We start from the raw sequence: 144179 nt of genomic DNA, 5'->3' as shown, positions 1-144179 counted from the left end.
TATAAATTAGATAAAAACTTTTGTCTGTCTGCAAAGCAATCGCATCAATGCAATATATTAGGAATATCAACTTTATAGCATTAAACATGTACTTCATAATCTTATTATTGTGAAAAGACTTGCGAGAAAATTTAACTATATGGTATAGTTTTCTTTTTAATAATACCTACTTGAAAGTTGTAATTACATGCAGTGGCGTCTTGACGACTTTCTAGATGGTGGAGTTTAGCCATTAATTATTAAATATATATATTATCTACCTACTTTCTCATAATATAAATGGAATTCTACTATTTGCGATTATTCATCGAAATATTTTAAAATACATTAGTTCATTGTATTAAAAAACTTATTTTCCAGTCATAGCACTAATGCAATATGTCTTAAACATCAGAACACTAAAGTGTGATAATTTGCACAAATAATGGATATGCAATGGAAAATAACTTACAGAACATCTAAAACCTTTATGAAGCCTCATTTTCATTTATTTAAGCTCCGTTTGACGGGATTTTTCAACGCATTTGGATGCACTTACTAGATTGAAAATAATGAATAACCATATTTTATTTAGACAAGAGTATAATTCTAAATTCAGAACGAATTAAATTAATTTTCTGATTCAATTTCGAATGTCAGTTTTTTTTCTCACTGTCCGTTTCATGTAAATGTGAGCATTTTTATGACGTTTTTCTAAGCTCGTATTCTTGTTTGTCCGGTGGTTGTTTATCCAGTACAAATCTTGCAATCGATTTTTAACAAACTTTCCGACTAACTAGACATTTGAAACTTTTAGAATATATCAGAACACGATGCCAATGCATTCTTTTAATACTTTTAGCCATATTTAAATAGAATTGAATTCATTTTTAGTTAATTCTGTTTTGTATGAAAAGTTATTTCGGAAGAAATCCGTAATCCAATCCACTAATATTGGTTGCTAAGGGGGTGGTCCTAGCAACTAAATTATTATTATATACGTGCGTTACTATGAAAATCAAAATGACATTTCAGTATTCTATATTGTTTTGTTTGTTTGTTGCAAAATAGCAAAAAAAAAAAAAAATGATTTGTTGACAATTGCCTTATTTGTCCTAAATTATTTATACATAGAATTGTTCAGTTTATATGATTCAACAGAGAATTTAAAAACGTGGTATAGAAATAGTTATTTTTATCTTGTAATTATTATTATTTTATAAAATGCATACGTACCTCGAGTACTCGTAGTTTGACAGAAAACTACTATAATATGTACATGCTATATGTATACGTTTTACGTACATAAATGTAATGTATCTTTTTTGACATAAGAGTTAACGGAGAGTGACGTCTTAGCGCGAGGTTTACGTGATCTATCAGACATGGTCATCTTTTACAGGACTAATGGAACGTAACGCAACGCATCACTGGATTGACAGCGTCACTCTAATATTACGTAGGTACACTTTTCCATTTTCTTTGCGTCAATCTCGCGTCAATTTAACCGTGGAGAGTTTTGAAGATCATTGTCCTCATCTATTTAAGCCAGTAGTGTAACCAACACACATACTCGGTACAAATATTGACGAGAATTTACTGAATATAAAATTAGTATATTTTTTTAATTCAATATACACCCATATTAAAAAAATGTTTGATTTATATTGTTGAAAACACATCATTTTGTAAAACTTCGGAATTCGAAACAATTTTCTAGCAAAACTTAATCAACTTGAACCATAAACATAATATAGCGATAGCCACATATGTGAATTCAAATCCTGCTTGGTCCCAGCTATTATTCTAGGATTATTATTTAATATATAATAATATAATTCAACAACAGACATTCAGACAAGTGTCTATAGATGGGTGTATATTTGATGAAATTTTTCGCAGAGTAAAGCTAAGTTGGAGTGCTTTTGGCCGCCTGAATAATGTCTTCAAAGGTGACCTTCCACTGTGCCTAAAGCGCAAAGTGTTCAATCAGTGTGTGCTTCCAGTGATCACATATGCGATTTCATAAGTACGTCAATTTTAAAGCTTACTGTTATGATTAATCTAATTCTATTTCGACCACTGCAAATTTTATGGTACCATCTTTGGAAAGTCGACGTTCTATATCTGATCAATATTTTCTTTTTAAAATTATCAAAGGTTTTGTTGACTCGCCAAACCTAATCGAAAGGGTGGGTTTCCATTGTCCATCAAGATTTACGCGAAACGAAACTTTGTACCATATCAGTCGTAGCGGTTCTAATTATGCACAAAACTCTTTTATTCGGCGCTCTTGTTTAAATTATAATATGTATTTTTCCACCGTTAATCCTTTTAATAATTCAGGGGGACATGCTCGTCGAAGGTCAAAATTGAGTTTTTATTGTATTTTCAAACCATGATCCTGGACACTCCTTAAACGTTGTAGATAATCTATTTATATAATTTTAAAGCCTTATTATCCTTTATATTTATTTTAAACATTTGATGACTGCATGAAGTATTTTTGTTACATAAAATAGTATTCTTTTAAACCTCTCGCTCTAATGTTTTAGAATATAGTCATATTTCGGTACAGAAATGTGCAGTGGTGTTAAAATTTTTTACATTTATTAATTTTTAAACGCATTTATAAAACCATTAGCATAATTTATTACGAGATAATTTTTGTAAAATATTCACGATAAAAAAATATGTTGATAATCTCTGTGATCCCAAATTTGACAAGAATTAGGCATTTTATTATTCAAAAAATCGGCAAGATTAACACATTTGAAGATAATTCTAAAGATATTTATTATAAGCTATGTCTTTGACCATTCAAGTGTGATAAAAATCTTATGAATAATGATTGCTTTATAAGAATTATTGACCTAAGAATAAGATAGTGTTTTTTTGAAAAACGCCATTTCTTTTGTCATTCCCTAGTAGTTAAGCTACAACATACGGCCGTAGCCATAAAATGACAAACTATTATTATAGTAGGGAGTAAAATTATGTTAACGTGCGTGTTTGAACATGTACCTAACTAATTTTTTTTTATTTTTTTTTAAACGGTACATGTTCAAACACGCGCGTCTATATAATTTTACTTCCTACTTCAATTATAGTTTGTCAATTTATGGCCACGGCCGTATGTTGTAGCTTAACTACTAGGGAATGACAAAAGAAATGGCGTATTTCAAAAAAACACTACCTTATTCTTAAGTCAATAAATCTTATAAAGCAATCATTACTCATAAAATGTTTATCACACTTGAATGGTCAAAGACATAGCTTATAATAAATATCTTTAGAATCATCTTCAAATGTGTTAATCTTGCCGATTTTTTGAATAATAAAATGCCTAATTCTTGTCAAATTTGGGATCACAGAGATTATCAATATAATTTTTTATCGTGAATATTTTACAAAAATTATCTCGCAATAAATTATGCTAATGGTTTTATAAATGCGTTTAAAAATTAATAAATGTAAAAAATCTTAACACCACTGCACAGTTATGTACCGAAATATGACTATATTCTAAAACATTAGAGCGAGAGGTTTAAAAGAATACTATTTTATGTAACAAAAATACTTTATGCAGTCATCAAATGTTTAAAATAACTATAAAAGATAATAAGGCTTCAAAATTATATAAATAGATCATCTACAACGTTTAAGGAATGTCCAGGATCATGGTTTGAATATACAATAAAAACTCAATTTCGACCTTCGACGAGCATGTCCCCCCTTAAACGCGCTATTTTTGCGCTAAATTTTGTATAAATAGATATATATATATATATATATTATGTTACTTTTTTGTATATAGTTTAATTATTTCCTTTATTTATTATTATTATTAATTCCTTATTCTTCCTCATTTTTCTCATGTAATTTTCTTATGTAATTTTTTTATATTTATGTTATTCTTAATCTCTATCTTGTTAGGCTTAACTATATTATAATGTATATATGGAAACTTTGCTGGTTGCAATAACTTTTCATTATTATATTTTAAATTTTTGTAATCAATATGTAACTGTTTGTTTGCTAAATAAAAAAAATGCTATATAGAGAGTGAGTATTTTTTGTATAGTTAGGATTACTTATATAACTTTTATTAAAGTCTACGAACTACTCTTGCATATTAATTATGTAGACATTGGCTATAATACTAGAAAAATAAAGATGTCAGATTACTTGCTTTGACATATTGTGGGGATCGAAGTACATGCAGAGCACTTAAGCAAAGATAAAATAACCTATATTGATAAAATCAATTAATTATTATTCTTCCAATGTGCAGACCTACCATCTGTGATGCCAATTGGAAAGGAAACAACGCCATTCAATAATAAAAGAATTATAATAAAATTAAAAATAAACATGGACCCTAAGTAAAAGAGAGATCCAGAAACTTAGAGTAGCACAACGTGGTATGGAGAGGTGCACGCTGGGCATAACGCGAAAGGACAAAAAGAAGAATAAGTGGATAAGGAAACAGACAAGGGTTTGCGATGTAATGGAGTTTATTAAAAGCCTTAAATGGAGATAGGCTGGACACATAGCTCGAAGAAGAGACAATCGTTGGACAAATCTAGTCATCCAGTGGTATCCAAGAAGTACAAAACGTCCGCAAGGTAGACCTAGAGGCCGCTGGATCTATGAAATGATAAAGTTCTGCGGAAGTACGTGGCAACGCTATGCATAGGGCCAAGAGGAGTGGAAGCAGCTTAAAGAGGCCTTCATCCAGCAGTGGATAAATTCAGGCTGATGATGATGAATATAATTCAAAAGTTTTCTAAAATGATATATATATCGGCTAATAGGTCTGCTAATAAAGTTGTGGGTCCGAATTTCAGGTTGGCAAATTCACACGTTGTAGCGGCGTGATTTCGAAAAAAGACCCATATGTGGCGCTGCCCATTGACTGGACGCCGCAAGCTACTAAACTCTATGTTAACTCCGTAATTTTTATCTCTCACAGTCTTGCAGCCAGTCAGCTTAGTCTGATTAGCTCTGACCCTTTTGATCATAAAGGTCCTCTATTTTGAAATTAAGTACCTTACACTATCGAGATTAGTTTCTAGTGATTAGTGTGGTTTCTAGTTGTCAAACGTGATACCTACCTGAACTGAACTAATTCATCTAAAACATCTGGTTATTTGGTCGAGCGAGTCATCTTATCTTGTTAATCTATTTTGTGTACCGTTTGAAGTATTCTCTATTATTGTTGGTTACATCTGTGAACTCTGAATAAATACTAAACCGGAAGTGTTTCTATGTTTTTAAATAAAAAAAACATAATATAACGTTAGTTAAGAAAATAGCAATTGTCAAAAATGCTAAAAGTGTGTAATATGTGTGTATATAAATATAGGGTTATCTATCTTGTAGTATTAGTTTCACAGTCCTGTCATTTTGTTACCTGTTGTATAAAGTTCAAATATTTTTTAGGTTACTTTGTTAGTGGTTAAGTGAATTAATGCATTGCAGATCCAGTATACCTAGTACCATATATGTATACCTAATGGATCCATTATATTTTTTACTTACTTGTTGTTTATTAATTTATACGCGCATTTTTTTATATGCATCGTCAGTATAGGATTTTCTGAGAATATTTTAAAATGAAGCCGTTCATAGTATGTAATTAATTTTTATGTTATGATTTTGATGTTAAATTGACTATTACTTATTAATGGGAAAATATTATTATATATATATACAATTTTTCGCTTAATGGATCGGGTGTACAATATAATCGACTGAAAAAATGTAAACTGTGGCAACACTTTTCTCATCACTCAGGTTAGAAAAACAGGGCGCCAAAGTTTTGCTAACGGCTTTGTTTTCCCGCCGCGGGAAAGTCGTTATTTTAAAAAATGGCGTCGCAAGTTTTTTGAATGTGTGTTTTTCGCGGGAACTTTTCTCGCACAATATTAAGCCCGTGGCTTGAACTATCAACGTTTTATGTGTACACAACACGCCAAGTCAAATATTATCATATATATATCAATATAGCTTTAGTATTCCTGCTGTTAAATAAAATAAAATACGAGAAATACATCATTCAAAATGTTTGGCGGAGAAATGTTAAAGCTATACGCTGTGTGAAAATTTGTAATATTTCCAGAGAATCTAATTGCAATGCGCTAATGCACGATCACTGTGATTGATTCCATTATTAGACCAGTTTGTGTTCTTTCACAATATTAAAAAAATATTTTTGAACAGTGTCAACTTTGGTTGGTAGGTACTACGTTTGAACGCGCTGTATTTATTCATTTACAAATGTTTGAAGGAATGCGTTGATATAAATACGGCAGTAACAATAAACAATACATCAGTGAAACGGCAAATAATTTTCAACTATAGGTGCGACGAAATTTTGGACTCGCTGGCATTCTGAGAGCGAACAGCGCCTAGAATAAGGTTTCAAAAATATATTCAAGAATCAAATATAAAGCAGTTCACTTGAATTCAAGATTTGAGAGAAATGAGGGTAATCGTAGTGACGTCCAGTATGAAGTGGGATTCTACCTGCTGGTTTAGGGTGATCGTAATACCTTTACACGAGGATTTTATTAATATATTATGTTGTGGAAAAATGTCGTTTAAAATATTTAATAATCAAACATTAAAAAGGTTTTTTTTTTTTTTTAATTTAAAAATATTTTTTTAAGAAAACTGTTTTTTTTATTAGTACTTACCTACATCGAATATTATAAATATATTAGTCATTAAAATTGAATTCGATAAGTTGAAAAAAAATGAATTTTAACGTGTCTTGTTTCTAATTAAATAAACAACGCTTTTTATAAAAAACTATAAATTATTGTCGTTCAAGCTTGTGTGTTCTGACCGCACCAAACTTTGATTTGATATAAAAAAAAACGTGTAGGTAAGTAGGTACATATTTTTTTTTCTTTTATTTTGTTAACTGTCAATTCATGGTGGAACTGCATTGTATTGCTGTTTTAATTTAATAAAACGCAATTTTTTTGTAGTACTTATTCCATTTTTAATCAATAAATTAGGACCGGTTACGTCTGTCTCAGTTGAAAATGTCCCTCTATAACAATGCGATATTTTTATATTCAATTATATAACACCGCTGAATATAAAACGCCAATGATTATAAGACGCACCATGAATTCAAAGATACCTATGTACGAAAAAACAATAGTCTTATAATCGATGGAATATCTCCAATTATTTTCTAATCGATATTTGAGTACCACTGCGTTGTGCGGAGCTCTTTGTTTTGATGTTACGTGAAAGCTTTATTCAAACCCATATACAGAGCTTTCGCAGCTTTAAGCTTTTGTATTATCTACTACTTGACAAGAATTGGTTCCATCATTGTCGAACCAAAGATATTATGATAATTTTTTTAAAACAAAGTGTTATGAATAACAATTGCCATTAAAACCTTATAATTAAATACCTAATTTAATTTAAGCTACAATATAAAAGTACGTCTGAGAGAAGCGCCATTGCAGAATTTTTATGAACAAAGGTATTTATTAATAAAATAAATAAATGAACGTAAGCTATCTTAAACTTAGATTGTGACGTTAGTAGTCTAAGAAAGTCTATTGCAATACATACCTACTGGTCAAGTAAACTGAGGTCGATATAATAATACTCAAGTAGCGGTCACGGTCCATAGGTAAATGGGGTTCCCCGCTCGGTCCTGAAACTTTACCTTTGTAGGTAATTAAATGTGGCACATCGCTACAATGCAATTACGTGATCCGGTGCCATTATTTGAAATCCACTTAGCGCATACTAGGCAAAACCTTCTAGTCGTTAGTTACTTAGCCAGCCTTATAGTCTGGTTTATGAACAATACGTTCTCTGAAAATTCGTCAGCTGCGTTTATTAGTACCTTTTAAAGATACTTGTTAAAAACTGTTGTATTAAACGAAAAATCATGGACAGTTTCATATTTAACGGTCCACATGCTCAGCGTATATCAAAATGGAGCTTTTATTGTATTTTCAGAGCATAACCCTGGACATTCCTTAAACGTTGTAGATAATCTATTTATATAATTTTGAAGCCTTATTATCCTTTATATTTATTTTAAACATTTGATGACTGCATAAAGTATTTTTATTACATAAAATAGTATTCTTTTAAACCTCTCGCTCTAATGTTTTAGAATATAATCATATGATAGTACATCCATGTATAATTATGTTCATTAAGATTTTTTTGATTAATTAATTTTTAAACGCATTTAAAAAAACCATTAGTAAAATTAATGTTAACATTATATAGTGACATATTAACGATACAAAATTATATTTTATAATCTTTGTGATCCCAAATTTGACAAGAATAAGGCATTTTATTATTAAAAAAATGGGCAAGATTAACATATTTGAAGATATTTCTAAAGAAACTGATTATAAACAAAGTCTATGACCATTCAAATGTGATAAGCATCCTACGAATAATGTGTGCTTTATAATAATTATTGGCCTAAGAATAAGGTAGTATTTTTTTGAAATACGCCATTTTTATTGGCATTTCCCAGTGGCTAAGCTACAACATACGGCCGTAGCCATAAACGATAAGTGAAGTAGGGAGTAAGATTATGCGCGCGTGTTTGAATGACCAGGGTTATGCTCTGAAAATACAATAAAAGCTCCATTTGAACTACGCTGAGCATGTGGGTCCTTAAGGAGGTTGAAGTAAATAACGTAAATATAAAACTATTTTTAAATGTACACTTTACAATAAAATAAATAATCAGCCAAATGTTCAAACCTGGACTCACACTATGTCTCTTATGACGACATTTTTTACCACTAAGCTTCAAAAGCCTTACAAAAGGGTGGAAAAGAAACATGTATTATATAATATAAACTACACAAAACCAGACATAAAGCTTTTCTGCGAATGCTTCCATCTCGTACATACAATTGTAATATTAATTATAACTTTTAGCGTAGTTGTTTTAGACACAGAACATTGATTGTGTTTCCTGTTGAATTAGTGGAAAGGCTGCCATAATCGATAGTTCACTACCTAATTTCTTCTACCACTCAGTAAATTGCACTTAGTGGTTAGTGGATTCTTACAGTTTAAACCAGGGGGGGCAAACTTTTTGGATGGAGGGCCAAATTCAAGAATTCAAAATGAGTGGCGGGCCGCAAGTAAAATACCATTTTTAGATATACACTATTTATTATCACGAAAAATAAACATTACAAAAAAATTAATTAGAAGAACGAAACTGTTTTTTTTAACATTTTTTAAATTCAGGTGTTAATTTTGTAGTTGATATTCTCAAAACTGCTTGTAAATGGGCATCGGAGATATTTGATCGTAAAGAATTTTTATTGAGGTTCATGATCGAAAATGTTTGTTCACATATATAGGTTGATCCAAAAATAACGAACATTTTTCTTGCATAATCTTTAAGTTGGTCGAATTTGTCTGAATTAAGGGCTTTGTAAAATTTGGAGATTTCTTCACGACGATGCAATTCTCTTAAATCAGTGTCGCACTGCAGATCAATAATCTTAAGTTGTAGCTCTGTCGGTACACCATGCCCCCCACATCTTGACGCGGGCCCCGAAGCCAGGGTCTTGGGCGGGCCCCCTACCTATCGCTATGGTTAAAGGCAGTCTGATGCTCTCCAGTATTGTTTTTCAAATGGTGTTCGAGGTCAAATAAAATTCAGTGTAATTTAGCGATTTTTTAACACAGTATTTCTCAACACGTCCCAACAACTATATGTTTTAAAATGGTAATAAGTTAGAAGTAAGCTAGCGCCGCAGGCGACTTTTTTTTGCTATTAGAGCAAAATTAAGATGTGTGTTTATCTCATTTATCTGGTCGACCCGTCACGCTGGCCCCCCCCTGAGCCCGGGCCCCTAGGCTAGAGCCCTGTCAGCTCCCCCCTTGTGGGGGCCATGCGGTACACTATCAATATCTATTGAAAATGGATTGCGTACTATTGCTAAACTTGTCTCAATTTTTTGGAAGTCACCAAATCTTTGTGAAAAATCGTCATTCAGAGCTTTAATAATGTTACCATATTATTCAAATTTATATTCTGGTATATTCAGCAACTTCAATGTTGGAAAGTGGTCCACGTTGTTATTCGATATTTGTCGAAGGATTAACTTGAGTTTAAATTGAAATCCAATCAAACTTTTTACCATATCATGGGCATATATTTTTTTTCCTTGCAACGCGGAGTTAAAAGTATTTAAATATGTCACGATGTTCAACGTCGAAAATATTGGTTACATAGTGTGAGACGAGACGCAAGGAAGACGTACCTACTGATATAACACATTTACGAAACAACAAATTCTTCAAATTTTAATCTATTGTCAATATTTCTTAAAAAATTATAAAAAAGTTATTCGTAATCAGAAGTACAATTAATGATGGCGGGCCGCAAAAAAATACCCGGCGGGCCACATGCGGCCCGCGGGCCGCAGTTTGCCCCCCCCCCCTGGTTTAAACGATTTCTTTAAAAGTTACGGTAAATAATAAAGGTTAGATAAGCGTCTACAGTCGAGTTTTAGCATTAAACGATAATAATTAAGATTATTCTATTAATATATTTTTATTAAGGTATACTGCAAATAATCATCTAGAATGGAGTCTTTGCCAATAATTCTTGATTGGTGGAGCACATGTATCTGCAACCATGGATACGGGTCACAATGGTTTAACTGCTGCTTTTCAATAATATTCTCTGGGGGTGTTTACATACGTTGCTTGGAAGAAAAGAACTACACAAGTCTGTGAAACCTCCAATCGTGCTTTAATTATGCATGTTCGATAGAACAATGTTACATTATTAAATGTTGTGAATTATTGGTTTAAAAAAAATATTTATTAAATTATTAGGAAGTGCAAGTACGTTATAATTTTTTTTTGGAGTGATCCTGATACCAGTTTGTAATTAATCCTTTCTATGCCGCAATTAGTTAATTGATAGTAATTAACGTAAGAATCGGTGTAATTAAGGCGTGCAAAGACGCTCTGGGCACTTAAACGGTTAAGATAATTCAATAATTTGATTTAAAATACGAAAGCCGATAAGCAACGCAATTCAGAAAGCGCTTTAGAGAGTATTGTAGAAACAGTAGTTAGCTTTGTTGCAATTCGATAGTATACGTATACTCGTGACATAGTAGTCAGTGCACATGGGTGAAAATCCCGAAAAGCGCAGGTTCGAACCTGCTGAATGTCGTATTTTTGTAAAATCATTTATAGTGATTATATTATATTTCCCAGAACTATTCTAAATCACATTTGAAATATTTTGAAGGAGAGTTTTTTGAAACAGTCTACATACTTCAGTTGTTTATTATTTATATATACAAGTGTATACCATTTTATTCATTAATAATTCTACTAAAATTTGATGCATCCATTTATCCATAAAAATAATAAATAATTTCAGTAAGTTGTTTCAAAGAACTCTCTCCTAAAAAAATAAGTTAGAATAGTTTGGCATTTATTACGAATATCGTCTTATAATATTTCCTTGTAAGTATAATGCGTTAAGACCGTTAACATGGATTCCCGAATTTCACCCGTATTGCCCTGGCTGTAAAATTAAATTTGCGTTCTTGAAATAGTAACCCTAAGGGTGCCTGCAACCCAAAGCTTGCTAGCTACCAAAAATTCATGTCTGAGCGGACAGAGCAAGTCGTCATGCGCTGACTATTAGTTAGAGTAAGATGCAAGCTAGATCGGGCTTACTCATAATTATTACCAGGTCGTTTTCGAGACAAATATTGAGTGAGCTTATATCGAGTTAAGTCCGCTGATATTAAAACAGTAAGTTTTAACAATCGGGCGTCATTTTAAAACGCATATGATTCATCCAGTAGTATATCAATGCATTCAACTGACGAAATAATTAATGTTTACTTGGACGAATATTTTGGATTTGATTTTCTTTCCCATACCTATATAGTCCTAAGTAAGTAACGATTGGATTGAACGGCGTTTGGTACTTTGTAAACTCTTAAGATGATAGGTATATCTACGCAAAAGGACCTGCCCGATACAATTACAATTGATGAGACGTAACTATCTTTGTATTAATGGCTTTTGAACTATAATTTCGAAGGTGATAGAACGGAATGTTTATTAATGATTGGGATGGAGAATTAATAACAATCTCATTAGAGGCTGTCTGCGTAATACGGCCATTAAGGAGAGTGTTGAGGTTCTTCTCTTATTTAGTTGATGTCCGGTTCTGAAGTTTTATCTAATTCTGCCGCGAGTTTTATCCGCGATAAATAAGTAGAGTGCGAGATCATATATATTGAGATGCAGGTCGCGTACTGTCACGTTGACACGGCGACAAATTAAATCTATAGTTTTGTCATTTTGCAGAATATTTTTAACGATCACCACATCGGTAGATTCAATGGTGGAGAGTGCCAACTCTAATGTATTAGTATTTTTGAATAATTATTCATTATTCATGCCAATTTCAATTAATTATTTTAACAGTTTTTACGCGTGTGTACGTTAAAATTACTTGCAATATTATATCCATAGATAATATTTTGAACAGAACCCTACCTGCAGACCATTGATAATATACAACATTCTTATTGAAAATACAAAGTGCCAACCGTTAAAAACAAAAAACACGCGATTTTGACATGATTCTAAAATGTGTAGGCATGTATAAAACGTTTATTGAGTCATGCAGGTGTCGATACAGTGCGGTACAATGTGAGGTGACCTCATTGTTGTTCTGGTGATTTCGGCAGATTTCGTTAACTGACAGTGTTCGTTTAAAGGTTCAAAATGTGCTACGGGATGGGAGCATCAGTCTGATAACATTTATAGCACCAATAAAACAACATTACACATTTTTTTTACCATAACGACAGCTTACTGTGACGTCACGTGATAGTACGCGACGTGCATCGCAATATAATCACAAATTTACCGTCAAATAGTATTAGGTATAATATATAATTCGTATTAATTACACTGTGAATAATTTTACGATTCCATACAATTAGTTTCATAAAGGTTTCGTTTAGAACTGCGGAGTTTATTTAATTTGTTCGTTTCATATTGAATGCAACAAGATCTTTGATTTTTGTACAATTACAGTAAGTATCATTTTCATCGTGCAAATATTCCTTCCGGCTGACATCCTAGGGTGAAAAATGTATGTAGATAGTATTATCATAGTTATAAATCATCCAGCGTCTGCAAATGTATTGTCATTTTATAATTTGAAGCAAATAGTTAGGTACATATTTCCAATACATACTGCAATTACACAATGACAGCTCGCATTCTCTAGTGCGCATGCGCATTCCAACAACCCTAAATAGTTTGTTATATATACGCACGCCCAAAGTAAGTTGCGCAACTATTTTTTCCTGTTGCGCGAACGATGCGATAGATTACCGCACCACAGATTCAAGTTGCGTTGAGTAATCAATGTGATAACTACTCGTTAATCCTAGTGCGTCGAGTACCAACACTGAATAGAGCTGCTGTAGTATCACGTTGACGTATATGAATGTTACGTAACACCTACAAAAATTCTTGTCTCTTATCAATCTTCCAATATCTTCATAGTAATATTTCCCATAGTTTTGTTGGGTCACTAGTGTGGTGTCGATGTGTAGGTAGAGAATGATGATAATGAAGTCTACGATGTAACAGGGTGAGATTTATTAGCAGCGTATCGGTACAATAGTATATTATACAATGATAGTTACGAGCTAGGTACTTCGATTCGAGTGACATCTAGATAAATTATTCTTCGTTATTTATACAATAAAAAGTAACACATTAACATAAAATTCTGGTACATAATCATATAAGACTAATTATAGAATCAGCGTTTTAAACTGAGTAGCGAAATGAAATATTATTTGTTATTACAGTTGTAAGAAAATATGATACTACGAAAAATGATTATTCGGCTAATACACCGTAATGGTATAATGTGCTGTGATATGATGTAATAATACACCGTCTCTAATTTCGCCAACCGACTTGCTGATCTAGCTCAGTTGTTTACTGGAAATGGATTCGCTGAGAATATATTACAGCAGAGTAATTTAATATCTTAAACAATAGATATTTGATCGCTATTATTCTGCAGCTACAGTTCTACTCTACTAACCCTGTGGTTGGTATTCAGGATGTCAAATTCCGATAAGCTTAAAGAAAATGCAAGATAAGTTGAGGTCTTTTTGAGGCATCTGCAGTACGTGGCCGAGCCTGGTACAACGTAGCTTCTTCAAATTTACCTTCATATTCCGCTCTCTTATCTCCTTGTTAGGTTAGGTTAAGTTCAACCGCAATCATTGACTTGTGTGTTCCTAATTTTTATTTTAGAAATAGGTAGCATCCGTTGTCTGTTCTCTCAAGGTGCAGAACTAACCTGTCAATTGGAAGGGAAATAACTGTGTTCAATAAAAGTACTTCAGATATAAGTCGACGTTTTACAATAGGGTCTACTTAGTTCCCCCTGTGGTCATGTCGTGAACGCTTTGAATTTATAATTTACTATTTTATTTATTTATATCAGATCCTCAGTTAGAGTATAATATGGACATCATAGAGCGCCTCCGAGAATCCTTGTCGCCAGTCTTATTGTAATATCCCAGGTCATGAGAGCATTCTGTAGCTCCACCGTATACACGCATCCAGTCAAGCAGAAGAACAGACAATCCAGGTTGAAATTCTCTTGAGACATTCGCAGCACGTGGCCAAGCCAGGTTCGATGTTGCCTCTTCATTCTCAGCATCTCCTCGTTACTCATACATTTATACTACAACACACTCAGTAGTGTCAGTCAGTAGGATCTTACAAGCTTAAAATCAAGTATTTAGGTTGGTATTAATATATATATATATATATATTTTAATCAGACTCAAAACAGGAAATACTATTTTAAATTTAATTGTTTCTTGCTCTTTACTAATTTTGTTATACATATCTAAGCCTCTTTACTCAATTGTAACTTGAGAAATTTATCAGTTATAATTTTCTTTACACTTAATAATTATCTTTCTACCACCCCAATTCATACATATTGTACATATCAAAACAATTATAATTAAATCAAAGGTAATATATTGGTAAGGACTTATGATCGACAAAGCTTACCTTTACTTTTGTATATTGTGTTGAATACCAAGTAATAAATAGATATTACAAAATTACCATGAATTTTATTATCACAAAGTAATTGTTAAATCTATTGAAACATCAGAATTTACAGTTAAAACATAACTTAAGTCATAATAACAGATTTATAAACACTTTGCCACATCTACGAAATATACCTACATAATGAAATTTGGTACAGGAGTAGAACCAAATATGTTGAAGTAAGTAAAATCAATCCTAAGTCGACTATTTATAGGCCTCTACAGAATGGAGGTTGTAGGTGTGCACTGGGTCAAATACACATTGAAAAAACAAAAATTTTTTTTTTAATCTGAGATCTGCTTCGTATTTATACAAATATGATAAAGCCTCTCTATACAATATATGACGTGTATTAGTGTTACAAATCTATATATTTTATACAATGTACAGTTATCATTTAAATTAATACTTGCATACAAATTAAATTAATATATGTAGGCACCTGCACAGCTAAACTACTAAAGCGAGACTTCATTACCGGGTCGCCATTTTCTGGATAAAAACTGTCTCGGGATTGTGTCACTTACAATGCTGCTTACAATGTGTGAGAAAAAAAAGAAAACTTTTATATAGTATTATATGCGCCTGTATAAGTGCATGGATTTGCTTGCAGCAATAGTGTGTATTTTAAACTATCGCGATAATAAGATTACGAGATAACGAGATTTAAAAAAAAAATATGGGATTGGGTCAAAACCTATACTCTTGATTCACTACACCAGCGAAGGGTGGAGGTAGGCTGTTAAGATTCGACATAAATAGTACCCACTAAACTTTATGAGTAAAACGCGTTTGTTTTCATTGAACAAAGACTATTATGTATAGTGTTTGTAAGTTCTTAAAATCCAATTAAGCCTTGCCTAATCCAAGCCATAGTAGATAATAAACAAAAAATATTCGTTTATCTATAAAATATCTAAAATTATGCCATTAAACCATATTTATTTTTAGATATTTTGTACATAGGATAATATTTTTTATCGAATATTGTTAGGTTAGGCAGGGCTAAATGAATTAAAAAAAACTATCCAATACCATATAATATGTAATATTATGTACCTATTCTTAATTCAACGAAAACAAATAAGTTTGACTGTTGCTGCCTTATTTATGATTGCCCATAGTATACCTAAGCTATTTTGGTTTGGTTTAGCAGGGTTTAATTGAATTTAAAAAACTAACTAACACCAGCTGTAAATTGTATTATTAGTTCAACTTAAAACAAATAAGAATGACTGACAAAGTTTAGTGTGCACTATTTATGTCGAATCTTAACAGCCTAACTCCACCCCTCGCCACTGTACTATACTACAGTTACTGGCCCTATTGTAGTGCTAAGAAGAATGCAAATGTAATACATTTTACTAAAAAACAAGCTTATTTAATGTAACTATAATATAATGTGCTCGAAATTAAATTTAATCACGCAGTCTGAAACATTTACGTATAGTGCGATACATTTGAAAGCCACTGCGGTAGTCTAATTAACATGTGCCGAATTCAAAGGCATCACACAACGGGACGTGGCGTAATGCAGAGTTGAATTAACACCTCGCACTGGAGTAATATTGTGTTTTAGCTGACTGCAATGAGCGTGTTTGAATTTGAATTTAGATCTGATGGAGCTATAAATAACTCCATATTATGCATGCTAGTAATGAAATTTAGCTGTTTTCTTTATCAGCAACTGTTGTAACTGATTCATAGAGAATACGTAGGATAGTCACACACCTTTGCTATGTAATGGTGACAATACCTTCCGAAGCTTTTTTCATAGTAATAAACAATGTTTTCATTTACGCATTTTTTTTGCCTAAAAACATAGGTAATATCTCTTAATAAACTAACAATTTCTTTCTTCGGAGGGTTTTGCAAAGTGATGAAAACTCCATATCGTTTTGCGCCTGTCTATCTCTTTTAGTTTTCCTTCTCTGATCCACAAGGTTCAATGTTGCCTTCGAAAGCTTGATAGGAGCTTTAAGAGCTTTTTGCGCCTGTTTTTTCTAACGTCCGCAAGGTAGACCCAAAGGTCGCTGGATTGATGAAATGATAAAGTTCTGCGGAAGTACGTGATAATGCGAGTTTACAGGACCGAGAGAAGTGGAAGCAGCTTGAAGAGTCCTTCATCCAGCAGTGGATAGATTCAGGCTGATGATGATGAAACTAACAATTATGAGTGTTAAACATTCTTACATCTTGTGAATTATTCGTTCAGTAAAAAAATAGTTTAATAAACTATTGGCAAGTGCAAGTACGTTATAACAAAAAATGGAGAAATCCGTATGTCTAAAAATTGTAATGTTTGCGCCACTACCTACTACACTCATTGTTGTCATATAAGCACTTTAATAAATCAATGAATGACTGTTAAACCATGTTTACAAAACGTTAGTTACCTATTATAGACCAGTAGCGAAGAGTGCAGGTAGGTTGTTTTTATTTAACAAAGCCTACAATTTACTGATGGTATTGGTTAGTTTTTAAAAATCAATTAAACCCTGCATAAACCAAACCATAATAATTTTTGGTATATTTTGGGCGATAGGACCAAATTATGCGTACTTTTTTATTCATGCTAATTTGTTTTCGTTGGATTAATAATACATATTATACATATTGTTGGCTTATTTTTTTAATTTTCATTAAGCTCAGCCTAAGCCAAACTATAATAGAAAAAATATTAATCTATCTATAAAATATTTATAGTTATGTATGATTTAATTGCATAATATTAGATATTTTATAGATAGACGGGTATTTTTGACTATTATGGCTTGATTTCGCAGGGTTTAAATGAATTTTAAAAACTAACCCACCATCTGTAAAATGTAGTCTTATATGCCAATGAAAACAAATACGTGTGACTGATAAAGTTTAGTATGCACTATTTATGGCGGATCTTAATAGCCTACCTCCACCCTTTGCCACTGCAGACTGCTATAGACCATGAAAGCGTCAAGACTTCTACTAGTTTGACCGCCATAGCGTCATCAAAGCAGTAATTCAATTACAAGTTACGGTTCGACTAACACCGCGTCAATCACCGTAATTCATAAACAATTATAAACTCATTACCCACACATCCACCTCAAGTACAGTATAACCGTGAGAGTGATTGTACTAGTTGTGTGAGTGCGTGAACAGGGAACCAGCTCCAGCCATCTCAACATCAAGGGTTAGTGCTTGGACTGAATATCTGTGTAATTCTATAATCATCACCAGGTAATTTAATAGTTGATTTTGATTGAAAATACAAAAACCGATTGCCAATTAGTCACGCAATTTAAAAAAAACGCTTTAGAGAGTATTGTAAAAAACATTAGTTAAATTTGTTGGAATTAGCTGATTAGATACTTATAGCACAGTGATTCAAAATTCAAATTCAAATTTCTTTATTATACATATAATGAACATAATAAATTATAAGTTCAAAGCGTTCACGACATGATATAAAACAAGTGTTAACATTTTTTTAAAACAAAAACACAGAGAAATGTAAGTTAATAATACAATAAGTAATAAAATAAGAAATAAAATAAAATAACAAAAATAAAAGTAAACGTAAAAGTCAAAGTAGATGGAAGAACAAAGAGTGAACTATTGATAGACTCTATCTTGGAAACTTATATAACAACGTCCACCTAAATTCACCCTCACGTAAGTGGAATATATCAATATTCGAAGCGATTTTATTAAATATGGTTATTGTTCTCCCAATTGGCATCACTAATGGCAGGTTAGTTCTGCACCTTGAGAGAACAAACAACGGATGCCCTCGATTCCTAAGATAATTATCAGAGACACAGAGGCCAACACCACCGAGAATGGTCGAGTTCACATTTACGCCGCGTTTAAGTCGGAAAAAAATATGTAGCTAAATAAAAATCCTTTCTAAATTTTAAGCTACAGTATTTATTTATTTATTTATTTAGGAATACAAAACATTGTGGACATAACAAATCTAAATTCAAGACGTACACAACATGAGATTTACATTATAAGTCAAACATTACCCTCACAAGAGAGAAGAGAATATAGAAACAGAAATATATATATAATAACAATAATAATAACAAAAAAAAAAATAATCAAAACATACTTAAGTATAATTTAATACAGAAAAATATAATTTTTGAGAACGGAAAATATACAATTTTATACAGAAAAATACAGTTTCAAAAATAAAATGCAAAGTACATCATTGAAAATGTCTATGTCTTTAGAGAGCGCATTTACTAGTCTTGCACCCCTCGCTAATGGTGCCTGATAGGCTTGACACGAGGAAACGGTTCCAATCCAGAATAAATCATGACTGCGACCACGTAGGTAATTGACAGGCGCATGGAAATTCAAATTCATTAGGACACCAGGATTGGAAACCATCCCTCGCGATAACAGGCAAAAGTGTTTCAACAGCAGAAGAGACCGACGAGATTCAAGAGAGTGAAAAGTAAGCATGCCTTGTAGAAAGGCAGTCGGAAAATAATCGTCTGACGAATTATCGAAAGGAAAATAGTTAAATGTTTTAAAATAAAGACATCGAAGAAATTTCTTCTGGACGCGTTCTAAAATAAGCTTATAGGAAACCTCATAAGGACACCAGATAATTGACCCATATTCAAGAATGCTACGCACTAATGAGACGTAGAGTGTACGTAATACATTAGGATTCTTGAATGGTTTGGATTGTCGCATGATGAATCCTAGAAGCTTACCTAAGAGAAAGTCAGTCGGATAGACGATAGAGCCACGTATAATATCCATACAGCCGAAAGTAAAGGAGTCTCAAAAATTTCTTTTGGACTCTCCACCATAAGGCCGTACTTCAACTGATGCGGGGCCCAAACGATAGACCCACTCTCAAGTCTGATTCTAATTAATCAGTGCACATGGGCGTGATTCCCGAGGGACGCAGGTCCAAATCCTGCTGGGTGTCGTATTTTTTACATAAAGATATTTTCTAGTGGTAATACATTTCAAATCATGTATGAAAAACATAAAATTATGAATTTGGCACATTCGTATGAATGATGCTGAAGTTTCTGAAATATTTAAGGATAATATAGTATATGTTTTGAGTGCGAGAGAGAAGACTCCGATGTGTCGGTTACGATATTACGTGCGATATATCTAAAGCTCTCCATAAAGTTTATGAAGAAACCCCTGAGTCGTTCCAGGAAGAGATGGACGGATATCGTCAAGAGGGACGCAGAGAGGCTAAGTGTGACCGACTGGAAAGAGAGCTCGGGATAGAGATTCTTGGAAGATAATAGTTGTTATGTTCAAAATGAACATAACTAACATTCATACCTCTGGCAACCCCGACGATGATCTATGGTAACGCCGATGGAGCAACGCGATTATTAACAGATGTCGCTGTTGGAATTTCCGGCCGCAAAGGAGGTCGCAAGGTGCGAACGCAGCAACAGGGCTTTTTTGATTCTGTCTGTCATCCAGTAAAGTCGTGCTCCGCTTTAGTTTTACCCAACATTTATAATGGACGTCACTTAAAGGAGCACGATTGCGGTCGCAGTGCTGGAGGCCTCTTGTCGTTCCATTTTGGTATTTTAAAACTATTCTTATTTGTTTCACTTCTCTTTCAATGTTTCTTTTCTAACTTAGCTGCTCGTATTTCTTTTAGTAATTCCAAATTTCAATATCGAACCGCTTAATAACCTTTTAATGTAATTCTTATTTCTTGCTTTGACGATAATATAGTTTCTGTCAAGTATATAAATTGATCTTTTATTTATTGTTCCCACTTTATTCCACACTGTTATAAAATTATTATCTTTCACGGTTTCAAGATCGTGTGGCGCCCAGGACTTTATTATGTACATCTTTAACCGTATATTGCACGTGCCTTCAGCCGTGTAATTCCTTCTTGTTTTCTAAATTAATTTTACAGTTGTCAGTTGCGAGGTTACGGAAGTAATTATTGTTCAACTTGAAAGGGATGCAGGTAATCCATGGCCTTTGCTTATGTCTCATGCTCTCTTTTTAACTTTACACTTTACTCTAATTTCTAAATCCTGCTTAGAAACATCTCTTTTATTTTGTAGTTGTGACGATAATGATCACAACTACAAAATATTAATATATCATAGTGTAGTCGGCTATTATTTTATTTCTAAGATTTCTTTTAATGTCTTTAGATACATATGGATTAATTAAAAATGTCAATTATCAGTAAATTGGATGAAAATGGATCTGATGGATCCTGTCACTGGCAATCGTGTTGCTAGAAATGGGTAATCTAAGAGGCCAAGTGCTAAATACTTTTTAAAAATTTTCTGTAAAACAATAGCCATATAAAAATAATTAAATAGAAAACAAATTGTATTATCTTTATCTAAAACCGATAAGGGAATAATTACATCCAAAATTTTATGAAATATACATTTTAGGAAAAATCTTTTGATACATTGTTAATCTATACCCCTTTTTAATCTAATTTAATAATCATTGAATACAGTCAAGGTCAACCAAGCAGTTTTTTTTTTATCAGACTGGGAGTGAAGATGCGACGTTAGACTTGGCTCGGATTTCAGCATCCTGGAAGGGCGCTAAATACTATCTAGGTATATTGTGTATACGGTGAAGCTATAGAATACTGCCATGATCCGGAATCACGCAAGAAGACTGGCGGATGACAAAGATTCTTGGAGGCGCCTTGGTGTCCATATAGTTCAGCTAAGGGGCGGACATGGTTAAGGAAGAAGATTGTGATTATTGCCATCTTTTAACGGATTTAATAACATCCTCAGATATCATAGGCATTAGAAAATCACCGCAAGTATGATACGTGCGTCGATGTTGAGGATGCTGGGGTCTTTTCCTCGCAAACGATTGATAATATATGTTTAAATACTAGTTTTGTATATTAAAAAACTATATTAAATTCACGCACGTGTAGAAAAATTCTAAATGACTTACTTAGTTCTATTTATAATTTAACTATTTATAATGGAACTCATTAAAATGTTTCCTTTTCAAATCACATGCTCTGCCTGGCTTTGGAACGACTTGTCTGTGATAGGTTAAAAATCAGTCATTCTCAATCGATGTCGTTACACACTGGTGTGCCGACGGCAGTTGATAGGTGTGTCGTAATTATTCTGTCCGTTATTTTCTGTATTGCATGTTTTCTTTGATTATAATAATATTTTCGTTTGCTATACGTCAACATTATCAGAGAATTCACACGTCTACGCACTATTTCCTGCATAAATTTCAAATACAGACGCGCATACAAGCGGGGGTGGGTAAGAGTCTTCAGGGCTTGACCACTCTCCCAGGAATGAAAAATAAAATACAAAATATTTAGGTGAAAACAATATGACTAATTCTTTTGCATTGTCGGGATATCATAACCGAGGATCGTGACCCGGATAATTTGACCGTCGAGAAATCTAAGTAGCATACTTCCCCAGAATTTATTGACCTGTGCTTTTTACCTATTTTTTTTACATTAGAATATTTTATCTTATTTCTTTTCGTAATCTAGCTGAGCCGTATGTCCATTAGTTTCTCTCATAAAGTTAATGTTTAAATTGTCGCCTGTGGCGCAATGTTGTTTGATATTAATTAATTTAGAATAATATAATAAATAACAATACTAATACAAAGATTCAACTTTATTATTATATAATTACTATTTTAAATGCGTTGTTTATCACTAGACTCAAAGTTCGGAGTCTCTAGATGTAGAGAATATACCAAAAAGTTTAGATTTTGTTAACTCTCTCTATCTAATAATAAAATATAATATAGAGTAAGTATATATATTTTATAGAAATGGACTTCATCATACCATTTTGTTTATTTCGGAAATTTTGTATTGCGCAACATTGCGATATCTTAAATAATTTTGAAATTATCAGCGTTTTAAATTATTTTAATACCAATTTCATGATGCTCACCGGCCATGGAATCTCACACGTACTGCAGAGAGAGATGTAGTTTTATGTTAATGAATAATTAAGTTGATAATTATGCAGTTGTGTTGCGATTAGAAATAGATTGAGAGCCTCTGGGTGAAATAGTTTGAAGCGAACTAGATTGGGCATGCGATGAATGCAAGAGAGTGCGCGAGAGTCGTATGCAGATTGGTGCAGGTGGGATAGTCTCTTTTAGAAGCGCATCTCTGTTTATGTACATGACATTTCAATTATCGTCCAAACAAACTGTTGCCGTTTACCCCGTGTGTCAAATTCACACTGCAAATGGGGGATACGATGTTCTACGAACGGATAGTGATTTATTATCCGTATAAAGTTTATATGCATTCTATCGTTCGTAGAGAAATTGCTTTACTTGTACTTTACTTAATTGTCCAATAACCATAGCAGTAATTCGATATAACCTTGATATAGTTTTGTACACTTGGTCAATAATTGAACTGAAGAAGCTAGGATAGTAAATAATTACATAAACATCATTAAACGTGTCTTTAAATCTCGGTTATTACAGATAATTTGTAGTCCCTAGCGTTTCCCTGAAAAGTGTCAAGTATAAAATCACCAAACTTTTATAAAACAAAAATTTACCAGAAATCGCTTAAACGATTGGACCCAATTTGGCACCACTGTTACAGGATGCAGAACATGGTGAAAATCAAACAATTTTTATAATATTTTCATTTTTTAAAAAGTTGAAATTACTTAATAATAATATATATAACTATCATTTCGTGATGTTAGTTATATACAGTTCAATATATTCTCTCATTCACTGCTGACTAGATAATGATTTTTTAATTACCACCTCTAAAATCCACGTTAATTACATCGATCGGCCGCCTGGTCATTACTCGCCGGGTGCGTCTTCAGCATTCAAAGTATTAAGAATTATTTGATTAATAAATTATATATTTTTATTTAAATTTGTCAAAATATTGATCAGTTTGGTAGGTATGAGGTGTTTGAGACAGTAAAATACATATAATGGCCCATCTTCTAAATATCTTGAAGAGTATTATATTTAGATTCAGTTAAGTATATTATTTTTTTTTTATAATTTACTTCTATCATGGACTTTTTTTTTTGATTGTCATTTTGTATGAAAAAGGCTATAACCCAAAAAAAATTGATTCCGCTGATACAAAAAGTTAACTTAAAATATAATTAAAATAATAATAATAAAATATATATATAAATAAATTTTAGAGGAATTCAATTTTTTTTGAATAATAAATGAGTTATATCAAGTTAAGTAATCAGTGAGGTTTTATAAGTGAACCTGAAAAATTCACTGTCTCCAAAGCAAACACACATTTTCAAGATTGAATACTTCAAATAAAAATGACGCTGTTAGTAAATAATATTAAAACTGTAATAATGTAAAGAAGATAACAGCAAATAGATTGGTGTCATACAGACAAATAGGACTGGTCAGTTAGTCTTATTTTGCAATGTCTAATTACTATAACCTGTAGGTATAAGTGTTTCATAAAAAATAAGGATTTCAAATTATACACATTTATATTTTTATAAAAAATCGATGTTTTTTAAAATAAAAAATATTAAAACTATAAATTATTCAAAAATCTCTTAAATAAAACATAGAAAACTTAATAAACTAAACATAAATAATAATTATTACCATAAAATTTTATGTAATATTAAGATGGGATCCTTTAAAAAAATTATGTTGGATAACATTTTTTTAGAATTGAAAGATTATCTTTGACTTCTTTCTTTTTAATGTTTTCATATACATATTTATTAATTAATACAGTTTAAATTGTCAATTTTCAAAAAAAAAAAATGTCTCAAACTGCAAGCTTCTTCCCCCCCCCCCCCGCTAGGTGCCTTTGGTAGGTATTGCCTTAAGAATTAATATATCGTTGGTAGCTGTTACTGAAGGCTTTGAATATCGCAACGATGTTTTTGAGTTGAATTGATAACAATAATATTATAATGTAATATATGCACAAAGACTATGCCAGCAGCTTCATCTGAAATAGGTACCATCGTGGCTTAATCAGATTAACTGTCAGTGAATTTATCTCGAATAATCCCCCTCCCCTGCCCGCCCCGCCGAGCCCCGATTGTATTATATTATTATTATCTATCCGCTAATAGAATGTGAAATTACCCCGTGGAAGCGAGCAGTCACAAAAGTTGATAAAATCTGAAGCGGGATTATCCGGTGGCAAACAATATAATCTGGAGGAACAGTGTCACAAAACAAATAATAACGTGGAAAAGGCGAGCGGAGGGGGCACTGCCGGGAAAGTAGGGTCTCGTCGATTCAGCGCGGTGGACAATTTCAGCTCCGCAACGATTTGGTTTAAGAGCGGACAGAGTACTACTAACAGAAGGAACCGTAGACGTAATTTCTGATATATCATTTAAAATTATTTAGCAAACACATAAAGCAGGGTTAAATTGGTAAACTTCATAAATATTTAAATTGCTCAGTTACCAATACGATTTTATCACAGTGGCCACGATTTTAAAATGGGTTTACACAAATTTTAAATGAAATTTCAATGATATATTATAATACCCAAGTGTAGAATTATTTTCTGCTTGTCTACTTATCGTGCTGAACTGTCTTTTTATACGCCCTACAAATTGTCAAATAAATATCATGTGTGAACTTATCTGCAAATGAATTTCTAATGCAATGTCAATTTAATCAATACATGTTTAAAAAAGAAGATTTTTTCAAGTTATTTGGAACTAAAAAAAACCTATAACAGAAATTTATCACCAAGGGACACAAAATTAAGGGAAGTGGGCTACATTATATGCATGGTTGCAAGAAGTTACACTTCTCCAGTGTGGAAAAATATAGAATAGACTTAAACCCGTGTTTTCAATAGTGACGTCTGTATTATAACATGGATTAAATTTTGTCACGTAAAAAAGGTGCGTTCAATATTGGCAATATTAATTAATGGCATTCAGCAGACTTAGTATTTCTTGAATTTATCTGACCGTCATTGAGTCATAAACCAACATTATCTTTAAAGTCTAGGCAGGTTAATCTTATATTCATCATCGTCATCGTTATCGTAACGTGATGTTTCAAATTTTGTTCATTTAACTTTACATACATTTTGTGAATGTCTTCTATGATGGTTGTTGGACATGGTATATAACATCGGCAGTGATGCCCCACGGGTGTTGGCAGATCATGCGTAAGGGCGACAAATGAAGAAAATATTACAAATATTACAACTATTGAGTCCAATAGTGGTTTTCTATGAAGCAGATGATGCGGTTGCTTCATTAGAAAGTATCGACATCTTAGTAAATAAAAAATATCGAATCATAAAATATCATAACTAGGCATTGTTATATTGTAATACCTATTGCAATACATATCGTAATGGTAGTGTATCGCACAAGCAAAACTTTCACAAGAGTACCTCCAGATATTTAGCGCAACAGACCTCCACGTACTCAAAACCACCACAGTTTGAGAGAAGGTTCCATGGAAATGCTCTAATTCTGAGAAGATGGTGTGTACATCAATTTTCGTCAAAGATTTTTGGTGTATTGTTTGTTTAAGATAGCGGAAAATAAATAATGAAATATTTAAGTAGGTACCTAACGAATTAGCAGGCAATTTGTAACTAAATATTAAAGAAGACGGCGTTCTAAGTCTGTTTAAAGGCAACACTTAGCCTGTCGTCACTGTTAGCGGACCGCATTCAAAACTTTAGAAACATTAAATAAAACAACATACTTTTATAATTCGTTTGTTAAAAACTTAAAAATTGAAAAATATCGATTATATTAAAGACTTGTTTGGATTATACTTTGATGTCACTCTTTTTTAAATGTAATTTATAAAAATAAATAAAATTGATGTAATTAGATGTCATGCTACAATATTTTATTATTAGTAAGGATAAGATTAATCAAGTTATCTAGCGCTGAAACCGCGTTTCGCTGTAACGCCAACGCTGAACAGTGGCCAATCCCTGTTAGTTGGGCAGATTTCCAAGACGAGGCTGATTTCGTGCACCCCCCCTATTTCTCTGTGAGCCTGATGACAAAGGATTTTTCGCTTTCAAAAAGAAGGAAGGAAAAATGATTTCCTGAAAACTGTCACCTGCTCTTTGTTATTCAATTATCAGGAAATTCCGTTTCAGTTTGAGACGCTTTGAGGACGATTCATTTCGCAATCTCAAATGTCTTTTCCTTTTTATTATATTTAAACTTCAACTGGGTACTGAAGGGAGTATCAAACTGCATGGAAGTCAAACAATGTTTATTAAGTTCGAAACACATTATGAACATCGCGTGTCTACTTCTGTCTTTGATTTGGTCACCTTATTATGAAAAAAATATACTAAACCGTGTATTCAAATAAATTATATCAACAATAATAATTTCTAAATCTAGCTGAAAGAATTCTCTAAAAAAAATGATTTGATAACAATAAAAAAATATATCAAACTGTTGATCATTTATTCATTCGACCAGTTATGTTAGGTCGTTAATTCAATCAACAACTGCTCCAAACTTGTGAGTATGGTTCAGTTTCCTGTGCCTTTTCGACATACAGATTAATGTGACTTCTTTCAAATCGATTTTAAAAAATGAATTAATATTTATGTGTATTATTTATGAGAGTATACGAGTAAAATACAAAAAAAATCAACTAGTTCATTCGCACACGTCAACTCTCCACCAGAGTCTACCTATGTCCACCACACAAGTAGTGGTCAGAAAATTATTAATAGGTAAGTATAATATAGAACGTAATACTGACAAGGTATTTTTCCTAACGGCTTGACAACTCAAGGGCAGACGTACTAAAAATAATATAATATCCTAAGTATTATATAGACCACAGACAACATTCCCAGAAATGATATTAGTTAAGTAATAAATTTATTTAAAAAACCGAAAAAGTTATGACCCGTTCCCCTTAATCACCATGAATTATTTAAGAAATAACTCTAAGAAGTTGTGAAGGCTTTTTACTATGTATGTGTCAACTACATTAATATTATTTTATCATTATATTTGATGGAATTTTACAAAGTGATATAATATTTTAAAAATAATATTATTTTATAACCATAACACCCACGGTGGCCACGCGTCTTAAGCGTTGAACTATCACGCCGTGGGTCTCAGGTTCGAATCCTGGGTCTAGCAAGTACACATATTGTTTTTCAATTTGTGTGTGAGTCAGGTTATGGACCTAATAGCAAGTGGCTGACATCCATTTCTCGTAAAAAAACAAAAAATCTGTTAATACAAACCTCTACTCTGTGGAGGCCCATATGATCATATTAGGATCGGATATGGTCGAAAAAATATTATGTTTGACGTTTATAACAAAGTGTATTGTTATAAATTGTGTTTTTTTTATTCAATACTGTACTGTAATATACATAAGGTTAAATAATGTTAAATTCTTTATTATACAAAAATAGGATTTTGAATAACCTCAGGAACAAAAATATTAGAAAAAAATGTACAAAAAAAAGTTAGACTGATTGCGACTCGAATTCACGTCTTCCACTTTTCGGATGAGTGCTTTCGCCTCTAAACTATCGATCCATCTATAATTCATGCGAATTATTTCTTATGCTTACGTATAACCTGAGGTATTTAAAATTACACATATCGAGGCAATCTGTTTTATGATTAATTAAGATAAATAACATTTCTAACTTAATCGTAATAGACGCCATTTTTTTATAATAATATGACGTGCTTTTTTGTGAAGGTTTTTTCAAATTTTATTTTATCATTTTTATAAGTTATTACCTATTAAGAAACAAATTACATCTTTAGATTAAGTTAATTTAAAATAAGAATGCTATAGAATTCGTCAAATTATGCTTTTCACAAGATACTACTTACCAAAACGATAGTAGATAGTGACTTCATCACTTAATATGACATTATAAATAATAATGAGATTACGCCAAAACATCCCTTGCATTGGTTTAGTAGCCTCAGTTTATTTTCAAACTGATCTTAATTCCTTTATTTTAATAACTTTGAGCTATTATTAGAACCACCCTTGCAATGAGGAAATAAACATGAATATTTAAATTAAATCTAAAAAATAAAACGGAGTCATTTAAATGGTTTATGTCGAGGTTTCAGACGTATTAACTTGATGTTCCAATGCAAGAGCTTGGTGAGAAAATTGTTTTGAAATAAGCAACAAATGAAAATCAATTTCTTATAAAGCTACAATTATTTTAGTAGTGCAATGCGGGAGAAATATTCTTTGTTCAGAGATTGTGAATCATTTTATATCTAAGAAAACATATTTAAGTAAGTACCTACTTGAATTGTTTATTGTCTCTTGGGTAGTGCATTTAGAAAAATTGCGGTATCATACAATTATTGATTTTAGATGTATCATTAGTTCTGCAAATGCAGAAAGAGAGGTTTCTACAATGAATCATTGAGTCATTCGTCGGAAAAAGAACGTAATCTCAATTACTCCATTTTTCGGTAAATTTGAAAAAAGTATGCACCATACACTTATCTACGTAGCATTTAAAATACATTTTTTATATTATAATAGTATGTAGACAACCGATTAGTCACTAATCGAGTAATAAGCATTGCACGGGTTGCAAGAACACTGTTAAGATTAATTAAAAATATATAAAAATAATGAATGTAAAAGTTCTTATTGTTATGTAAAATAACCGTTTTGAATGCATGACATAATTCTCTTCTTCTTTGTTAGTACCTCACAGCTGAGGATCGTGACAGAGATGATTTGGCCGTCCCACAACTCTTTCGTTACCTATTTCCTTCGTCAATATGTAACCTATGGTACTCTTGATTTGGTGTGCCCTTCTTCAGGCAGCCCTTTCTTTCCCTCTCCGAACTTAGAGCTAGTCCAATATCACGAGTTTTTCCAGGTAAAGGTCATAAAGTAAATATTTATGTAATGCGGTCCTTAAATAGTCGACCCTTATTGTCCAGTGCATAGAGCACTGGTTTTTCATCCGGAGGCTCCGGCTAGTAAGTACCTACTTGAATTGTTTATTGTCTCTTGGGTAGTGCATTTAGAAAAATTGCGGTATCATACAATTAACGTTAAGATCTTTTTATCCAAATTGTTCGGCAGTTTTGCAATAACTTTTGTTATTTACTATAATTTTTAATTTTGCTTTTATATGCCTCTACCATGGGCACTCTTAACATAAAATCATTTAAATTCAGTTAAAACATATTTAAGTGCATGGCGACTTTAGTCTTAAGTAACTGCTCCTGAAACATTCTCAGGCAATAATACAAAACTACTGATGTTTCACATCCAAATGTAGTGTTCTTTGATCGCCCGATTAAGATCGAGTGTAATTTGGAGTGGCTAATAATTCAAGATACCACGTCACGGCGTCTCCAAGAATCCCAGTCGTTCGCCACTCCAGGTCATAGCATTATCACATGGCTCTACCATATACGCTTTGTAGATAATATTTAGCAGCATGGCCCACACACCTTGAAGCTTGTCCTCGTGCCAGGATCTTTTGTGGGCTCTTTTAGCTACCGCCTAGGTCAGTGGTCGGCAAACTCATTAGTCAACAGAGCCAAATATGAGTAGTACAACGATTAAGATTTCTTTTGAGAGCCAAATTTCTTAAACTTAAATTATAATATTATGTAGGTACACTGTTTATTAACTTAATAAACTTTGATTAAAGTTTTAAGTCTTAATTAAACTATAGGTACAATGAATAAAACTTGATATCATATGTAATAATGATCTTATTTATTGATAAATTTAAATTGTAAGTCTGGTATCCATAAAATTTAATCATGACAATCACTGACAAATACTCAATGTGAATAATGGCCTTTCATCTCCTTGGAAAGTTTGGGTAAGTCAGGTTTATATGTTGTTGTTTTTAATTTTTAGCACGATTCCAGGTTCTCATCAATAAGATGACTTCTCAATTTATTCTTGATATCTTCTCTTAGAAATCTCTTTACTAACCACAAAACTTGCAATATTAACTTTATTGTTATTATTGTTAATGTTATAAAAACTATAAAACACTTTAGTTACAAAGTATTTTAGTTAATTTTGTTGGTATAATATATGTATTGCACGGGTGGGGTGGTAAATGCCATTGGCTGGAATCCCTAGCTCGAGGGTTCATGTCATGCTCCTTACTGTTCAAAATGGTATGTCTCTGAGGTGTGTAATTATGTATGTGTTATTAACCTTTTAACTGAACACAGTCTATGTATATGTAATATCCATTCATTTAAACGGTTTACAGTACGTAAGTATGCGTCTAGTCAGCAAAAATGCTCCAAACTCACATGTATAAAGATAGCCTCCAGCGTGTCAGCAATTATGATGCATGTTCCATTGAAAAGTGTCCAAAAGTACCAAAGTGCTAGGCGTTATCTCTGTTTTCCGGCTCACTTGAACCTGCCTAGGGAGTTATTTCACATCGGGGGTGGCAAACAGAGACATCTAGGGGTGAGTTGAGAGGCTTTCGCCCCCATCCAGGATGGTGGGTCGAACCCTATCCTAAAGCATCAACCCCTTTATTCTTAGTCTATAAGACGCGTTCCTCATCTTGTCCACTTATTCTTCCGTCAGATAATCAATTGAGTTATTTTGGGGGCATTGTATTGCAACATAGACAATGGAAGGTGAGGAAATTTCAAGAAGAACAAATAATTTTTATAATTTGTATTTGAAAGTACATTGTAATACATCATGTACTTAATTATGTGTGTTCAATGTTTACCCATTTTAAGAAATAAATTATTATTATTGAAGATGAAATAAAATAATATGCCAAAACAGTGACCTTAACTTTCCATTTACGATGCTAATAAATTCCGTCCGTTCCGGTGATGTCACCATAAGTTACCGTACGAGATTGACAATATTCCATTAGGTGAAGGAAAAGTGCACATTTTGGCAATATAAATAAATCTAATACGGTTTCATCATCATTATCGGCTATTTATTTTGTTTTATCTATAAAATGATCAAAAATGCATCTAAACTTAATTATAATCATACCAGTATTCCTATACATAATACTAGCTTAATCTAACGCCTCATTTTCATATTTCTTTTTTATAATTGAGTATGTATCTCTTTGTCGCACATACATTTAGATCTATCTTTTTTGTTCGTAAAGGAATGCGACGGTATGCAATGTGTATTTATAATAATTTATGACAGGTAAATAAAGTCTGACGGATATATTTCAATTGTATGTATTGTCTGGATAATGATATCGATTTTTAAAATAATAACATTTTAATTAGATGTAATATCGATTGTAGGAATAGCCAAAATAGGATGATGACGACGTGTATATTAACTGAAATATTTGCAGTTTAATGGGCTGAGTAACCTAAGGTGACATCACAGTAACGGGAGTGTTAAGTAATGATGTTTGTCAAATGTAAATCAAGATCTATTTTTATACATAAAAGTGAAGCTGTAATACAGTGATACTCGTACCTACTATTGAATTTGGTGTGAGAAATATTTGGAATATTTTTTCTGATTTATTATTAAGTTTTTACAAAATACTTTATTTTTGTTAATTCTACTACACAAGTCAGTATTGCTCATTTGGAACGGACAATTTACTAAACTACTAACCATGTTTAGGTAAGATGCAGTAATCGGAAAACAATATTGTGTAAAAAACATTTCAATGTTTATTACTTACTGTACCTAGCAAAACACATTCAAAAGTATGAAAGTGCGGGCTTTCGGTTGCCATTATCTGACTGTAACAGAAAAATTACTTCAGATGTGTCATTAGTTCTGCAAATGCAGAAAGCGAGGTTTCTACAATTAATCATTGAGAAATTCGTCGGAAAAAGAATGTAATCTCAATTACTCCATTTTTCGGTAAATTTTTAAAAAGTACGCACCATGTCTTATCTTCATAGCATGTAAAGTATATTTTTTTATATTATAATAGTATGTAGACAACCGATTAGTCACTAATCGAGTAATACGCATTGCACGGCTTGCAAGAACAATCATCATCATCAGGGGCGCGACAACTCGGTGTGGGTCCTGGCCTCCTCCAACAGCTCCCTCCACCTGTCCCTATCCAGTGTGGCCGCTTTCCAATTTGGTACCCCCAGAATACGGTAGTCACCGGCAGCTCCATCTAACCATCGAATCTTTGGCCTCCCTCTTCTTCTACGTCCTATTGGATTGCTGGACATCACTCTCTTTGCCGGTTCATTGTCATTCATACGGTGCACATGACCTAGCCATCGCAGTCTCCCAATCTTATTTGATTGAACTGCGCTGCAATCTTCGTACAGCCCGTAGAGCTCAGCATTATATCTTCTTCTCCAATTGGTGCCATCCATGATCGGTTCATATATACGGCGGAGAATTTTTCTTTCAAAGATGTTCAGGGCTCGTTCATTTTGCAGAGTTAATGTCCAGGTTTCCGATGCGTAGGTGAGCACTGGCTTTACAAGTGTCTTGTAAAGAGAGCTTTAAGTTCGGCGAGATAGTAAGCGGGAATTAAAATGTCTTAACAGACCAAAGTAGCATTTATTCGCAGACATGATTCTCTTGTTGATTTCTTCTGTAATATCATTATGTCAAGTTACAAGAGATCCAAGGTATATGAAACTGTCGACCGTATCAAACTTGTATGCACCAATATCTTACTTTGGTGCGACTTCTAGTGGTGTGACATAGACAGGCATGTATTTAGTTGTTGCCTCGTTTATTTGTAAACCCATTCTTTTGGCAGAGTTAATGTCCAAGTTTCCGATGCGTAGGTGAGCATTGGCTTTACAAGTGTCTTGTAAAGAGTGCTTTTAGTTCGGCGAAATAGTAAGCGGGACTTAAAATGCATTGCAAGAACAATGTTAAGATTAATTAAAAATATATTAGAATTATGAATGTAAAAGTTCTTATTGTTTTGTAAAATAACCGTTTTGAATGCATGAAATACTTTCTTCTTTGTCCGTACCTCACAACTGAGGATCGTGAACCAGATGATTTGGCCGTCCCACAGCTCTTTCGGTACCTATTTCCTTTGACAAAGTGAAACCTGTGGTACTCTTATTGACAAAGTGAAAACTGTGGTACTGTTGATTTGGTGTGCTCTTCTGCATAGAGTCCTTACTAACTCTCTCCAACCTTTCATCCGATCCAATATCACAAGTTTTTCCACGTAAAGGTCATAAAGTAAATATTTATGTAAATGCGGTCCCTAAATAGTCGACCCTCGTTGTCCAGTACATAGGGCACTGGTCTTTCATCCGGAGGATCCGGCTTCGATTACCGGTTAGGTCAAAATATATTTACGTGATTTTCTCATAACCTGGGTGTTTGTTTCACTTATAATATTACTACCTATACTACTGTTTCACTGCACTTCTGTCATTGGGCTCCATGGCCTGTAATAGTGCTAAAAAGAATATATAAATAAATAAATAAATAAATAAATTATAAATAATATAAAAAGAACATAGATGTTGTTATAACAATGGTGTGGCTATTAGATTGGTGACGCCTAGAATTCCACTTGGTTCTTGATTAAGACCATCATGTTTAGACAGAAATTATTATAATTACTATTAAAACAGAGATATAAGGACTACGCTACTATTCCAGAAAAAGGCTCAATTACATATATTTACTTAAACGAAGTCGATTTACTGTTGATATAATGAATGTTGAAACATATTAAAGGATCATTAAATGATGAAGAAGAATGAAGTTGGAATTCATAAGAACCCTGAAAATATTAATAAGGATGATAGGATACGGTTAAAAACGTCATGGCTTCCGGCACTGTCAGTGAAATCCAATATTTGATCCAGTAACTCACGTCGTCACAACTGTTTACTCTCAAAAAAGCAACGTTTACTCTCAGATAAACGGATTCCTTTTGAGATTCTTAGAGCGGCATTCGCATTCATAAACTGATACTACACTTCATCATAACATATCTCTTCAGAACGGCCTACGAGTGAGGCCAAAATGTCGAGGAAAGAAGGAAGAAGTACACGCGGTGAAAACCCAAAAATCTATAAATACGATGACAAACAAATAGATGGAGAAGATATGGCACAGAAAAAGTACGTAGTATTGGATATAGAGACTAGCCGGAGACCAGCTAAAAATAAAAGAAAAAAATAGGTGTCTGCACTTATGTACGCGCGTTAGAAGTTATACTTTTTTGGCGTAACAAATCAAAACGTGTGATAACCTAGATTCTTCGACTAGCTCTTAATTATCTTGTTAAATTACACACTCAAGAAAAAGGACCGCTTATTGGAACGCCGTTGGTTTATTTCTATACACTTTAACATATATTACTAAATTATATAATGACTTATCGTTGTTTTTATTTTTAAAGTAACAACTGCCACTATGACGTTTAATAGCTTGTTTACGTAAGGAACTTTACCGAAAATAATAAATTCGCTGCCTTGGCAACGGAAGAATTCTAAATTATAAGATTATACTGTATAATATATTTGCTTCCTAGGCAACGGAACAATTCTAAGTTATAATATTATACTGTATAATCGTCACGATTGGAGTAACATACCGTGGCGTAATGGTAGTGCGTTCGGCTGATAACTGAACAATCGGTGGTTCGAATCCCATCGAGTGCGTTTATTTTTTTATGAAAAAATAAATTATGTGTTACATGTCACACGCCAAAAATACACTCTGATCTGATTTTCTAAATGCACCTAAGGAAGTATAACTTCAAAAACTGTGAAAGTATCATACATTATAATATTATTATAGACGTAGGAGATATGGCACAGAAAAGGTACGTATTATTGGAAATAGAGCCTAGCCGGAGACCAGCTAAAAATAAAAGCAAAATAAGCAGACAATGTAAAACACAACACGGTGTTTTATTGTTCATTTAAAGAGTCTTTATGAAGTTACTGGTTCCAGCTGGTTTCAGACTGAAGTGTGTACGTATGTAGGTACAAGAATCATATAATTCCCATACGTGTTTGTCTTTATGCTTGTTTCGTGCCAAATGCTTTATACGAGGACGTGATTTTGGCGTACATAGTTCAGGGCAGACATTAGCTTTACTTTCTGAGAGTACTCATGAATAGTTGTTACTTTGGCCGAATTGTATGTCAGACTATTAGGTAAAGAATTTTTATTATCGTGCTGTTTGCTGCTCGCTGTAAAGACATTGTTAACGTCTTTGTGGATAAGATGTAACTACACAGTGTAATTAGTGTTGAATTAATTGTCACCTACGACGGTGATGCATTAACTAAATGTATAAAATTAGTTAAGTATTAACCAAGTGACGGATTTAGAAACGTGGAGTTCTGAAGAATAAACTGTTTTAAGGCCCCAACGATAAAAAATAAAATATAAATCATAAATTCCGTACATACTTACATATCTAGTAAAAATATCAATTTATGTTTTTACTAGAATCATACCCTATAACTCAGATTAATAAAAAACCTCTTGAAGACGACAATGAAGATACATAATAATATTAATGTGTTATTTTTAGAATATATAACTACCTACATGTATCTGTTTGAGTGCCTGTATGTGTAATATCAAAGAAATCTGTATTCTTTGATGTTAGTAGCTGGGATTTAATTATGCTCAATTTGTGAGAGATAAATGCATATTTTAAAGATTTTTGTGCCCCATTTTTAATCGATTGCATCAACTGCGTTAAAAAAATTCAAGCTGTAATGGTGAATGGTGAGTGCTGAGCTTAAGCAACGATATAATTATTATTATTGTTAATACTGTACATCAGTGGCGTGCGGTCCTATGATGCTGAAGGTGCAGAGCACCCCCAGAAATATTAGAAATATTAGAATAGACCATTTTTTATTTATTGTTATATTATATTTATTTAATTAACTTTTACTTTTAATGTTACCTACTATATTATATATAAAAAAGTAACATTTTTTAAAAAATATATGAGTAAGTATATATTATATACCTATCCTAGAAAAAATTACATTTGAAAAAATACGACGTCTGACGGAATTTGAGCCCGTATATCTACTGGTATCGCGCTAATATGCTTTAACTAGGGGGTTCTACATGAAATATTTATCAAATTGAGTTATTATTTATTTACTATCGGTATTAAATCAAAGCATATTAATTGCCTTAATTACTAACCGACGCCCGGGTCTCGCCAAATATTTAGTTATAACATCTACTTCAACTTAGTAACAATTTTTAATAAACTATTTCTGTTAATCATACAGTTGTATATGTTCAATATTATGGAATGTTACATTTTCAAATATTTTGAATTATTCACTGAATAAAAACAATGTTAGCTATGTATTTATTTTTCCTACATTATCCCTATTCCCTACAAATAAAAGTGATCCCAAGCCACTACTGTGTATTTTGGATAAATTCACTACTCGATGAATGTGCCATTCGCATTCTTCATTCCTTCATTCCTCCATTCATTCATTCATTCCTTCATTCCTCCATTCCTTTTGGAAATGTGTAATCTGTTGCTACCCAATTCTACAAAATACTATATTTTTTTGGTTCATCACTGTTTATGACTATTATTTTTTTATTTAAGTATTGTATGACACCATCGTGAGACTAGATTCATCCAGTAATTATCTTTTATTCTAACGATGTCTTTTGTCCAATGGTTTTAATATTAAAGTATAATTTAGAATATATTAATATATATTTTATTGTACATATTATGTAACAGTAAATACATAATTCTATACTGTTTTTATTTATATGTTTTTTTGAATTGTGTAGAAAGGTAGGCAGAATCTCTAAGATTAAACCATCGGAGAGAGTTCATAGCGGACAGAGAGGAGTGCAGAAATTTAGATCACTTAGATTCACATTATATTTTAATGTCAACAAATGATCATCCCAAAGATAGAGATTAATAATCAGTGCGCAATAAATTGAGAAGTGTGTAGCAATATAATTGTTGCATAGGTGTAATAGAAATTAAACGTATATATTAAAATTTTTGACCAAAATTACTCAGCTAATTGTAACAGTGATGCTCCAACTTTAGAATATAGGTCAAGTATAAAGGCATGCCACTTCCCTCGGTGCATGACCACGCCTCATGCCTTCTACTATTTGAGAAATGCATAGTGTAGATAAATTCTAATGAAAAAACTTAAATCGATTAGAATTTAAATTTAAATTCCATCAAGTACCATTGGTCGATAGTATTAATAGTGTAGATAATTTTTAAAACACTGCAAGATGACAATTATTAACGAAAAACCTTTTCAAGCATCGACCGACGTGTAAATATCAATATAGATTATACAGTTTTTTTTTATGTAGGTACTTCTAAAATAAACTGATAAGCATTATTAGTATCAACCATAATACTATGTTTTAATTATTAGAAAATATGCCTTTCGACATGCAATTTTATACGTTGTTATGGATACCATGGAAAACCTTTATTACAAATAATTCCGTCTGATTATTGTGTCATGTGAAGTACACACCCACGGTGGCCGCGCGGCTTAAGCGTTGGACTATCACGCTGTGGGTCCCAGGTTCGAATCCTTGGTCTGGCAAGTACACAAATTGTTTTTAAATTTGTGTGTGAGTCAGGGTATGGACCTAATAGGTTGAGCAAGTGGCTGACATCCATTTCTCGTAAACAAAAAAAAACAAAAATCCGTTAATACAAACCTCTACTCTGTGGAGGCCCATATGATTCAATTAGGATCGGACATGGTCGAAAGAAGAAGTATATAAAAAATAATTACATGATAAAAACTTTTTATATACAACGTTTTTAAATTTTCTGTCTAATCATATAAACTTGACATGACTAGCTTAAATGATCAAAAAAAGTTGTACTTGATAGAAATAATACTGAAATGTCATTTTGACATTCATATTGATTTCCATTGTAACGCACGTATATAATATATACGTGCGTTACTATGGTCCTATGGACTATGGACTTACTATGCTAGGACCCAGACCCCTAGCAACAAATAATAGTGAATTGGATTACGGATTTCTTCCAAAATACCTTTTCATACAAAACAGAATTAACTGAAAATGAATTCAATTCTACTTAAATATGGCTAAAAGTATTAAAAAATGCATTGGCATCGTGTTCTGATATATTATAAACGTTTCAAATGTTTAGCTAGTCAAGAAGTTTGTTAAAAATCGATTGCAAGATTTGTACCGGATAAACAACCACCGGACAAATAAGAATTCGACCTAATAAAATCGTTGTAATATTTTATATGTTCCTAATTAAAATAATGTACCGCGACGTGAAGAAGGTTGAAGAGCACTGTCTTGGATATCACGACCTTATACGAAACAGTTAAACGGAATAAGAGTGAAACAGTGTGTATCAAAGTGATGTAATTTATCAGTGAACCAAACATAGAAAGGTATTTTAACTTTACAGAAAAGTTTTATAGTATAATTACACATGTACCCTATATCCTTTTAGTTGGGCCCATTTTAGGGAAGTAAAGCCCGGCGCCTGCATGATCTGTTGGAAAGTTTCTTCGTAGTTTTTATCGACTTGGTTTTCACGATCGTCCGTTTATGAGCTTTCTACCTACCTCTATAGAAGCGGTCAGCGTTCCAACGGTAATAAGGAACATTCAGTGACTTGCCCAAAGTAGGGTATTTATGAAAATAAATAATAAATAATTTATCAAGACTGACAACATGCTCCCGTTACTGAAATGTCATCTAAGGTTACCCGGCCCATTAAACCTAAAATATTTCAAATTAACTATTTCTTTTATTCAGCGAATAATTTACAAGAAAAACCGATTGCCAATAGTAGCTAGATTTAAAAGAGCGCTGATGAGCAGGTATTAAAAGGCCAATAGTTAAAATTTATCGTAATAAGTATGTCACCTCGTAGCATAGAGGATAATGCGCGGACGGGGGAGTAAACCCAAGAGATGCAGGTTCGATCCTGCCGGGTGGCTGACATTTCTCAAAAAGATTTTTTCTATTGGTTATAATTTTTTCTCAGAAGTGTTTTTCAAAATAATGTATGTTTAAAATATTTCAATTAATATGCACTTCGTTATATTTATATTTTGGCTATTCCTAGAATCATCAATATTACATATAATTAAAATTTTATAATTTTCAAAATCGATAGCAATATCTAGTAAATGCATATAATTGATAAATATCCTTCATATTTCATTTACCTGTCATATAATATACATACAGATTGCGCACAAAGTGTCGCATTCAATTACAAACACAAAAAATAGATCGAAATGTATATGCGACAAAGAGAGACATAATATGTGCAAAAGAGATATGAAAATAATTACAAGATAAAAAGAACTTTTTATGTACAACGTTTTTAAATTTTCTGTTGAAACATATAAACTTGACTTGACTAGCTTAAACGATAAAAAAAATTGTACTTGACATGTCATATTAATTTCCATAGTAACGCACATATATATTAATCATTTAGTTGCTAGGACCCCAGAGCCCAGCAACCAATAATGGTATCGAAACAACTTTTCATACAAAACAGAATTAACTGAAAATGAATTCAATTCTACTTAAAGATTTGGCATTGTGTTCTGATATATTCTAAAAGTTTCAAACGTCTGGCTAGTCGGGAAGTTAGTTAACAATCGATTGCAAGATTTGTACTAGACAAAAAACCACCGGACAAATAAGAATACGAGCTAAGAAAAACGTTGTAATAAGGCATGAGATCAAGATATTATTATGACTGGTTGGTTGTAAGAATGTATAGAAATACTCGTATGATACCTACATGAAACACATAGTAAATAATGATGATGAAACCGTATTAGACTAATTAATGTTGTCAAAATAGGCATTTCCCTTTTAATTAGTATAAAAATATCAAACTTGTATGGTAACCCGAGGTGACATCAGCGGAGTGGACAGAATTTGCGGGACTTTAAAGTACACAAAATTTGCCACTAGGTGGCATTCAAACCACCATTTCGCAAAATTATTGACATACCCTTCACTTAACCAAAATTTTTGTTGGGTTTTCTTTAATTAACTCAATAATTTTATTAATATCAGATTGGGAAAATAAAACACCAAATTACTAATCGTCATGCACTTCAAGTTAATGTAAATTTTATATCTTAATTTTAACCGAAACCATAGCAAAAACTTTTTGTGTCTCCTGTACCATTTGATTTGTATCGTAGTAGATTTTTGGGTTCCCACCGTGTGTCCATCTGTACTCGACGTTTCGGGCTCGTTGCAGAGGCCATTATCAAGAGTTGATATGTTTTATGATGAAAATGTAGTGTAGGTATGTGAATTTACATTCACATACCTGCTCTAAGAATGTCAAAAAGAATCCAATTAGCTAAGAGCAAACGTTACTCAGAGTAATCTGTCAATCGTTACGACCAGGGATACCGGCTCGAATATTGGATTTTCCTGATAGTGCCGGAAGCCATGACATTTTTAACGGTAATCCATCATACCTATTAATATTTTCAGGCTTTCTATGGATTTCAATGGCCTCCTTTACCAATCGTCCGAAATACCCTTTATTCCGACCCAATATCTTGGTTTCAAAGTCAAATTTGTATCCTGTATCCATCGAGTGCTCGGCAGTTGCTGACATCGTGTAATGTTTAAGTCGGTGTGCTCTCTCGTGTTCACTCACACGCTTCTTTACTGTTCTAGAAGTTTGGCCTATATACTTTTTTGGGGATCCGCGATAGCTTAACTGGTATACACTTGCCTGGTATATACCTTGATAATGGCCTCTGCAACGAGCCCGAAACGTCGAGTGAAGAAGGACACACGGTGGAAACCCAAAAATCTATTATGATAAAAATTATAATATAATTTGATTTGTGTTACGTTCTTTTGTCTTTAAAAATAGATAAGTATTTCCACACTTAACACAATATTTCTCCACACCCAAGAGTTAAACCGTTTTTTCTTGGTGAGGCAAACAGTTTCCCATTATTTTTGTCTTATATGAATGTTATTGAAAATTTTGGTACTGACTCATATTCCTTTATTATAACTACCTTAACCCACCACTGTATTGTGAGAAACATTACTGATAATATTGCTAGTATGAAAATCCTGTTTCGATATATTATAATATTATGCAGTATAATAATATTTTTACTCCACCCGTTGGGCATACGAGGCTTCTAATATCTTGACCTGAGACGTAAATATTGGGATACTCGAAAGAATACTTGCTTTTTCAGTCTAGGGAAAAAGACAAATTATGCTATTTAGACTGTTTTTAATCGGACTGTGTATATATGTTGGGTCTCCAGTTATATACAGTTGTTTTACAATCTATGTAATAATTAATATGCTAAAACTGAGATACTTGCAGAATAATTATTTTTACTGTTAATTTAAATTTCAAGTATGTTATTAAATGTAAAACTTTATTATAGTCTTATATTATGTAAAATAAATAAAAACATATTATGTTTTGATAAATATTTAAAAATACACATTCGTCAAAATAAAAAAATATCATTATCGTTATTCAACACACATTTTATTTGTTATTTATAATTCATTGAATACTGAAGTATTTAAAAAAATATTTTTTAGGTAGGTATTGTATTACGTGAAAATTAATATTGTTGTAAGCCGATACGGTTGTTTAGTTTTTATTATTAAAAAATAATATAACGTGTTTGCATTTCCACCCGAAATGGGTTTCTTAAACTATTTCAATCAAGGCCTGAATAAAAATGAACCAATAGTGCAAGGAATAAACATTCGGCACGCTTATATCTCCATACTATGCGTTAGAGGAAGATAGAATTTCTACGGCTGAATAAAATATTTTTTTGGAAACGTCGCCTGTAAGTATGGATTAAACTGACTACAATCATATAAAAACCGCGGGCACGTGTTGCTGAAATTTATTGTTTTTGTGTTAAATATAAAGTTAGTTGTCATTAATTATTTTTAGTTATTTTAATAGAACATTATGGTTAACTATGTATGTTTAAATTTGGTAGCCGTATTGAGAAGCAACACGATGGTATAACGTTTCATAGTTGAGTTGATAATAATAAAATCGAGGTTCTGCTGTGCGTTATACGCAAGAAATACGGCTTCATTTTGGCGAACAACAGCCGCTCTTTATATATCTTACTCTGAGATTTCAATCTTTAACATTAAATTAAATAAAAAAATAATATTGTCTACATATTGAATAAACAATTTTATTAATAATAACAAAGAGGTATAACATATAACTACATACATTTTCCATTGGCTCTTCAATCTGATGTGGATCTTTATCGCCCCACGAAGAGGTTTCGTAAATGGTTTTTTACGAGAAATATGTGTTAGTCACTTGCTCAACTTATTATTATTATTATTATTATGAAGTCCATAATCTGGGTTCAAACATAAAATGTCATTATTTTTGCCACACCTGGGATTTGAAGCTGGGACCCACATAAGGGGACGTGTTATAATAATAAAATAACGACGAAACACTAAAATACTTTTATAAAAAAATCTAAATATTTTAGGTGTTCTTTAGTATGTAAAATATCAAACATACATAATTTTGAAAACACTTCTGAGAAAATATATTATAACGAATAGAATTTTTTTTTTTGAAAAAAGTAGGACACCCCGCAGGAATCGAACCTTCATCTCTCGGGTATCGCGCCTATGCACATATAACCACTATGCTAAAGGAGTCATAATTTAACTGTGACAAATTTTAGCTAATGGCTTTTAATACTCACTGAAGTGCTTTCCAAATTGAGCTACTATTGGCGATCGGCTTTTGTATTTTAAATCAAAGTAGGTATTACTTTAATTACTAACCGACGTCACGGATCATTCCAAGATTTTTTGTTGTAGCTTGATTGAACTTACTAATAATTTTTAATTAACCATTTTTTTATTCAACAAATAGTTCACAACATTTAAGAATGTAACATTCAAATTATTGAACATACATAATTTTGAAAACATTTCTGAGAAAATATATTGTTATAACCAATAGAAAAAATCATTTTGATTTCCTAGGATTACCCAAAATAGTGACTGCACAACTTCTTTGGATCTTTATAGTTTTTTTTCTGTCACGGGTTAGCTGAAGAACGATCTCCACCAACGTCCTCAAAACAATTTTAGCTTAGCGAAAGTATATTGTGTCAATAAAAGAACCAATCAAGAAGTGAGGTGAGCAGGGAAAGGCATTCATCCAACAGTGGAACCAGAGTGTGTAAAATGATGTTATTATGATAAGTGCAAACTGATTTATTTTATTAACTTTATAGTTATAATGGAAAAATATTTTGTGCAGAACAGTTTGAAAAGAATAATATCAATATTATTAATTACAGTTGAACTCGGTTATTACGATCACGGACATTGCGAGATTTCGGATGTTACGAGGAAACATTCGTTGACATTTTAATTTATGATTTTTTCCATACATTTATTCACTTTTATAACGAGTTACTTATCGGGTATACTGAGCTAAAATATCGTCAAAAAATTTCTTAAAACTATTAATGTGTCGATCGTTTAAAAACATTTCGACCCTAAGCAATAAAATCCGACTATTCTAAGATCGGATTACGTTTATGACACTAGTTAAATGTCTAAGTACCTACCTAATTGGTGTTTTCGCCGACAATATTGAAAACGTATCCACGCATATGGTTGAAATTGCATGTAAAAAATCCAAGGTTTGTGAAGTCAGTAGGTACCTACCAGCGTTCATTACAATAAACAACTTCTTTTGTAATTATGAATGCCATGCTTGTTTCGGGGAAAAATTCTAATTATGTATTTTTGTTTGAATTGCGGTTTTTTATTATTACCACGTTTTTCTTAGATCGTATTCTTGTTTGTCAGGTGGTTGTTTATCCAGTACAAATGTTGGAATCAATTTTTAACTAACTTTCCGACTAGCTAGACATTTGAAACTTTTAGAATATATCAGAACACGATGCCAATGCATTCTTTTAATACTTTTAGCCATCTTTAAGCAGAATTGAATTCATTTTTAGTTAATTCTGTTTTGTATGAAAAGCTATTTTGGAAAAAATTCGTAATCCAATCCACTATTATTGGTTGCTAAGAAGGTGGCCCTAGCAACTAAATTATTAATATATACTAGCGTTACCATGGAAATCATAATGACATTTCAGTATTCTATATTTTTTGTTTGTTTGTTTGTTGCAAAATAGCAAAAAAATGATTTGTTGACAACTGCTTTATTTGTCCTAAATTATTAATACAGAAAATTGTCAAGTTTATATGATTCAACAGAAAATTTAAAAACGTGGTATATAAAAAGTTCTTTGTATCTTGTAATTATTGTGTTATGTGACCGCTCATTTAAAAATATCTTTTCTCTGCTATAACGAGTAACGCTTATAACGAGCAAATTCAGTCGGTCACATCTTCCTCGTAATAACCAAGATCGACTGTATTTTTTTTAATTACAATTTTCATACGTGGTCGAAATTGATTAAAAATAAATGTTAAACACAATGGTCGTCTTTTGCGATTGTTTGCGGCTATTTTTGGAAACGCCTGCCAAAATATGAGATAAAATAAATTAAACCGATGACGATTTATTTCGGCTGTGATTAAAAATGCTTTATTATTTGTCAAACAAAACGAGAAAAAAAAACAATAAAAGCGTTGGAGAGAGACAAGGGCGGGTACCTGCTGTAACATTTTTCCATTAATTTATTGATTTGCAGGAAAAACACGTATATCACGTCACCCGGGAAAACCTTGCCTGAATGCTACGAAATGGTTCGGGCATATCAGTATTGCAGAGAACGACAACCATTGTACCTACCAGATTTCTAACTATTGTAGATTAATTTGATAACTACAGTCGAACTTGGTTATTGCGATCATGGAAATAGCGTGATCTCGGATGTAATGAGGAAACATTCGTTGATATTTTATTTTATGATTTTCTCCATACATTCAATTTTATAACGAGATAATTTTCAGGTATACCGAGCAAAACTTTTAATGTGTCGATCGTTTAATAACAACATTTTCGGCCCTAAGCAATAAAATCCGACCGGGCAGTTAACTAGACCGATGCCGCCGGGATCGGATTATGTTTATGACACTGGTTAAGTGTCTAAGTACCTAATTGGTGTTTTCACCGATAACATTGAAAAAGTATCCACACTTATGGTTGAAATTGCATGTAAAAATCCAAGCTTTGTGAAGTCAGTAGGTACCTACCAGCGCCGGCGGCTCAGCACTTCATTGCAATAAACAACTTATTTTATAGTTTATGAATGCCATGCTTGTTTTGGGGATTTTTACGATGGTATTCACATTTTTTTAATGTTCTATGCTTAAATAGAACTGGTGCGAAAAATGTTTTATAACCAGAAAATTCAGTCGGTCCCATTTTCATCGTAATAAGCAAGTTTGATTGTATTTTACATGTTTACCAATTGCAAATACCTACATATACAATATATAAGGTATATAATATTATTATCGACATTTATGGTCATATCGATTGAAAATGGGGTGGTATGTACGACGCAGTAGCAAAGGGAGGTAGGCTGTTAAGATCCGCCATAAATAGTGCACATTAAACTTTGTTAGTCATACGCTTTTGTTTTAATTGGACTAAGGCATAAAGTCCACTAAAGCACGCTTGCGGGGCGCTCGCGCATTTTCTATGTGAATCATCGAAAATACAACGTAATCAAATACGCCAGCGCACACTGGACTTGACGACGCATTGTGCCCGCCTGCCCCATGAGTCATCGTTTTTTGGCTTCTCGGCGATACGAATTAACGAAAATACAACGTAGTCTATTTATTGAACACGGCAAGCAAAATCACGCTCCTCAAAGCGTCGTCGATAAGACGGGCGAGAAGCCATTATTTAAGAACAGTGGACTCTTTGTTTCGTTATTGCGTCTCCGATATTAATTACAAGCCCCGAGAAATTTAATAATATTTTTATTGCTTTGTTATGAGAGACGCTGATAATAATAATTATTTTGTGCTCCTTGAGCCCCTTATTACATAGGTGAAGGGTAATGCGCGGGTGGGAGGGGGCCTACTCAGTAGTGAGCGCACCGAACGCTTTTTTGGTGGGCTTTATGCCTAAGACTACATATTATGGTATTGGTTAGTTTTTAAAAATCAATTAAACCCTGCCTAATCAAAAAAGAATAGTTTAGGTATGCTATATGGACGATACGACAAAATTGTGTATCTAAACTTTTTCATTTATACTCATTTGTTTTCGTTGGATTAAGAACACATAATATTACAAATATTGATGGTTCATTTTTTTTTCAAATTCATTAGCCCTGCCTCAACCAAACTATAATTGATAAATTTTTTATTCTTTGTATGAAATATTTAAAGTGATGTATGATTAACGTGCAAAATTTTAGATATTTTATAGAATATATAATATATTTATAGAATTGAATTTTAAAAACTAACCAACGCCATCTGAAAATTGTAGTCTTATTTCAATATAAATAAATACGTTTAAATGACAAAGTTTTTTTGACCATGTCCGATCCTAATAGGATCATATGGGCCTCCACAGAGTAGAGGTTTGTTTTAACAGATTTTTTTTTTACGAGAAATGGATGTCAGCCACTTGCTCAACATATTAGGTCCATACCCTGACAGACACAAATTGAAAAATAATATGTGTACTTGCCAGACCCAGGATTCGAACCTGGAATCCACGGCGTTATTATAGTCCAACGCTTAAGCCGCGCTGCCACCGTGGGTGTTAAAAGATGTTCCTACATATCAATTTAAGTTCCGTCGTTGGTCATCAATCAGGATGGCGTCGAGTCAATTTTTTAGTTTGTTAACGTCATTTCGTTCGACCAATTTCAATCTTTTTTGGATGAAAACGCCATAATTAACTCAAAAATTAAAAAAAATAACACTTTCTAAAGCACGAGAATCAATTATGTAATCACATGTAAGTCGTAACAAGTTTGACGTGCTGATATGAGTTGTTATCACCTTGGTTACCCGAGGCAACTTGCTAGGCAACCAGTTCACTCGAATAATGATACACGAGTTGAAAAGACCTCATCACCCTTCAATTCTACTTGCAAGTTGATCAACTTTATTGAAATATGATCCCACGCATTAATTGACTTTTAACTGTCATTTTGCAATACAGTTGAAGAACGAAAATTGCCATGTGAAAACGCGGTGTAATTATTAACATAGAATAGATCATAGTGATACGTTTTTTTTTATGATTTTACTGAGGCTTTGACATATATATCATATAGTCTCTTCTCATCTAGAAGAGGATCCGCCGATCAGGCCCTCACTCTAATTCTGTGAAAGAACTTTACAATGTTGTCAAGCTCTTCCGTCTTACCCACCGCCTGGGCACCTTTCATTTCGTCGACATTCTTAAAGATATCCGCAATTTGCAGCTGTACGTACTCTGAGTCGTTCATATTTAAGGCATTGTACTCCTATATATACAATGTCCTCCAAAACATCACATTCATCGCAGAGCTGCAAATCGCTTCTTCCCATGAGGACATCAAATCGCTTACCCATCATGTGTCCTACTCTTAGCTTCAGTATCAGCTAGTGTCATGTTGGAAGGTACTTAAGCTTATACTTCAGCTGAGGCATGGTCTAAAAAGATCGTGACTACGCGACGCGCAGATTGCGCAAAAGACGCGTGCGGAAGAAAACATAATTTGTCATCAAAATTCAACATGCGTCCATTTAATGTTATGTTTATTGTTATATTAGTAATTATAATAATATATTCATTGACATGTTTTCTTTTTCAAGTAAATGGGTAACGTTTTTTAGTCATTTTTACACGATTTAAGAATTAATTTCCCCGTCGCCATCACGTAACAAATTGACGTGTTCACAGCTCGACGTTCGCTCTCCGATTGCCAGCGAGTCCAAAATTTCATCGCACCTATAGTTGAAAACTATTTTCCGTTTAACTGAAGTACCGTCTTAACATCATGTATCGTAATTAGGTCACTATTTACACATACATATTAGTACATGCGTGACGTTTTTTTAGTAATTTTTACACGATTTAAGAATATATTCCTCCGACGCCATCACAAAATAAATTGACGTGCTCACATCTCGACTACCTCTCTCCGATTGGCAACGAGTGCGAAATTTCGTTTCACCTTTTATTGAAAATTATTTGCCGTTTCACTGATGTATGCTCTTAATGTTTTTTGAGATAATATGACATATTTTATTATTAATGATAACGAGGTTACCTTACTTAGTAAATATTTTATATATTTTGTGATATCCTTTCACGTAGACCTAGGATAAAAATAATATTAGGTACTTGTTTGATAAGCCTCCGGTTTAGTTGCAATGGTGTGTGTATATACATTAAACAGTAATAACGCAGAAACCACGCGCCTGCAAGGGCCGGCCGGACATAAAAGTGGGAGTCAGTAAATCTTGGCGACAGGCAGACACGCTTCAAGCCCGCTGCGGCAGCGCTACGCCGTATCTATCCGGTGGGGATACTCTGACAACTGTCTGAAAAGTCACTGAAAAGTAAAGATTTATAATAATAATATTGACAGAATCTCAATGTGAGTATACAGAAACAACTCGCATCGTCTTGAAAATTGATTCCGTGGACATCCTGACCTATTTCACACTGGGAATTATGTTGGTATATGGATACTTAATGGTTCAAGAAATATTTTTTAAATATAGAATTAAAGCAATAAACGTATATATTTCCAATTAACTATTTCTTTTATTCAACGAATAATTCACAAGATTTAAGAATATATCATTCTGATTATTGAATATTATATAATTTAGAAAAACACTTTCTGAGAGAGTATAATATTATAACCAATAGAAAAAAATCTTTTTTGAAAAAAGTAAGCCACCCCGGCCGGGAATCAAACCCTGCATCTCCACGGGTTTACGCCCCATTCCGTCGCATTTAACCAATATGCTACGGCGTGACATACTAATTGCCTAATCATCAGTGCTATTCCTAATCAAGCTACTTTGGCAATAGATTTTTGTTTCTTAAATCAAGTTCAATAAATCAGAATGATATATTCTTAAATCTTGTGAATTATTCGTTGAATAAAAGAAATAGTTAATTATAAATTATTAGCAAGTGCAAGTAGTTACATATAAAAAATATTGGAGAAATTCCACCACATCGGTTAGTAATCGAAGTAATAGTAAATAGTTACCTACTTTTTTCAAAAAAGTTTTTTTCTATTGTTAATAATATACTCTCTCAGAAAGTGTTTGTTGTTGTTATCTTGTTGTTTATCTCTACCATGTTTTTTCTCTAGTTGATTTACCTGTACATTTTATTCTAAATATCATTTTGTGAACGTCTTGAATTAATAATTTGTTATGTGCTCGATGTGTCTTTTTTAAAAAAATTAAATATTTTTTTTTGAGCTAGTATTAACATTATTGCGGCGAAATTTTCATTCATGTTAACATTGTAGTAAAAATGATACATTAATTTTGCAATAAAATATTAATGATTTCAAATATTTTTATATTATTTTAAGTTTGAACCCAGGCGGCAACTTCTACACTAATATTCAACAATTTCTATACTAAGTACATTTTTTATCAATTGGATTTTAGAAGGTAATAAATTAATCACATTAAGTTCAATTCATTTATCTGCGGTAAGAATTAAAACAAATGGTGCACTCAAATAAATAAGTAGTTATTAAAATACTCTTAATAGACTATGAAAGAGCTTTCACGAATGGTAAACAAAAAAGACTTTTCAGACTGATGCCTGAAAATGGAAACTGATTATCAATAGTTCCACAAAGTTGACTTTTCCCGCGCTTTAAAGTTTGAAAAACAATCAACCGCTCAAAGTTTTGCATAAACTTGTTAATTGTTTCGTTCATCAACTGGGGACGCCGACTTTAAGCCTTTAACCACCTTTAATTTGTAGTTTCAGTGACGTTCATGTTGATTTTTTTGTGCATTTTGTAAACCTCGTTGTTTGTAAATATTATTGGAAAATATCAGTGTTTTAATTTAAATTTAATTAATAAAACAAAATACGAATCTTTTGAACAGAAGCTCAATATTTATTTAATTTTTGGTTTTATTATCAAATATTCAAAGGATTTTCTTGAGTAATGTCAAACGAAGTACCAATTGTTTGCATGAAAATATTGTATAAATAAAAATATTAATTGTTTGGGCCAATATTGGCAGCCCTAATCCAATACAAAATTCGGTACTGTTCGGTTATACGGAATACAGCGGACAACGCATTTTGAAAATAGCCGATAAACTGGATTATTTGTTAGTTTGGGTTAGTTTAGGTTAGGTTAGGTTAGGTTTGGTTTGGTTAACCTAACAAATAATCCAGTTTATCGGCTATTTTCAAAATGTGTTTTCCGCTGTATTCCGTTTAACCGAATAGTACCCAAAATTCTTATCTACCTCCTCTATTATGCTTTGTACACCAGGCACACTATTAATGATGGAGTCATTCTTAAACCGTGTTAGCGTAAACACCTGTAACCCGTAGAATATCAAGACGTTATACCTGCGCTGGTTTTAAGTATTAATCGCCGCAACACAAGATGACTCCACAAGAAGTTTTCGTGCGATCTTCGGTACCGCTAACGTCGCATCTATCAAATAATCATAAACTGATATTCATTCCAAGACAAAGTTTACCGCGAGAGCGATAGTACGAGAGTGCGGAAACACGAAGCCAGCCCAGCGCACCCGCTTTATCAACATTATAGGTTAGTGCCCGGAATCACTGTATAATCCTCTCAGCATCCAAATCATCCCCTTCCTACTACAGTCCACTAAAAAGCGCCGCCAAAACTTGTATGTTTTTATTCTCACTTTATTGTAATAAAAACTATTTATATAGATACTTAATTCTTAGGTTTTGGCTAAGTTTTCTTCTTTGAAAAAGTTACGGTATAATTGTGCAGTCAGAAAACGTCTACCGCCAATGTTGCATTCTATCCCTTAAACGCACGATGTTACATTTCGTCATCAAACTATATTATTCATTTTATTTTTTGTGCGAATGAAATTTTAGTTAATATCTAATTTATAGTTCTCTTTTAGTTTTTACTATCAGTAATTTCAGTGCCACCGTTAAGTTATTATAATATTAATTATCGCTATTATAGTCAAATCTTATTGTTGAGGCATGTCACTTACCGAAACGATTTTTCCAATCTTATATAAATGAAAAAAAATACTATAGGTGCTATCAAATAATATATAGTATCCTATTGTTAACGTTCATAATATATGTTATGTAGAATAATCCGTGGAGGGAAAGCGACAATGGTATCCATGTTCGTGAAGTGACATGCTATGTTGTGGGTACTATAAAAACTATTATAACAGATATTATTTTCGTGCAATGTTTTAATAAACATTTCTGTCTTTTAAATCACTTGAAAAAAATATTGATTCAGTCACAATTTATGTATATTCCAAAATACTATATTTAATTAAGCTTACGTTTTCCATATATCGCGATAATCGACAATGTCCTGTAATATTTGTTTTTCGATACGTCATATGGCGGAATTTTATCATTCATATTGGTTTAAAACAAAAAAATAATTACAAGATAAAAAGAACTTTTTATATATACAAGGTTTTTAAATTTTCTGTTGAACCATATAAACTTGACTTGATTAGCTTAAGCGATCAAAAAAATTTGTACTTGACATGTCATATTGATTTCCATAGTATATATTAATCATTTAGTTGCTAGGACCCCGGAGCCCTAGCAACCAATAATGGTATCAAAATAGTTTTTCATACAAAACAGAATTAACTGAAAATGAATTCAATTCTACTTAAAGATGGCTAAAAGTATTAAAAAATGCATTGGCATCGTGTTCTGATATATTCTAAAAGTTTCAAATGTCTAGCTAGTCGGGAAATTAGTTAAAAATCGATTGCAAAATACAAACAACCACCGGACAAATAAGAATACGACCTAAGAAAAACGTTGTAATAAAAACGTTGTAATAAAAACGTTGTAATAATAATAATGCAAAATGTCAGTGAGTCCAAAAGTATAACCCTATATTATCACAGTGAATCGCAATTAGAAAAAACCATAGATGGCATCTAATTAATAAAGTATAAATATTCTATAACGCCTTAGCGTGAAAAATATGTCAAACTGTGGTTAAAACTGTGGTATGTGTATGTTAATATCAAGAAACTTTTTAAAGGGTTAAATAACGCCCAAACCGTAAAGAGATCGGTATGCTAAGTTATGTATGAGTAATGTTGGTAAATGATGCAAAAACTTATTGTACATCATATCATAATATTCTCCCTTTGCGTGCTTAGGCATCGCACTGCACTGTGGGTCTCTATTTCTAACTTATCCTTGTTAAAACTTTCACAAAGCTTGGACTGCGCGGAAAGTTTTTCGGACAGACGTTTCCTGTTACGATTTTGATGGCCGAATCGTTGGCTTAACGTTTTTTGGATTGACGCGCCGTAGATAATAAGCTCATATATTATGTTATTTACATATAAAAGAGGATAGGTAAGGAATTTGAATATATTTTCGGATTAGTTTTTATTATATTAAGTAACGTTAATAGAACTGGTGGTGCTTTTAGCAGTGGACTGTAATTTGAAGGTGATGTTGCATTGGTTGGTGGATTACAAATCTAGTGGGGGGGGGGTTCACATGATGCCAGACACTGACCGTTACGTGCTGGCATGTGCTGGACACTTTTAATGGATGCTATATGATGTCATGTTATTTTATAACATAACACACTAAGCCAAGGAAGTCTTTACGAGGGCAACACTACGCAAAAGTACGACCGGATCACGCCTGCGCACGGGATAGCTTGTACGGAGTTTGTGACACTATTTCCGGCGCTATACGAGATAGCTGGCTTTTTACACAAAGGTGAAGCAGGAGTCGAGCTCTCAGTCTTGATCGTTCGAAGGAAGCAGACGTCTTGGCCAGTTCCGAGCCTCGGACCCTGGGCACAGGGCTTTCGATTTCCTGACGTTTTGGAGACGTGGACGATGGTCATTCGAAGGACGTCCCCCCACGCCAGGAGATCGGAGGAACTCCACGGTCCCCACACGTTTGAAGACGGACCCCTCGATTCCGTCCTGGAAGGAATCGAGGGCAGCGAATAGGCTGGAGAGCCTTTTGTGTAATTGGTATTTATTGTTCTTTTATGTTACGGTCCACCGAAGTAGTCTTTGTTTCGAATTAGCTTTTGGGTTTTTGTTCTAATTTGTTTAAATATTATATCGCATTAGGTGCTCGTGATTCACTTAAGTAATTAAACTTCTTTATACACTGTAGCCCGCAAGTTATCTTATTTATTAATTATACCATTGTTGAAATTTCTCTACTTGCTTTTCATTTAATTTTCCTTATCACTATTGTCTCTATGCATCATCATAGAGTGGCGCTCAAATCCGAGATATTTATATTTATTCCATCTTTAGGTACTTTATTATTATACAGGAACATCCAACGAATGAGTGTAGTAGCCGGACAGGTAACTGAGGTCTTAGAGGTAATTGTCAAACCATCCACGACCCTGCCTCCTATTTCCCCGAGTCTCATGCTTACCCCTATCCCATATCCTATCCATACCTATTCCTTATCCCCATGGCAAAATCATAACATGACAATGAGGTTGATGAATGATGGTGATTAGTTCAGGATGGATGATTTAGACGCGACGTTCACTCAAACCGTAACAGATTTAGTGCAACAAAGGTCGAACAGATACGTTTTGAGTCACTCGGTAGTTAACGACGGCTAAGCTATTAACAAGCTTGCAGCACGTCCGCTATCTGGATATCACTTGAGCTAACTGAATGTAATTCAATCCCGTAATTGGTCGGTCGCCCTAGTCTGGCGATAATAATAAATAAGGATTCGAGGGTAGGTGGGAAGAAAGGATGAGGGCTAAATAATTTGGCCCAACCAATAACTTTTGAGATTGATAGATTTTGTCAGACTGTGTTTATCTTTATTTTTATTATTAGTTTTATTTATATATCAATTTTAATATGTAGGTACTTTATCCAAAAAACTGTAAGGCTTGCTTATTAAATTACGATAAATATAGTTTTTTTTAATAAAGAGTTTAAAAATAAATAATTGGATGTAGTAAACAATGTTTTATTTTAAGGGCCATTTTATACGAGCTCCTAGGTATAACTTAACTGATTACTTGTTACTGACTGCGTCTAACTTTTGCTAACTACGCTGCCAATCCGAGTACAGAACACAAACAATGATACTGATTACGCATAAAAAATAGTTCTGATATAACCAGTTTGGTTGGAAATAGCAAGCTTTTGCCTCCTGAGGTGTTCCGATCACCGCCCACTTTCTTAACGCCTCCTCCCGCCACTAGCAAAACGTTCGTATCGACAAGCTAATTTGAAACCAATTGCTTTATTAATTGATAGCGTAGTCGGTGGCGGATGAACCGCAGTATTTTATCTGCCTATATAGATTGAGCTTTAGTTTATAAATTGAATGGAAAATCTAAATGAACCTAAAAAAATTAACAATTATAATTGTTCATCTGAATTCATGCTAAAATTGATTTATTACGAATATTAATGCATGTTGCGAAAATCTCGAAGAAACGCCTTTTTGTGGCGTTTCTAAGATACGTATTTTCACGTGATATTAGACCAAAATAAAAATAAATAGAGACATGCCTTTAATAATAATTATATTTCTGAAGTTATACTTCTTTCGGGGCATTTGGTAGAGAGTGAAATTGAGAGCTGCGCGCGCACACCGTTACGGAAGTGCGTGACAGTATGAAGTTAGCTGCGAATCAGCCAGCTGTGTACAAACGCAAGTTTGATAGTAGAATTGTTCAATCGCCTAGGCAACAAATTTATTATTGTCGGCCATTTGCAATTACTAAGGTCGGTAAAGAAACGATTAAACGTCAGAGTGACAGTTGTTATTTAAAAAATTAAAACAATGATAAATAATTATGTAATTTAGTAATATAAGTTAAGGTGTATAGAAATATCGGCGCTCCAATAAGCGGCCCTTTTTCTTGACTGTGTAATGTAACAAGATAACTAAGAGCTAATCGAATTTGTTTTTGTTTTATTTCGCCTAAGAAGTATAACCTTTTTTCAGTATTTTTAAGATACCCAACTACAAAAATATGCATTTTTTCTGTTATAATGATTTTATAATACTTGTTAAAATACTTGTTTGTAGCACAATTTTGTAAAATAAAGAATTCAATTATACTAAGTAATTCTAAAAGCTGCGATAAATTTTATACAACCATTTTTATCACGTGATGTAGTTATATAGATTTTTTATGTATATAAAAAACTTAACAGCTGCTAGAAATATTCTCGCACCATTACCCCCCTTGATACGCCATTAAAATCAATCTCACTGCAATAAAACAGCACATAAATAATAAAACCCTTAAAATACATAAGGCAATGTTGGAAGACAAAACCAAAAGCGATCCAAAAAGAGTAGGGGATTTTTCTGAAGAGCTTTTTGGATGGGTGAGGGAGAAATGACCCTTTACCCTTTTTGGAAACTACGAATTTATCTTCAAAAAAAGAAAAAGGTTTCATATAGAGTCAGTGGCATGTCTAAAGGCTTAAATGTGGAGTGACTAAGTGTAAATACATATTTTTATAAAGAATATAGTAAGTGTTTTACAACGCCAACCCTATTCTGGGTTTTCAGTTAACAAATGCGGTCATTATCAGAGGCTGCTCTGATATATTATTCATTTCTGGTCTAAGGAGGCAATGTAATCAGCCATATTTTGCCAAAGCCTGAGATACTAAAGCCTCCGAAGACAGGCTTGATCAGGTTTTTATGAGCATTTCGTTTGCTTAGTCAGAATTCCAGTTTTATAGTCACTGGTTGCTCACTCTTTATTCTCTGCTGTTGGCTACATTTGACGCTGTATTCGGTTAGAATAAAAATATGATGTAATTATAATATATGTAGGTTCTTATTTAATATAAAATGAAATATATTTCTTCTCGGATAATATGAAGATTTTGCTGTGGCCGCATCATAGTTAGGTAAGCCGATTGAATGCCGCATGTCAATTAAATAATACATAGACACATAATATCGATGTGACATTGCTTAATATGGAATTTCGACATTAATATTAATTACACTTGTAGTTATTTGATATCAAAAGGATCGAAAATCATCTTGAGATGACCTTACTTTACTACTCAGACACAGTGATGCCAACCGTACTATAATTATTGTACAATACTATAATTTTAATTCTGCGAAAAATGTAAAATACTATAATTTTACGCCAAATATACCAAAATACTAAAATTTTAAAGAATTCAAAACAAAAAATGTTCTTGTACTATATATTTTTTAGAAATACTATAATTTTTACGCCTTTGTACTATAATCAGCATAGAAAAAGATGGCAACACTGCCCAGACATCATCTCTTATATAGTATTAATGTCATTTAATGTTTGGCACTCGTGTTTGACTCCAACACATTCATAAGAAATGTAGGAGACGACCGGCAAAAGACGCCTGCACGAGGCATATGAGTGAAACAAATACAACGTCTTGTGGTTATGTCGGCGCGCGGCTATAAATTCTCGCGCTATGAACACATGAATTGCCTAGTATCATAACTCACATTTATATTTTTTTTCATTATTTTGTTAAAACAACGCCAAATGATTATACTGCACCCTCGCAACTAAACCGCCACAAGTCCAAATTTACGTGTTTTGAGTTAATTACTACGTTTCATTGTATATCGTTCATAGTATATTATGTACCGAAAATTTCATATCTCTAAGTCATCAAATTCAAGTCAAAACTTCATTCAATATCTAAACATATTTCAAAAACACAGTACAAAAATGCGAAAGGAAAAAACTTCAACGCTGATTTTCTCTGTTTGAGGTTTTTTGAATTTTGGCAGTTGAGTTGCGAGGTGCGATATATGCATCAATATATAAAAAAGAATTTGGATATAAAAATCACTCAAAATTATTTAAATTATGTAAAAACTATTTCCAAAAATCACTCTTGGATAATTTATATGCTGGCCCTAAGGTGACGTCATGATGCGATCCATATTACTTTAAAAAAAATCAATTTGACAATTTGAGTATATTATAACCAATAGAAAAATCTCCCGGGTTTACGCCCCATCCGTCGCATTTAACCAATATGCTACGGCGTGACATACTAATTGCGACAAATTTTAACTATTGGTCAATTTTAATGCCTACTCATCAGCGTTCTTCCAAATCAAGCTACTTTGGCAATCGATTTTTGTTTTTTTAAATTAAAGTAGGTAACTATTGTCGCAATTAGTATGTCACGCTGTAGCATATTGGTTAAATGCGATGGATGGGGCGTAAACCCGGGAGATACGGGGTTCGATTCCCCGTCGTAGTGACTTACTTTTTTTCAAAAAAGATTTTTTCTATTGGTTATAATATACTCTCTCAGAAAGTGTTTTTCAAAATTATATATGTTTTATAATCAGAATGATATATTCTTAAATCTTGCGAATTATTCGTTGAATAAAAGAAATAGTTAATTATATTTCATTACTATTTAATGATAACGAAAAATAGTGCTCTGGTGTTTATTTGTGATTAATTTAAAACTTGATATTTGGAGAACGTGAGTTATGACTCTAGGCGACTCATATGTAAGTGTATACATATTATGTCAAAGTAGTAATACTATTGATAATATTTTGGGAACCACTCTTAGGCAGTTCTGATACTTGAAGGTATAGCTAAATTAATATAGAGTAGAATCATAGGTACGTAAGCGTAAAGTGTTCAACGAATTTGTGCTACCAACGCTCACGGTAGAATGTGAAACACGGACTCTTAATGTACGAGAAATCCAAAAATTAGCAATAACACGACGGGTCATGAAAAAGTGCATGCTGAACATATCGCGTAAAGATCACAAAATACACTAATTTATAAGGAAGCAGACAAGAGTAAGCGATGTGATAGAGGTGGCTTAGCAGGTGTAATGATAATGGACTGGACATGTGGCTCAAAGAGTGGATGTACGTGGTAGCAAAGAACTAGGGTTCAAAATGAGTTGATAGAGCTAGGGAAGGCTTTCATCTAGCAGTGTATCGACTCCGGGTGATGATAATGATGTATATGTGTGTGTGTATACGTGAAAGTTGATAAAACCATATTATTTTAATGTTATTCTGTACTAAGATTTTTATTATTCCTAAACGACATAAAACTGGGTCTTTCTATTTGGTGTGCTACGAAACAAATTCCCTTTCCCTAGTGTGGAATTAAGTGAGAATTTTTGGCAGACACTGATCAATAGTAATAATAGATATGGCTTGGCGCAATCTTTATTAGTCCATTGACAGTTCTTAAATTATTTATAAAATAAGTTTAGTATAATATTTTATGGATTCCATATTGTCTTATAGCTAATATTATTATTTTTTATATTTTCCTACTTTACCTCTTGGGTTCAGGTGTTTTATTTTTACCCCGCCACTGATTTAAACTTTCTCATATTTATACAGTTATAGCACTTGAGTTCTAAAACGAAAAACGAAATGAAGAAAAAAAAACAATCCGACACGTGAAGTAGTGTCACCTTTATTGAGTTGACTCTAATTTTGTAACTCCACATATTGCACGGATTTCTTTTTTCGTGATATTTTTGTAGGCGAAGTAGGCAGAAAAAGCTCTCACGATATTAATAATGTTTCCTATGTAGACTTTATTCACCCACACAAAGCTGGCAATTAATACATTGACCGGGCACAGAATGTCAGGTAAATGACAAAAAAGCCTAGAAAATCCATTCAAAGTAATTAATACTGTTTAGGCCAAGTATACCGCAGTAAAGACAGATAGAAAAATCAGTAGTTATTACGCATACAAACAATATGAAGACACAGCAAATAACGAGAATCTATATAAGTATAGCTACGTTTGTTAGGTAGGGAAGCTTTTTGAGAAGTTTGAAAAAAGTGTTGAGTTTATTAAATTAATTAATAATTTATAAAGTATAACGTAAACTTCTAAATCAGTTGAAACCACACATACTTATATGCATAAAATGGCTACCGGAATGCAGTTATAAAGTCTGTTTCCCCCCACTCATTTCATTTACTTTGAGGGTTCGTCAAATTTAAGCGTGGTATTTTCTGTCAAAAAGCACTTATATTTGATGTAATGAAATAGTGGGCTGAAATGAATTTTTCTTGTTTTTTATTGACACTTATTAATACTAGTGGAAAAATAATTTTTCCTTAATTTTATGTAAGGAGCTAAAAGCAGTACATTGACTATTATTTTTAAACATACATAATTTGACAACACAAAATTCGAATTAATATATAACCACTAGAAAAAATCTTTTTGAAAAAAAATTGACAATCAGCTCGATTTGAATCTGCATCCCTAAAGAATCGCGCCCATGTGCACTGACCACTATGTTATTTATAGGAATCTTATCAAAATGGGACAAATTTAACTAATATTTTTACAAGACTTACAATTACCTTAATTAGTAACTGGTGTATCAATATTTCTATATTTTACACCGTATAGTTGTTATAATGTACTTTCACTTGCTAATAATTTAATAAACTATTACCAATTAAAATACTGAGAAGTATGTATGCAGGTTATATAAAAATAAGCAACAGACTTCAAACTAGAACGCAAGCCGCAAAACTGCGTTTGGGGCTGACAAGAGAAGGAGATAGTGAACTTGTTATCAATATAACTGCATGTTTCATTTGAAATTCGAATTGCCTTAAAAATCCTAATACGGCATGAGTATAAGATTCTTTCTATCTAAAGTCAAAATTCTTTGATCATTATAATATGTTATCTAAAAATAAGCAGATTTGAAGTAAACGTAAAGTTGTGATGGTTGTCTCGGGTGTTAAATATTTTGTAAAGGTCCATAATGAAAACTTTATAGACTTGTCAAAAGTTCAAAATTTATATAATACACAAAAAATAGTTGTCACATTACCTTTAGCGAAATTATCAACTAAATAGTTAAATATTTCATGCGAGTTTATTAAAATTTTAGAATTTACAAAGTTATCGGAGAAAAGAGGCTCTCTTTGAAGAGATTTTTGTAATTTAACAGGAGATACAAGTTTTCCAGTAAAAGTTTTAATGACAAAAAACTTTACGTAACGAAGCGAACGATGAAAAAACAATAATAAATTAATATATGCGTTGTATAAACGACTAAAAAACATAGGCTTCACGCACACTTAGTGATTATTGGGAAAATAATGAAAAGTTATGGGTAGTATGTGACGGTGCTAGTTTGACTTTTTAAATTATATTATAAGCACAGTGTGAGTCAAAGAGAACTGATGATTTTCAGTACCAATTTTTATGGGTAACTATATAAATTAATATTCTTTAACAGTGCCAAAGTGATAATCCAATGTTCCCATAAACCAAACCCGCCCCCTACAATACATGGCCTTTGGGGGGTATAACGAGATACTAAGTTTAGATGCCTAAAAATATCTCAGGAACAGATACGCTGAGATCACCATGCTCTAAAATATGTTTCGACTGTGTTTGTTGACTTTAAAATAAAATGTATAAATAACGAAACGCATTTTTATAATAAAACTGTGAAAAAATATCAGTTAAAAAAACATCTTCATGTTGGGTATCACGTCGAAAAAATTGTTAATGTAACAAAACTGGCCTTTGTGTTGACCAGATCGGACGGACCGATAGATCCAACAACTGATTGAACCAACTTGAGTAATTCTTCTCTTTCCGTACACATTTCAAGATATTCCCTGAGGATATGGTTTGCATTTTATATTTCTTCACCACATTATTAGTTTAAAAGGTATCCAAGTCTCGCCCCGATCGTAACCTACCGAAGGTCTCCACCTTGACAAGAACTACTCGCATACAAAGTCTGGTTGACTCCCCTAGAAGGTAACCAACGTAGCGGCAGTCCAGCAAGCAGCCATTGACGCCAGCAGAAACAAGATGAAGCCCATATCTGCATACTTATCGGTATATATCGCCAGTCCACTCATAGCTACTAAGCCAGCCACCGTACGCCATCACCGTGACGTCCACCGCTGTGACGTTTGCTCACTGTCGCCGCCCTTACCCCCAATCGCCGAGGATTCTTCTTTCTGTTTTATATCAAATCCCCGCTGTAACACACTGCCGACGTCTGACGTCGTAGCCTTATTGCGCAGGCCGTCTCTTATTCTTGGCTGCCTGGGAAGGTTCCCGACGAAGGGCTGCCGAGTACACGGTCGCGCAGTTACGCCACCCGCCTACGACTCTACGCCGCCCGTCTACGCCGCTACGAGGGCTACGCCTCCTCCGCCAACACCGACCGCTTGCCAGGTAGAATCAATGCTTGCCCTTATAACTAAAGTCAGCTACCGCCAATATAACTTCGGTGTCACTGGGAAGTACTCCTGTAGAGTTTGCGCGGCTATATAATATATTATATAGCTATATATTGAGAAAATCACAGAAATATATTGTGACTTTACATGGAATTGAATCTGCAGCCCCTGGATGTGAGGCCAGCACTTTACGTAGGCTTATGTCACTTATTGTCACCTAGTATTTGACTAGGTGACAAGTGAAAGCTTATAGAGTTTGCCAGTGAAACCACCTTGTCCAATCAAAAAGTGACTGTTGAGAGTTTGGAGTAATAGGCTCGTATTTTTTAAAGACGTTGCAGGCTCAGCTGTTAATGTCACATCAGACTTTCTTCTTCTTCTTTCGACCATGTCCGATCCTAATAGGATTTAGTGGAGGTTTGTATTAACAGATTTTGTTTTTACGAGAAATGGATGTCAGCCACTTGCTCAACCTATTAGGTCCATACTCTGACTCACACACAAATTGAAAAACAATATGTGTACTTGCCAGACCCAGGATTTGAACCTGGGACCCACGACGCTATAGTCCGACGCTTAAGCCGCGCGGCCATTGTGGGAGCACCACATGGTAAGTAATTTCTTGGAACCATAGCTACAGCTGAAAATTGACATGGCCATTACGTGCTTCTAATACACTTCTTATATAGTGTGTCAGCGGCTGTTTTGCTTTTATGAGGTGTTTTATTTCATGGTATAGCGATATAACATAACCTGCACGTTCTGGTTATTGCCTATGGACTTATCTTAACAGTAAAGATAGTTTCTGTTACAAGATTGCAAAATATTGACAACCTGAGTAAACATTTATGACACAAAATTGGTGAAATTCTAGACAGTCTGTAATTGAGAATATTTTAAGAATAAATAAAAAAATGTGTTTGCGGAAGAGACGATATTGTTATGTATCCAACGAAGTGATATCATTTTATATAGTTAAAAAAGGTATTCTAAATTTTAAAACATACAAAAAAACTATTAAATATAATTAATTAGGTAATTAAAATCGTCAGGTTTCCCTGGCTCATTCTGTATAAGTGAGAAAAAAGTTTTAGACTTTACCTACAGGAATTCACATGTAAATAACTTATATATTATATCTACATGATTTCCAATTCTCCTTTTCAAATTTTCTTTCTTCTAAAAAATAGTTTATTAAGTTATTAGCAAGTGCAAGTATGTTATAACAAAAATTTAAAAAAAAATCCTAACTCTGATTAGTAGATAAGGTAATTATTAATACTTTAATTTAAAATATAAATAATTACAAGATAAAAAGAACTTTTTATATACATCGTTTTTAAATTTTCTGTTGAATTATTATGCTCAATATGCTCAAACGTGTACTTGATATCGTCTCTGTCCTGGCAGAACACACTAACTGGAGAATACTAGTTTTGAGTAATTTGACTTTGAAGTTGTTAAAATGTTTGAAATGGTCTATCATGTGAGTTTATTAGGTAATCGTAAAATAAAAATGTGTAATGACTTAAAAATAAAGACTGTTTATTTATTAAAAAGGTTTCCAGACGTTAAAGTTTGAAATAAGGAACATTTTAGTATAACTAACTCAAAATGTAATTTTTTTCAAATTAGTCTCTTCTGCCAGAACAGTGACGATATGAAGTAAATAAAAAACAAATATAGAATACTGAAATGTTATTTTGACATTTAATTTTGATTTCCATAGTAACGCACGTATATATCAATAATTTTGTTGCAAAGACCACCGCCTTAGCAACCAATAATAGTCTTTTACTTTTTACGGATTTTTCTGAAATAACTTTCCATACAAAACAGAATTTACTGAAAAAGAATTCAATTCTGCTTAAAGATGGCTAAAAGTATTAAAAGAATGCATTTGCATCGTGTTCTGATATATTCTAAAAGTTTAAAATATCTAGTTAGTCGGGAAGTTAGTTAAAAATCGATTGCAAGATTTGTACTGGATAAACAACCACTACACAAACAAGAATACGAGCTAATAAAAACGTTGTAAAATTTACTGCCAATCAAGAGAGAGAACGTAAAAATACTAGTTAATCTCATCGCAATTATATATTATGGTGGTTAGAGTACATGGGCGTGAATCTCAGTGGTTATAATTATATTTCTCTGAGGTGTTACAAAAATTATGTATGTTCAATAAGTAATATTACATTCTTAAATCTTGTGAATTATTCCTTGTATACAAAAATAGTTTTTTTATATTATGCAGTTACTAAATTTTTCAAGGATATTCTTATTTTCAAAACACAACTTGTTTTATTAGATTATGACGTATTTATTTAAAAAATAATATATAATGTATGTATACGTGAATATATTGGCATCGAATATTTATCATAAATGGCTGTTTATAACAGTAAATAATTCCTTTTATTGTTGTTGTACGCAGTATATGTAATTTATATCTTAGTAAATTTAAAAGACAATAAATAAGTACGTCAATCAATTACATCTTGATAGTATTGTTATAAGCAATGCAGATAGATAATTTATTTATTTTGACGTCGAAGTAAATTATTAAGAGCATACTTCAGTGAAACGGCAAATAATTTTCAACTATAGGTGCGCGGAATTTCGGACTCACTGGCAATCGGAGAGTGAAAGTCGAGCTGTGAACATGTCAATTTGTTTTGTGATGGGGTCGGGTGGTATTAATTCTTAAATCGTGTAAAGATGACTAAAAAAAATTATCCATTTACTTGAAAAAGAATGAATAATATGAATATATTATTATTATTACTAATAGAACAATAAACATAACATTAAATGGACGTATGTTGAATTTTTATGACAAATTATGTTTTGTTCTGCACGCGTCGTTTGCAAAATCCGCGCATCGCCTAGCCACGATCTTTTTAGACCATGCCTCAACTGAGGTATAGCCTTAAAAAATATCAACACAATTATTAGGTAGGTAAGTATGCACATAATTATTATTGTACTTTTCATAATAATTGCGACAATATCTCTTGTAATATGAATAAATAAGAAGGACAACCCATAAACCCTGACTCACTCAACGAGTCCGTCACTCGACGTAGTCAACCGACGTTCCACTCGAATCAATTCTCTCAGTTCATTAACACAATCACTGCGTACCTTTTAATTAAATTTTAATTACCACATTTAAATAACATGCTAATTGTAACTATTGGCCGTTTAACGGGCACACTTCAGTGTAACGGCAAATAATTTTCAACAGTAGGTGAGACGAAATTTCTCACATGTCGCCAATCGGAGACCGACAGTCGAGGTGTCTGCACGTCAGATTTCTTTTGTCATAGCGTCGGATGAAAATATTCTTAAATCGTGTAAATATGACTGAAAAACTTTACGTATGTAATTAAAAAAGAAAATATGTCAATGAATATACTATTATTATTAGTAATATAACAATAAACATAACATTAAATGGACGCATGTTGGATTTTTATGACAAATTATATTTCGTTCGGCACGCGTCATTTGCACAATCCTCGCATCGCCTAGCCACGACCTTTTTAGACCATACCTCAACTGAAGTATGGCCTTAACAATCTCTCAATCACATCGATCTCACTTGTACATCCTTAAGCCTCAATTACATTGAGCTTCTTTATGAGCTGTTTATTAGCGAATTTACAATCTGCCTGTAATGTCGCCCAGTGTAATCATCGAACAAGCTAACAAGCAGGTTGTAAACACTCTACCGAGAAAAGTTGAAAGCCGGTCAAATTTACACGCTACACGCCGGCGTATGGGCCTACTGCGTCTGCGCAGTAGCAACCTCCCGGTAAAAAAACGAACTACGTTCTGTCAAAATAGTCGCTGGCTTGTGGCTTCTTAGCGAATGGAAAGTTTTGTGTGTAATCATCAAATCGCAGTAGCTGAATCGCCCGCTTTTAAATTCGCCAATAAACAGCTCGTAAAGAAGCGCAATGTAATTGAGGCTTTACCAGCGATTATAACCTCATGCTGTCATCTTTATTATTGTATTCATTTACTCTTGTAAACATACTCTCTCCAGGAAACCTCAAAATTACAACGATTTTATCTCCTCCACCTCATCTACCGCCAAAATGGCTATTATAATAGGAAACTGAACCGTTCTATTGTGACTTCGAGAAAAAACTTAACTAACGAAAATACTTACTAACACCCACGATGGCCGCGCGGCTTAAGCGTTAGCCTTTTTCGTCGTGGGTCCCAGGTTCGAATCCTGGGTCTGGAAAGTACACATATTGTTTTACAATTTGTGTATGAGTCTGAGTATAGACCTAATAGGTTGAGCAAGTGGCTGATATCCATTTCTCGTAAAAAAACAAAATCTGTTAATACAAACCTTCACTTTGCGGAGGCCCATATGATCCTATTAAGATCGGACATGGTCGAAAGAAAAAATTACTTACTTATCTCATTTTATTGAATATTTTTTTATATAAGCGAGAATTAACTGTGTTCGTTGTCAGTGTGCGTTTGCCTTTGATGAGTGTGCATAGTACCTGAAGATGCCAAAAGGCACAACCCGAGTTGCTAAAACGACTTATATGAAATAGTATAAAAGTGAAATCAATTAAAATTTACGTTAGTTGTTATTTATTTAACCACTATGTCCTCTCAACTAACAGTGAGGAAATGAATATCAAAATCCTAATTGTAAAAGTATTTTTGTAAATATCATTAAAAAAATAAATGGAAAATGAAAATGCTTTTTTAATATTATTGGTTTTCTTATAAGTAAATTATATATTCATTAAGAAGTACCTATATAACTCCAAATAGCATTCCGTCAAGAATAAACATTTTAATGATTTACTATTTCCATATTAAATTTCAAGATCAACTTTTGAGTATAATTTCGTATTGTTGTTTTTGTTTTCAAAACGTAAGTAAAATAATAAAGCGCAAGAAATAAATTAATTATTTCCAAGGTTTTATTATACTTGAGTAATATCCTTTAGCTACCTTTACGAAGTTTAGATTAAATTTATTGTTACTGTGTTAGTTTGATATTTTAAATTATTCTTCGTCTTTCAGTGTCTTCTTTTAGCCAGTGGCGCTAAACCCCACAATGCGTGGAAAAGAGATTATTAGGTTAGGTAAAAAATTAATTGATAATATTTGTTAAGGGCGGACGTGCTCAGCGCGGGTCAAAATGGAGCTTTTTTCTATTTTCAAAGCATGATCCTGGACATACCTTAAACGTTGTAACCTAACCAAACTGATTTTTTTAAAATGGTACATGTTCAATACATAACATCATTTTACCTCCTACTTCAATTATAGTTTGTAAATTTATGGCTACGGCCGTATGTTGTAGCTTAACCACTGGGGAATGTCAAAAAAAATGGCGTATTTCAAAAAAACACTACCTTATTCTTAGGTCAATAATTATTATAAAGCAATCATTATTCGTAGGATGATTATCACATTTGAATAGTCAAAAACATAGCTTATAATTAGTACCTTTAGAATTATCTTCAAATGTGTTAATTTTGCCCATTTTTTGAATAATAAAATGCCTAATTCTTGTCAAATTTGGGATCACAGAGATTATCAATATAATTTTTTATCGTAAATATTTCACTATAATAATGTCGATATACTCGTAAATTATACTGATCATTTTATAAATGCGTTTAAAAATAATAAATGTAAAAATTCTTAACACCACTGCACATTTACGTACTGAAATATGATTCTATTCTAAAACATTAGAGCGAGAGGCTTAAAAGAATACTATTTTATGTAATAAAAATACTTTTTGCAGTCATAAAATGTTTAAAATAAATATAAAGGATAAAAAGGCTTTAAAATTATATAAATAGATTATCTACAACGTTTAAGGTATGTCCAGGGTCATGGTTTGAAAATAGAACAAAAGCTTCATTTTGACCTACGCTGAGCATGTCCCCCCATAAAGCATAATTATTATATATCGAAGGGTTGTTTGTTGATAATAGACAGGTTGGACAAGCTTCAGAATCAATATTAGAAAAATCGTATGGGTACATGTATACTGTACGTATTACATTTTATCCGTATCACAGTTCATCGTGAGCTGTCATACCGGAAACAGGTGGACGTATAGCAATGAGATCAAAATATGACGTGTTGTTCGTGGAGCATTGCAGACTGTAATATTCTAAATTTATTAGATTCAATACGAACATTAATTTGATGTTGATTAGTATAAAATGTCTGATAATAACGCTAGGTATGACTTGATATTTACGAGCACTTATTTGCTAATCTTCTTTTGAAAATTTCAGAAATATACATGAATGTTTATTAATTTACTAACCTAAGTACCTATTTTATTCTGTCTCTCCCTTGTATTATTGTAGTTTTTAATACGTATTTTGTAAATATATAATATATGAATTTGATCTCAATTTTATATAACCATCGGTTTCCAATATTATATCTCATGGCCAAGAGCATAGTATGCTGAAAGCAGAATTATTCTAACTTACAATTTTATTAAAATTTTTGAGGAGAGAGGTTTTTGAAACAAGTTTTCGAAATTATTTATTATCTTTATGGATAAAATGTACGCATCATATTTTAGTATGTTTATTGATAAAAGAATGATGCATACACTTGTGGTTATAAATAATTGAAGTAGGCTGTTTCAAAAACCTCTTCTGCAAAAAGATTCAAATGTGAGTTAGAATAGTATTCAGCTGTACGTACAATTTTCCTGAAACAATTATTCATGAATAGTTCTGGATTCAGCTGACGAACGTACAATTTTCCTGTAACGATTATTCATATTAGTCCGATTTGGAGTTGAATATTATTCGATTGTAAGGAGAGGGCTCTAATCATTGAACTATTAAGGTGAAGCCTTTACTGAGCCTTTTTCAAAGAGGCACCTAGCGGAAAAATACAAAGCTTGCAATTTGAGATTTTTTTTTGATAATTTACAATTTAAACTGTATTAATTAATAAATATGTATCTGAAAACATTAAAAAGAAAAATATTTTTTATTTATTTAAGTCAAAGATAAGCTTACAATTATAAAAAATGTAATAACATGTGAATTTGTTGAATCGGACTGCATCTTATTATTACATATATGTTATGGTTATATTTATTATTAAAATTTAGTTTATTAAGTTTTCTAAGCATCGCTTAAGAGATTAAGAGATTAAGAGATTAAGGAATATCTATTTTAAAAAACCTCGATTTTTATAAAAAAATGTGTATAACTTGAAATCCGTTTTATTTATATCTGGTTGATGTAAATGATATTTTATATATATATTATATAATGAGTGAATCTTTACTGTAGGTTGTTTTCGAAACTTAGATAATCGATGAAAAATAATGTTACAACTAAAAAATATTAAATTCTTTACAAAGTATGTTGATTGTAGATTATTACTATAAAAATACAAATACTCCAGATTACCTGTGAAATTTCCATTCTCAGATAAAAGTTTACTACTTTAAAAATTATGAAGTAAACATATAAGTTTCATTCTGTTTGTTATTTTTATTAAACTTGTTTAAAAGATCATTGTAACTTTGTATATTTCCGACAACAATGAACCCTCCTCACCTTGAATGGCCTAACTAAAGGTGACCTCAGAGGCAGTTAGGAGTTTTCCCTCACTAAGAAAACCGATTTGGGAAAGCTCGTCAAATCATCTTAATGCCGGAAAACGGCGTTACTTTTTTATATCTGAAAATTTCGCGCGGGAAAAACTCTTCTCCGATGCGAAGGCTATTTTCTTAAGTGTTATTCTAAATTTGAAAGTATTTTTTTCTGCTTCTTCCGCCCACCGCAATGTGGTTGGGCCGAAATGAAAATGGCCTGATCACTTTATCGGTGTAAAAAAGTTTTGCTTAAAACAAACGGTTGAAATTTTAATCAGAATTATGATTGTCTCTCTTCCAGCCGTGTTCGCAAATTTTACGTATTTTTGACACTAAACGCAATAAAAATAACATTTTAATATTTCTGTATAATATTAAAAAAAGGCAGGCGGAATAATTTTGTAAAATCTTATAATTTTGCGTATTGCCTTATATTTTCCACAAAGTTTTAGTCTATACTTACTATAACTATGTACAATAATTATATCTTATCAGTACCTGATTGGATTGCGTATTTTTTTTTTCTTTTATCCATGACTATTCTTTATGTAGAGCATGTACAGAGCCACCGTGAGAGATTCAGCTCCCTAGGTACAAAAAATACCTGCCGATTTACTCCGAAATATCTACTTAGGCGCAGGTAGCAACGGCATTCGTAACTAATCAACAGATACCATTTAAAGTTACCGATAATAAATATCGCGTAATTTAATGATGACAATTTTATTTATATTTAGACTAACATAATATATATTATAATATAAGTATCACATCAAATAATATCGTTTGAAAAAATCAAATAGATAGAATAAAAATGACCATTTATGTATAATAATATATAACGCTGTACCTAATATAGGATAATAACTATTTGTCTTTAAGAATATTATAATCTTTCACGTGTACACTTCTTTTGGACACATTAGCCACATTGGTTTCAATTAGCAGTTGCACGGATTCCGAATAGAATTATAAATATGTCTAGTTACTCAATTAGTAATCTTTCATTAGCATTAAAAATTCATTTAAATATTATACAGGTAAAATATTTTTTTTTATATGTAGGTGTGCAAGTGTGTATTAAACCAAATTACTTTTCACTAATTGTTACTAAAAATATTGATATAGAGATTGTATCAAAGTTACTTTATGTTAATAACTAATAATTGTAGATATTTTATTTACCGATATTAAGATACTATTTATATTTGTTGTATACTAAAAAATATGATAAAACAGATTTTCGAAATTATAAAATGAAAAGTATTTAGAGGTTATATAAAAATATTGTTAAATATTATTAAAAAAATATGTTATTGGCGAGAGGGACTTCTCATTGCTGCCCATATTCAAATCCAGAAATGTCCACAAAAAAACTAAGACCTGGCTCTATAAAACCGTCATACGCACAGTCGTGCATACGGGTGCGAGTCATGGACACTAAATATGAAAGCAGCTGAAATGGTGGACTGCTTTGAGAGAAAGATCCTTAAGCAGATATACGGACCCATGAATGATGGTGGGGAGTGAAGACTTAAGTACAACACGGAAATATACCGCATATACCAAGATTCAATACTCTTCACCTTTATAAAAATCCAGAGGCTAAACTGGGCAGGCCATGTCACGGATACCGAAAAAGATCCTCGAAGGAAACCCAGGGAGGAAAAGGCCAGTGGGAAAGCCACGCACACGATGGCGGTGGAGGAGGCCAGGGCTTGACTTGAGCTGTAGCGCCATCGAAGAAGAAATTATTGGCGAGAGAATCAAGCAAGGCAAGAGATCAGTTTTAAGCTTTGAATTGCCCACATAAATCTCGGTTAGGTAATTTTTTTGTCTAACATTGAGAAAACATTTAAAAATAAATAACTGAAGAAGAAAACGACTATAATTAGATTGTCAATTATTCTATTAATTAAGAAAATAATGTCATTTATCAGTAATCAAACTATGATTATGTCTTTGGTCATTTTTTGACCAAACCAAACGCTGTTATTGTTCACAAACCATCATTATTACCATAGCATTTTGAGCATTTCAAATGAAATATAGATATCGGGTTATTACTATAGGTCGTGACCCAATTTTTACTTATTTCTTACCTAAAAAGCCGTTTTCAGGTTATGAACAAACATCGTCAAAATAGCGCCTAGTTTCAAAAGCCCCTAAAACGGTTTTTGAAAATTTTTGAGTTAGATATGTAGTTAGACGGATATTTTTGTGAGCTATATGATGGCCTAAGATTGAACTTTAAAAAACGCCAAAATTCGTCAATACGTATGATCAAAAATTAGGGTAAATTTCAAAACTCGCTAAAATAGTTTGGTGTGGTTTTCAAATACCGCTAAAATGAAAGGCTAAAATTCTCTTTAGAATGCAACAAATTAAAATGATTTTTTCTCATTTTTCTCAAAACTACCTAAAACCGATTTTTCTCATTTTTCTCAGAACTACGAGTACCTAAAATCGTTTTAGGGGCTTTTGAAACTAGGCGCTTCATTTATCAAGATTTTAGAATGTAACATTCTTTATTGAACATACATAATTTGCAAACACATGACATGATACTTACATTATAATATAACCACTAGACCTAGACACCCAGCGGGATCCGAACCCGTGTCCTCTGGGATTGTCACCCATGTGCCCAGACTGTTAAGCTATATGTGTCCTATCTAATGGTGTCGAAATTTACTAGCAGTTTTTACAATAAAGCACTTTCTAAATTGCGTTATTATTTTGGCAATTGGCTTTGTATTTTAAATTAAAGTATTAACTTCATGCGAAGACACACATAGCTTAGTGGTCAGGTAAAATGTACTCGAATCACAGGGGGCGCGGTTCAAATCCCGCGGGGTGTCGTTTTTTTATAAATATTTTTTGTAGTGGTTATATTTTTCACAGGTGCTTTCAATTTATATGTAACTAAAATATAATATGTACTAAACAATTATTAAGTAATTAATAAAATTATCATAATTATCTTTAAATTAATAATATATAAAATTTAATATCAATCAATGACAATGAGATGTTAATTATTATGTTATAATTTAATAACGTATTTTTATCAGACAATGAGAATGAGGAATGTTTATTTTATGAGTTTATATTTTCATTTATTAAATCTTGTTTTTAACGAAAAATCATGACTGAAATACAACTTTTTGTCACAATATTGTCACATTGATAAAACGTGATGTTTTCATCCAATGGTCATTTTTGTTTACTCGTCCGATGTAGACATACAACAAAATATATCCATAAACTCAGCGCTCGAATTGGAAAATTTTACGAACCGGAGTGCTTGATAATTTTACGAAAATATCAACATGGATATCTATTTTTATATGTATTTTATAAAAATAAGCTCAGATGGTCAAATTATTTTTTCTACGAGAAGAAGCGATAATATTGGGGCTTTTATGATCTGGTCCATTTCAAGCCCTGCATAGACTATAATAATATATTATATATTATATCAAGTATTTTCTGGATTTGATAGCGGCTATACGAATGCTTCGACTTGCTTACGTGGCGAATTGCAGGGTGCCTATAAGATCCTCTGGTAGTGTTCCAGTTTGTCGGATAAAAAGGAAGAGTTTCTCTAGTCGGTCCGGTCGGCCATTGCGATTTGGTATCTACAAAGGAAAAATTTTCAGCTTTTATAAAGTTGGCGGCATTTTACGATGATTGACAAGTTTTTTTCTCATCGAGGATTCACCGTAATATATCATATCAAAATAGGAATCACGCACAAAAAAAATCCTTCTTGTAATATTTTAGTATCAGGTTGTAGGTCTTGAACATAGTAATATATTATAATATATAATTATGTATGTTCAACAAAAAAACTTGTGAATTATTCGTTGAAAAAAATATTAATTTATTAGCAAGTACATGTACCTACATAACAAAAAAATTGGAGAGATCCTGCCACCGGTTAGTAATTAGGGTACAAATGCAAGGATTTAAAATACAAAAAGCCGTCTGCCAAATATAACGCAATTCATGAAGCACTACATATTATATCTGAGAAGTTTTCAAATTATGTATATATAAAGATTACGTTTGAGGTTTTTTATTCAAGAAAAACACAACTCTGTCCATATATTGTTTAAAAATAATGCACATAATTTATTTTCGTCTCTATGTTCTCAATTAATTAAACATTATTAAATGCATGCCACTTGGCGTAAACTAGTCTTTTAGTAAAAGTCACGTTTGAAACGTCTGGTTCGTAGACAGTCTACATATTCCGTAGCAGCGTAGCGCCGTAGAGCTTCGATACCTCGCTATTTTTCTGTCGCAGGGCAATCAGCTAAAAGGTGCACCGTGTCGTTTGTCCCTCTCCCCCTGAACTCCCTGCTGTTTGCTTCACCCTCGGAAACCTACCTTGTCTCAACCAGGGATGTCCCGTGTGCTCAACAGACGCAGTGGTGTGTAATCTTTCCGTATAGGCAACAAATGAAATAAATAATATCGACCGAGGTTACTTAATGAAATTTGAAATAAAATTATAACTGATTTGAGTGTTATACAATTCCATTCGAATTTATTCACTAAAATGAATTTAGCTTTTGCTATCTTCAGAAGTTTTATAAATTAAAAAAAATACATGTTACTTTTGCTATATGTATTTAAAATGTTGATTCAGTTAAAATAATTCGTCTCTTCTAGGACAGTTTAAAAAGACTAAAAATTATAATAAAATTCAAGACTTATACAAGACCTTTGTAGCGTATGTACACGTGTATGGATTTATTTTTAGTAGTAAGTATTTTAAAGTATCGTGACAATAACTGTTTACATGTAAAAGTGCTGACTGTCTCTCTAATCTCATTCTTCAAGAGTAAGCGAGACGTGATGTTGTCATTTTATGGTACTATTTGACATGTGGTAAAAATCGGTTATCCTCAAAATGAGTCTCTACGCGGTGTAGTTCGTTTTTTTTGCCGGCAGGTTCACTACTATCGTTCTACTACGCAGGCGCAGATTGAAAACATTCTGACTGTCGCATGAAAATTCAGAAGCTTCCGAACTTTTTTGATTCATGCATAAAATCTTGCATGACAATACGTATTTGCAAACGTGGTAAATTATGTTTTTTTGTGTCTACTGTCTACATATTGTAAATTTACAACATACCATTGTTTGAATTATTTACCAACTCAACATTCACAAAATTTATTTATTTATTGATTTATATAATTTTACTCATAAATAAAAGTTTCAACATTCAGTCTTTACCCAACCGGCCCAAGCCACAGCCCGCAATACCATAGCTGAAAATTAAAAACCTCCAGCATTTAGAACACCCGAACGTCGCCGCGCAAAATAAATTATGTTGCATCGGCGGGCAAAACTTCTGTCCCACGCCAAATTAATGCGTTACATTTGCGCGTGCAACTTCGTCCCACGCCAAAAATACACTCTGATCTGTTTTTCCAAACGCGCCTAAAGAAGTATTACTTCAATAATCGTAAATATTATTTTGGTGGTTTAGTTATTTAATAGTCGGATTGATCACCACTGTCTCGCGAGTCAACGACGAACTTCCCATGTAACTCTCTACACTTCCTGTATATTTTCATTTCGTAAATGTGGCGCACGCATTTACGCCTCTGTGGCAATGTAGCAGGGCGCTCATTCTTGCGTCGCGAATTTAAAATAACGGTTGCTTCCCTTTTAACGAATCTTTCGTTTATGTCGTCCCCCCATTTTTGACAAATTTACCGCTCTTATTGTCACGCGTCGGGTTGATTGCTTTCTGTTTAACAAGCTCTAATGCCTTCTTATACTTTATTGCTCGAACTGCTCCTTTATGCACATAATACAAACGTTTTTAAAAAATAAAAATAAGTAATAATATAACAAATTTCCGAGTAAACATAATTCAAAGGAAAATCATTGAAGCTACGGATACGTAAATAAATGTTTTATTATACAAAGTCATATTAAATACTGCGGGGACGGAAGTGCCGTATGAAGGTTGAACATAAAAAGTTTTGGATATCTGAATCTAAGCTTGCCCAATTTGTATTTTTTATGAAATACATTTGTATCATTATAATAATATTGTTCGATACTTTCTCATAGTGTCGAACGACATTTAATAATCATATATGATAAAATTTTATTTAAAAATTTAGAAGCCATATTATATGTTATAGTTATAACATTTTAAAATGTTTCATTAATCAACACGTGCATTATACATTCAATTTAATATATACAGGAAAATATAGTTAGTAAAACTTTCAGTTGGTATTTGCATTTGACTTATAATTAATAAGTATGTTTCGCGATCTAATATTGAATTAAAATATTTGTTATGTCAGTTTATTAGTTTATTCTATACTGCCTTACCAAAGAAGAAAGCAGTAACTCGCAATATTAGTAAAATTACGTTATGAATGCCATCCGCTAGGAAGATATGTATTCTGTTCACTTTAAAATCAGTATTATCACTAAAATACCGTTAAAATCGGAGAGTGAAAAAATGTATATTTGCTAAAATAATACACATTAGAAAAAGGCAGTAATTGTATCTATTTATTGCAGTTACTACTTATTTATTATTGCTTTGTATTTAAACATGCTAAAAATATCACCGTTTTTTATTAATTCACAGTACTAAAATTTGAAGAAAAAAAACACATTATGTCATTTATCTTCTCTCGTGTGTGAGAGTCAGTTACTGCATTTTTCTTTGGAAAGGCAGTATAATATTGTTTAATGTACATATATACTTTATTATTCTGTAAATCAATAAATAGAAAATAAATAACAAAATGATTTTTATTAAAACATGTAGGTTGTTTATTTTACATGGGAAATATTGTGCAAGAATATATAGAAGCAAGAATATTTTTTTTTACTTATTTAAAACATTATGATTTAAAACTCTAGCACTCTTTCCAGTTCACTGATCTCCTTTTCTAGCTAGTAACTCCTAGCCCTTGCAAATCTGTCTGTGAGCTATCAAGTCACAAAAGTCGCGGTCGTCCAGTACTCAGTTTTTTCTGCTCTAACAAACGTGACGCACGTGGGCGACTCATTGGGGTGTTTAGGTTTTGATAAATCTGACGACGTAAGGCTACATATTTTTTACGACTTGCCATAAATGATAACCCTACTATTCTTGGTAGTTTTGACCTGTGTATCTCTGATCTTAGAAATCGGGAGCATCGATCAACTTACGATTGGTGACGCTAATTGGGAGGCCAATCACTCTATTCAATAAAATCACTTCGATGTTGATATATTCCACTTACGTGAGGATGAGTATAGGTGGAGGTTGTTTTACAAATTATTACAAAAGGGTCTAGTTAGCTCATACGGCGTACTCATACTTCATACTGTTTTTATAATAATGAGTTTATTTTGTTTGTTTTTAAATGTCATATTGTGAACGTCTTGAATTTATAATTAGGAAGATTTTGAAGAAGTTAGTGCTCACAATTGTACTGAAGTCATCAAAGATGCTGAAGTCATCAAAAACGCTCAAACATCAATTAATGATTATTACACACTAATTTATTATAAACTATTTCTTTCATTCGTCGAATTGAAAAAATAGTTTATTAAATTATTAACAAGTGCACGTACATTATAATAAAAATTTGGAGTGATCCTGATACCGGTTAGTAATTAAAGTAATTTAGTACTTTGATTTAAAATACAAAGCCGATTGCGATTATGTAACGTAATTTCGAAAGCGCTTCAGAGAGTATTGTAATAACATTAGGTAATTTTATTGAAATTATTTATGATACGTATAGCTTTAATAAAACACATATATGCGAATCCCGAGGAATGCAGGTTTGAATCCTTCTAGGTATCTTTTTCAAAAAGATTTTTATATTTCTTAGAAGTGTGTAAATAATATTTATATATTTGTCATTTTCAACCGTTGAATTTTTTCTGCAGTAAATTCTTTCAACTAATTAGCCGTAAGAGTACATTTTAATCCTTTTAATAGAAGATAAAAAATATAAAAATATTTTGTTGCAGACTATTACTTTTGGCTTTTCTATTTTGTTTCTATGAAAAGAGCACTGCAGAAAATATGCATCGCTCAAAATCCAATATTCCGAGACGGTTATCCTATTCATATAAAATATCTTTTCATATTATTTCAATTTCGTATCGAATAAAAAAACAATAAATTTCTTCCCGACGTTATTTCCGAATAAAAAGCCAGCAGTTTTCTTTAAAAGTATAATAAAAGAAATCACGTATATCAAAGAAATAAGATTATGAGTTTATTTCATAACTAATAATAGAATGACTGTATTTATTACGAGTATATTGTATATGCCAGTTAGTTCAATACCACATTTAATTATTTTAGTACCTGAAAACTTGATTAAATATTATTTTAATTCAATACTGAATACAAATATACATATATATCTTCTCGGCTATTCCCTCATAGCTAGGGAATCCAATCCAGAGCCAAAATTCTGATCCCGGGATTTCGGGATTATAGTTTGACAATCCCGGGATTTTTTCCATTGTTAATATAAAATTTTTATATTTACAAATAACATTGATAAAATTGGTCAAAAATAAATCAAGTATAATTTATACTATTGAAGACATTTTTATTGTTAATATTGTGTACGTTCAATCTTGGAAATACACAAGTTTAATGGAGTAAATAATATTGTAATATGAATAATAATGTAAATTTAATATGAGATTGCTGTTTCTGATAGTAAAGACATAATGAATGGATTAGCGAGATTTAAAATAGTAAAGCAAATAATCATGGCGTACTTATGGTCTTTCCGCTTCATAAATCTAATTAGTCAGCCAAATATGAAACTGCCGTAAAACGTATGATATCATGGTGGAATTACTTTGTTAAAAGTGTGAAGCATTGTTTTTTTCAATCTTTCTCATTTTTAATAATTTATGTGAAAAAATAAAATGAATCGGCAACCTACACATGGGTATAAATCAAACTTCATTCAAACTCAGTTTATTTCTAATGTAGTTATTTTTTATTAAGAGTATTTTTTCTGCTATATTTTCGCTTTTATTTTATTTTCCATAAACATTGATAAAAAAATCAATCCCGAAATCCCGGGATTATAATTATCAATCCCGGGATTCATAAGTATCGAAAATAGCTCGGGATCCCGGGATTCGGGATCCCGGGATTGGAATCCCTACTCATAGCTGATGATCGTGACCACCTTGAAATTACGTCATCTCCCCTCTCGGTCCTCTGCTTTCTTCAGGACAGAGTGAAGACTTCCACCAGTATTTCCTTCATTTGGTCGCTTCAGCGCGTAGACGTTCTTTATTTGCGTCGCATGTTATCTGGTTATCTGAGACGTTATCTGGAGGCTACCCAAAACCACCAGTTTATCCAGGTTATCTGGTTCGAACAATGAGTCAAAAAACTGCAGAATGTGTCTCAGTCGAGAGCCGTTTCTTTTTTATGTAGTCTCTGGATGATTGACAGTTTCGTTATGTGCTTTGCCAACACCACATTTACAAGGCATCAATTGCCAACATATTTAGTAGATTTAAGAATGTATGATAATGTTTGTTGAAAATAGATAGTTCTTCTAAACCTCAGAAACAGAATAAAAAATATTTTTTTATCTTCTTCTCCTCTTCATCAATAATATAAGGTCCACAGAACCACTGGGGAATGACAAAAGAAATGGCGTATTTCAAAAAAACACTACCTTATTCTTAGGTCAATAATTATTATAAAGCAATCATTATTCATAAGATGTTTATCACACTTGAATAGTCAAAGACATACTAGCTTATAATAAGTATCTTTAGAATCATCTTCAAATGTGTTAATCTTGCCGATTTTTTGAATAATAAAATGACTAATTCTTGTCAAATTTGGGATCACAGATATTGTGAATATAATTTTTTATCGTGAATATTTTACAAAAATTATCTCGTAATAAATTATACTAATGGTTTTATAAATGCGTTTAAAAATTATAAATGTAAAAAATTTTATTACTACTGCACAGTTATGTTACCGAAATATGACTATATTCTAAAACATTAGAGCGAGAGGTTTAAAAGAATACTATTTTATGTATTAAAAATACTTTATGCAGTCATCAAATATTTAAAATAACTATAAAAGATAATAAGGCTTCAAAATTATATAAATAGATTATCTACAACGTTTCAGAAGTGTCCAGGATCATGGTTTGAAAATACAATAAAAATTCAATTTCGACCTACGACGAGCACGTGGGCCGTTAATGAATAATACACCAAAAATAATAATGTAACATTTTGTTGTTGAAAGTACACAATTCTTTGGAACATCAAAAGCTTGTTTTCAAAAATAAAAAAAACCTAAAAATATTAGAAACGTGCCTATAGTACTTTGATTAAAAAGTCATAAAAAATTGTCTATAACTACAAAACAACACAGAACCTATTCATAAAATATAAATATTTAGGCCGATCGACGTTGTTTTGAAGCCGGATTAATTTTATAACGTTATACGTATTAGGCCATAAACCGCAACAATTAATCAAGTAAAACGCGTCGAGTGTCTTCAATTATTGCAATTATTGAATGCGCGTTTCGTTTACGTAACAATATTTGATGTTTATTATGATAAAAACGTAACTATTAAAAATAACATAGTACTCTTTAATACATGTAGTTAATCCTATATTTTCCACACTCGACATTTAAATCTTGTCAGCTTAAAGGAAATCGATTTTTCATAATTTTTGGTTTCCCTGGATGCCAATATTTATAAAATTTTAGACTAAAACGACTGTTATTTTCGGCATGATTAGATATGGTACAAGTAGCTTTATTTTTTGAAGCACAGTTTTCAAAAACATTTTATCTAATAGGTATGGTTCTGGTGTATTCCAAATTATGTAACTTGATTACCACTTATGCTCCTGAGATAAATATGTCATATTATGTAGGCTTCTATGAAGTATTTCTTTGAATAATAATTGTTACTAATTTGTCCAATTCATCTAGTCCTTGAACTGAATCAATATAATATCTTGCTTTTACGTGAATGTCCAAAGTTTACAGAATGCAGTTTTTACAATTCTATCGGGTAACAATAATTTCAAATGAAATAAAATTCGATGTATGAAGAGAATTTAAATTAAAAAAACAATCTGTTGTATTCATTCATTAGTTGAATAATGATAATATGACGTGATAGATCACTGCCAGTTTCGATACTGGATATTTGATCAAAGACTACTTGTAGTAAAAATGGCTTTGTTAGAATTTGAAAGAAACTGAAAAATAGTAGATGCTTGTAAAATCTAGAGCAAAGACAGTATCATATAAATTTATTGTTATATTGAGCGTTGGATGTATATTTAAAATACCGAGAGTTCGTTTACAGTGTACGTAAGACAAAAGCACTGTTCTGAAAAATGCTTTATAGTACATCGAAAGCTCCCTTGGAAAGCTCGCGCCGGCGAACCATTTATATCAAGAAAAAATATATGTAAGTGCATTTAACGTGATATATGGCGATCATACGTATCCGTTTCAAAATGGTTCCGAAGACAGGTGAGAAAAGAGCAAACGCCTTTTGGGAAGAGAAACTCACAACGATGAGACGAGTTATGTAGGAGATGTTTGGGATTTTGATTGTTTGATAATATATTTAAGACTTCACAAAATTTGTTGCTTCAGTCGTCTTGGCATGGTTGGATTTGTACAATTTAATATACATACGTGAGTAATGTTTATTTATTGTTACAAGATTGCTTAAAGCATTTTTTATTACCACATACGGCATATCTGCAAAAAACAAGGTTGTATTATTCTAGCTTTAAGACATAAATAAAATTAACATTTTTATCAAAACTAAGTTAAGTTGTTTATTTTGTGATAACATAATATACAATACGGCTTACAAAAATAGCAATTATTTTGAAATCATAGTTATCATATATAAGTACGAGACAATAATTTAAATTTGTTTCAAAGTTGCTAACTTGGATTTTAACTTTTTTTTTTTTTTAATATTTTTCTTGATTGTCATTCTGTAAATACTTTCCCAAAGTCCCTATGTATGTTTTTTATAAAACTTCAAACCCAACTCTGAATATCAGTTAAATATAAATTAATTGAAGGTTGATTGCAAAGTCCTTTATATTCATCAGCCACCATTTTCTATATATTTACGACTAATTTAATGTCATGGACGTTTTATTTTATCATTTTTTTACCTATATGTTTGCAAACAGAAAATAAGAATAATTGGAGTCCTAAATGTGTTTGACCGTTTGTTGCGACTATCTCAAAATGGCGGAATACGGAGATTACTGACATTAAAACTAACCTATAGCTCTTTCAACTCTTATCGTTATATTGGTTTTCTATTATAGCTGAATTTGAAGAGTTAATTTAATTCATTTAGAGTTTGTACTCACTTCTATTAGAAACATAGTTTGCAAGCTTGATTTCAACATCTTCAATGAAAAATGCACAATGACAGCTCACATGTGGGAGTTCATAGAATGTTCTACGTTGGACTGATGATTTATCAACCATTACCACTACTTACACGTATTTATTAGGGGGGACATGCTCAGCGTAGGTCAAAATGGAGCTTTTGTTCTATTTTCAAAGCATGATCCTGGACATACATACATAGGGAGTAAAATGATGTTAACGCGCGTGTTTGAACATGTACCTAACCGATTTTTTTAACGGTACATGTTCAAACACGCGCGTTATCATGATCTTACTCCCTACTTCAATTATAGTTTGTCAATTTATGGCTACGGCCGTATGTTGTAGCTTAACCACTGGGGAATGCCAAAAGAAATGGCGTATTTCAAAAAAACACTACCTTATTCTTAGGTCAATAATTATTATAAAGCAATCATTATTCATAGGATATTTATCGCACTTGAATGATCAAAGACATAGCTTATAATGAGTATTTTTAGAATTATCTTCAAATGTGTTAAGTTTGCCCATTTTTTAAATAATAAAATGCCCAATTCTTGTCAAATTTGGGATCACAGAGATTATCAATATAATTTTTTATCGTAAATATTTCACTATAATAATGTCAATATAAATTATACTGATGGTTTTATAAATGCGTTTAAAAATTAATAAATGTAAAAAATCTTAACACCACTGCACATTTATGTACTGAAATATGATTCTATTCTAAAACATTAGAACGAGAGGTTTAAAAGAATACTATTTTATGTAATAAAAATACTTTATGCAGTCATCAAATGTTTAAAATAAATATAATGGATAATAAGGCTTTAAAATTATATAAATAGATTATCTACAACGTTTAAGGTATGTCCAGGATCATGCTTTAAAAATAGAAAAAAAGCTCCATTTTGACCCACGCTGAGCACGTCCGTCCTTAAGTAATCTTAATTTTATTTAGTAGTAGTTGTATATTATCAATACATCTATAAGTTAGAATAATAAAATTGGCTGATTGTGATTTAGAAATAATTGCATCTTTGGTCAGTGATTTAATTATAAACATGAATTTCATTGTAATTGAAAAATAATAACAAGCAAATATATACGCAACAAATTTTCAGTCAATAAATAATGCATATACATTGATACCCAAAATACACACTCTTACAGAGTGTTTCAGTAGAAGCACATCTGATTTCACTTGTTACGTTATACTTATAAATTCGCATCGTTATTTAATTTATTACTACTTGCTGTAGTATTTACTATCAACGTAATTGATCCATTGTCATAATCATAGTATTTTACATTGTCATCATAATATTTGTATTTTTTATGAGGGGATAAACTGGATATTTCTTGTAAGCACACGCATCCTATCCGAGTCTTATTATTGCAACCTAACCTAACCTCGTCCTTATTTACATCCCCATATACCCAAAAACAAAATATAGTTTCGTTAAAATCTGTATGTTTGTTTATTCCGTTATAACTCGAGATCAATATTGACGAAAATTGCATAGCTTATAGACCACATTATCTATACTAAGATTAAAAACTTCTGGAAAATAATGCAGTTGCAAAAACTCATAACGAGTATGCAAAGTAGTCGGGTAGCAGTGGTGAGGTCATTAGGTGACGTTAAGTAGAGAGAAACGCGCCTACATCCAACTGTTCTCAACCACGCGGGCTCACTCAAGTTCTTTGTCAAGATACTAACACACTCACCTAAAGGGATCGATTGGAGTTTCATGTAAATAGAGTGGCACGGGCTTAGATAAAAACAATTGTCTATTTTATTGATGAAAAAAAACAAATTGATTGCCTGTTTACTCATTATGTATGTCTACTATTTATTTACGTTTTTTACTAGGAGAAAATTATAATTCAATCAAAAATATATCTAATGGCATTTTTTAAAAGTTTTTAAAATTATTTTAAATGAACACACCACGGCCTTTGCCATCTTTACATTGGTGTTTGCCGTTAGTGAAAAATCAACCCGGGAATTTCACTGGAAAATGTAAGGCTTGCGGTGGAATTTGGGCCTGCAAACAAGCGAGGCGAAGCGGACCTCTCCCACATATATCCATCAAGAGATTACCGTTACAAAAAAGAAAGCTCGAAAATCAATATTCATTGTGCAAACAGTGCATCGTTGTTCGCTTTTGTTTGCCGCTAGTCGTAACTCCTGGTGTCTATGAAAACATAACGAAAGCTCGGAAAAAGCGATACGCACAGTCGAGAGCTTTTTAATGCTGCAAATTGAACAGTGGCTCGAAGGAAGCTATCAAAACCTATATATCCGGTCCTAGTAGTGGGTACTATTATTACTTATTAGCGAAGATAAATAAAGTTGAATATTTACATACTGTCATACTATGATTAATTAATTCTACGTTGAATAGAAGAAAATTCATCATAAATCGTTTCGAAGAGCTGGTACGTAATTTATAATATGAACTTTATTTCCAGTCGGATGCATCCACATAAATTTAATTTGATATTAATATACAATATATTCAACCCATGATGGCCGCGCGGCGTAAGCGTCGGTCTATAGCGTCGTGGGTCCCAGGTTCGTATCCTGGGTCTAGCAAGTACACATATTGTTTTTAAATTTATGTATGGGTCAGAGTAGGGACCTACTAGGTTGAGCAAGTGGCTGACATCCATTTCTCGTAAAAAATAAATTTGTTAACAAATCTCCACTCTGTGGAGGCCTATATGATCTTTTTAGGATCGGACATGGTCGGAATAAAATACATATTTGACAAAGCACATGTATATTACATTATAATAGTGTAAATCGGATGCTTGCTAATACGGTTGAAGGACGACTGATTCTTTATCAGGTAGAAAAATCATCAAACGCGGTTATGTCAGCTGATGCCTGATCTCTTTCGTCTCGTCTCTTTTGCTGAATTACGAGGCGCGCTAACGGCGTGAATTTCAAACAAAAATCAAGATACGTAGACACAAAGAAGAGGTGTTAGTTGTGATAGTCTCAAGAGGTACGATTTAATAACTATAACATAGATTGATATATCTTGATATTATGTTTCACATAGAAAATATGGCAAGCAAATGAATGCGTTACTTCTCGGTTTCTGAAGTCTGCAGTATGTAGTTTATTTTTATAGAAACGCTGCAGAGTAAAGGAAGGTCAGAAATAAAAGAAGAGGTAAAACTTTTAATAATAATAATCTATTTTGCACAACAAGTAGTTATCTATGGAGTATTTTGCGCATCTTTATAGTTAGTGCCAGCTAAGGATTCCAATCCTGGGATCCCGAACTATTTATTTTCGATACTTATGAATCCCGGGATTAGTAAACATAATCCCGAAACTTTCGGGATTGAGTTTTTCGTCAATTTTTATGGAAAATAAAATAAAAACAAAGATATAACAGAAAAACTACGTTTTATAACATAAAAATACATTACAAATAAAGTGAGTATGAATGAAGTTTGATTAATTACCTATGTGTTGCCAATTCATTTTATTTTTTCACATAAATTAATAAAAATGAGAAAGATTGGAAAAAACAATGCTTCGCACTTATAACAAAGTGATTCCACCATGTTTTTTAATGCATTTGTCATTTATTTTTATTTTAATTGAACTTGTATTTGTTATCTTTTCATAAATAAATGAAACTGTTTTACTTTCACATTATTATTCACACATATAACAATATTATATACTCCATTAAACCTATGTATTTCCAAGATTGAACGTACACAATATTAACAATAAATGTCTTAAATAGTATAAATTATACAAACAAATTTTTTGACCGAACGTTATTTGTATATATAGAAATTTTATATTAACTATTGAAAAAAATGCCAATCCCGGGATCGTCAAATCGTAATCCCGGGATCAAGATTTTGGCTCGGGATTGGATTCACTAGTGCCAGCCTATTATCTAAACTTTACTCCAAACCCACCCCGTTCTCTTTTCATATTGCAATTATTTACCACTAATTAACAGATTCCATTGTTTCCATGCTAATTATTGCGGCCATAACTAAAAAATATAATAAATATAAAAAAAAATAATGGAATTATGGCCTTAGAAATAAAATCTTAACGTGGCGTTAAATATGCAATTGTAAAACCTAAACTGTCTAATAGCATGTGAATTGTTTTCATTAATGTCGCATTACTTCCGTTTCCTTAAGCCATTAAAAATACGGAACGAACTGAAAATATTCAAGCAATTTTATAAATGCACCATTTACTAAGCGATAACAGTGACAGCATTCCTAGATGTAAGTTTAGGTCTCACGAAAAGTAAAACGTGTAGAACAAATCTTGAAGAATATAAAAAAGTAAATGTGATTAAAATTAGTAGGTAATGCCATAGTATATTATTATAATACATATTTATAATTATTTGCCCGCGTTGTCAACGTATTCACTCTGTAAATTAAGGGTTTCGAGTTTGAATCACGAGTCTGACAAAATTCAAATATTATTTTTGAATGTGTGTTTCGACCCAGAGCATGGACCTAATAGGTTGAGCAAATAGCTTATATTTCACAAAACCCCTTCCTTTAACGGACTATATCCACACCTGGTAGTAGAGCCAAATGAATCGTAATATAACGATAATTAAGTTAAAAATGAACCTCAAGAAAACAAAATTATTACTAGTATCAAAAATAGCGACACCAGACACCAACACAAATTTTGTCATTAACAGCGAACCAATCGAACGTGTGACCCATTATAAATATTTAAGTACATGGGTTAATGCGAAATGGGACCAGTCTCAGGAAATAAAAACTAGAATTGAGATCGCAAGGAGCGCGTTTCTCAAAATGAGACGCCTCCTAAGCAATCGAGATCTTAACTTAGGTCTGAGACTGCGTATGGTATGTCGTAATGTTCTCTCAATTCTTTTCTATGGTATGGAAGTATGAACGCTAAACCAAGAGATGTCACGGAGACTTGAAGCTTTCGAAATGTGGCTGTATAGGCACATCCTCAAAATTCCTTGGACTGACCGGGTGACAAATGTTGAAGTTCTCAATCGAATGGGGAAGGACCGAGAAGTTATACATAGTATCAAAACCAGAAAACTACAGTACGTCGGCCACATTATGAGAGGACAAAAATACAGCATTCCCCAACTTGTCATTCAAGGAAATATCAATGGGAAGCGTATCAGAGGACGGCGCCGCATTTCGTGGCTTAAGAACCTCCGTGATTGGTACGAATTCAGCTCCACTGTTCCGGGTAGCAGACGACAAAGATAAGATTGCCTTGATGGTGGCCGACCTCCGCTAGAGGATGGCACAATAAGAAGAAGGAAGAAAAAGGAAAATATCAAAACCACAAATAAAATAAACAAAAAACTAGTCGTATATTAAGTTACAGTAGGAATCAATTTATACAACAGCTTTTGGATTGGCTTGGTGTATGGCTAAAATTTCTTAGATACAGACATAGGTACACTGCATAACAGCCATAGTTACATTGTGTAAACATCGCGCGAGTATGAGCTCTGATTGTAAGTACCTAATATGATTTTATTTTAAAATTCATTTAATATTAAAAGTGAATACTCAATTATTATCATAATGTTTGTTAGTATAAGTTCATAATTTCATGTGCAGTAAATACTATAGCATAAACAAAATAAGTTAAGTTTCCCGACCATGTCCGATCCTAATAGGATCATATGGGCCTCCACAGAGTAGAGGTTTGTATTAACAGATTTTGTTTTTACGAGAAATGGATGTCAGCCACTTGCTCAACCTATTAGGTCCATAACCCGATTCACACACAAATCGAAAAACAATATGTGTACTTGCCATACCCAGGATTTGAACCTGGGACCCACGGCGTGATAGTCTAACGCTTATGCCGCGGCGCCACCATGGGTGTCGTAAAGTCGTAAGTTAAGTTTAGTCACCATCTATTTATTGTGTACTTATAGAAAAAGCGACATCGACAAAAGGCGACTTTACTCAAACGTACACATAATGTAGGCCGTTCGAAATTTGGTCACTGTTTCACTGCGATCGCTAGACGAAAAAATTTGTTATTGAGATTTTAACCACATATTATGCCATAATAGTGTACTATTATTATTATTGTGGTAGGTATATAATATTAATATAATATAACACAGATATCCAATATTGATGAGTCTAGTTATTTTCTAGGGTTTTTGAGTTTTAAATGATTATATAACAGATCTTAGCACAATATTGCTAAACCTTGACACTGTGTAATAAAAATGTATTAATAATTAATTAACACTCCAGAGTATTATATTTTACGAATATGTTTACTAACATGATATTTACATATAACTATCTTTTGATATAATCATAATGTATTATTGTTTCCTTCATAAGATATTAATATTTATGAAAATAATTCTCACAAACTTTTGTGTTGTTTTCACAACTTGCTTGTTTAATTATAATATCATTTATAGGAAATAGAAAATTTAAAAAAAATATATATACTTATATTTTATCTGAATTACGTTTTTAAATGTATTGGCCACGAAGATACCATTTTCTGAATTTGCATGTACATAACAATAATATTATGAATCCAGGTTAAGTCCAAAAAACTCTTTTGGAAATACAAATTCGCTAAAGAAATTATTATATATTATGCATTTTTCATTCTGAGTAGAAAATCTGAGATTGACCGTTTTAAATTTCAGTTGCTTTGTTAGAAGAATCTTCGCCAATTTGCATCGCACATTATCACCACAAACGTTAAGACCATACAATTTTTTAGTATAGTATCGTGTTACGTACTATAATGATATTAGCGATTTTTTATTTAATCATATTTTCATGTATTTTATATAAAAACATTTTTTTTTTTTGTAAAAAATGTGTACTTATAATATATTTTTACAACGATTTTCTTAGCTCGTATTCTTATTTGTCTAGATATTTGAAACTTTTATAATATATCAGAATACGATGCCAATGCATTTTTTAACACTTTTAGGCATCTTTAAGTAGAATTTAATTCATTTTCAGTTAATTCTGTTTTGTATGAAAAGTTATTTCCATACCATTATTGGTAACTAGGGGTCTATTTAGGGGGGTATTATTTGGTAATTATTAATATATACGTACATTACTATAGAAATCAATATGAAATGACATTTCATTATTCAGTATTTCTATCAAGTACAAATTTTTTTGATCGTTTAAGCTAGTCAAGTCAAGTTTATATGATTCAACAGAAAATTTAAAAACGTTGTATATAAAAAGTTCTTTTTATCTTGTAATTTATTACGTTTTTATTAACTCGTATTCTTATTTGTCCGGTGGTTGTTTGTCCGATAGAAATCTTGCAATCGATTTTAACTAGCTTCCCGACTAGCTAAACATTTGAAACTTTTAGAATATATCAGAACACGATGCCAATGCATTTTTTTAATACTTTTATCCATCTTTAAGTATACTTGAATTCATTTTCAGTTAATTCTGTTTTGTATGAAAAGTTATTTTGACACCGTTATTGGTCCTAGCAACTAAATGATTAATATATACGTGCTTCACTATGGAAATCAATATGACATGTCAAGTACACATTTTTTTGATCGCTTAAGCTAGTAAAGTCAAGTTTATATGGTTCAACAGAATTTATAAACGTTGTATATAAAAAAGTCTTTTTATCTTATAATTATTTGTATTAATATTAAATCGATCGCTAGTATGGCCACCATAGTTTTATTTTTAGAAATTATATTTTAAAGATAAAAAAAGTATCCATAAAAACGATGTTCTAATAAAAGACGGATGTTTAGCGAACGCCAATCAAGTATCGATTTTTTTATTGTAAATATTTCTTAGAATTTAGAGATTATATTATTATTATATTGTTGTTTTTCATATATTTATTTAGATACGTACCTACCAGTGGCGTACAATCCATAGATAGTGTAGATGCGGAGCATTCACATAAATATTCGTTAAATTAGTAAAAATGTAATTATGTAAATAACCCATTTTATAATACATTAGATATTATCATACACTGCTCGAGACTTAAATGGTTGTTTTGTATTTATTCACCTTATATATTATGTAAATTATGTACCTAAACATGTTAAGAATATCACATAGCTCACAACACTTTGTAGTATCACAAACCTATGATTCAATTCGATAAAAAATCTTAGTGTTACCGTAACATGACGGAATCATTCGGGTGCTTTGGGGGATGTTATACCAAAGATACCAAACACTGACCTTTAATGATGATGAGGCTGACTCCGTGGTCGGGTTTTCACTCACTAGCACTATCTCTCTTGCGCGTTAACTGATTATTGAGGCAAATGATAGTCAAAACCAGTGCACGTAACGACGTTGTAATGTTTTACAAGTTATAGATGTTTACACTCACGCGGTTGACTGCCTGTTAATAGAAGGTCTTTATATTGTATTAGGGCCGCCATAATTGGCCTAACTAATTGTATTATTTCATCTTTCCTATTTTGACTCTAAATGGGTCCAGTTTATCTACCGTAGTATAACACTCTCCAAAAATGACATGTAAGCATGCCGATACGGTTACAAACTAAACAGTTTTATGTGCATAATATTATCAATATTATAATATACTAGCTGAAGTACCCGGCTTCGCACAGGGTCGCTTCGTGGTTATATTTATCTTAGATATTTAAAAAATGATAAAAGATAATTATTTTTTTAATATTAAAATATCTGTGTAATACAATATGGCGATATGAAAATAATTCTAATAGGAGTAAAGGTAAAAAAAAAACACTATATTAAAATTGAATCCAAAATATGAAAACGTTATTAATGTTATTAATATGCAGTAAAAAAAATCAAAATTGGATGGAACAAACTTTGTATTATATATAATACTAATTTAGAAACCTTCGCAGGTGTGCGCACAACAGCTGACAAAAGTTTCATCGCAATCGGATGAATGGTATATGAACACATACAAATAAAGAAGATAGAATAGAAGAAAAAGAAAATGGTTGTATCAATTCAGAAACCTTTGCGGGCGTGAGCACAACACTTGATCAAAATTTCATTGCAATCGGATGAATGGTATAAAAATGCATACGAATAGAAGAAGAAGATGGTTGTACTAATTCAGAAACCTTCGCGGGCGTACGCACGACAACTCACCAAAGTTGCATTGCAATCGGATGAATGGTATAGGAACGCATACGAATAGAAGAAGAAGATGATGATTGTACTAATTCAGAAACCTTTGCGGGCGTGCGCACAATAACTGGTCAAAATTTCATCGCAATCGGATGAATGGTATAAGAACGCATACGAATAGAAGAAGATAGAATAGAAGAAAAAGAAGAATAAAATGGTTGTATCAATTCAGAAACCTTTGCGGACGTGAGCACAACACTTGATCAAAGTTTCATTGCAATCGGATGAATGGTATAGGAACACATACGAATAGAAGAAGAAGAAGATGATTGTACTAATTCAGAAACCTTTGCGGGTGTTACCACAACAACTGACGAAGGTTTCATCGCAATCGGATGAATGGTATAGGAACCATACGAATAAAAGAAGATATAATGAAGAAGAAGAAGAAGAAGAATATGATTTTTCTAATTTAGAAACCTTTGCAGCTGTGCGTACAACCACTTACCAAAATTTCATCGCAATCGGATGACTGGTATAGGAAAGCATACGGGACAGACAGACAAACAGACAATCATTTTTATATATAAGCTATAGCCTATACTCTTCGCGCAAGTGCAAGCAATAAGTTCACAAAGTTTTATCGCAATCGGATGAACGGTATGGCAGCGCATAAAATACGAACAAACAAACAAACAAATATTGATTTTTATATATTAGATATGAAATGATTACACTGAAAATAAATATAGAATTTTTCATAATTAAGAATTCAATACAGGATTACAGATAAATAATGTGCAATATTGTACGAATGTGTCCAACACTTGAGAGTTAAATACTTTACTTACGTGTTGTGAATTTGGATAGATGGATGCTGTTGTATTATTTTTCAAAGTAGTTTGTTCAAGGGGAAGTGTATTGCTATTTGGACAACTTACGGTAGATTGCGAAATAAGGAATTTATTATTATATTGTTTCTGTTGCTGTCATGTTGGGAACATATTATACCAATCATTTGTAATGACCTTTGGCGCCCCTAGAAAATGATATTTTGGCACCCCTCCCGTTTCAAAGGTGATGGATACGTCCTTTATAACTGAAGGCTTTTGAGAGTTCTTTTTTATAAATATAAATAAGCCACATCTGATATAAGAGTACATAGTGTTACTATTTTAATATTATGTTGACTGTGGGTGAAATATAATCCGAAATACTCCAGATGTAGTGGGATGTATGTACATCTAAATGAATATTTACTTTGTTCTAAAAATATGTTTTTATAATCTTTATATATACACGGATTCAAAAATATGGCATCTCTAATGGTATGTTAAAATAAACACACGAAAAAATTATTGACGTAAGCTTTTCTAAATAAATAAAGTTAAATTTTTTCTCTAACCACGGTATAACATAGTAAATAATATTCATAAAAAAGTATTTCCGTGTTAATAAATGTCCGTATACAAAGTCCGCTTGGAAACTATTAAAAGAATATTATCAAAAGCATACACTCGTTAATTCTCTTGATTTTAAACTTTAAAATTGTCTATTAAAAGTAAATAAAAAATATACACTAAAGACAACATTGTTTAGATAGAAGAAAAATATTAGATAGGAGACAGATTAATAATTTTGTGTATAATAAATTAAAAATTTTATCTAGAATACTCGGGCAGTATTTTTAGTGTACATCCACGTTAAGAAGGTAGTCATAGAAATACCTTAATCTAAAGGTAAGACGAGTTTTATTGGTAAAACTTCAGAGGTATCCTTATGGGAGATATATGTACAAATTATGTAGAGTATATTTCAATACTCAGTTGATTTTCTGATAAACAATAGATATATTGTCTATAGAGTTTTATAAGTTTATAAAGGAACCCCTGTAAACAGTTAGCCCATGGGTGATCTCTCCTGAGGAGTTGGGCTGATGACGTTATGAGGGATGCAGTGTGACCGACTAGTAAGAGAAACCTCGGGATAAAGATTCTTATAGCATGGTGTAGTCAGCTATGAACTCAAATGATCTGTAACGCCAGTTTAATTTCCAGCAAAATATTTTAAATTATTTAAGAGCTTTTTTTAGTTTGTCAAATGACACAATTTTGATGACAGAGTTTTACCTTGCATTTTTTTGGCTCTCAAAAGGCATGTTACAAAAACTTGAGAAGCAGAAACGTCAGCTGTCTGTGATTGAACTAGGCACAAAGAGACGCTTCACGTCATTTGGATATATGTTCCGGATGTTGCCAGAGAGTGCTAAACTCAATACCCTTGTTGCACAATCTCAAGTATTCCGTTGACGTGGCTGACTCTCTTTTAACCCGCAATGGTGCTACGAAAGCGATCTACGCACTACAGATTTTACATGATGCCAGACATGATGACCTATGCTGGGTACAAGTATGAATTAACTAAGTACTGATATTTTAAAATTATGATCAAGTTTTGCATAATCTACAGAAGTTCATTTCACGTTTCCTTCCAATTTTGTCCAAACTCATTGTTATACAGTCACGTTTATGATTTACAAAAATATGTCTTTTCAAATTTCATAACTTCATTCGTAGTCACTTGGCTATTTTTAAACAGAAATAATATGTTTTCAGCGCTGCGCTGATGTAATCCGGGGGAAATTCATTCAATTAGCAGCACTAAATACAGTCCGAATCCACCCTAAGCGCGAGGCTTAGTCGTCTTCCTGGCTGCCCGGCGCTGTTACCCCTCTCCTACCGACGCTGCCCCCGCAAACAACCGGAACGGACGATATATTTTTTTAGTAACGGCGTGGGATTACAGTGCCCCGCGCCGAAAACGATCCCTCCAAATTATGTTTTTCCATTGTTTCTGTTTTTTTTTGTTATCTCTTCTCACGTCTTTGGCGTCATTGCGCGGGTGAGTTAATCGTCAAAACGTTTTTACGTAAGCGTCTGATTGATTATTTATATTATTGGTATCATCGTCATCAGCTTCGATTAATCCTATACTGAATGAATGATTATCCAAGCTGATTGAAATTTTCTCAGTCCCTCAACCTTGGATTACCACATGCTTCCGCAAAACTTATATAGGTGACTCTTCCGTAAAACCAAAACGTTCAGTAATGAGAATCAATATTTATTTTAACGAGGGTCAAATTAAATACCATTTTTTAGGTTAGACAAGGTGGACAGTATATTTGGTGCGGACTTTATTACCTGAATAGACTGGTGGTTTTGAGTTGCCTCCGGAAAAGTAAGGCATAGAAAGAGTGTCGTCGCCTGTGAAGGAGCTTACTGGAGGTAATCCTCACTTTGTTTTGAGAAAGCATAAAGCTGTTAGGGGTAGATAATTTTTTGTCGCGCAAAAGATGACTGAATTTCAGCGAGATTACAATCCTCAGCCATGAAGGGATGATCGAAAAAAGAGAGAACAAGTAGGTACACGTTTAAAATTTACGTCATTTATGCTGGGCCAAAGAAAATAATCACCTATACCACATGCCAGTTTTTGATCACTGCTCTACCCTATTCTACTGCCTTTTGATCATTTTTCCATTGATTACCACTGAATGAACAATATTGTTAATTGATCATCTTTTTTCAATCGATATGACCTGCCTATTTTTATTTAAGACAAGCTGAAGTACCCGGTTTTGCACAGGGTCGCTTTGTGGATACATTTATCTTAGATATTAAAAAAAAAATAATAAGTAATTATCTTTTTAATATTAAAATATCTGTGTAATACAATATGGCAATATGAAAATAATTCTAATAGGAGTAAAGGTCAAATAAAAGAACACCAAATTAAAATCTAATCAAAAATACGAAAAACTTATTAATAGTATTAATATGTAGTAAAAAATTCAAAATTGGATGAAACAAACAAACTTTGTATTTTATATAATGCTAATTTAGAAATCTTTGCGGGCGTGCGCACAACAACTCACCAAAGTTTCATTGCAATCGGATGAATGGTATAAGAACGCAGACGAATAGAAGAAGAAGAAGATGGTTGTACTAATTCCGAAAACTTCGCGGGCGTGCGCACAACAACTAATCAAAATTTCATCGCAATCGGATGATTGTATAGGAACCAGACAAATCGGATATCCCGATTGCGATCGGGAATCCGAATAGACAGACATTCATTTTTTATATATAAGATATAGCCTATAACCTTCACGCAAGTGCAAGCAATAAGTTGACAAAGTTTTATCGCAATCGAATGAACGGTATAGCAGCGCATAAAATACGAACACACAAACAAATATATTGATTTTTATATATTAGATTTAAGCAAGATATTTTACACTATATAACGCTGTTCGCGTCATATTTTAAATTTATAAATAAACCACAGTAAAATTTATATATCGACTCCTTATTCTTATCTTATCGTTAAATGTAATTATTTTACTTTTTTGAATTGTATTGACGACCCATAAAAACATAGTACCTATTTAAAATGGCTTGATCCATTTTAAAGACATATATAGTCACTGAACTTTTCAAGTATGACAGATATATTTTTAAAAAATAGTCAAAATACGTACCTACATAAGTATAATAAAAATATTTTTGGGTTAAAGTAATTTTAACCTATGGAAAAACAAACACCTCTAACATTTTTTGAAATTCTTAGGAAATCTAAATCATTTGTAGTGTCAAAGATGGTGTGTTGTGGAGCAAAGTGTTCAGTGTAGGTATAATAATTATTATTTTTAATAATGTCAAAGTGTTTATTAAATTTAATCAAGCATATATGAATCGTGTAGGTACGTACCAAAGAAGGTTACATGTACGTTGTACGTATGCAGTTGATCGTGGGACACTTATTCGTGTGCCGCAGTACGTGAAACATGAGTTCGTATAACATTTTATCAAATGACGAGTTCTTCGTTGAGAATTTCACCGTGGAATACAAAATGCGGCGATAGTTTGCAAATAGTACTGTTCCAATTAGATTAACCCTAACCTAACCTAATATAACCTAGTAAATACATCTCATAAAATTTGCCACATGTTGTAGCATACGTACAAATATATTCCACGGAGAAATGTTCAACGAAGAACTCGTCATTTGATTAAATGTTATACGAACTCATGTTTCACGTACTGCGGCGCACAAATAAGTGTCCTGCGGTGAATTTTTTCGTATAAATTTCCGGATACGACCAAAGAGATGGCTAGAGAAAACTTTGACATACAAATATTTGCATATATTTATATAAATTGTTAGACACTACGTATTTGTTGAATCATTATATTCTTTTAATAAAATAGTAATAAAAAAATAGAAATAAAGTTCACTAGAAATAAGAACTCGTATAAACTGCCATGTCTGTCATTTTTATGGTACTTTCATAACTTGCTGAATACTATTTAATAGTTAGATGTTTCTTATAGAAAAAACTTTCCGGTCTAAGATGGTTCTACGGAGGTTCTACGAGGCTCTACGCTTCTACGGCGGGTAGCTTTATTCAAGGACTCGTTAAAACTTTGCAACACAATCTTGTTCCCTTGTTTGTCAACACTTTTGAACAAAAACGTGTTAAAAGACGTTGCAGTTCCGCGAAACAAAACTTTTGCACCTCGTCATAAAAATCAACGAAGGTAATTCTCTGTAGTTTAACTAACAGTGTTTGTATCATAGTTTTAATGAGCTTTGAAAAATGTTTCTATAGAGCTTTTTAAATTTCTTATGTTAATATATTATTATGACAAAATATCTTAATAAATTGTACATTAATACAATTTGACGAGTGCGAAAGAGTGTACAAAAAATATAAAATATATAATTTCCCTATGCTTAATTTTTTGTATATTATAAAAAAAGTAAATTAGCATTTTTGCTTTGTAACAGAGTATGCTGGTATTTATGGAGTAATTTTTTTAACAGACCTTGTATTACTTATTTTAATATATTTTTATTCTTTCTCATGTTTGAGATATGCGCAGAATAATTAAATTAATGTAAACTCGTGAATTATTCATTGAAGAAAATAATATTTTAATTAAAATGTATTTACCACGAAGATGTGAACACACCGGACAAAGGCAGTGAAATTTTTCCAGGTGCTAATTAGGGAAATGGCTCTTAATTTTTGATATTATCCACCTCTTCCGGCTGTCATATTGGCACCTCGTAGTGGTGGCGAAGGGTAAAAGTATGGTGTTAATATCCGATATAAATAGTGCAACTAAACTTTTCTGTCATACTTATTTGTATAGATTGAAGAAATAATACAAATTATGGATGGGGCTGGTTAGTTTTTATAAAACCAATGAAACCCTGCCTAAACCGAACCACAATACTTTAGATATGGCTATAGATGATCCAACAAAAATAGTGCACAATCATATTTGTTTGTTTTCGTTGAATTAAGAATACATATTATTACAGGTGGTGTTGGGCGTAAACCAAACCATAATAGATAAAAAAATATTCTTTCATTTAAATTCATTCAAAATCATTTAAATGGCGTATTTTAGATACTTTATAGATATATTGTATACTTTTTCACTATTGTTTGTTATGGTTTGGTTTACGCAGAGTTTAAATTAATTTTTAAACTAACCAACACTGTCTACAATTTGTAGCCGCAGTTCAATAAAAACAAATACGTATGACTGTCAAAATTTAGTAGGTATTATTTTTGTCGGATCTCCATAGTCTACTTCCTCCCTTTGGTACTGTCTCGTAGTTGAATGTGTAAAGTGCTAGGCTTTTATCCAGAAGAATCGGATTCGATTTCCGGTGAAATCACAATATATTTTTTTTTTGTTCATAAACAAGAGCACAAAAAACATAAAAAAGAGTGTTTGTGATTGTTAGGCTGACCTCCATTAGGAGATTATTTTAGCGTTGTTTAAAATACATATAATCACTTGGTCGCATTTATTAGCGAAAACGTCTGAGGCATAAATTGCAAAAACGATAAATAAATCTATCCTGTTAACGGATTTCAGTTAAGCTTTAGCTGCATTCGGCTGAATGGTTGGTTGCAGAAAGCGATGAAGAAAGCACAAAACTTCGGTAATACGAAAAGAAGTTGCACGGTCCGGTGCTAGGTTTTATAAGGCTACCAAATGTAAAAAGTTTATTCCGCAAATTCACATGTTGTTTTGAATTAAACCAGAGCGTAAAGGTTTCTGAACAGAAGACTCACTGGCCATCTAAAAAGTGGCGTACTAATAATAATTTAGAAATTAAATGGGATATAAAAATACAGCTACAACCATATTATAATATTATATACTTACATGACTTTGTTTCGAAAAATAAATATAGAAACACGTATTTATACAATATACCTAGTCTCGATTATCAAAAATCGAGACCAGAGCGGGCATAAAACTTAATGTATATTGCAAATTCCAAAAATGTGGATATTCAATTTAACGAAGACCGAAACAAAAATGAACCGAGTCAGCACGCTTATATTCGCCGCAATATAAGTTAGAGTAGGATAGAATTTCTACGGCCGAATTATATATTTTTTGTACATATGGCCAGTAATAATACATATTGGTTTGAATAACGAATGACTTGAACTGACTTCTTGGTTTGAATGACTGAATGGTTTGAATGATTGATTTGAATGACAAAATAATTAATAATATACAATTTTAAATGAACATAGTCATCGTCATAGATGCGGAGGTTTTTCTTGTTGTGTCAGCACTGGGTAATATTTTTTTTAATGTTAACATATTCATCGAGTCTCTGAGTACAAATGAAGTAAGCGAAACATTTTGCCTGTTCCTGATTGCATTATTGGTAGATGAAGATAAGGCCTGAACAAAAACGAACGAGAAAGCATTCAGCACGCTTACATCTACGTAATATGCGTTAGAGTAAGATAGAATTTCTACGGCTGAATTAAATATTTTTTGTAATCGTCACCGGTAAATATTGGATCAAATGACTCCATTCATTTAAAATTGCGAGCACGTATTGCTGAAATTTATTGTTTTTATTTTAAATATAAAGTGAGTGGAAATTATTTTTAGTTAATTTAGTAGAAAATATGGTTAACTACGTTGTATTAAAATTTGTCGTATTAAGAAGCAACATGATGGTATAACGTTTCATAATTACGGGGTTAATAATAGTAAAATTGAAGTTCTACTGTGCATTATACGCAAGAAACGCGGCTTCATTTAGCTGAACAATACACACTCTCTTTATATTATTACTCTGTGAGTTTAAAACTATTTACAATATATTGTTGATTATGTTAAAGTATCTGTTTTAAAGAGATTTTTTTTATTACTTAGGTCAGGAGTAGGCAAAATCTTGAACCAAAAGAGCCAAATATGAGTATCACAACGGTTAATTTTTTTTTTGAGAGCCATACATTTTATAAATATGATTTATTTCAGTGGATGTTATTGTTTATTTATCAAGTGAAGAAGATTTTGCGAATAAAACTAATGCAAAATATAATTTTTTTATTGTTGAAATTATAAATATATTTTTTACAGAAAATAAGTTACATACAATTTTCACGCATTTCTTAAAACTAATGTGAACAATGGCCTTCCTTGCATTTTTTTGGAGAGTATCTGTATGTTTGGTATGTAACTTGTAGTTTTCAATTTTAGGCGCGACTCCAAAATTCTCATCGGTTATTTGGCTTCCCTAAATGCTATTTATATTGTTCATGTTTGAAAATGATTGTTCACATATTTATTATGTAGACTCGAATTTGAGTTCGGAAAGCTATACCATGTATTAAAAATCGTAGTATCTACCTTATTATGTAGATATTTTAGAGCGCTCCGCTGTGATGTGAAATTAAATTGCATTTTTCGGTCTCCAAATCCTCAATTTTTGTAGCAAGACCTACAAATTTGGAGCTATATAACTCTTTGCTTGTTAAATCCACCAAAAAAATCTATTTTAAAAGTGCTCGTGTCAATATAAAATGGAAAACAAATTCATTTGTCGACTTTTGCAATGGGCGGATTTAAAACGACAACAATTATACCTTTTTTTGTAAAAAATGTGAATTGGGAATTTGGAAAAGAGCCGCATGTAGCTCACGAGCCACGGTTTGCCGACCTCTGACTAAGGTCAACCAACAGATCAATCCCAGAAAATAAGTTAAATTGGAATATAGAATAAAAATATGTGACGGTCCCAATAACAGGCAGATACAAGAAGCATAATAAGTCAAATTAGTTTAGAACAGATATTAAATTCCTACAGTTTCAAAGAATATATTGGAGAGTTATTGAAAATAGTTCAAAAAGAAAAACCCATAAATAAGTAGTAATCAAAAGAAAAACGTAACATAATATATATATATATGTAACGAAAAATAGGCAATATAAGAAAAAAAATACAATAAAAAAAGCAGTCGTCCAGATACAATAAGTCGTATATTTTTGACCAACTTAATTTAAGAGGAAAGAGAACAAAACATATCTACTTGATCACTTTGAAGATTCATGGCTCTGCAGAGTCGAGCCACAGGACAAATGCAACCAAATCGCTTCGGATGTTGATATTATATTTAACCTAAAACGTGTGTATGAGTAATATAGGTGGGCGTTGCTTTATGAATTCTTAAACTAGGGTCCACTTGGCTCATTCGTTGTGCTTCCATGCTTTATAATTTATATGTTTTTTATAATTTTGTACCTTTTACTTTACTTTGCATACTGTTTTTGTGATACTGCATATATCTATTTCTTCTTTACACTGTTTAATACTATTTATTTGTTTTTAATTAATGTCATTTTGTGAACGTCTTAAATTTATAATTTGTTATGTTCACCGTATGTAAAAAAAAAATGTACATTTGAATTTGAATTTGACAATTGTAACCTAGATAGGTTTTATATGTATGCATATATTAACGAAAGAGATGCGAGGACTTATATTGACTCTGGGTAGATAGTATTGTTAAAATTTTGTTTTAATGTATAAATTAAGTTACTTTACCCTCTTAAATAATGCGAGCAAGCGCGCAACTGTTTGTTTGTCGGAATGGCCAATCTCAGTAAATTATTTTCTTAGATAGTTGTTGTTCAACCTGGAATAAACTCAGCACAAATAATAGCTCGTAATTTTGTTCCAAAACATAGACGATCACAATGTCCTAGGATAATATTACAGAACTGTTTCAAAGTATTTTTCATTAAAATTAATGTATAAGTCTTTAAGTCAGTTTTGTTCATCAATTACTAATCGGATAGTAGAAATCACAATAAAATTTATTGAATTGCTTTGTTATGCGTGAAAGCTGATTATGTATTAATAATTATAAAGTTCGATATTTACAATAAAACTTTCATAACGAATTTTGATAATTCAGATAATTTTGAATATAAATTAATTTTTCAGCAAGTACCTACCCTCAGTCGATAGTTTTATTAATTCCATGGTATTGGAAAACGATTTAAAATTTACCACATCATTAAATTTTAGCGTAACTACATAATGATTTGATGTTTTAACCACATTTATTTTGATTTCTGATGAAGTACTTCAAAGCATACAGATTGATATCGTATAAGTACAGTTTATTATTGAACACGTAATTTAAAATTTATTTACATACTGTATTATAAAATAAATAGACAAATTAAAAAACCGTTGAACCAGCAAAGTTTCTACAGATAGTAAACTTGATAATATAGCCTAGCAAAAGTAACTGAAGAATAAAATGATAAAATAAAATATTATTGAACACATATACAATTTTGACTTTTTATTCCAAACAAACAGTTACATATTAAATTACATTGAGAATAATTATAGCGCGTGTACATGCGCATATATTTACTGGCACCAATAGTGTGTAAAATGAACTATCGTATTAATAACTGTTTACACGTAGAAGTGCTGACTGTCTCGTCAATCTCATTGTTCAAGTGTAAGCGAGACGCGTTGTTGTCACTATATGGTGCTATTTGATCTAATACGATTTGATTTGCTCTGTGCGGTGTAGTTCGTATTTTGTTGGCAGGTTCGTTATTATCATTATACTACGCAGGTATCAGACAAATTCCAACTATCGCGTAAAAATTCAGAAACTGCTAGACTTTTTTGATCCATGCATGGAACTTGCACGTTAATATGTGTTTACACGTGCATTTTCTAGTGTTAGCAGTAAATCCATAAACATGTAAACAGGGTATTACATAGATAATTAATAAATAGACAAACAACAATAATAATATAAGATTAACAAAAATAATTACAAGACAAAAAGAACTTTTTATATACAACGTTTTTAAATTTTCTGTTGAATCATATAAACTTGACTTGACTAGCTTAAACGATCAAAAAAAAATGTACTTGATAGAAATAATACTGAAATGTCATTTTGAAATATCATATTGATTTCCATAGTAACGCACGTATATATTAAAAATTTAGTTGCTAGGACCCCAGACCCCTAGCAACCAATAATGGTGTCGAAATAACTTTTCATACCAAACAGAATTAACTGAAAATGAATTCAATTCTACTTAAAGATGGCTAAAAGTATTAAAAAATGCATTGGCATCGTGTTCTGATATATTTTAAAAGTTTCAAACGTTTAGCTAGTCGGGAAGTTAGTTAAAAATCGATTGCAAGATTTGTACCGGACAAAGCTATGAAAAACGTTGTAAGAATAAGTGAGAAAATGTGTAAAAATATAATTAAATTAGAAAAACATCTGCAAAAATAACAATGGGAGAGTGTGATAGATCACTGCCAATTTTTATAACGGAAAGTAGATCATAGCTTGATTGAAGTTGGACATGCCTGGCAAGATTTGCTTAGTTGAAGGATGTGGCCCTTCCTTCACTGATGATTTTTCTTCATTCAGATAACGTAGAGACATAATTGAATAGACATTAGGATTTTTCTGAATAGTTTTTAGTATGTAGCACTGGCAATAGGTGGAGGTCGGCTATTAAGATCCGACATAAATAGTGGACACTAAACTTTCGCAGTCATACGTATTTGTTTTCATTTAACTAAGGTTACAATAACCAGACAGTGTTGGTTAGCTTTTAAAATTCAATAAATCCTGCGTAAACTAAGCCATTATAAATAAGTGTCAAAAAATGGTCAATATATCTCTAAAATATCTAAAATCTACCATTAAATCATACATATTTTTGGTTATTTTATAGATAGAAGAATATTTTTTATCTATTATGATTAGTTTTATCCAAGGCAAAATGAATTTAAAAAATAAACTAACGATCACCACCTGTAATATTCTTCTTCTTCTTCGATTGCGCTACAGCTCAAGTCGAGCCCTGGCCTCCTCCACCGCTGTCCTCCAGCCGGAACGGTCCTCCGCACGTCTTTTCCAGTTCCTGATTTTTAGTATCTGGTTGGCATCTTTTGTAACATTATCACCCCATCGTGTGCGTGGCTTTCCCACTGGCCTTCTCTCTCCTGGGTTTCCTTCGAGGATCTTATTCAGTATCCGTGACTCAGGCATGCGCTGGACATGGCCTGCCCAGTTTAGCCTCTGGAGTTTTATGAAGTTGGAGAGTTTTGAATCTTGGTATAAGCGGTATAGTTCCGTGTTGTACCTAATTCTCCACTCCCCACCATCATTCATGGGTCCGTATATCCGCCTAAGGATCTTTCTCTCAAAGCAATCCACCATTTCAACTGCTTTCACATTTGGCGTCCATGACTCGCAACCGTATGCAACGACTGTGCGTATGACGGTTTTATAGAGCCGCGTCTTAGTTTTTCTGTGGACATTTCTGGATTTGAATATGGGCAGCAATGAGAAGTACGATTTATTTGCAGCGGTTATTCGGGCTTTTATTTCTTCCAGTTCCTTGTTCTCTTTTGTAATATTGGAACCCAGGTATGTGAACCGGTTGACAACCCCAAATTGATGGTTTCCAAAACTGGAACTTTGGCCCAGCCTACTCTGATTTTGTCGGCTTTGTACCATGACTTTAGTTTTGTTTTCATTTACTCTTAAGCCAATCTCTAGTGCGGTCCTTTGGAGGTGGTCAAATTCTTTCTTCACAATCTGTATGGATCTACCCATCATATTGAGGTCGTCTGCGTAGCCAACCAATTGGCTCGGTCTGCTTAATATAGTGCCTATCCTGTTCACTTGAGACTTTCTGATAGCGGATTTGAGGGCTAAGTTGAACAGCATGGGAGCCAATCCGTCTCCTTGCTTAAGACCCCGAGATACTTCAAAGCCTTCCATCCGTTGGCCATTCACCTTCACCTGGGAGAGTGTATTCTGCAGTGTGATTCTAACAAGCCTGACTAGTTTTAGTGGGATTTCAAAGTCCAGAAGGACAGTGAATAGTTTTTCTCGGTCGATGCTGTCATATGCCTGTTTAAAATCAATAAAGAGCTGATAAATGTCCACATCGAATTCCCAGCATTTTTCTAGTATTTGGCGAACTGTGAAGAGCTGATCCGTTGTAGACCTTCCTGCCCTGAAGCCAGCTTGATATTCACTTACTATGTTTTCCGCGTAACCTTCCAGTTTTGTCTTCAGGATCATTGTGAATACCTAATAACTTGTGCTTAGGAGTGATATCCCTCTAAAATTTTCACATCGCAGTCTGTTTCCTTTTTTTATATATTGGACAGATAACGCTGATCTGCCAATCCGCTGGAATGCTTTCGGACTCCCAGATTTTAAGCATTAACTCATGCACTGCTGCTATTAATCAGTGTCCACCATACTTTAGAAGTTCTGCAGGGATGTTATCGGCTCCTGGTGCTTTATGATTCTTTAGTGTCATAATAGCTCTTTCGGTTTCACTAAGCGTGGGTGGAGAGATGCATGGTTCGTTGCACTGGTGCTGTAGTCGCGGATCCGGTGGAGTATTTTCATCATGTAAGTTAGGGTTCAGGAGTTCCTTGAAAATTTCCATCCATCTTCGTTTAATTCTTTCTTCATCACCTATAATCTCTCCCGTTTTCGTCCAGCATAGGCTGGTGGTGGGTATAAATCCTTTTTTGAATCTCATCTGTAATATTATGTATGCTTAATTCAACGAAAATAAAAACAAGTATGACTGAAAAAGTGTGCACTATTCTTGTCATATCGCCCATAGCATACCGAAATTATTATGCCTTGACTTAGGCAGGGTTTAATTAATTTTTAAAAACTAACCAACACTCTCGGCACATTGTAGTCTTAGTACAATGAAAACAAATACGTATGACTGAAAACTTTTATTGTGCACTATTTATGTTGGATCTTAACAGCCTACCTCTACCCTTCGCCATACTATGTGGGTATCTGAAGTATTCTAATAAACTAATTAAATATTTTTAAAATAAACTTCACGACTTATGGGCACTTTATTAAATTTTTCTTATATCGATATGAAACACTACTTTGAAAAAGATTATATCCATATCAGTTTGATAAGAATAATAAATAGTATTCGTTGAGTTACATAACTACTGTTTCATATTCCGTCATCTGTCAAACGTTGTTGAAAGGTGTTGTGCAGAGGTGTTTTCAGTTTATTTTGACACACACTGGATAGAGCGCGGCGAAAGCTGTTGGAACATGCATTTTCCACTTCAATCATAACATAAAGAATGCACAGTGCAGTCCGAAAATTTTATCTTTACGTAATTCAGTTATCATTAAATTAAAATCAGTAGTTTATTGCTAAATATAAATATATAGTTGCGAGTTGTTGTTTTTAAAAATTCTAAAGCAGAATTTTCAATGTTATGACGAATAGTTAACAAAAATTTATTACAGTAATGGAAACGATTATTGATAGACAAAAAATCGAAGAGATGGGATGCTAAAGGTACAATTTAATTGCGCTAAGTAAAACAGGAAGAACTGACTAATTGCTTCTTTCACATTCTTTTTCATTTTTGAAAACGATTACAGGATTGATAAATAAATATTGTGTTTAATGTAGTATTAAAAAGAACTGTCTGGAAAACTAAGTAGGACGCTCCATCCTGGAAAAAAAATTCCCGGGTTGCCGTCTCGATGCACTCTGGCGCCAAAAATAAAGAAGCCTTCCTTTTACAAATACTAATATAAAGATGTAATTAGCAGGATAGGATAATAGTGATCAACAATAAAATAAAATTGGTCGTTGCATACATAATATACAGATAGAGTGATTTCATTTTTGAACCACTTTCATGCGTATTTATCCATTAAAGAAAGAATAACATTTATATGAGCGGATGAAAATTATGGAATGAAATGACATACATATAATTAGTTGTCAGGTAAATAATATTCTAATGTATTAAAAAAAAGAAAAAGCTCAATAAAAATAGCATATAATATAATATTAAGTTGAGTATATATTATGCACTAATAAACAAAGTACATAGTAAACTTACTGCAATGTTTGAGTGCATGAACGGAGGGTATTAAGCGTGTCAATAGAAAAACTATACGAATGAACAGTAAAGTTGGTTTTAAAAAAGTGAACGTAAAAAGCGAAACAATTTTTTGTCTATCTAGTAGGGAAATGAAACTGGATCATTATATCACAAATAACATAAACAATGCTCGTTTCCAAGATGTCAATTATTGTTGCTGGTTTATCAGCAAAAACCAGTAAATTCATCTAGTCTTACAAGAAATCATCCACATGTGTCAAATTGCATACAAATTATCGCCATATTATATCGATGGTTGGGGGTTATCGTATGGTACATAGCACCATCCTGTTGAAACCACATCTTCTCCGAATCAATGCTATACAAAAAAAATGTTTATCATAGTCCGATAACAATCTTCATTGACCCTAACACGAACTGCGATGATGCCATCAGCGTATAAACATTTTCGTGTATGTAATGTAGCCTGTGTGTTTTCTTCTGGATTGGTCTTATGTACTCTATATGTGGCAATTTTGCTTATTAAAAAACTCGTTAATCAAAAAATAAGCCTCACCAGTGAACAAATTTTTGCAGTAAAACAATTTCTATAAGTTGCGAGAATCGACAAATGATTTTTAAAATAAATTTGGATAATTTAGTGGTTTTCTTTAAGCATGACTTTATTCGTGATGATTCTTATATTATACTGATCATAAAATTTGCTGTCTAGGCAATGGAACAATTCAAAACTATAATATTATACTGTAAAATCGTCACGATTGGAGTATCATACTGTGGCGTAAAGGTAGTGCGTTCGGCTGATAACCGAAACCGGTCGGTTTGAATCTAATCGAGTACGTTTATTTTTGTGTGAAAAAATAAATTATGTGTTACATGTCACACGCCAAAAATACATTCTCATCTAATTTTCCAAACGCGTCTAAAGAAGTATAACTAAACTAAAAGTAAGCGCAGTATTACAGCTCGTTTTGATAGTTAACTCTTTCATTAGTTTTTAGTAAAAAAAATACCCGTTATATATTATAAAACTTTGTTATGAATAATAATTAAATAAAATTACTAGCACGTCTTTGGCGCTCCTCTCACATAATATGTATGGAGTCTCAATATGAAGATAGATAAAAAGAAGAACCAGTAACAACAGATGAAGAATTCTTCTTTGTAAAGGATCACAGAAATAATAGTTATATGGCAGCGCCTTGCATTACTAAAAGGCGTGCGCTTAAACAAAACTCCGGAGTGAGTGATGCACAATGTACTGTCAGGACTGCAGCATAGCATTCATATTGTTATGAATGCTTTTTAAATATACTGCACAGCCCTTTGTAGTGCATTTCGTATTATAAGGGTTATAGGAAAGATTTAAAGTATGTGTATGAAAGTCTCGTGATTTATCTGACATGACGTTTGGCATTTTTGCAAAATTAGTAACGGAATTGTTTTTATTTACGGGTATGACGTAAACATCGAAAATGAAGGAGGTATTTTGGGTATTTTGTTAATTAGTAATAATAAAAATATATTTTGTGGCATTATCAATTACTATCTTTTAAAAACATTGATCACACAATATTTTTATACCTTTAAACGGATTCCTTCTAAAATTGAAAATAAAGTCAAATTTTATTTCATAAAACATCCGTGGTTATAGTATTTTTTTAAATTATCCTAATGTCCATATGCGTAATGTATTTTCGATTCAAATTCATTCACTAAGGTGGTTTTAGGCAGAGCTCTACTTGTATGAAATAATAAAGTTTCAATATGTACCGGTAACTTAAATTTATATTCCAGTTATATTAAAACTGTTCTTTTTATTGTTGCTATAGGGAAAAATTAAGTTTGTAATATATTATAATATTGTGGATTTACTGCCAAAACTTTTTAAGTCTTAAAAATATGTTATGAACCCATTTTAAAGCAGTCTTAGCCTAACCCTAATTGAATTATGATTTTTTTTAATAGGTTGATATATATTGTGATATTAATATGTCAGTATGCTAAAAAGTACACATTATTTAAGAATTATACACAATAATATGTTATTTATTAAGAAACGTCATACTTACCAATCTTCGGCAGACAAGATTTTCAACATTTTGATAGTTTGATAGCGATTCGTCGAAAGTGTTATTTCTGTGATCCCGTTGTCAGTTTAGTTAATTCAAAAAACTTAGATTTCCCGTTATAACGTTTCAATGTATCCACTATAATGGAAGTAGTAATTTGTGTTTTCCAAAGATGGAAAAATGTATTGAACAATAACATTTATTACATAAAAGCACTTTGTAAGCATAATTACAAATCGTTGGAATAACATTTTAAAATTCAGATACTATATTTTGACATACATATATTTTGCTATACAGATATTTCTTAAAGGTTCAACAATTATTATTGAAGATACATTTTACATTGGAAAGTATCGAAGCACAAACTTATCCTAGACTACAATTGTGTCGCTAGATTTCAAAATCAGCCAAGTTCATAATAGATGAATATGAGAAAAGCAGCTTTTTGTTTTTTCAAATACACAGTCACAAAGGTGAAAGTTTATATTATTTCTAGTATAGTATATTTAAAATTAATAAATTCCACATTTTGATAATGCAGAAATGTTAGAAAGCAGTAGTTCTTCAGCAATTCACAAAAAGTAAAAAATACCTAAAGGTGGACTTGGCTGATTTTGAAATATAGCGACACAGTCATATTGAAAAATCATCAGTTACAAACTTTTATAAATAATGTGAAAACTTAGAAAAGTATATTTCCGAGGTCGTATTAGAATGAAAGTTTTCTATTTATTGTTTATTATTTACCTAAATACACAGAATCGATAATAAATAACCCAAAATATCAAGAATGTAGACTTACCAACTTTTTGCAGTAACCCCACGATTTCTTTTAAATCAAAAGCTTTTTGTTAATATTTCAAAATTGAAATAAGTTTCTCCGATTTCGTCTCTTATTGTAAAGTATACATCCAAGCAATTCAAAGATGTCAACTTAAATTTCTTCGTTTTATTAACTTCAAACTTTGTATTCCAGCTGGAGTTTTGTCTACAGTGAATTATTAAATATAACTGATTTGTCCATTGCTAAAAGCGAGGCGTCGAAATGCTGACCTTTTGGATAAGTTTAACGCTTTTCGATCTTTTAGTACTTCGAGCTTAGTTATGAGTATGAGCCAGTTTTATATACCCACTCAACACACTATGGCCATCATATTATTATGACCATTTTCAAGTAGATTTTTCCAAATTCAGGTTAAGATTCTATTAAATATTGTAGTATTTGACAATATATGTTTCAGAATTCATTTATATATACAAGTAATACTTTTAAAGGTGACCATAATGTCACTGCGAGCGAATTTGAAAACTATACACTATATTATTAATTATTTTTTTTAAATAATCAACGCGTATCTGAACACAGTAAAAGATTATTTTATTTTCATAAATAATTTAGAAATAAAATAAGTATATAGAATGTGCGTGTTTGGAAATCAGTTTTTTTAGAAGGTGACCTAAAGATTTTTGAAAAAGTTATAGTTTTAAGTTTTCTTTCGTTTTATTTCTAAAACATTGATTATTATAGAAAACGAAAATGAATATAGCGTGAAATCCTTTTTGTTTAAATCAATTCTAGCTTTAGTCTTCTTTTCTTCTTGGTCGTTCCCTCGTGGCTGAGAATTATGACCACCTTGAAGTGTGGTGATCTTTAAAGTGATCAAGACTTTCTACCCTTTCTCGATCCTTTGCTTTTCTCAGGGCTTTTCTCTGCCCCAGGCAGCTCCTTCACTTGGTCATTCCAGCGCGCCGACTCTCTTACTCTGCTTTGCCTTCCCTGTATTAGTCTTATGATCTTATTTAAATTATCAATTAATTAAATTTAAAATATAATTACGTTAAAACTAAGATTTTTTCAGAAATCGTTTTGTCACTTTCTAAAAAAGAATTATTTATAAAAACCTAATTTTATAAAAAAACGGAAATTTTATATACGTTTTTGAACTAAAAAATTTTTAGTTCTTAGATGCTGATAGAATATTTAAAATTAAATTTGTCAATAAAATTAGTATTACAATATTGTAGTTTTTTTTTTTAAATGTTGCTCTCACTCTTAACACATATTTTAGGTGACTACTTAAACTATTTAAAATAAAATTTATTTATATACATATATTATATAAGTGGATAAATCCACTGGAAATATATTACGGATGCCGCTGGAGAGTAAGACACTCCGTATACTTATGGTACATCCTAAAGGATTCGGTCACCATGGTCCACCTTCCCTCACTTTGTGGCAGCGCTACGAAACCAATCTCCGCACTGCTGGTATCATAATTATGATGAATTACGGGATGCGCAAGACATGGTGATGTACCAATGGAAGTGAGGCAACCTTGTGCTTGCCCTATGCTCTAATACACCAGCTCTTAACTATAGAATTGACTATTTTTTATCCAACGAATTATTTGCAAGATTAAAGAATGTATCATTCTTTATTGAACATACATTTTTTAAAAAACACCTCAAAAATATCGTATCCGGAAATTTGTACGTAAACAGTTCACAGCAGGACACTTATTCGTGCGCCGCAGTACATGAAACATGAGTTCGTGTAACATTTAATCAAATGACGAGTTCTTCGTTGAACATTTCACTATGGAGTATATTTGTACGTATGCTACAACATGTGAAGATGTCTTTATTAGGTTAGGCTAGGTTAGGTTAGGTTTGATTTGGTTAGGTTAGGGTTAATCTTATTGGAACAGTACTATTTGCAAACTATCGCCGCATTTTGAAAGATACGTAAAAATTTATTCCACGGTGAAATGTTCAACAAAGAACTCGTCATTTGATTAAATGTTACATGAACTCATGTTTCACGTACTTTGATAAAATGTTATATGAACTCATGTTTCATGTACTACGGCGCACGAATAAGTGTCCCACGAGAAACTACATACGTACAACTTACATATAACCCAAAAATATACCACCACCAAATATAATATATTGATTAAACCACAAAAGCCGATTGCCAATATACCTTTTTTGAAGCAATTTGAAAGTGCTTGGGCGCAGGTTTTTTAATAGATTCGAAAAATGCGGGTTTCAGTCCCGCCCGGCGTTGTATTTTTATTTTAATACAATGCTTACGGGCCCTTTTAATTAATTTTGTAATTAACGTGTTAATTTGCATTTGAAAAGTAATTAGCAAAAACACAATTTTGTGCGGCCCGTAAGCTATGGGTTAAATATTCTTTTAATATGTATATTTCTGAGTTGTTTTCAATTTTCGTTAATTAGAATCAGTAAAAACGTTTCAAGAAACAATATACACAAGATACGATAAAAGTCCATTCATAAAAATGTCTTCATAAGTAAATAATATTTGCTGTTAAACACGATGGCGGGTCATCGGTAACGAATTTCATCCCCAGCCTTGTCCCCGTAACGCGGCGCATAAAAACGTCCGGCCCCGGCCTGCGATGCATCATAACAAGTGCCCCCCAGACGGCGCTAAATAAACCGGCCCGCGCCCGCCAGGTGTAACGGCCGCTAGGTGCCGTTAGACGCTCGTTATACGGTCACTGTAACGGCCGGGATTAGCGCCAAACGGGCACCGGTCCGAGGCTCTTGCGTTCTCCTTGCATAAGCGTAAGTATTTATGCTAATTCCGCCCGCTCACTCTTTTCGCTGCCCCAATACAAATTCCGGACGCCAATGTAATTTAAGGCTGATTCATTTTTGGATTATTCTATTGTTTTCGATTTAATTAATGCACTGTGATTAAAATACTATGTTCATGTATTACAATTTATTTGAAATAAATACAAAATAATTGGTAGCGCTTTTACAGTGGACTGTAGTTTGAAGATGCTGGTGGTGGTTGTGACCTTTTATGGGCCGGTTCGGTTGTCACGCACTGGTAAACGGACGGTTCCGAATGTCACTCTCACGGTTTAACTTTTGTTTTGGGATGAATGATGATGACAAGTTTAGGATGGATGATAGACGCGACGTTCGCTCAAACCGTATCAAATTTAGCGCAACGAAGGTCAAACAGATGCATTTTGTATGAATCACGCGTAAATAATGCAGCTTTGTTCGCATCGTATCAGATAGAGCGCGATAGTTTTAACAAGCCTACGCGCTAGGCTGTCTTGGAGTAACTAAACTTAACTTTTATCACGGTCGATTATGACCCGTAACTAGTAGTCTTATGACAAAAATTTGGGATTTGGGGTTGGTGGAAAGAAACGATGAATGCGAATATAATTGGCCCAACGAATAATTAATACTAAACGGTGCGAAGGCTACCTGATTATGTCCAAGATGGGCGAGAGGGAACGTGTCAGCTTACAACGTCTTAGAATCCAATTCCACGAGTTCAATCTCAGATAAAATATTATATTTCAATGTGGGTTTAGACCCGGAGTATGAACTTAATCGGTTGAACAAGTAGTGGCTAACATAATGTATTTCTCGTAAAAACAAAAACTGATAATAAAACCTCCACACTGTGGAGGCGCATAATAGATCCTCTTAGAATCAAACGTGGTGATGTAATGTATTGTTGCAAAATCTTCATTATTCACCATAATGCGACGCTAGTTATTTTTACAAAAGTTACCTAAGTTACGAGAGATCGTGATCTATCTAAGAATCAAGATAAGTAGTTGCCTGTTGTCATTAATACATTGATACAAATACACACAAACGATGGTCACACATAATAAAGTGATTATAGGTAAAACGATAGATTTTGTTGAATGCCTGTTCAAGTCACGCCTAGTAAAAATATATTTTTTTATAATGATTTGAAGTATATTTTTTTCAATAGCGAAAGCTATATAATATTCTATTATAATTCTTGTGTATTTTTTAATAAATTAAAATAATTTAATATATATATTTTTTTAACTATGTTCGATTTTAACACAATTATAGTATAGTATAGCTCATACACATTTTAGCTACAGAGTGTAGGTTGTGTTAACATTTTTTAAATGTTTTTTATAAGAAATTGATGTTAGCTACCCGCTCAACTTAATAGTTCTATTCTTAGGGTTGAAAAATAACAAATGATTTTTTTTGAGATGCGGGATTTGAATCTTGGATCTACCGTTATGTTACCCGCTCGGCCATCGTGGATGTGGAATCGGAAGCGGGTGTGGAATGTAAATAATATTACTGTGTAATTTGTATAGTTATCTACAACAGTATCGATGATTCTGTCTACGTTAGATTTTAAAACACTATTAATAAACATGACTAATTGACCAACTATTAGAAGAACTCCTTAATTATGTTTTTATTGCAGGAGAACAATGTGCCCTTCGCCATTGAAAGTAACTCTTTATTATATTCATTAATAACAATATTGATTCACTTTTGTATTATATAAATTATATAGATTATTAAAGAAAATACAGTAAACACACCGAATATTGACAATACTGTATACTAAAAATACTTAACATATCCATAACCATAGTATATTCATTATAACTACAAACAATTTAATAAGAATATACGGTGCATGCATTTTAAATTAATGGATTTAATTTTGAATTCTTTGAACGCTGAAAAGACGTGAACTCAAGATCACAAAGAAACATAACCGGTTTGATGTTTCTCAACATGTTACCAATCATATCTTTGCATAAACGTTTAATTTTATTATTAAAACAATAAAAATTATCTATTAATATAACTAAATAATAATAATTATTATTAGCGACAGTAGAGTGGTCAGCTGAGGTGTTTTATAGGGATTCATGTCATGACCTGATCTCATAGAATTAGCCTATTTTTTTCGTTCTGTATATATAAGTCAACTTTTATCACGTATTTTTACACGGGAAAAGTCGTAGGCGTACCTATACATTAATTAATCGTCAGTCATAAGTTATATTGCGGCAGTTTTTATTTTTATTTTACAATAATATTAAACATTGGATTTGATTTCTTAAATACACATTGGTTTTTCTTATATAAATTTTCCATACATAAATCTGTAGGCTCATTAATTATTATTTTTTCAAATTATTTTTGAACTATTTTAAATGCAAACGATGGTTTTTTACCACGACTTAAGGTTATGAATAAAAGATTTAGGTAACATATTACAATAATGTCTTTAAACATACTATGTACGAGAATGATTGACTGTTTGCCAATTGGGAGGGCAATAATAACTCTGTTCGTTTTATTAATTCTTAAAATAGCTCATTCGGTGTACTTCCTTGTATTTACACTTTTCTACTATTTAATAACTTTTATATAATACTGTTTTATAATATCTATTTATTTCTAAATGCCATGTTGTAAACGCCTTAAGTTAATAATTTGTAATATTCACTATATGTAAAAAATAAATAAAATTAAAAAATTGAAAATTTGAATTATTAAAAAGTAACCAATTAAAAAGTGCGACCAGTTAACACGATGGTTTAATTAACAAAGCAAGACGAAAATCAGATCGGTGTCAAAGTATTACGGAATTAGAGTATTGAAGCAGGCTGTTTTATTAGGCACACTAGTGCATATTAAAACAAAGCCTCATTCAATTGATTGTAATTATTTTTAGTTAATTAATAAATTCTAATGAATGTAATTACTTAATTTTGACGTTGGTATTTTGAATAGATTTCTGTTATATTTCATTATTCAGTGAAATTTAAAGCACTATGTTTGAAAATATCTGAGCTAATGAATTAAATTACTCCCACAACGTTCACTTGCTGGAATCTATTATTCCTTTCAAAATTGCACAAAAGGGATTTTCTTTGAATATAAGGAAGTTTTATAAGGATAACAAACTATTAAACAAAAGGTATTCTTGCACCTTATTAAATGAGAGCTTTTAGCGAGAGCTTTTTCTTGCACGGACGGTTAATTATTTTCGTGATACCTAGGTACTATAAAAAAAATAAAATTGTAATGGCTAATGAAAAGAAATATGACAAAATACTCTTTATAACGACAGATATTGGAAGGTAAGGTAATTATATATAATATATATATTTTTTATTTATTTATTAAAGGAAACAGTTACATTATTACAAGTTATGTAACAATGGATTAAAAAGATATTTCAACCAGCGAAGTTTCCATATATACATTATAATATGACGTATAGTTAAGCCTAACAAGATAGAAAGTAAGAAAAACATAAAATAAAAAGAAATTACATAAGATAATTACAAGATAAAAATAACTTTTAATATACAACGTTTTTAAATTTTCTGTTGAATCATATAAACTTGACTTGACTAGCTTAAACGATCAAAAAAAAATGTACTTGAAAGAAATAATACTGAAATGTCATCTTGACATGTCATGTTGATTTCCATAGTAACGCACGTATGTATTAATAATTTAGTTGCTAGGACCCCAGACCCCTAGTAACCAATAATGGTGTCGAAATAACTTTTCATACAAAACAGAATTAACTGCAAATGAATTCAATTCTATTTAAAGATGGCTAAAAGTATTACAAAAATGCATTGGTATCGTGTTCTGATATATTCTAAAAGTTTAAAATGTCTAGCTAGTCGGGAAGTTAGTTAAAAATCGATTGCACGATTTGTACCGGACAAAGAACCACCGGACAAAATAATAAGAATACGAGCTAAGAAAAACGTTGTAAAAAATGAGAAAGAGTATTGAATTTATAGACAAAAAAGTAACATTTTTTTTAAAATATATAAGAATATAATATAAATTATTATTATGTGTGTTAAAAATTATTGAATTATGACTAATCTAAGATAGAACAGTAAAAGAGAATAATAAGAAAAGGAAAAAACATACATTTAAAATTCGATTATTGTTAGTTATACAAAATTTCGGAAATGGCGCGTTTAAACGAAACTAGGGAATTATTATAATGATCAACGGTGGAGAAATACATATTGTAATTTAAACAAGAGCGCCAAAGTAAAAGAGTTTTATGCATAATTAGAATCACTACGAATGACATGGTGCAAAGCTTGGTTTATTCAAATTAATTCATTTATAAAGTATTATTTCAATTCATTAGATTATATGATTTTCAGTATAAGGGAAAGAAAGTTTATGTTTTATTCATACTTTGTGGACACTGATATAATAATATGACACTATTATATAACACTAAATGAAATTCATTGTTTCATAAGCTCTATTTTTGCAATATATTAAATAATATTCTATTTTTTGTTGCTAAATAATTAAAAATGTTTTCTTAAAAAGTAATATTTATTGAGTTACCTCATATATCACCCTAACGGTAAATTAGTATAATAGTATTTTAAACTCCAATTACAAAGTATTCTCGTTAATAATAAACAAACGATTTAATCGAAACAAGGTAATTTTATTTGGTTACATAAATTTGCTAAAACGGTTCATTATTCAGTAGGGTGACCCCCAGAGACTAATCGGTTATTTTGAGGTCTGTTTTGAAAAAAAAAACGGTTTTAATGTTATATTTGGGGATTGAGTTTGATACGATGTATCTGCGACGTATGGTATGGTATGTTATGTACTAGTACTTTTCGCCGACGAAATACAAGTGGACAAAACGTGTCTTAATTTATCTGAAAACTTAATAATACTAATAATATCTTCAGACCATTAAAAAACAACCATCTACTTAATGACTACAAAAAAAAATGAAAAAATAGCTATAGTAGCACGAGGAGGAGATCAACGGATAAACGAGTGTCGTGGAAATGGATAATTAACGAGACCAGGGTTCGATACGCATTGAAAAAATAGTAATGTTATAAGAAAGGTAAATTACCTACCATTTTTACTTCTTATGCGTCAATGACATTGAGCTACTTTACAAGCTGTTTGTTGGCGAATTTGAAAGCGGACGATTCAGCTACTGCGATTGTGATGATGACACACAAAATTTTCCATTTACTGAGAAGCCAACAAACTAGCGACTATTTTGACAGAACGTAGTTCTTTTTTTTAACCGGGATGGCGCTACTACGCTCTACTGCGCAGACGCAGTAGACCCACACGCCGGCGTGTAGCGTGTAAAGTTGACCGGCTTTTAACTTTTCTCGGTAGATTGTTTACAATCTGCTTGTTAGCTTGATCGATGACGACACTGGGCGACTTTAAAGGCAGGTTGTAAATTCGCCAACAAGCAGTTCGTAAAGTAGCTCAATGTCATTGACGCTTTAGCGATGCATATGAGCTTTACTGAGTAAATGTTACATTTTTACAAACTTATGTATTTTTAAAAGAAATGGTTGTTACAACATGAGTCGCCTAGAGCCATAACTCACATTTTACAATTTTGTCATTTTTGAGTTAAATATATATTAAAGTGATTTTAAAGGCATTAATTTATATAAAAAAATAGTTGGGTATCAAAAGACACTTTAAATCATGTGCAAATCGTTGACAAATTTGACTGTTGGTGTGATTACTCACATTTTTTTCAATGAATAATGTGAGTTCTGTCACCAATGACTTTGTAACCAATTAGGAAGCTTTATTTTTCATAGTGTGCTATATCGTCGCTGTAGGATTGGTTTCCCGAATAGACCAAATGCGCAGGAGACGAAAAACAAATTTCATAATCCTATATTTAAATACATGGAGATATTTAAATTGTTATTTTTACAGCATATGAATGATGTATTCATTACCATTACAAAGTAATTTAAAGAAAGGGATGGTTCTCGTCCAATTAGATACAAAAAAACATTCTGCATTAAGAGGTCGATTCCGACAAAAATGGATATTCGGGAAACAAATCCTATAGCGACGATATGTTTGCAGTTTTAGGAATATTATATATAGGTGTATTTAAAAAAATATAAATCGAGTCACTCACTCATTAATATTCAAGAGAGTGCAATACTTTTCTTCTATTTACAAAAAAACAGGACTCTGGTGGTTTTTTGCGATTATCTCAAAACTCGATTTTTGGAATATGTGAGTTATGATTCTTGGCAACTGAAATCGCTGCCCCATTAGGTTCTTGCATTGCATAAAACACACATTGTAAAAAAATACGCATATTTTCCAGTCACGGGATTAAATCTATGATTTACAATTTCTTAGACAGTCTCTCTACCAAGTAGATCACCATTATTTTAAACTCTAAAACGGGCCACAAGGTCCAATAAAAGTAGTATACTAGTAGTAGATAAACACTTACAGAAATACTTATGCCTATATACATGAGTTACCCAGAGTGTTAACTCAGATATTCCAAAAATCGATTTTTGAGATAATCGTAAAAAACTAACAGCGCTTACTAACTTTGAAATTAGAAGAAAGGCATTAAACACCCTTGAATATTAATAAGTGAGCGAGTCGATTTAATTTTTTTTAATATAATATTTAGTATTTATACTGCCCTTCCAAAGAAGAAGGCTGTAACTCGCAAAATTTGTGAAATTGAGTTATGAATGCCATCCGTTAGGTAATTTTGAAAGCTATATATTCTGTTCACTTTAAAATCAGTATTTATATGTATTTTAATATCCTACTAATAAAAATTATCACTGGTTTTTATTGGTTCACAGTACTAAAGATGGAAAAAAACCACAATATATCATTTATCTCGAAAGTGTGTGAGTCAGTTACTGCCTTCTTCCTTAGAAGGGCAGTATAATACTCATAAGGATGCAGAAACACAGCACACTCTGAGAAATAGAGTTCCCCGATTGGTCAGAAAGGCCTTGGTGACAAAAATCACATTATTGAAAAACGTGAATTATACCGTACCGAAAAATGCGATTTATAATTATGTAGTATTATGATACCAAACTATTTTTCCTTGTATTGATTAATGCCTTTAGAATCACTCGATATATTTAACTCAGAAATTACAAAATTTAAAATGAGAGTTATGACTCTAGCCAGGTATTTGAGTCGCCGATACAGTGAATAATTGTGACTTCACTAGAAATCAAACCCGGAGCCCCCGCACGAGAAGCAAGTGTCACACTCACTGGACTACGAGATCCACTGGGGAAGCTAAATGCTCGTAACTATATATTATATTTCAAGGTGAACGCGAAACAATCATTAAACCTTCGCCACTGGTATAATATACATACATTCTGGGACCATTAGAAAATCTAGCTATATATATTTATATATTAATAATTGAGAGAAAGTAAGTTTTCCGTATACTCGTAGAATCTATGTATTCCCAGGGTGTATCGTAATGGTTGTGTTTTTGTTTATGAAAGATTTTTCAACTCCAGCCCGGATAAGTTAATTATTCCCGTAAAGTTTTATTTTCTCTCCTCTTAGCAACGCCCACCTACCTCCTATATTTCGGAATACTCAATAGAAGGAGACTCGTAGCCTTGGATCGGTAATTAGGGTGATTTTTTCTTTTTCTGTTACCTTCGATGCAGAACCGTAACGAGATTTGGGCGAATATATCACATTAAATGATATTAAACATACTTACTTAAGCTGGTGCTACAGACGATTCAGGTATATGGCCGACTGCAAAACCATCCTCCAGGTTCACTATCCTGACTCTCTTTTTCTATTCACAATCAGTGTAGTTGTCGAATATGATAGCGTCATCGGCATATAACTATTGTTTGAAAAACATTGTAACCATTAAATACTCTTCATACAAACAAGTTTTCTAGAAAACGATAACATAGCAGTCATGGTATATGAGCCGTGTAAATAAAACTCCGAGAAATAACACATTTTTTTAGTTTTACGAGAGAAAAATTGAAAGTAAATTATAAAAAAATACGACGATGTTACGTCATCGTTATTCACAAAGCACACGTTGCCAAAATAGAGCTCCGCAGATTGGTCGAATGCGACTTTTTAGTTTGAAAAAAAATCTACTGTTGCAATCGACAAGTTGCACGCTTCTCGGGCTGCCAGTCGATGACGCCGGAACGCGCATGAACACCAACGAATTGGTCATTCCTATACCGGCTCGCTGATAACCGCATCTAAATATCTATACATTTCGAGGGCTACGTGCGACTGTCGCTAGGTAGATGTGCGCGGTCTTCATATGCAACACAGGCGAGTTTAGATGTGAGAGCCGGCTAATACTTCATTATGATTATCAAAGACATTTTTTGAGACTATTAAGATATAAATTCCAATTTATATATAACTCTACAAACTGTCATGTTGTTGTATGTGGTCATTGATAGACCACAGACAACAACGCAACGGAAATCAAACAGTTGTCTTCCGTCCTTCCTACAATGCAGTCGACACGCGCCACGGTCCGTGTCCCGCATTATATAAAAATTTCAAATTAATGTAAACCTTTCAATTCAAACTTAAAATCAGTGTGACAGTCATTTCTTTGTACCGTGTTTATCCTAAATTTATTACAACAATATAAAATCAAGAAAATATTAACACCGTGTATTATTTATATCTACCCGAGCATACAATGTCACTCATACATCAAGCAACCTTCGACGATTATACATAACATCCAGGGTAAGAACAACACATACGTTAATCCCCCCAGATGCCAGGTGGTATTTTTGCAAGCTTTGTAGGTGGTTAGTAAAAAATGCTAGATTCAGCAAAAAATTATGTTAGTTAACATTTTAAATTCGCGAGCTTTATTCTTTCTCTCAACTTTACTGTCCAAATATTGAAGGTATGCTGTACACAAATTGAGAAGACCAAAGATCTTCTGGTTAGATAATATTATAATTATTTACTTTATAATATACATTACATCGTCTCGTTCGCTCTTAAAACTGAATGAAAAAAAATGCTTTTTACAAAACAAAATTGTTTGTTTTTTACGATATTGGCCAGACTTTAATGCGGTACTGTAAAAGAACCATTTTATCGCAGTAAAGTTGAAAGAAGCGCCGGCGTGAAAGGAAAGTTTCGCCGCTTTTAGGTCCCGTAAAACTATGTGAAAGAAAGTTACACAGAAATACGCAACTTTACGCATGTAGAATAAATACCTACACTTCATTCAGCGATAGAGATGTTACGCGCATAACTTTGTGTCAGATTCATATCGATATTGTAAGTAAGCTTTTGAAAATACAATAGAATATGTAAGTATGTATATATTATATTATCTTATTTTTGTAGGACTGTCATATCAGTCCTTCCATCATCGGCACTCAGCAAATAGGGTGAAAAATAGATGTATATATTATTTCAGATAAGAGTTTTGAAAAAAAAATCTTTGTAGCTATTAAACAGGATGGTATTTGAAGATCAAAATATAATTATTGATATTATTTTTTTTTTCTTTCGACCATGTCCGATCCTAATAGGATCATATGGGCCTCCACAGAGTAGAGGTTTGTATTAACAGTTTTGTTTTTTACGAGAAATGGATTTCAGCTACTTGCTCAACCTATTAGGTCCATACCCTGACAGACACAAATTCAAAAACAATATGTGTACTTGCCAGACCCAGGAGTCGAACCTGGGACCCACGGCGTGATAGTCCAACGCTTAAGCCGCGCATTATTTATAGGGGAAAAAAATCACGTGATATATTATGAAGGTGTAGAAATTGCGCTGAATTGGCCAGATGCTCAGACAAATAATGTACATATGCAAGAAATAATCTGAATGGATGAAACTGAGATGGCTGGACTGCGCCACGGGTGATTTAAAATGATAGGTCAAAACAAATGGAAAGCATTCACGCTGAATCATCCAGGATGACAAAAAGATTTAGAGGGGCTAAGATCCGCCAAAGGTTGTAGTATCATATAATAATCATACATAATCATAGGATTGTTTATTGAATTGGTGAAACAATGCTGTCAGATTATTTAACAAAAATGAATATTATTTTAACACTGTTTAAAATAAATTACATTAGTGTCGACTTATTATTAGGTTTATTATAGGATACGTCATTTTAATTTGAATTATTTCAATTAACAATATTTTTTTGTGTGTCATCTTGAATTTAAAATTATTATTTATTAATTGGGCAGGGGTTTACTCCATTACAAAATTATTGACACTTAATAAAAAGGTTTTTGTTTTCTATAATTTATATCTGAGTTATTAATGTTGGCATAAATTTTCTATAGTTTAACGATCTCCTATACGTGTTGAAATCAAATTTGTATAATACACGTTAAAAGAGTTGCTGCCAACTAATTGATTTAAATTTTGAACTATTTGCAATTTAAAACAAAACGGTTGTAAACGTAAAAGAAGTTAACAACTTTCACAAATCTGCAGTATGATTATTTTCAAGAGGTGGTGTTACAAAGAAGTCAATATTTTTAAAATATCGGTTCGTTGTAATCAATATTTCAATAAAATTGCGCACATGCCTATTCGAGACCTATAAAGCGCCAACTTCCCTATAGCTGTTTGTATTAATAACTAATGAAGACGAATGTCTTCCATTAGGAACGTGAGAATTATGGGATATTGATACTGAAGGCAGGCGTCTGCCGAATCTCGATACGAGTTTTATTATTGAGGCACCTGATTTTGGAGAAAAGGGAATTAATTAACATATTATAAAGGTTTTTAAGTAAAAAAAATCATTTGATTATTTTTATTGTAATTTGCAATGACGATAAAGAGAATGTAGATTATTTAACGACTAAATAACGATTACTGGAGAAGATTGCAATGGCTGGAAGTCAAGTGGTGGTGGATGCTAGTACTATTAACGAAGAATATTTTACTACTGATACTAATCAACTGCCAATTCATAAGAGTCATGATCCTCGATTATTAGGTGCTAATAAAAAATGGACGAAGAAAGACCGAAACAATCACTGATGGCAAATTAATGTTATAAGATTAATTATTATTTAAAAAAAGAGTTATCCTGACGCCATCTATAAATCAAATGTTTTAAATTAAAAATATAATAGTGCCCTGTCATTACTATCTCACAACCCTTAAAACTATCCCTTAACTTACTTAACTACACAATATTTAACTATACTTGTTGTTTTTATATAATAAAACGCAATTTTTTTGTAGTACTTATTCCACTCTTAATCAATAGATTAGGACCAGCTTCGTCCGCCTCAGAGGGATATTTTCAACTGAATACATTTTTTTTAAAACAATATTTATCAAACAAAATCCAAAGCGACAGAAATAATATAACAATAGGTACATAAATAATGATCCGTCCAATAAGTTGAAAATGTCCCTCTGAGGAGGACGAAACCTGTCCTAATCTATTGATTAAAAGTGGAATAAGTACTACAAAAAAATTGCGTTTTATTATATAAAAACAACAATACAATGCAGTTCCACCATGAATTGACAGTTGACAAAATAAAAAAAATTTAACTATACAATAAATTTATGTGATATTCCGTTATTGGTTTTTCCCGTTTTTAGCACTAAAACAGACTACACAGTCCATCACAGAAACACTAAATTTACTTAGAATATAGAAAGTGTGTATTGTGACCTCACTGGGAATTGAACCTGGAAATCGATTTTTTTAGGTTATCAAGATTCGAGAATTTTCGAATTTATAAATATTTGCTTCACAAGATCTTGAGAATTTTCGAAGAATTTTTTTTTAATGTATTACGTGAGCCATTTTTTTATCAACAATTTTAATCAAAGCGGAAGGATTTTTTATTTCAAATTTAAATTTAATAAGTCAATCAGACTTCCGAAACTCACATATTATAAAAAAAAATATTAATAGTAAAAAACTCACGTATTTTCGATGATAATTTCTGGACAACTTTGGAATAACAAAAATTGGAAAAAAAATCTCGAGAAACAAGAATTAAGTTTATTCACGAAAATTTTCGAATCGAGAAATTTCAATCACAACGTCTACCCAGAACAGTTAACCACTTAGGCACAGAGGTTGTGTAGTCAAGAGAATCTTCTTCTTCTGCCCTCTTATAAGCTGAAGTGTACCATACCTAATTGCAAAAAATATGGGCAAAATATAGTAGCTATAAATTATTCTCTTAGTTTATTGGCTCGCTGTAAAAACTCTGGTAACGTGATCAGACCAGTAATTTAATCATATTAGAATGGTGTAATTTTTTCAAACATCTCATGGTTTCATCGCTCTTGCCGTGTTCTATTTACCTGTTAATGAATGTGAGAATCATTTTATTTTCGTTCAATTTAAAAATGTAGAGTGAGTAAAAAATATCATTAAACACATTTCGAGACACGGGCTGCGTCCCGTTCTAGCCAGCGCGGCAAATGAATTTATAATGGCGATGTGAAAATTTACTTCTCGTAAAATTTTTTCCCCTACCGATTTTTCACTAAAAGCTTCGCAGAATTTATAATTTGGGGCATTCAAAAGGTATTGAAATTCCGCGCCTATGAACTAAACAGTAATATAGCCAAGTCTTGGTGCGCATCTATGATAAGTGATACTTTAAGTATTTTTTTTTATTATACTTCATAGGTTCACTATTTACAAACCATTATCAAATTTCGTTTTTTAAAAGTCTACGGTGCCTAAGCGCACACAATATCATTTCTAGATCGCAATCGCTGGTATGTAAGTATGATTTTCAGTGATTTCAGCGGCATATTAAAATTTTCACAGTTAGAATAAATATTTAAAGTTTAAGTTTTTTCGCGGGGTAAATGTATGATAAAATTACTGAGTGATAGACGCGATGTCTGATGCCAATAACCTCTTCTGGGAGTATTTCCATGTGTGTTGAAAGGAAAGAGTTTCTCAACCAGGTTTGACCGTATGTTGAACCTTATGTTGGACCGGTTGATAATTGCCATTTAGAATATATGAAGGAATTTCATAAAAATACTGTGAGAAAGAAGGTTTTGATTGACATTGAAATAAGAATCAAACAGACTCCAGTGTACACTAACCAGTGTAACTCTAGTGCTTGAAATGGAAAAGTTTACGAACCGGAGCGCTCGATATTTTTTTTTTTTTGATATTTACATGCATATCAAATGTTATGTGCATTTTATAAAAAAATTAAATTAAATTTTGTTATATGGCCTATCTAGCTCAGACGGTCAAATAATTTTTTCCACGAGATGGAGCGATAATATTATCATCTTCAAGATTCATTTCAAGCTCTGAGTTGCTCCGGGACAGTTTCAGCATAACTTTGAAAGGCACCTAACAATCGTTACGTCATGGTATATGCTCACCAAACGAATGTGGAAAGGTGGCGGGTGGTCGAGGGAAAAGTAAGGACACCCTGAAGTAGTGTTTTGCGATTAGTCAGTCGTACTAACTAGCAGGAGTCTTTTCAATTCCGAAGCGAGCTGCATGCATTCGACGTACGCTACGCAGTGTGAAAGAATATCTTAGATAGTTTTGGATATACAGTTCTTAATGATTGCGTGTGTACTGAGCCCTAGTCGACTTAGGTAGTGAAAAACTTATTTTTTATTAAGGGCCCACATGCTCAGCGTAGGTCAAATGGAGTTTTTATGTTATTTTCAGAGCATAACCCTGGACACTCCTTAAACGTTGTAGATAATCTATTTATATAATTTTGAAGCCTTATTATCCTTTATATTTATTTTAAACATTTGATGACTGCATTAAGTATTTTTATTACATAAATAGTATTCTTTTAAACCTCTCGCTCTAATGTTTGAGAATAGAGTCATATTTCAGTACATCCATGTGCAGTAAGATTTTTTAGTTTTATTAATTTTTAAACGCATTTATAAAACCATTAGTAAAATTAATGTTAACATTATATAGTGGCATATTTACGATACAAAATTATATTTTATAATCTTTTTGATCCCAAATTTGACAAGAATTAGGCATTTTATTATTCAAAAAATCGGCAAGATTAACACATTTGAAGATAATTTTAAAGATATTGATTATCAGCTATATCTTTGACCATTTAAATGTGATAAACATCTTACGAATAATGATTGCTTTATATTAATTATTGACCTAAGAATAAGGTAGTATTTTTTTGAAATACGCCATTTCTATTAGCATTTCCCAGTGGTTAAGATACAACATACGGCCGTAGCCATAAATTGACAAACGATAAATGAAGTAGGTAGTAAGATCGTGCTAACGCGCGTGTTTGAACATGTACCGTTTTTAAAAAAAATATTTTTTTTCCGGTTAGGTACATGTTCAAACACGTAGTAAATAGATATAATGCCCGCATGTGTTGTGTTTGCCTTAATATTTTTTACAACCTTACTATTATAAACGTATGATGGCTGCAGACGCCTTATGAACTGAAATAGACTCCGCTGCTTGTAATTTTCATATAATATAATATATACCCCCTGCTTCGGTCCATTACACTACATACAGCTTTATAAAATTACAGCCATGGTATTATTCTAGTTAACAGTAAGTAGTTTGATATTATTCAATATAGTTTCAAAATTATATCGACTTCTGCTAAAGGCTAAAAAATATATTTTTCTGTTAGTTTTTTATGGAATGATCAGTATTATCTGTCTATCTTTGTTTTGAGCAAAGGAAACAGCAAAAACCTTAAATATTTTTATCGGTTCTTTTGTGGTTGTCTTCATCATCAGAGTAACAATATAAAAAGGGTGTGTATTGTTGGGCAAAATGAAGCCGTATTTCTCGCGTATAACGCACTATATAACATCAGTTTCATTATTATTAACTTAACTATGAATGGTTATAATACATCATGTTGCTTCTCAAAACGGCTATCAAATTTAAACACAACATAGTTAACCATAATATTTTATACTAAATTATTTAAAAATAATTACCAATAATTTTATATTTAACACAAAAATAACAAATTTCAGCAACACGTGCTCGCAGTTTTCATGATTCTGACAAAATACACATATTATTTTTCGATGTGTGTTTGGGATCAGAGTATGAACATATCAATAGGTTGAGCAAGTGGCCAACATCCATTAATTAAAAAAAATCTGTTAATACAAACCTCCACTCTGTGCAGCCCCATATTGTGATCTTTTTAGGATCGGACATGGTCAAATAAAGGTCAAATGTAGCATCTTTTCTGACATCTTGCTTATTTTTTTAAATAACAGTTTTCAACACTGTTAAACACTCAGAGTAATAATTTAAAGAGAGTGTGTACTGTTCAGCTATATGAACCCGTGTTTCTTGCGTATAACGCACAGTAGAATCTATATTTTATTATTTTTAACTTAACTATGAAACGATATACCATCATGTTACTTCTCAATACGGCTACCATATTTGAACACAACATAATTAACCATATTTTCTATTAAATTAACTAAAAATAATTACCACTAACTTTATATTTAACACACAAATAATAAATTTCATACGTGTTCGCAGTTTATGGATAAATATAGTCATTTGATCCAATATTTACCAGTGACGATTACAATTTTTTTTTAATTCGGCCGTAGAAATTCTATCTTACTCTAACGCATATTGCGTAGATATAAGCGTGCCAAATGCTTTCTCACTCGCACTTATGGTTCGTTTTTTTCAATAATGCAATCACGAACAGGCAAATTGTTTCGCTTACTTTGTATTCAGAGACTTGATGAATATATAATATATGAAATATTACCCAGTGCTAATACAACGAGAAAAACTTTCGCATCTATGACGATGACTATGTTCATTTAAAATTGTATATTATTAATTATTTTGATTCAACTAATTTTGATATTGTAGGATATCAACTATTTTTTTAAATCTCGGTACGAAAATTTTTAATATTAATTTAGTACTCGCATTCGGGTACTTTCTTAAAAGAAATGTCGTTATTTTCTTTTTATGGACGTTGTGAAACGTCTGTGCACATTTCAAAATATGTTGTTTATTTTGAATGATGAATTTTGTGTCACAGAGCGAGTCGCTACAAAAATTTCTAGTGTCAACGGTGCACTTTTGCAGTAGCGTGTATTAAGCATTTTTATTTTCTTATAAAATACCTACTGCAAAAAAAATCACAAAAAACGAGTATCATTAATTATATTCAATACTGAATACACACAAGATTTAAAAATCTAATATTTTTATTATCATTATATGTTATCTATGTACAATCGTGTTAGTAATAACATTAGGTTAACCTTGATTTATTTACAAAGCTGAATGTCCTCTAAATTGAGTCCAAAATAATTACAAGATAGAAAGAACCTTTTATATACAACGTTTTTAAATTTTCTGTTGAATTATTATGCTCAAAATGCTCAAACTTGTACTTGATATGAAGTAAATAAAAAAAACGATCAAACAAAATATAGAATACTGAAATGTCATTTTGACATTTCATTTTGATTTCCATAGTAACGCACGTATATATTAATAATTTAGTTGCTAGGATCACCCAATACCTTAGCAACCAATAATAGTCTTTTAATTTTTACGGATTTTTCTGAAATAACTTTTCATACAAAACAGAATTAACTGAAAATGACTTCAATTCTGCTTAAAGATGGCTAAAAGTATTAAAAGAATGCATTAGCATCTTGATATGATATATTCTAAGAGTTTCAAATGTCTAACTAGTCGGAAAGTTAGTTAAAAATCGATTGCAAGATTTATACTGGACAAACAACCACCGGACAAACAAGAATACGAGCTAATAAAAATTTTGTAAAAAGAAGAACACATAGTGACAGCCAATGAATTTTGAATTCGGATAAAAGGAGTTATATTATATTATGCATTTTGTATAAAGAATTTTGAAGATAATTCGATTTTTGAATCGAACGACTGTTTGGTAATATTTTCGTTATTTTTTTTATTCTATTGGCAACCCGTAAAATAAAATGGCGGCTTGCGTTCTAGTTTGAATTCACCTGCATTATTTACATAATTTACTTACGCATTTATTGATGTTTTGTATTATTATTTAAGTTAAAAATAATGGTTAATAATATAATATTTTTAAAATTGACGAAAGAGTATCTTTCTATAGATATAGTTAATTTTTATATTCACAAGTTTGCTTTTATATAGCAATATTATAAATTTAAGTATTCAAAACCTATTTTGGCAATATCTGCATACATAATCATGTAGGTATTTTGTAATTACTATTTCATTGGGTGAATTTAAAATTAGCGGAATGTCATAATATAAAAGTGTTAAGTTCTCTTTAAATGAACTTGCAATGCAGAGTAACTTCTGGCTAACCAAATAAATAGACCGATCTCCTTTTTTTCATTCAATTTCGTCCAAAAATAAACTAAAATATTTATGATGAACAACCGTGAAAGTAACAAGAAATAAATCTTTATTCTTTTCTCTTATGGCAACAGTATACATAATATTATCACACAGAAATACGCACAAAAATCAAAACAAAAATACACCAATATAATAATAAATGATCATGATTTTTTTAAAATGTTTATTTTAAACGGGCCGTTTTAATTAATTTTGTAATTAACGTGTTAATTTGCATTTGAAAAGTAATTAGCAAAAACACAATTTTGTACGGCCCGTAAGCATTGGGTTAACTTGCAGTGCCGGATTTACCACGGCGCTAGAGGGATAGAGTATAGAGCTTCGTACCTAATAAAAGATTTTTTTCTTCATTTAGGACACTTTACATCCCAGATCCAGATTGCCACTTGCATGTTGCAGTGAAAAATAAAATCCATGACACACCACTGGCCATTACTTACCATTGCGACGTGGACCAGGGCTGTCAACAAAGAAAACATTTGTCAGGCGAGCGAACACTTCCCATTCAAATTTTTTGACGCGATCAGTGGACTGGAAAAAACCGGGGTCGCAGCTCGTAACCCTTGTGACGTGCCCTGCCCTGGCATGTGAAAGGGTAAAAGCTTTCACGGCACTCGCAAGTTTCCACGGACGTTGCTGTACTCATTGATGCTTTACTACTGATCTTTGAGATGCTGGAAATAGAAAATATTTGACTCCGTTATTGTACGTGCATGTAGTAAGTCGGGAAATAGGATTGACCTGTGGCATAATATAGCCATCCATACTGACTTACAATAGTATAAAACCATTTAATCTCCAATTTACAATTTAACAAATAATGGTTTCTTATAGGTAGTCTTAACATACCAGACGTTGACCGCGCGGCTTAAGCGTTGGCCTATAGCGTCTTGGGTAGAGTTGGGTTTCGGGAATTTTCGAGAAATTTTCGAGATTTTCCATCCCAAATCTCGAGAGTTGAAATTTTTACCATTTCGGGAAATCCCGGGTCTTGAGAATCTTTTCTCGGGATTTTTTTATTATCAAATATTAATTGAAAAAACGATTTTCTATATAAAAAAAGTGGTCAGAAACACAAAACGTTCCAAAACTGATCGGAGCATTTAAAACAATTAAGCCAACGTCGACTCACATCTAACATCAGGGAATTTTGTGTCTCAAAAGCGTACGCGATTGACAGTCTGTGTTTTTTTTAATTCAATATTAATAAGTAATGTTTTGAACCATGTTTGTTTTGATACTTCTATTTTGTTTGACTTATTACTTAAATAAAAAAAAATCAATTTTTTTGGAAGTTGTCTGTTTTTACACTTATTTTCGGATTTTTACTGGTTTTTTTTTTAAATTTCCCGATATCTCGAGAATTCTCAAGAATTCTTTTCTGGAAATCCCAAATCTCGAGATCGAGATTTTCTCGGGAAATACCCAACTCTAGTCATGGGTCCCAGATTCGAATCCTGCGTCCAATAAGTACACATATTGTTTTTAAATTTGTGTATGCGTCAGAGTATGCATCTAATATGTTGAGCAAGTGGCTGACATCAATTTCTCGTACAGACAAATTCTATACATACAAATACAAACCTCCATTTTGTGTAGGTCCATATGATCTTATTAGGATATGGTCGGAGTAGACTTCACTAAAAATCTCAAAGTGAAATTTGCTTGACACTGGACGCCTTGCATGAAGAAGGGACAATCGCTGGACAACTTTCGTCGTCCAATGAAATCTGAAAGATAGATATAAAAACCGATTGATAAATTAAAATTATATGCTCTTACTATATCCCTAAATAATACGATCAAACTGATACAATTTGTGAGCGAATTAATTACATGATATATTGAGAAAGTTTCGTGTTCAGTGATTTAGATTCAGTGATGATATGAAATAAATTATTATTTAAAAAATGTGTATTAATAATTTTCGGCCCATTAGCTTATGACTTCTTCATGTGTAAATCTAACCCAGCTTTAACGTCGTTATTGCGACATAATAATATGTATTGATTGAAGGAGAAAGGCCTAAAACCGTAACCCATAGATAAAGAAGCAAGCATTGCAAAGCCATGATGGGTTGAAGCATGTATGTTTTTCTATGATTGATATTATTTTAGTAAAATACGTCTAGTTAGTTTTACAAATATTATAGAAAGACATTTCAAGTCTATTGTCAAAATCAATACAATATTATATCAAAGCTGAATTTTCACACAATGACTTTTCAAATTTCGATTAATAATAGGCAGTCTGTATTTTGATAACATTTCTGTCAATTCAAAATATACAGTCGTTGAAATTGTAATTACATGTTATTTGTTTCGAAATTTTACTTTGATGTCTGCGTTATTTGAAGGATCATAGCGTCTGAAATTGGAAACATTAATTATACAGCATTTCCATAAGATGCGTTCTATTTTCAAATATTCATAATTAAAAAGCATTTTTTTTTATTGAAGGTAGGTATACTTATTTTGGGGCGTTTGTTAGAGAGTGAAATTGAGAGCTGCGCGCGCACACCGTTACGAAAGTAATCGACAGTATGAAGTTAGCTGCGAATTAGTCGACTGTATACAAACGCAAGTTTGATAGTAGATTTGTTCCGTTGTCGGCCATTAGCAATTTACGCAAATTTACACTTACGCAAACAAACGATTAAACGCCAGAGTGACAGTTGGTACTTTAAAAATAAAAACACCGAGAAATAATTATATAATTTAGTAATATAAGTTAAAGTATATAGAAATAAACCAACGGCGCTCCAATAAGCGATCCTTTTTCTTAAATGTGTAATTTAAGAAGATAATTAAGAGCTAGTCGAAGAATCTAGGTTATCACAAGTTTTGTTTTTGTTTTGTTACGCCAAAGAAGTGTGACTTCTAACGCGCGTACATAAATAAGTACACGCACCGATTTTTTAAAAATTATAATAAAAATTCAAACGAATTGAATGCGACTCCCACTATAAATATTTAGGAACGTTGATGAATAAGCAATAGGTCCAGTTTCACGAAATAAAAATAAGAATAGAGATAGTCAGGAGTGCTTTTCTCAAAGTGAGACACCTCCTTAGCAATCGAGACCATACCTAGATCTGAGACTGGGTATGATTCATTGTTATGTTTTCTCAACCTTTTTCTATTATATGGACGAGTTGAGGCTTTCAAGATGTGGCTTTATAGATGCATGCTTAAAATTCCTTGGACTGACTGAGTTACAAAATATTAACGTCTTCAAAAGAATGGACATAATATAAGTTATTCGTAGTATTAAAATCAAAAAGTTACAGTACCTCAATCATATTATTAGAGGAGAGAATAACAGCATTGCACAACTTTTAACAAAAAAAAATTAATCAATGGTAAACGTAGAAGCGTTTCACGGCTTAAGATTGGTTGTGATGAGTGCAGCTCCATAAAACTGTTCCGGGTAGCAGATATTAGAAGTGGCAGAATTCCTTTAAGGGATAGTATGATACAAAGAGGATTTTGAAAGGTGTCTTGGCAAAAAGGCAAGTGGTGAAACTTTATTTAATGACGAGAATATATAAAATAAATAATAACTATGTGTCAAGTATTCCAAAACAAAATATATTAAAGAAAAACATCATTAATCTGTAAAATTAAAAAATTGATTATATTTTAGTGAATTCGGATACATTAAAAATATTATTATTTAATTATAGTAAACAATTTAAGTAATAATCGCGTTTTGAAAAAAATACTATGTCATTTTCACTAATCGTTACCTGAAATATGGACTAATTGCAATCTGAATTCCTCTGTGGAAGGATTATGAGTCTGTTATTTCAAGCACTAATCTCAACTATTTTCATACAACTGACATAATATGGCAATGATACACATTTTGACAAAACGCATGACACATTATTTTCTACGCCACTTTGGAAATTGAATATAAGCTTCGGTTCTTGTCGGTTTACAGGAAGCCAGTGGCAAAGAAATTTTGAAAAATAGCCGATATATTGGATTATTTGTTAGGTTAGGTTATGTTTCTTATATTTCTTGAATTAATGAATTTTACCAAAATCGGATATGAAAATTGGCGCGGTCTCGTCTGGCTTCCTGTAAACCTACTTGTACCGAGCTTGGAATAATATATCATTTTTATTCATATATATTTTTAAGTAAGTAAGAGTAACTTTTTTATGGGACTATTGGCATATAGTTCTTATTTTATTTTTTGTGTTGTAAAGTCAATAAGTTTTCGCATGTTGACGTCATTTTAATCGTATCCGGAAATTTGTACGTAAACAGTTCACAGCAGGACACTTATTCGTGCGCCGCAGTACGTGAAACATGAGATCGTGTAACATTTAATCAAATGACGAGTTCTTCGTTGAGCATTTCAGCGTGAAGTATATTTGTACGTATGCCACAACATGTGGAGATGTCTTTACTAGGTTAGGTTAGGTTAGGTTAGGGTTAATCTAATCGGAACAGTACTATTTGCGAACTATCGCCGCATTTTGTAAGATACGTTAAAATGTATTCCACGGTGAAATCTTCGACGAAAATGTGTACGGTGAAAATGTTATACGAACTCATGTTTCACGTACTGCGGCATACAAATAAGTGCCCCACGATGAACTGCATACGTTCAACTTACATGTAACCCATTTTAATGACTAAAACTGTCCATCAAAATCTGAGAATATAAGATTAATTGCATGTTTTTAATAGCCACCATCATCTATCAATTGACTTGTATCGAATATCCACATACTTTGCTGTAATTTGTATGGATATTTAAAGGAGTCTATCTATAGGAATAAGCAAAAACTAAAACAACATCTAACAATAAACTAGGGAGATGCACCCCAAAGTGATTGCTATCGAGTACTTTTTTTTACAACGTTTTTATTAGCTCGTATTCTTGTTTGTCTGGTAGTTGTTTGTCCAGTTCAAATCTTGCAATCAATTTTTAACTAACTTCCCGACTAACTAGACAACTTTTAAAATATATTAGAACACGATGCCAATGCATTCTTTTAATACTTTTAGCCATCTTTAAGCAAAATTTAATTCATTTTCAGTTAATTCTGTTTTGCATGGAAAGTTATTTCAGAAAAATTCGTAAAAAGTAAAAGAATATTATTGGTTGCTAAAGGAGTGGTCCTAGCAACTAAATTATTAAAATATACGTGCGTTACTATGGAGATCAAAATGATATGGCAAAATGACATTTCAGTATTCTATATTTGTATGTTTGTTTGTTTGTTTGTTTTTTATTTACTTCATAATATCAAGTACAAGTTTGAGCATATTGAGCATAATAATTCAACAGAAAATTTAAAAACAGTGTATATAAAAAGTTATTTTATATTGTGATTATTTACATTTAAGTCTTTAAGAAATAATTAATATTGTACAAAATTAGATGTCGATCGATTTTAATATTTTATATTTTTAAATAAAATTAAACGAACTACAGCGCAGCTTATGAGACAGCCTGTATATATTTTTAACTCGTTAAAATCAATCTTAGTTACAAAAGTGTCTATCATAGCATTGCCAATTTGTATAAAATAGTAACTTGTTTGATGGTAATTTTATCGATTAGTAATAATAGTAAATTTTATAATAATATACTATTATAATCTCCTAGCAACAGACAACTTATAAAACTTACAAGAGTATTTTGAGATATCGAAATCAAAGATTTGATATTGATAAAAAATATTCTCTCATTCTATGAGATTTTATAAAAAGGATTTCGTGCAATGCTAGGTATATGTTTACTAATTATAATAATTGGATTTTAATATAATTAAAATAAAAAAGCCTTTTTATTTCTTACAAACAAAAAAAGTAAATGTGAATTGACTACATCTAATGCATATATAACCTATGATTATATCTATCAATCTATGATTTTTTATATTTTATCTATGATATTTTTATATTTTTGTATAATTCATATATAAATTAAGATTTTTATTTTGTATATAATACTAATAAATAATGTTTATATATTAAACAGTGCTATGTAACGTTTATATTATTATATATTTTTGTATTTGTAACTTAAATAATATTTTACAACGTTTTTATTTGGCCGTATTCTCATTTATCCGGTGGTGGTTTATCCAGTACAAATCTTGCAATCGATTTTCAACTAACTGCCCAACTAGCTAGACATTTAAAACTTTTAAAATATATCAGAACACGTTGCTAATGCATTCTTTTAATACTGTTAGCCATCTTTAAGTAGAATTGAATTCATTTTCAGTTAATTCTGTTTTGTATGAAAAGTTATTTCGGAAGAAATCCGTAATCCAATCCACTATTATTGGTTGCTAGGGATCTGGGGTTCTAGCAACTAAATTATTAATATATACGTGCGTTACTATGGAAATCAATATGAAATGTCAAAATCTAATGTCGCCAGTCAAGTCAAGTTTATATGATTTAACAGAAACTTTAAAAACGTTGTATATAAAAAGTTCTTTTTATCTTGTAATTATTTAATGCTAAGATACTAGTTTGTTTGGCTTGAAAGAATCCCTCTTCGGGTGAAGGCCTCCTCCAAAGAAAGAAATCCTAAAAGCCTGTAGGCAAATTGGGCACGCTGTTTTTTTGATGTCGTCTTGCCATCTCGCATGGGGTCTTACTCTGTAGCGTTTCCCCATTATTATATTGTAGGTTGATATGTAAAGTTTGGTTGGTGGGATAGATGCAAGGTTTGTTAGCGTGGTTGTATTTTCCTTTGGAGGGTTATGGTCGTGATATTCCTCGGTGACCAGCCGTATTGGAAGATGGTTGTTGTTTCTTGTTATGATATGTTCATGTATGAGATCGTCGTGGGAGGGGTGGGTTGGTTGCTATGTGTTCTTGTATTTGTTGGCTTGGTTGTTTGTTATAATGCTGGCATTTTTGTTGACTAAGAAGTTCAGCATATCCGGTTTTGGGGCTACTTCTGATAGGCTATTCGATTTTCGAAACGATGTCTGTGGTTGGAGCGTTTTGTTCTCTTTGTTCTTTTTGGTGGCTTGAATGTTTCTATCGTTCTGTGGGTTATTTTCAGGTGATGTAGGGAGTGTTCTTTTATTCGGGGGCGGATTTTAATATAAAGTTCTTTAAATAAATGTTCATTATTTCGTTGATTAAGCTATATGTTTTGTGTCTTATACGTCGGTGATGAGTTCGGCTATTTTTCCTAACCTGTCACTGTCTTAAATAGTTGTGTAGTACCTACTAATATTAAACGAGTCTTTGAGATTTTTATTATATATACGCTATATATTTAACATTATTTGAATTTATTTTCTGATCAGCAATAATTATGGATTGCAATACTGGTACTCCAGTATTTTTCTATACTACTATGGCCCTCCATTGTCCTTTGTGACTATCAATGCTACATGCTATAACATATTAATATTTTAAAGATTTTTTTACATTTGTAGGGTGAATACCCTACCATGTAGCATGACTTGGCAGGAAACCATTAATTTATAACTTCACTGTATCTTGCAACATAATATTGTTAAAATTCCCAAACAAGCAATTTATGTAAGTAAATCAAATTTCAACAGAAAGCTAATTTAGCAAAATAATAAAATAATTCAATAATCAATAATATCGCAAATTAAAAAATAATGCTATGTGATATGTACAAAAGTTGATTGTATGAAATCAATCTTACGCAATTAATAAAACTGCATAATTGTTCAAATTAAAATCAATTGTTTATAATTTACGAATAAACGAATCATGCATTGCACAATGAAACTTATAAGCATGATTATCAAAAATATTCAAGTACCTAGTTGATAGCAATATTTTCTATTGTAGCGAATCAATATAAAACACTGGGTAGAAGAAAGTAACATAGTCATTCAGTTATCAAAGATTTAACCGTAAGGTTATCGTTTCGCTTTGCCCGATCGATTTCGTAATCCACCAGAGCGCATAATCGTGATTTCACTCATCTAAATTATAATTTGTAAACTTACCTGTAATAATTAAATTGATATTTATTTGGAAGGAGATTAAAAAACCAGGGTTCATTTCATTCACGCACCAAATTCTGAGTTATTCATTTGGAAGTCAAACCAACCTACCCTCCGGTTCCCTATTCCATCTCACTTCTAAACTTTTATAATATGTATTTATTGGTAGGTACTTCTGTTTTTTTCTATTATTTTACGAATACCGGTATTCAATAAGAAATACCGAAAAACCTGTATTGGTATTTTTATTCGGTATTGCAATCCCTAGTAATAAAGACACAATAATAATATTATGTAGGTAAGTGACAAATTAAGTATTTTTTTTATTGTACATCAAAACATTCATATATGTTATATAACTCACCGATGCCTGCAGAATGAACAACATTATGGTATGGGCATATTTTCAGAAAACGGTTTGACGTGAGTGCCATTTTTGTATAGAAGAAAGGATCAATAGACAAGAAAATAATAAGCATTGTAAATCAGTGGTTGTCGATACGGTTTCTTCCACCGCCTGATGAGGTGTGCGATCATAATGTGACACATAGAGCTTGATGACCGGCCTATAAAATTATATATTTACATTAATTTATGAATTTTGTCGTTTCCGTTTGCGCATCGATAGGTAAATATTATTCGTAAAAATTATATTAAAAACCAAAGAAAATACGCATAGCTATATCGTCATTATTTTTTAATATTTTGTAAGTACGTATATTATATTTGTTCGTAAAACTCTTTTAAATTCTTTTTATATTATGTATTTTTTTCTCTTCAAAATAAAACATTCGCGTGCCATGCAAAATCATCTCGCGTGCCATAGGTTCGCCATCCCTAATCTAGTGTGTATAATTGTTTTCATTAATCTGCCACATGTCTTTATACAACAACCACTCTTTGCAAATGTAATACAAATACAAATACCTACATGTAATATTGTTGTACACAATCTCATACATACCTAAACCAATAAGTAACTGTGATATCATTTGCATATAGATTGTACAGTTATATAATGGTAGAATACAGTGTACAGAAATCGATGTTTACTAGCGTACTAATTTTGTACTGCAATTCTCCAACAGGGTCAATATAACATAGTGTTATCGGCGGAGAGGCTGTATTGGACTATATTCCGAACGGTCAATAAAGCTATGTTTTCATTAGCCTCGCTAAATCCGTTATTTCTCGGTAATCCGTTATCCGTTATCCGTTATCCGTTATGTATGTGTATGTGTTATTGCCGTATACCGGAGATTTTCTCGTGCCAGTGAAAATATGAGAAAGTAGACCAAAGTTAATATTTGAATAGGCATTCACACCACTCTTATATTATTTGTTTGAAAAAAATATTGCTCTAAATTAAACATTGAAGATAACTTTTTTCAGTTTATAAAATAAATTGGTATTTTAAATATCATTTATATATTAAAATATTTTTTATACCTTTATACTTTGGTACCTCTATATTAATAAAATAAATTATCTGTCTAGTATCTTATATCTGTACCCAATCAGTTACTGGAGGTTGACGATTGTTTTGTGTAACTTTTTTCTGTCTATCGCTTTTTTAAACTGCGATGGAGTGCGAGCTCATTACCAGTCTCTTAAATTTTTGAGCTGTAGGTTTTTTTTTCAGACTATAAATAATAATAAATAATAAAATAACATAATAAATTTTACAGATATTTTTGATTTTTAATAATCAAGACGTCAAAAATCTCAATGGGTATATTTGAAAAAAAAGAATAGGTACATATTGATAATACCTATTGATAATAATTACAAGATAAAAATAACTTTTTATATACTACGTTTTTAAATTTTCTGTTGAATTATTATGCTCAATATGCTCAAACTTGTATTTAATACGAAGTAAATAAAAAACAAACAAATATAGAATACTGAAATGTCATTTTGACATTTCATTTTGATTTCCATAGTAACGCACGTACATATTAATAATTTAGTTTAGCAAATCAATAATAGTCTTTTGCTTTTTACGGATTTTTCTGAAATAACTATTCATACAAAATAGAATTAACTGAAAATGAATTCAATCCTGCTTAAAGATGGCTAAAAGTATTAAAATAGTGCATTGGCATCGTGTTCGGATATATCTTAAAAGTTTCAAATATCTAGCTAGTCGGGAAGTTAGATAAAAATCCATTGTAAGATTTTTATTGGACAAACAACTACCGGACAAACAAGAATACGAGCTAATAAAAACGTTGTAAAAATCGAATTGTCAATGAACGCACATTATATTTAGAAACATATTAGAAAAAAAAGCTTAAACAAAAAACCGCATGTGACTTGAACCCGCATCCATTCGATTCCGGTCAATGTACTTTATCAAATTAGCCACATACCACTATTAGTGAATTACGATGTAATTGACCAATAATTACTATGCAATGAATGCTTGAATTTTTTTTATATATTATATAAGTATACATTGTCGCCAATACAGCCAGAAAACTTATCTTCAATTTCGCAAATTTTACAAGAGAGACAAGAAACGAGTAGGTATTCTAAAAAAAAAATAAAGCTGAGAAATATAGTCAGCACACTGTCACCACCATAGCGATCTGCCAACTTGCGTAGTGTTGCAATAAAATAAAAACAACACTTGGTATTGCAAATATGAATAAATGCGTTCCGCGATGAAAATTAACCTATGTGTTAATACAAAAATGTGCCAATGATACAAGAGATTGCAAAAAATAAGAAAAGTTACTTTTACCAAAATATCGAGATAAATATTCTTGCAATGTTGACGACGACATATTATACTCCGTTGTTAACTCTAAATACCTAAATTATTGACTTACAGCAGGAACCCGATGATTATATACATCTTTAGACACCTATTAATTATTTAATATATAGTTTATCAGTAAAATGTGTTAAATTGAATTTTTTTACAAGCATTTCTCTAGTTGTAATGAATTTGTTTGATTGGTACTATTGCAGTTAGTATGTGAAAAGAAAATAAGAAACTAATAGCGACCGACCTCCGATAGCAGAAATTTTTTTCAAGGTGAATGATATTTTTAAATTTTAATAAATAAATAAACGTTTATCTTAGGTCGTGTTCTTATTTATCCGGTACAAATCTTGCAATCGATTTTTAACTAACTTCTTCCCGACTATCTAGACATTTGAAACTTTTAGAATATACCAGAACACGATGCCAATGCATTTTTTTAATACTTTTAGCCAGCTTTAAGTAGAATTGAATTCATTTTTAGTTAATTCTGTTTTGTATGAAAAGTTATTTCGATACCATTATTGGTTGCTAAGGGGTCTTAGCAACTAAATTATTATAAATAATAATATATACGTACATTACTATGGGAATCAATATGAAATGACATTTCATTATTCAGTATTTCTATCAAGTACAAATTTTTTTGATCGTCAAGATCGCTAGTCAAGTCAAGTTTATATGATTCAACAGAAAATTTAAAAATTAAGTTAATTAAAAAAGTTCTTTTTATCTTGTAATTATTTACTACTGAGTCTATATTATAATATAGTGCGTCGCAAACTTAGAATTTGCTTAGGTCGCAGTTGGATTATAAGTACCTACCAGGAAAGCTTTACGCGTGGCGCCGTATTTATTAGCGGTAAGTAGTTAAAAGGCCTCTAATGTATCCCGTAGTTGACTAAATGCTCGTGTAAATTGTCACACAAGTTTGTTTAAGCCGTAAAACTTTCTGTAAGTTGTGGGCCTTAGGCCTTATAAGAAGCAAAGTCTCACTTACTTGTAAGTGGAACTAGATACTCATGAATTACCGTATATTAGAAATGTCAATTTAAATGCTTAGCCGCCTTGCACATCTAAATTTGTTTCGTCTGCAACGTGTCGAATACGTCGATGTAACGTCATCGCTATTCACAAAACATTAGTTGCCTTTTTAGTTCTATCTATTCTAGTGCTGCTAGCAACAAATCTGGTGTTGTAGTGGGCAACAACTTCAGGCCTTGTCAGCGTTATTACGACAAAGTAAGAATCAGCGAGTCACTTAACTATCGCACAATCGCTGCATCTGCAATCAGCATATTCCAAAAGTGTAACATACTTCAATAGGGTCGACTACCTTGGGTTTGGTCATCAAAACGCCTCGAAGTTGCAACGATGCGACGGTCAGCAGATTTTACAATTGGACACTATATCAACAATGACTCGCAATTTACCAAATATTCATGTATGTAAATAGCGAATCATAGTTTATGGATCAGCTCAGTCCGATAAGTAATATCAGTCTCAGTCTTAGTCCGTCCAGTACCGTTGATCAGATTCAGTCTCAGTATCATACCGCACAGTAATTACTTCCACCAAGTCTCGGACAAGCGCACTCTTGCTATACCTCGCCCGGAAGCATTCTCTCACCGTGTCTGGACTAAGCATGAGTTCCACCGAGCCTCGGACCTTTAACATCTCTCCTGTATCGTTTACTTTTATACTAACTGTACCTATATCGATACGCAGCAATAAACTATCCTCTAAAAATTCATCTGAGCAACGTCCGACCAGTCTATTTCAAATAATCAAACCCAAAATTTAAAAACTTAAATCCACATTCTCAAAAAATCGAGTATGTCAGTTAATATGTTGTATGTGTATGTTAGCGGCTCTCGTGGTAAGTACGTAAGGTGCTGGCCTTCCATCCCGGACTTCTGGGTGCGATTCCCGGTGAGGTCAAAATATATTTATATAATCTTGTAAATTCCTCAAGTCTGGGAGTTTTACTACTGTTATTGGGCTTCACGGCCTGTTGTGGTGTTAAGAAACACCAACCAGCAAAATATAAATTGAGCAATATTTTTCGTAGTCAAAAAAAAAATATTGTGCCCCTTTGATTTTAAGCTAACCATTTGCCAAATAAATTTTATTTAGCCAAATGAATGAGTTTTATTCATTTATATATTCATATTGATGGCATTCATTCAAAAATCATTGCATCATTTAAGAGATGTTACAAAAACTATTACGTTACAACATCCACTCTAACTTTTCGAGATAAATTCATTTTTAATCTCAAACGCCAATTTTGAATGGCTGTCGCCAAACTGACTCCGGGCCAGAATATCGGATATCCGAAAAAAAAACTTTCCTATCATCGCTTTAAATTTTACATTAGTCCGACTCCGGGAATTTGAATTGGTAAAAGGAGTAAATTTGAATTTCCGAGCGCACGCTTAAACTTTGTCGATATGATATTATGATTGCCAAATAATTCAACTGCAATTAAATTACAAGTTGTGATCTATGGCTCTAATGCTTTTGTAACTGATAACGGTTCTCAAATAAATGTAACAAGGTTTTATATAATTAAATATATGTATATTTATTTTTAAAATTTCGTAAGATGATACAATAGGTACTAGACCAGTAGTGGCGAACCTATGGGGTGCGAAATGATTTTGCATTGCACGCGTTTGAAGAGAAAAAATACCTATAATAATAATAAATAAAAATAGCAGGAAAATACTCTTCAAGAATAACAATTACGTTTAATTACGTTTAATAATTGGTTGAGCTTTTTAAGTGGACTGTAATTATTTTAAGGGAAGATGAGGAGGTCGGATCTAGGGGTGGGGGCGATGGAACAGAGTGCCAGACACTGACTTTTGTGATGATATATGATGGCTCCGTCGTCTGGTTTCAACTTTCGCTAGCGCGGTATTGTTGTTGTGGGTCACCTGGTTTGTACACTCCCGCACTTTGTGACACAGTTTTATGGATTATGTGTGAGGGTCAATCACTTAAGCGACGGAAAACTATTAGAAGCCCACACACGCCCGCTGTCGAGATGCAACTCAATGTTCTTTGTAAAACCGTCTCTCATGATCCATAATAGTTTATTGATTGTCTGGTAATAATAACAGTGGGGATTAAGAGGTGGGATAAATTGCCCAACCAGTAAAGATTTAATTACATAGGTTGGTCCTTAGATTT

Source organism: Rhyacophila brunnea, unplaced genomic scaffold (genome assembly GCF_057557595.1).
Source record: "Rhyacophila brunnea isolate RB1 unplaced genomic scaffold, BYU_Rbru_1.0 scaffold_20, whole genome shotgun sequence".
NCBI classification, from domain to species: Eukaryota; Metazoa; Arthropoda; class Insecta; order Trichoptera; family Rhyacophilidae; genus Rhyacophila; species Rhyacophila brunnea.
This window is presented reverse-complemented; position numbering follows the sequence as displayed.